Source organism: Ursus americanus, chromosome 22, assembly GCF_024610735.1.
Source record: "Ursus americanus isolate L20-20 chromosome 22, mUrsAme1.1.p, whole genome shotgun sequence".
In the NCBI taxonomy this organism is placed as follows: Eukaryota; Metazoa; Chordata; class Mammalia; order Carnivora; family Ursidae; genus Ursus; species Ursus americanus.
This window is the reverse complement of record NC_142148.1, coordinates 12,555,265-12,699,443: the sequence shown is the minus strand read 5'-3', so window position 1 is coordinate 12,699,443 and position 144,179 is coordinate 12,555,265.

Sequence of the window (144,179 nt, the reverse complement as noted above, 5' to 3'; positions counted from 1 at the left end):
ATTGGCAAGCAGAAGTTGTTTGACCTGGGCCTTTTCTATTTCTCCCTCTTGTGAGGACAGAACTTGTATCGCTCTTGGGAAAAACACCCTTTTGTCTCTCTCAGCCCAGGGGTGTCCTGGCTGGCTCCAGGGGTGAGCAGGTGACCCATGCCAATCAGAGCAGCCACTAGCCACTTGCATTTGCCCCAAGCTGGTCCACTCATATGCAGTCCTTGCACTGCGACTGACATCGTTAAATAGAGAGGCATTCTTTTAATGCTGAATTTCATGTTGTAATAGTAGAGGCTGAGAAATTCTGGGAGATACCCTATGGAGAAAATTTGCCTTCCCCGAAGCCACGTGATAGAAGCAAAAACGAAAGATAAAAAGTCAAAGAGGCCAAGTCCCAATAAAATAATTTAAGCCACTGGCTCTGTCCCGAAGTCTGTCCGCTCCCCTCTGGTCATGGCAACCACACATCCAGAAGATTTATTTTTTCATTTTCTTTAAAGTCCAGGGATTCTACTTGAACTTGGTGTTGGTTGTTACAGCTCGCTCTTCTCGGGATGCAGGGTGGTCTCTCAAGAAATAGTTTCAAATCCTTTTTCTTTAGCTTTAGGAAAATTATCTTGAATTATAGTTTTTCGTATTTGTTCACTTGCCACTGTTCTTCCTTCAGGGATTCCTTTTATCTGTATGTGGGTTCTTTTTTCCCCGGTGGACAAGTTTTTTTTCACTTTCTCTCCTAATGTTTGCCTCCGATCCTTCCCCCTTCCTCCCCTCCTCCTCTCTGCCTCCTAAAGCCTTTGAAGCAAATGCTTAACCAACTCTCCCTTCCTTCCCCACTATCTTCAAACGACTCTCTCAACCCTCCTGTCACGGACCAGCCTCAGCCCAAACCTGACTTTCTCTCTCAAATGGAGGCTTCTGGTTTTCGTCCCTTGTTTTCCTCACGGTTCAGTTTCCCCAGGCCAAGAGGTAGGGTCCGTACTCTCCTTGTTTCCCTGGTCCTTAAGGGGCCACTCACTTTCCTTCTTCTGACTTCAAAAGTAGGCTTTGCTTAAATCTCCTGCCTCCTGTCTACACCACCCCTCCAACATTCTTCACACCCTCTTCTGGAAACACACGCATAATCTTCTTCATTCTACAAAGACTTGAACTCTTAGCTCACCCTTTTGTTTTGTTTTTTGGGTTTTTTTTTCACTCTCACCTAGAAACTTAGCATTCCCCCACATTCAATCCTGGCTCCAGTTTCCATCGCATGCATCAGCTTGGGCTGGGGGCTTAATTTGCTTATGCCTCCGTTTCCTCATCTCCAAAACAGGATTAACGATGGTCCCATCTCATATAGTTGTTGTAATGACAATGGGAGAGAAAGCATGTAAAGTGCTAAGGACAGTGCTTGGCCCACAAGTGTTGGCTCGGACTAGAATTATTATCACTGCCGTTCTTATCTGGCTTGCTGGAGGAACATACGAGGGCTCTGAGCTGAAATGCTGGCACGTTAAAAAACAAAACAAAACAAAACAACCCAAAAAACCCCGCTGGGATTTCATTTTGATGTCCCAGAAGGTACTATCCCAAAGGCATGAGTTTACAAGCCATTCAAAAGAAAGGATGGTGACACTTACCCGCACGTAGGAGGGCATATTTATTTATTTTATAGGTAGGCTTTATCGATTCCCATCTCTGACCAAGCCAGCTCGCTATCAGCCTTTGCTAGAAAGTAATCACGCAGAACAGTAGGGGAGGGAGCAGGAGGGTTTCCCACATCAAGCTCGGGGATCACCAGGGTGCGAGATTGTTTTGTTCCCACAGATGCCCCAACGCCTCTCCAAGGGCATATTTCTAGGGCCACCAACTGCCCCCCACCTCTCCACGCCACTCTCACCCTCCACTGCCATCCCATGCCCACACGGCCTTCGAACCTTCTCTGCTCCTTCCCCTTGGCGCGTTTCACCTGTGGATTTCCCATCTGCACACAAACCATTTTCTGAAAACTCCTGGCCTCCCCTTGAGTGATTTGTCATCGGCAAATAGAGAGCTGGGAGGGGCCTCTTCATTAACCACGATGATTCATAGGGCTCCGTGCAAGAGCCCGTAAAAAGCAACCTTTATTTCCCCTAAATAACATAAAACTGTCTTTAGTCATCTCACCCAACCCCTGCCCTGAGTGACCTTCGTGCTCATTCTACCTTCTGCAAATTAATGTAAATCACTAGATTCGGGGTGCACCTTTGGGATGGAAGGTCCGAAGAGTTGCCCAGAAGTCCTCTGCCTTCCTTTCAATAAAACATCTTGCACTGTGTTTTCAACCCGTTTCTATTTCTTACTTCACATACCTGGGCAGGGGTCTTCCAAACTCAAGAGCCCATTCTTTGTGAACCAACAGAACAGAACTCTAAACAGTGTCCCTCTCCCCCTCCCTTCACCAAATCTCGTATTTACTGGCTGGGATGAATACTTAGGCCAACATATGGAGGACAGCATCCTTGTCTAGGAAAACAAGCTCCATAATGTGCTGGTCCATCAGAAAACAGACTGAAATTATATGCTGAAGCACAGTGGAAATTTTCCCCTGCATGTTTTATGTAAACAAGTTCATTTGTTCATTCAACGAATCCACAGTTCTTCAAAGGCCCTGTTTATATTAAAAGAAAGAAGCAGAAAGATTTGGGTTGGCTGGCAGCCAGCTGTACACCTACAGAGTTGTCAAGCTGTTAGAACAACATTCAGGAGCTCAGATGTTTATGTTGAGATGTGCTCTTAAGCCAAAAGTAAAATATTGTTTTTGGATGTCACAGCCAGGTGTGTGAGCAATGGAATCCCATCTTCAGAGACAAAATGACCAGTGTTCTGCAAAAGGGCAGAGCTGAGCTAGAAATGGGCCTCAGACCATGGGCAGCCCCGAGGACCCACACTTTGTATGTCTTACAGAGAAGCACACAGAAGCTTTTGCATTAGGTCATTTCAAAGGAAGAAAGATGAGGAAGTGCCCAATGTCAAGACATTAACACATGACTGTCTCTGGTCTATTTCTTTGGATTCTAGAGAAAAAAAAAATCTACCCACTAAAGACCTAAAAGTGGGTTCCTTTCCCAGTCTGATGTCTTGTATTTACTGTTTACAAAAGCATGTAGTCATCAACCGGTAGCTTCGAGAGAGGGTTTGTGAGCAAGAAAGTCTTGCACCAGTCAGGATTCTTTGGTTGCTAGTGACGGAAACTCCAACTCAGGCTGGATTCCCTACACCCAGGATTTTATTGGGTCACAAGGCTGAAGTAGGTTCCTTTTGCTTTAGGCATGGCTGGATCCAGAAACTCAAGGGATGTCACTGTGTGGCTTTCTTTCTCCATCTTTCATCCACATGGGTTCGCTGCATCCTAGGCAGACCTTGTACGCCCCGAGTAAGGTGGCCTCCATCTCCTCCAGCTCAACACTGTAACTTCTCAGCAACAGCAAGGAAAAGAGAGCACTTTTGGGGTTACTCTTGCTGATAGCCGAGAATTGGCTTTTATCAACTCTAATTGGGTCACATGACCCTATTTTAGCCAACCACCGCAGTCCCGGGACTTAGCTTTCTGAGTGGCACAGCCCTGGACTCTGCCAAACTATAGGAACAGAGGGTAGGGGAGGGGTGGCTTTGCATAGGAAATAGGATTAATTTTGAGGAGAAAGGGAAGTGGATTTGGGGGCAGGGAAAATCTGGTCCGTAAAACATGGCATAATAAAAAATTTTTAAAGGAAATGGGTGTGTCTGGTTTGAGAATGATCATAATTAAGATGAATTCTAGAATCTTAAAGTTGAAAGCACCATCCCATCTCTAGACCAAGTTTCCAACGTATTTTTTAAGGCAACAAATCTTTTTTGTCCAATAAACCCAAAGTCTATGGAAATGTCCACCATGGAAACATCAGCACTGAGCTATTTGGTTTAAGGAGGAAAGGGAAGGGAGGGGAAGAAGACTCTGGGCCCTGCCTTCTTAGTTTTCCCAATATGGGCGCTTCTCCCGGAGCTCCCCCTCGGAAATTGAGGGAAGACATCCATACCTGCTGGGAGTGGGGGGGACCCAGATGACTCCAGGGGTTATGTAGACACTGCCCTAGAGTAACATGGCCTCCACACCAAGAAGAGGCTCTTTCGGGCTCCACTCTCCTTCACGTTTGTTGATTTTGTCAAGGGGAAAGTCAAAGTTTAGTGTGAATATATTTTAATCAATTCTGTAGCTCTTGCTAATACTCATTTGAAAGATAAGAGATCAGAGCCTCGGGCTCAGAGCCCTCTGTAGGTCACAGTATTAGGCTAGAATTTAACATAAATATTTTTGTTTTAATTGCGTTGATTTTTAGTATTTTATTCTGTGTAGGAACATGATACCGGTGTTCCATTTATGACGGTGATGTGTGTACATCTCTCTTTCTTGTTTTCTCTTTCTCTTTTGAGTTAAAAATATGTTTTATTGTGGTTTAAAATATACATATGTTAAATTTGCAATTTGAATCTTTTGAAGGTATACGTGGCATTAAGTACCCTCCCATGGTTGTGTAATGATCACCACCATCCTTTTCCAAAACGTTTTTTCTCATCTTTTAGAACTGAGACTTTGGAATATGTCATGGGGACAAAGGGGAATGTAGGAGGTGGTGTTGTAATGACTCTGAGCCCTGTAGCCTTGCGGAATGTCTAGGTCGTATACCTGAAACTAATGTAATCAACTATACTTCAACCCCGAAACTTTGTACCCATGAAACAGTGATTGCCCATTCTCCTCTACCCCTAAGCCCTGACAACTCTATATTTCTTTTAAATACAAGCATATGAGGAAACTACATAAATGCATGCAAATTAAAATATTTAAGAAGTCATAGTACAGGGGCGCCTGGGTGGCACAGCGGTTAAGCGTCTGCCTTCGGCTCAGGGTGTGATCCCAGCGTTGTGGGATCGAGCCCCACATCAGGCTCCTCCGCTATGAGCCTGCTTCTTCCTCTCCCACTCCCCCTGCTTGTGTTCCCTCTCTCGCTGGCTGTCTCTATCTCTGTCGAATAAATAAATAAAATATTAAAAAAAAAAAAAGAAGTCATAGTACAGATGTACACAGGGAAAGGGATAACATTGCAAGAGATGTTTGGAAAACAGCGCAGGAGCCTCCCCTAAGATGACAAACGCTGCCTACAAGATCTGAAAACTCTGTTTTAACGTGGGGAAGGATAGAACTCCCTTCTTTGTAAGGCGGCCTGTTTCACTAAGGACGGTGTTAACTGTTAGAAAGTTCTGCCTTGCCCCGAACTTCTCATCTTGGCCTGAGGACTGGGGCCCTACAAAAGGGTGTCCTTCCACACTGTAACCCCCGAGGGATTCCAGTGTGGTTTTCAGAGCCCAGTGAATGGTCTCCCTTCTTGGCTAAGTACCCCAGCCTTTGCTCACAGATCTAAGACCCATGATGCAATAGAACATGAGAGTGAAGTGGTTTCCTGCCCAACGCCCACCTCCCCACCTCCGGGGAAAAACCCGCCTGGTTTTCTGTGGGGGACCGCCTCTCCTTCCCTGTCATTCACGCTGATTGGCGAGGATGAGGATGACTCCACCACCTGACTTGGGGGCGTGGCCCTATTGCCCAGGATTGGCCCCGCCCAGCAGCCCATGGCCTCTGTGATTGGCTCAGGAATGAGCCTGTGAGCCTGTGATCTTGCTGGGCAATAGAAGCAGGTGCCCCTCACCCAGACCCACCTCCCTCCCAGCCACAGGTGCCACCCTAGGCAGCTCAATGTCCTCCTTTAATCAGTGACTCTGGCTTTCTTTTTTCTTTTCTTTTCTTTTCTTTTCTTTTCTTTTCTTTTCTTTTCTTTTCTTTTCTTTTCTTTTTTCTTAAATAATGAAACTATGGCTGTGTCCAAACATCAGGGCTCTGCTCATGATTTTTAACAGCCATTGCCACCAGGCTTGACCCACGTGCCAGACGCTGTTCTAACTACTTGGCAATATGAACTCATTCAATCTTCAGAGCAACCCTGGCGGGCACATCCTATGACGATCTTCACTTTCGGGTGAGGAAACTGAGGCACAGAGGGCTGGAGTCATCGGAGCCCACAGAACAGGAAGGATGTGGCCTGCACTGGCTGGGGGCTTGCAAGGTCTTTCAAATCGATTGCCTTTGACCTTGAACCTGTTTGGGGAAGCGTCTGAAGGACTGAAGGCCCATCTTTCCAGCCTCTCGGTTCTCCCCACACCGGTCTCCTCATTATCTGGCCTCCGGGTCGGCTGTGCGCCTGTGCACTGGCTGTTCGCGCTCTTACATTGTTTCTCCCCAGGTCTCAGGGGAATGTAGCCTGCTGGGTGAGGCCGTCAGTGACCAGCACCAATAAAATAGCCACCCCCCCCCCCAGTTCTGTCACTGTCATAGTCTTTCTCGGCACACGCCATAATCTGGAGCCGTTCCCTAGCTTCAGGTCCCCTTTTGTCCTTTCTCCGTGGTGTCCTCCCGGGTCCAGAACACCTGTGCGTGACCGTAAGTATGTATTTATTGAGTGAATGAGTGGATGAACGAATGAACAAATGAAGTGAAGGTTCTACCTCTTTCAAGCAGCTGTGTGACTTCAAGCAAGACATTGCACCTTGCTGGGCCTCAACTTCCCCGTCTGCAAAGTGGTGCTAATTCTATGACGCTTTCTCCACAGGAGAGCTTAGATCATTCGTTGAAGCTTGAATCCAGGGACGCTCTTGCAAAACCATGCATTGTCACACAGAGGGGATTTAAGCCAGTTAAATGAGACTTTCACACCAGTAGTGCCAGGAAGCTCCCCAGTGTGTGCTCGCACATGAGCAAGTGGTGTCTTGCCCGAGGTCCCACAGCACAGCCTCTGCAGGGCCGGCTCCTGGGCTCGGCTGGTGTCGCATGGGAGCTGGGAGGCCATTCCCTCAGAGGAGCTGATGGAGTACTTGTGATGTGCCGGCCACCTGCAGAGACACAGAGGGGACGGTCTTGGACAAGCCAGACCTCCTGCTGACCATGGGGAGCGGGGCTGGTAGAAAACCAGGTTCCGGACAAGTGAGATGGATGTTTCCTGAGGAAACACTCGTGAGCCGTGGCCAGGTTGGCCAGGCAGGGGGTTTCTGCATGACCTCCATGAGGAGGTGACAATTGACTGAGTCCTGAAGAGTGGGCAGGACTTAGCCGGGGACAGAGGAAGGGAAGGCTCATTAGACATGGAACAGCATAAGCTAAGTCCTAGAATCACAGGGACAGAAGGGTCAGGGTGAAGAAATGAGAGATGGAGAGGGTTTAAACAGGGGAGAGACAAGATCACATTTCTGACACCAAAACCCCACTCTGTTCGCTAGGGAGGGCATGGATTGAAGAGGGCAGAGTGGCAGCAGAGAGGACCTGAGAAGGTCCCTGGGATGGTCTGGGTGCAAAATGGTGGTGTGTGGACTGCATGTTAGTAGAAAAAATTTTTTTAAATAACAGCTTTATTGAGGTATAACTTGCATACTGCCACGCTCACCCTTTTAAGGTAGACGATTGAGGTGTTCCTCCTCGCTCACGGAGCTGGGTGACTATCCCCACGATCTATTTCAGAACATCTTCATCACCCCAGAAGAAACCCCATACCCCTTAGCAGTCACTCCCTGCCCCCACCTTGGGGAACCACTAGTCTACTTTCTGTCTGCACGGACTGGCCTCTTCTGAGCACGGCACACAAATGGAATCATACCATATTGCGGTCTTTCGCGTCTGGCTTCATTCACTTAGCATCCTGTTTGCAAGGTGCCTCCGTGCTCTAGTGCGTCAGCCCTCTATTCCTTTTCATTGCTAAATAGTATTCCATTGCCTGTAGAGACCACATTTCATTGCTGATCCATCCATCAGCTGGTGGGCTTTCGGGCTGCTTCCACTCCGGGCTGCCGCGAACAACGCTGCTGTGAGCATCTGTGTGCACCTAGGCTCCCAGGTCCCTTGGGGAGGCACCCACACGTGGGATTGCTGGATCAGGTAACGCTGTGTTGAACTTTTTGAGGAACCGCAAGACTGCTTCCCCAAGTGGCCGCGACGCTTTGCATTTCCACTAGGGATGTCTGAGGATTCCAGTTTCTCCACCTCCTCACCAACACTTGCTGTTGTCTGTCTTTTTGAAGACAGCCATCCTCCTGGGTGTGAAGTAATAGCTCCCCATGCCTTGGATTTCCATTTCCCCAGCAACGGATGATGGTGGACATCTTTTCATGCGCTTATGGGCCCCTCAGACGGCTTCTTGGGAGAGATGTCTATTCTGGTCTCCCTTCCATGGCTGCTCGGCTGCTGATTTTCATGACTGCTGCGGCTGTGAGGCTGTCGGTTTTCAAGACTCCCGCAGAGCTGGGGAGAGGGGAGACGAGGTTCGGCCAAGGTAAGAGTGCACACAACTTGCTATTCTTCTGGAGAGTCAGCCATTTTTCTTGAATAAACACTCCCATCGTTGTCAGCATTCAGTTACTCTCCAGAGTTCTAGATAGCTTGGTTTTGACAGTTTGTCAGTGTTCTCACTGCTTTTATGGAGGAGTGAATTTTTGGAGGCACTCACTGCCATTCTAGAATGGCTTCTAATTGAAGTATCAATAGGATCTTAAGGGTTCACAAGGTGTCAGGCACTTACTTAGTATGGCATCTAGGTAATGCCCCCATAACCCAAGGAAGGAGGGATTATTACCTCCGTTTTAGAGATGGGGAAACCAAAGCGTCGGGTTATAAAGGGTTATGTGACTTCTTAAATCTCACGCAGCTGGTAGGCAGGCAGGAATGGGGGCAGGAGGGGACGCTTGCCTCTGGGTGCCTCCTGAATCAGGAGGGGCCCAGGCACCAAGGCCAGCTCTTTGCCAGGGAGATATGTGCAGCTGGGAAGGATGGAGCAGGACACTCCCCTGGGAGGATCCCTCACTCTGCGGGCCGCAGGCTCCTTTCCCACCCCTCTCCCACCCCCTCAGTCAGCTGCCTGCAAACCGGCCACTCCTGCCTCTGCCGCAGCCCCGCAGCCCCGTGAGAGCCCAGGGCTGGGTCTGTCTAGATGCTGGGAGAGTCTTGGTCTGAGCCAGAACGCGTGAAGCTTTAGAGTCTCATCAATCTTTAATTTTTATTTTATTTTTATTTTTATTTTTTTAAATATTTTATTTATTTATTCGACAGAGATAGAGACAGCCAGCGAGAGAGGGAACACAAGCAGGGGGAGTGGGAGAGGAAGAAGCAGGCTCATAGCGGAGGAGCCTGATGTGGGGCTCGATCCCATAACGCTGGGATCACGCCCTGAGCCGAAGGCAGACGCTTAACCACTGTGCCACCCAGGCGCCCCAATCTTTAATTTTTAAAGAGACTTTTCTGGGGCCATTGATCTACTGGTGGGCACCTCTCCAATTTCACCTCTCGCCCTGTCTCACTGGCTCACACTGGCCGCCTTGCTGTTTGCAGACTACTCCAAGCACTGGACAGGTGGATGGAAGGTTGGATAGACAGATAGACAGAGGACATATGTATGGCTGTGTGGATTTCTGGATAGATGGACTGACGGATGGATGGATGGATGGATGGTCCCACAGTATGCTATCACTGGTCGTGTGGATGAGTTTGTCAGACCCTTCCCTCAGAGCTGGCTTTGTGAGTAGAGCAGGGAGGCACTGCGTGGAGCTTTAACAAATCCAAGCCAGGAAGGACATCCGGTGACCACAGCACTGTCACCAGCTGGGATACCGTCAGGAGCAGAGGCTGGTGAGCCCAGGGAAAATCCTGCCCCAGAAACACGTACCTTGGAGTGGCTTTAGGAAAAGTGGCATGGATGCCCCAAGATTCCCACAGAAAGAAAAAACCCAGGGATTGTTCACTGTGCAGTATCCAGCAAGCTGCTGACTTTTGGGGGCCTCTGTTTCTCCAAATAGGGTTCATAACCATTGCCGGTCCCACACCTAGACTAGGGGTACAGCTGTGTGTGAGGGTGGGTGGTGTGGTCTCTGCGGCCAGGCTTCTGCAGTTGCTGGCTCTGCCCACCGACTTCAGAGCCTGGGGCAGGTCCTTCACCGATTGGCCCCTCAGAGAGCACAGTCCTTACTGCGCCGGGCTCTGGGGAGGATTTCAGGGGTGAATGATGGAAAACTCAGCCCAGGTCTTCTGCCGCATGTGGTCAGCTCCCAGCAAACATCCACTCTTATTCTTAGTGCTTGGAGCAGAGACTGGCATGCAGTAAGCACCCAGTAAGTGTTTCGAGAACGAATTCGTCGAATGGAGGCTCACAAATTTAGTATTATCATTATTTCCATTTTCCAAATGGGAAACTCGGGGCCCCGGGGAAAGCAAGGAGCTTATCTTTCCAGTGGGAAACAGGGGTCCTGCTCCCTCACAGTGACAATCTCACGCTCTACATCCAATTCAAACTGGGCCAGAAACCAGGATTTCCAATTTCAGGGCCTGGGGACATCACACATCAGCTTCTTTTAAATTCCTCTAAAAATACCCTTCCTTTTGGGAACCCCCGAGGCCTCTCTGGAGGTGGAAGACAGACTTTATGCAGATGGCTCCAGGCTGGAAGGATTCTCAGAATAGCTGCCTGCCCTGCCTCCCCCCCCCCCCCCCAGCCCTCCAGCTCCTCACCATCTGGTCCCAACCAGGAACCAGCACCGTCCGCAGCTGCGCCTTCCCTCTGGCCTGGAGAGATTTATGGCTCCCAGGCCTCCACTGTCTGGCCTCACAATGTGGTTTTGCTGTACCCCCTGGGCCCCATCCCTCCCTCCTCCTGCCTCGAGGCTCCCAGAAAACCACTTAACCAGTGTCCATATTAATGGCTTCTCCACTTCAATGGCCAATTTTCTGATTTCCCGTAAAACTGCCTAGAATTCAGCCGCAACAACAGTGCTGGGGAAGGGGTGCAGGTCATGGGAAAATACTTGGGAGCCAGAACCCACATCAGCTGCCCCACCTCCCGGGCCCTGGGCTCGCAGCCACCCTCCAGCTACCCCCGCTCCCACCTGCTGCAGGAGCCTCTGACCAACACAGGTGTCACGATCTAGCTCGCTCCCACCTCAGGGCCTTTGCCCCTGCTGCTTTCTCTGCTCTTCAGGGCTCAGCTCAAATGCCACCTGTCTCAGTCCATCTGGGCTGCCAGTACAAACTAGCTTGGACTGAGTGGCTTATCAATAGCAGAAATTTATTTCTCATAGTTCTGTAGGCTAGGAAGTCCAAGATCAAGGCTTCGGCCGACTTTCTGGTTCTTGGGCCTTCTTTACCTTGTGTCCTCACCTGCGGGAGGGGGTGAAGGACCTCTCTGGGGTCTCTGTATCAGGGCACTCATTGCATTCATGAGGGCCCCACCCTCATGACCTAAGCATCTATCTCCCAAAGGCCCCGCCTCCTAACACCGTCGCGTTGGGGGAAGAGGTTTCAACAGATGAATTTGGGAAAGACAAATATTCAGTTCACAGCACCACCCCACTGGGAGCCCTTCCTCAAGCACCCTCCAGAGCATACCCTCCGCGTGGCCGCATCATAGCACCCCATCATCTTAGAGCACTTCTCGCTGCTTGGCTGGCTGGGTCTGAATGTCGGGAGGGCACGTCTGGTCTGTGCAGCTCACTATTGGATCCGCTGCACCTCTAACCTCCTGTGCGACCCACAGCCTGTCCTCGGTGACCATCTGAAGGGTGAGAGAACTGATCCATTACTTAGAATGTGTTTGTTAAGAATAGGCTCACCCAAGACAATAATATTTTAACAAGGGAATAATAATAATAATAATAATAATAATAATAATAATTACAACCAATGCCCACAGAATGGTTACAGAGCACCAGATTTTGCATATGTCATTCATTTAAGCCTCCAATGGTGTGATACTCTGACATATTACGATGTCCATTTCACACCCGACTCCTGCCTTTGTGCTCTGACTTCCTGTAGAAGGAGCCAGGTGGTGCTTTCATATTTGGCCTGAGAGCACCCCATAAGTCTGCTCCCCTAAGCCCTGCTTGCAGCGTGAGATGCCACGGAGAAGGTTTCTCCTGCAGGGGCCCAGAACCAGCTCCCAGTGTGCCTTCCCGCTTGCATGAGGACTGAGACCCGCTCTGGGGAGGCTTCTGCTTCCTACGACTAAGCATTCTTTAAAGCACATGACACTTATTACGGGCTGGCCCTGCGCTAAGTGCTTTAGATGTTTTAACTCCTTCCTCCACAAAAACCCTACAGAGTAGGTCCTATTATCCCTGTTTCTTTAGACGCGGAAGCGGAGGCACAGGGCAGAGGAATATCTTGTCCAAGGTGACATAGCCAGACAGTCTGGCTTCCTGGTCTGTGCTCTGAACCAGCGCTCCAGCTATCCCTTCCGAGAGGCCGATGCTCGCAGGAAACGGGAGGCAGAGAATGCGACAGGGCTGGACAGAGTGACAGGCTACAGTGTGTCCACGAAGCCATCCCCAGCTGACTGCAGTTAAACAGAAATGCCAGCAGTTGTCTTCCTCCAGCTGAATCTAGAACCCCAAACCATGGTATTAGGACTGGGGCTCTTTCATCGTCCAGTTCTAACTCCCTTTGGGTCGGCTGCCGTCTCAGCCTGCACGCGGTGGCAAGTTCCTCACCCGTTGTCAGTTCCACCTTGAAACCCAGCAGGAAGGAGAGAGCCTTGTTTCGAATGCCTCCAGTGAAAAGATTGGAACTGCCTCTCTTTGACTGTGATTGGGTGGCCCTGACTCACGTGCCCACGTGGGAACCAATCAGGATGGCTAAGGAAATGATGCAAATACCCTGACTGGCTAGTCACAGGTATTCTGTCAACACCCGGGGGCAGCTCCATCTGAGGCAGATAGAGGAGCTGGTCTCTGTGCCGACTCTCATGTCTTGGTCCTGGTCCTGGTCCGGGGTGGGGGGGGATGGGGCCACGGGGGGGCGGGCATCAGGTCTTCACTGCAGGGCCATGGCCAATACCATATTCACTAATGGAACAGGAATGTCCTCTCTGCTGTGTGTGCAGGCATGGCAAATGCTGTATTGTTTGAACTGTAGAGAGTTATGGTGACATTGACTTTTATTTTTCTCTATTCTCCATAGCTGTCTCTCGAGTGAATTCCCAAACAGGGCATTCGTGGTCCTCCTGGTGGATGTGTGACTAATGGGGATTTCAGGAGCGAGGTGGAGAAATTCTACAGGAATGCTGAGGTTACAATTCTGTGACTCTATTGGACCAGGGAAGAGGGGGATCTGGGTCCCTGTAGAAAGAAGAATAATAGTAGCTGACACTGGTCGAGGCTTCACCTGTGCCAGGCCCTGCTCTAAGCTCTCTACCTGCATCCTCTCATTCGATGTTCCAACAGCTCTCCGCGGCATTAGCCCCCTTTTAGGAACAGTCAAACCCACGCATGAGCAACGTGTGCACATGCCATCTCAAGCTGGGGGGGGCGATGCTTATCGCCACTATAGTCACGCCCCCACAGCCCCGCCTCCTGCCGAACAGCACTCCAGTTTCCCCCCATATTCCTGAGGCCACCCCAGGGGTGAATAATGAGGGTTCTAGGCCAACCATGGGATCCCTTCCCTTTGCTTGTGGTTTGTGGTCATTGACCCACTTCTGACCACAGAGGTGCAAGGGCTCTGCTCTGCTGCATTCTGGGAAAATCTTTTCTCCTTGAAAAGACATAGCTCACGAGGAATGTTTCCTCTCTTCTCGTGCCCCTTCCTTCCTGCTTTGGGTGTCGGACACTTGGCTACTTCTCTCCACGTTTACTGCTGCCACCCTGATCCAAACCATCAACTTTTGCCTAGAATATTCTGATGCTCTCCTCACTGGTTTCCCCGCTCCCACTCTCCTCCCCTGCAAACAGCGGTGGGTTCTTCTGCCTTTCTGCCTAGAACTTCTGGGAGATTCAGCAGAGAGGCCCAGTCCCCCAGGTCAGCCCCATCCTGGGCAGGTCTTAGCCAGCCTCTGCCCAGCAGGCTAGGAGGGCACAGCTATGTCCTCCTGCTGTCCTCCCTGCTGTTTCCCTTTCAGCACTTTCCATGCCCATGTTCCCAGTGCAGGGCTGTCCCAGCATCCCCACCATGCAGTCCATCCCTGCTGCCTTGGGTTCAGTTTCCAGATCTTTCCAGATCCTTCCTGTCCATTCACCCTCTCTCCAATCAAAGCCTACCCACTGTCTGTCCCCCTTCATCTGGTCCTGCTCCCTGCTGAGGGACACATGCCTCACAGTGCCACAGAGCCAATGGGTAACAGGGAGACATCCTCTAGTTCCCTAGTTCCCTATTTGTGCTTCCCCGGAGCCCTCCTAGAGCTGTGGAGGTGACAAATGGGGGCTTTTCCGACATCACGATAGGGCCAGGATAAGCTGTTCCAGGGCCAGGAACACTGCCGGCCAAAAGGCTGGAGGAGGGCAGCCCTGCGGAGGCCACACAAACTTGCCACTCTTTTTTCTGGCTTTTGGTTCAAACAGCTCTTTGGAAAAGAACACGGAATGGCCCTGGCAGGTGGGACTTGTTTCCATGGTGTGTGGCCAACATTCAAGGACAATGGAGCTACAGGCCGCTGGGGAACAGCCCATCAGAGACCAGGGAGGCTGGGGTGAGGGTGGCAGGGCTGCCCCTCCATCCATCACACCACCTGCTGCCAGGGAGCCAGGAGGGGGGCCTGGGCAATGGTGCCTTGTGTGTGGGGGGTGCAGCCAGGGAGGGGCTGCCCTGTCTGTGTCCTAGCAGGACCAAGCCAGTCTTGGATCCTGTTTGCAGAGACTCAGCTATAGAACGGGGACCAGAAACACTCTGTCACCCTTACCCCCAACCCCTCTTCTGTTTCACCTGGTCCGACTTGATGGTGGCAGCTCAGAATGTCTGACCCTGCCTGACCCTGCCTGACGGGCATGAAAGGAAATCTAGCCTCCCTCCTCCAAACTGACCGATGGCAGGGATCCCAGCGCCCATCTGGGACTAAGAGTCAGTATGATGTGTGGTGTTCACTGAACACCTACTATGGGCCAGGCCCAGTGTTCACATGAACACGTCACTTCATGGATTCCTACAACAGCCCTACGAGGGCACCGTATTCACCCCCACCCATTGTAGAGAGGAAGGGGGCAAAGAGGTGAAGGGGCTCACCCAGGGTCACGTGGTTGAGGGGTGTCCGAGCCGGGATTTGAGAACATGATGCCCGTTCCCAGTTCTCACTCCCAGCCCTCAGGCCCGCCAGCTGCTTGAGGAAGGGGAGATGCCTCCGGTGAGGACGGGGTCGGTCGGAGAGGGGAGCCCAGGACGCTTCCTCCCCGGGGGCTCCCGGCGGACCCAAACACGGAGCCGTGCCGGAATCGGGTAATGAAGCCGGCGGGCTGCTGAAATGTCGAGGTGGACTAACGCTTCATCGTGGTGCTGCGCAGAAAACAGGAACTGTGCTGATTTAAAAGAAAGATGCCAATTTCAGGTGCTGTCAGGCACGAGGACCGGGATGCGGGGACGGGTGGAGACACAGGATGGGGCCTCGTGATCAAGTGATGAGCTTTGTGGCCGGACTTCCTGGGTTCAAGCTGATTTTCCCGTGCCTCAGTTTCCCCGTCTGTAGCAGGGGCTCCCAGCAGCGTGCTCCTCCCAGGGCTGGAGTGGGGCTGGCTGGGGGAGCGCAGGTGCAGCCTCTGCTGGGCTCGGGGTCCGGGGCGCGCTCAGGAGGCTGCGGAGGCGGACGGGGCGCACAGACCAGGGTTTCTCTCCGTCTCCAGGCGCCTCATTCAGAGAAAGCTCCAGAAGTCTAGGAGTCAGGCCTTTTGTGAAAGTGAGGCCCAGGGCCTGTGATAGCCCGGGCCCTGGGGACGCATAGCATCCATTTATTTTACAAAGCGGTGTGTTTATCTGCATTTTCCACCTGAATGCTCCAGGGAAACGTTCATTTGTGAGGAGCTGCTCCCAGAATAACCGGTGATTTCATGTGAGGAGCTAATTAGGCAGGATCAATGGGGTTTACTCTAAGGAGGGTCCGTTTCCGCCAGAGAGGCGTGGAGATGAAGGCATGAGCATCGCTGGGCTGAATGCGAACCGGTGAATGGTCTCTGGGACTACCCAGAACCGCCCCTGGGGAACGTCACCCGGGCCACCGGGAGCCGCAGGATCAGAGCCTGGGCCCCCTGCATGACACCCCCAGGGCGGAGGTGGCCCCTGCGCCCCACGTCCTGCCCCAGCCCTCAGGGTCACCACCAATGCTCCAGGGAGACTTCAGTGTGAACCCCAAATCAGGAGTCGGATGGGCCTTGGTTCAAACGCCAGCTCTGCCATTGACTGGCTGTGCGGGTGAGGTTCGCGCATGACCACGCTGAGCCTCAGTGTCCTCATCTGTCAAATGGGAATAAATAACAACACTTCCTTCCAGGAGAATTGTGAGGCTCCGAAAGTTGGCAAGTGCTTGGCAGGTGCCCAGCGCGCTTGAAGTGCGGAGGGAGGCTAGCGGTGATCATTCCTTGCTCCTTCCTCAAATGCAGAATAATCTTGGCGTGCGCACATCCGTCACAGAGGTTATGGTCCTTACCTGGGGCAGGTGTGGGGCCTCGGTGAACCGAGCTGTTCTTCTCGGGGGCGCATGAGGCTGGACACCCCAATGCACACACTCGGGATAGGCCGGTGGCGCTGAACGGCAAACAGCCCCCCAAGAAGAGGCCCTGCCCCGGAAGGCGATTTGTTGCTGGAAGTGCAGGTGCACAGAGGGGAGGCTGGGAGCTGGGCTCAGGGGCTTCTCGGGCTCCAGGGGTCTTCTCAGAGGCCCAAATTCTTGGGGGGGGGTGTCTGTGCCCTTAGCTGGGTCTCCGCTCCTCCCCCTGAAGGTCTCCCTGACCATCCTGTCTCCTCCGAAGTCACTTCCTGTTCCAGAATGCCCGACTGTTTCCTTCGTGGGGTTTCTCAGTCCTCCGATCATCTGTCTCGTGTGATTATTGACTGTCTCCCCTCAAGGGAGCCAGGTCCGTGAGCACAGGAGCTGTGGCGAGCCCAGGGCCGTGGCCCCAGGAACCCGCACTGCATGGGGCACGTGGGTGTACTTTGCCAGGGCTCTATGGAGCTTAGTGTCCCCCCCATAAAGCTCAGAACTTCCGGTGTGTGCCCCGCAGGCTCCCAGCTCACTGTGCCTGAGGACATCGCCCAGAACCCTGGAAGGCTACTCTGAGCTTCTGGGAGGCTGGAAATGCCTGAGACTTGCTAGCCAGCGGGAGCAGCTCTCAACCAGGGACTCTCGGCAGCCGGTGCAAGGATGTTCCCGGCCCCTCCCGCTTTAGGGGATAACTCAGAGGTGTGTGCTGTCCGTGTGTGTTTGTGTGTGTGTATGTGTGTCCCAGAGATCCCTGCAGGACGGAGCGCCAGGTGCCTACGTGTTTGCCTTCTTGATAACGCCCTGTGTTGGTTGCCTCCCTTCTCTTTGTCACTTCCCACCCCCTTACCTGGTTTGCCTGCATCACCAGCCAAGTAAGCCGCTTGCCCTTGAAGCCTCGCCTAAGGTCCTCTGGGGAGCCCACACTCAGATGATCCTGCCTTTTCGCCAGCCCTCTCTGTCACATATCCTGCTATTATGACCTTGTAGGTAACCCATCTTGAATCATCTTCTTTCTATGATTGCTGTCTTCTGTCTGCTCACCAGCTCCACGAGGCCAGGGACCATGGCTGGTCTTCTGTTGTGCGGGGGGGTCAGCACACAGTGCCCCGCGTGTGGGACACACAAGAAATGGTTGTTGGATGACTGAGTAAATGAATGAACAGATGATTGAATGGAAAGGTAATCTGACACCATGATTAGATTTTGCCGATAACCGACCTGTCCCAGGTCTTCCCAATCCTGCCTCTGAGACCTCATCTGAAGGACTCCTTGGCATGGATGGATGTGTGCTGCTTCTCTATAGTTGACATAGGCTAATATCAACAAGGAATGGAGATAGAGTTCTTTAATCCTGGAAGTCACCCCAATAATGAGAGTGTAGAATGATAGTGATGAGGGGGTGTGGCTATTTAGGGCACAGAGGACTGGAAGGAGCCATGGACCCCAGCCCTGAGCAGGCCTCCTGGATGTGGCATGGGAGGGCAGGGGGAGCTCTGCACTGGGAGTCAGCCCAGGACCAGGGTCTAGTCCCAGCTCTGCTACGCTCTGTGCGTCTGACACGGGGTGAGCCACTCCCCCTCCTCCTTGGCCTCTGGGTCCCTATCTGTAAATGGGGATCCTAACCCACCCCTCAGATACACAAAAAGGTTCAGAGACACAAAATTCCGGTACTTTAAATTACAGTCTTTGCTCACCAAACGGGAGGAGCTGTGGATAAAGGGCAAAGTGGCAGGTGAAGTGCTTTGGGCTGTAGGTAATAGAAAGATAGAATGAGAAGTGGGTCGTATGATGAAGACAATGCACCACTGCCCTTCTCATTGTCTGAGCTCCTTCAGGCCAGGAGTTTGCTCCCTAGTCTGTTCTTTCTGAGTTTCTGAGGGCAGGGGACTCGCCTACCTTTTTTCTCCACTGTCTCGAGAGCATAGGCCAGGACCCCGTGCAGAGAAGGCACCCGGTCATGATTCCATCCAGGACCCCATCTCGTCCTTATAACCACATGGTCTATTTAAGTTGTGATCTTCCCAATGCCAGGTGAAGAAACTAAAGCTCAGAGAAGGTAAGTTACCTGCTCAAAGTCACACAGCCATCCTGCAACCTGGCAGGGCCTTCCCTAGGCTGATTTGCTCCCAGTTCAGGGAGTACGGGGATGGGCCAGAGAGCAGAGAGGTCTGCAAAGACAGAAGTCCAACATCCTCCTCATCTTGATAATTGCACTGAGGACATAAATTCAGCAACATGGGCTTGGTCAGCTGCCCTGTTTCCTCCTAAGTAGCAAATTTATGGGGCACACATGCACATGGGTGATTATTTCCTGATAGTTTATAGTATCAAGGCTCCTTTATTTCCCTCCAATAAATCTAATTTATGCGGATCGGCAGATCAAACAGTGCATTCCCTGGCACGGGAGGTTGTGAATCATTCACAGTGATTTAGGAAACTGGAGGAGATTAAGGATTTGCATAATGCAAATCGTGATGGAAACGTATTTGGTTGGACTTGCTGTGGATGCAATTAGAGCAATGAACACCAGGAGAAATTTGTTTTCCCGGGACAGGGAAAGGTCTGCTTGGTATGCAAAAGAGTGGAGTTATTTGCAACACAGGAGCCCGGAACGTGGTTAGCAAAGCATCCAGTGCTGTTTGATTTGCAGCTTTAAAGAATTCAAGGATGAATAAAACATTGAATTAATTGCCAAAGAACTGTCTCCGGCCGGCATGTGATCTAAGCAGCTTAGAAAGCACAAAATACCCCAAGTCTGGGCCTGTGGTCTCCCTGTCTCTGGCCCCAGCAACTGCCGTTTGGCTTGTAGGACTTGATTCCACCTGGAAGTTTCTCCCTTCAAGACTCTCCCTCTCTTAGTTCAACTGGCCTCCCCTCAGGTGCCTCCTCCAAAAAGCCCTCCCTGCTTACCCCGCTCTGCAGTGGGTGCTCTCTTGTCTGACCTCCTATTACAATTGTCCCATTTGTTGAGGGACTATTTCCTGAGCACCTGCTATGTGCCAGGCATGCTCTGTTCTAGGTGCTGGGGAAACAGGAGTGAATGGAGAGCGATCCCTGCCTGTGCGGAGTGAAGGACAACAGCAAAAGAGAGAAATTGGTGCATGGGAAATGACAAGTGCTGTGGAGAGCAGAAAGCAGTAAGGTGGGAGGGAGGGTAGGAGATGCCAGGACTGTGGATGAGGTGCAGATCTAGCGAGGGGAGGCAGGGAGGCCTGAGACGGTGACACCCGAAGGCGGAGAGGGCGGGAGCCGTGAGAAATATCTAGGGGAGGCATGTGCCAGCCAGAGGGAAGAGCATGAGCAAAGGCCCCGAGGCAGGAAAATTCCCCGGTGTCTGAGACACAACAACCGCAGGTGTGGCTAGAATGACTCAGAAGGAAAGTGCTGGGCAGTGAGTCCAGACAGGGAGCAGGGCCAAGGTCATAGAAGGCCCATTCCTTCCATCTCCCAATTCACTTGACAAATATTTTTTGAAGCCCTACGATGTGCCTGGCACTTGCTCTTCTAGACCCTGGGAATGCAACCCTGGACATGACAAGCAAGTTCTGGGCTCTCGTGGGGCTCACATCCTGGTAGAAAATAGAGAATAGATAAATGAGTGAATAAAGAATGGTAATTTCAGAGAGGGATCGGGAGGCGTAGGAGAGTAAGGTGGTGGAGAAAATGGGCCGGGCAGAGATAAGGACACACCACAGTGGGGGGAAGTAGACAGACTCATGTTGGGGGTGGTAGGGAGGGACTTTCCTAAGGTGGGCAGGGAAGCCCTGTCCCCACTGGCGTCCAGTTCAGGCCCACGAGCCCAGCAGAAATGCCTCAATGTTCTTGAGTGATTCTTGTCTTCTCCTTAAGCCCATTTAGCAGATGGGAAAAGTAAGTCTCCTTCAGGGCTGGGAACCTGACTGCCACCTTTTGACCTCTCCCCACAGAGTCTGGCAGTTGATGGTGGAGAGAATGCGGTAGATCGTCCTCCTGGAGCTGGCGTGAGGGAGGCTTTTAAACAATGGGTGCCTTCTTAGACAAGCGGCCGCCTGCGGCATCCGCTCCCCGGGACGGCTGTGAGCAGACTCCCGCTCTGTGCTGGCTGCCCAGGGGAGCTGCTGGATTCTGGGAGCAGGAGAATGCATAGTCAGGAAGGAGGAGCCCCCTCCCCTACATCACAGGCACTTGGGGGGCAAGGGGCTCAGGGGATCTCTGGGAGCACGAGGGCAGGCCCCTCTCCCGCCTCCCATGGGCAGGTTCAGGGCAGCGGGCAGGGGCCTGGCTGTGGAGGGAGGGCAGAGCAGGCTGTCGGGCTCGGCCGCCCTGGCTTGCACGTAGGCCAACAGGAGGGTCTCTGGGCAGCTCCTATCCCCTCTGTGGGAATCTCCTTCTTGCCCCCGCCTCCACCCACCCTCCACCCTCCATGCAGCCGTGGAGATCCCCACTCAGAATGTCCACGATTCCCACGGGACCCAGGGTGAGAGGACACCCTAGCGACTTCACCCTCTGAGCCAGGCCAGGCCGTCCCAGCACCTTCGAATTAGTCCTCCAACTGCATGGAGTGAGGACTGCTGTCATCCCCACCTGCTGAGTGGGAGCCCCCCCCCCAGCAGTTGTTGAATGAACAAGTGATGGGGGGGGTGACTCCCTCTTCTCTGCTGCCCCGGGCTCTTGGGAGGGCACAGAGGAGGCCTGTGCCATGTGTGGGGAGGGGGGGTCCTCCCTCAGGGGCCATTTCTTCTTGGTCCAGAGGTAACACCCCACTCTGTTCCTCACCACAGGGGTGGGGAGCTGGGTGTCACTTTAAAACAGAAGGCCCTGCTCCCACTCACCAGACACTGGTCCAGCCGGCTCGGTGTTCCCATCCCTGTGGCCTCAGAAGGCCTGGGGAGGGAGGAAACAGATGTGATTGTGACAGGCAGGGGACGGGCAGGGCTCGGAGGGACCGAGGCACAGGGACAGGTGCCAACCCGAGGCTGTTCGTCCAGAGGCTGTTCCAGGCACCCAGGTGGACGTGGCCTTGAGTCCACTGCCCGGACAGGCCATCTTGGGGGACATCTGTCTGGCTGTCTGCCCCCATTTTCATGTGAAAGGCAGGCGGGACATGACATGGGGGATGGGGGGGGGGTTTGCCATCTGCTCCTGGAAAAGCTGTGTTGAGAGCCATGTGTCCCATGACAAGGGTGGAGAGGCTGGCTGGGGCAGAGGGTCAAGGAGAAGGAAACTAGCAGAAGGTGCTTTCAGGACGGCTCACGTGGAGGGGGGCTCTGAAGGGCAGGGCTGTTCTGGGCTGTGACGCCATCTGTGCCCATTTCCCTCTGGGGCGGTTCGGGGCTCAGTCCAGCTCAGAGGCGTCCCTCCCTGCCCGGGAGGGGCTGTCCCGATGCCGCTGGTGTGCAGCCCTGCTCAGCGGCCAGCTGCGGAGCCAGCATCTGACCCAGCTCGGTCTGGCTCCAAGGTGTGTCCGGCAGGCCATCCCGCCTCAATCGCTTGGAGGCCAGAACGTTGGGGATGGTCCCCAGGCCACACCTGCTCAGCGGCCAGGAGGTGGCCCCCGGGGAGGCTCCCTCCAGCTCTGACCCTCCTGGTCTGGACCCCTGGACCCCCCACCAGAGATGAGCCAGGATGAGTGCAAGCAGCAAGCAGGTGGGGAAGGGGGAACCCCCCCATCCTCTGGCAGTGCTGCTGTACACTTGAATTTCCAGAAGGAAGAGGCTGTGGTCTTCTCTCTCCGCAGGGACTCTGCGCAGTGGGGCAGTCCCCTGAGTCAGGACAGCCCGCTGTCCCGCCGCAAGGACCTCGCTGCGGCCCAATCCCAGTGCTGACCTCAAAGTGATTCCTTTCCTTGTTTGAGTGGACACGTGGTGCGCCCCCTTTTGGAGCAGTTTTAGGGCCTGGGGAACAAATACGTGTCTGAACAGCAGCCCAGGTGGCGCAGAACCCGCAGGAGCAGCTGCAAGGGTTTGACTGGTGACCGGCAGGAGGGTCCCCAGACACAGAAGGGAGAAAGGAGAGAGTGCTCTCGCTGGCCGCAGCCAGGCAGCCCGGATCGTGATCGGAAGGGACATGCCAGGCCTGGCTATTCCTGCCGAGCTGTCTTCACTTCTCCCCCCTGCACACCCGGCCGTGCTCACGCCGAGGGAAGCACAGATATTCTGTTTGTAATTAAAAAGTAATTTAATTATCCACTGAAGACGAGGTTCCAGCATTAATATTGCGATGAAATCTAGCCGCGCCATACAACATCCTCTCTCCTGCTTGATAGAAAATCAGGAGGTTGGAGGGCGAGAAGGCCCAAGAGGAAGTGTGAGGTTCCTTCCTCAGCAGACCCCCAGCTCAGTGTCAGGGGCCCTTCCCAGGCGCCATGGGAATGCAGCCGTGGGGGCCAGACAAGCCTGAAAATCCTGTCCTCTTGGAGTGTATATTTCAGGGGCAGGAGACAGACAGTAAACCAGTAAATGGTTAAATACACAACGTAGTGTTAGGTTGGGGTAAATCTTAGGGAGAGTAAATCTGTCAGAGGAAGGGGATGGAGAGCAATGGTGGGCTATGTCAGCAAGGCAGGTGGAGGGGATCTGTGGGGAAGGTGGCCTGTGAGCCCAGGCCTGGGGTGTTGGGAGGAGTCATCAGGTATGGGGGCGGGTCGGGGGGTCCTGGCAGGGGACAGAGCCAGGGCAAAGGTCCTGTGGGCACCGCCTGGAGAGTAGGGGGGTTCCAGAGGCAGGGGGCAGAGAGGAGTTTGGGGGGGCGAGGTCGTTCCTGTGGCGCCCTCAGACTGGGGTGAGGGCCAGGGTGAGGGCTTCTGCCTCGAGCGACATGGGAACCGGGATGTCCCAGCACAGGAGCGACCTGAGTGGGTATTGAAGTCTCCCTTGGGCCACATGCGGAGCCCCTGCAGGGGAAAGGGAAGGAAGGGCCAGGAAGGAGGCGGGGGAAGTGGCGCACGGGCAGGATGACAGTGTGTAAATGAGCAACGGAGAGAGAGGTTAGAGAGGAGAGTAAGTGTGTGCGCGGGGTCTTGTTTTATATCACATGTTCCCTTGTCCTCCTTAAAGCCTCATCCCATCAGGGACACAAAGCGGGGGTGGGGGGGGTGGGGGAGGCCCGGGACACGCCCCTCACACCCATTGGTCAGGTGTGGTCACTGCCCACCAATCGCAGACAAGGGGTGGATCCTGTCACTGGCTCAGCCTCTTGTGGTCCCCTGGGCTGGGCACATGGCTCCAGGCAGAAGTGGGGTGTCAGCGGGGCCGCGCGAGGGACCCGCGGGCAGAGGCAGGTGACCCTGCGGGGAGCCGCAGCCTCAGCAGCATGAGATCCGGGACAGGGAGTAACTGCCCGGACCTCTAGCATTTGTGAACCACAGAGAGCCAACTGCGCCCCAGTAACTACTTACAGTAACGACTGAAAAGCAGGAATGCCAACTTTTGAGACCAAGACGGTGGCAGAGCGGGATCCAGGGTCTTGACTCCGCCAGGGCCCACCCGCCTCCCACGGAAGCTTCCGGGATGCTCTGCCGGGCCTTGGGAGGATAGGGTCATCGAGCTGAGGTTGCTGAGGTCTTGCAGGAAGTCCGGGCCATTCAAGACCCCATAGACCAACAGGCCGATCAATACGCTGTCAGCGGAAGCTTCCGGGCAGGGGGCCGATTCCCAGAACTGGGCTCTCAAGACGGGCCTGTGACTGGCAGGGACACGGGGGACCCGGCTTCCTGGACGTCCTGGCTGGTGGGTGGACGCCGGGCTCCAGCGGTGGCTCTGACACAGGCCTCCGCAGTCCCAGCGGGAGGAGCGCGGGATCTGTCGGCGAACGAGGGCCGGACCACGGGCGCGGGCCAGAGCAGGTGCTGGCGCCGAGGGCCCTCCCGGGGCCGGGCCGCTTCCTCCAGAGTGCTGTCGGTCCTGCTATGCCCGAGGTCGGGAGTGCCGACACCCTCCGCCGTCCTCACGCGCCTGTGGGCTGCGCATGACGCTGGGAGGCCAGCCGTGACCCTGGCCGTGGGCACTTGGTCCACATCGTTGAGTCTGTGGTAGACGCTGAGCCTGGTGACGCCTGTCACGGCGCATCAGGGACCCTACCAGCTGCTGAAGGATGGCCTTGTCTAGGGTCTCTGAGTATGTTCCGTTTGCTTGTCCTCTCTTTCTCACGCTGCCCCTCCCCTCCCTCCGTCTAGGATCAGGGACAAGTGACCCTTGAGCCCCCAAAAGGTCAGGCGATAGTGGGATCCGGACAGACACATGGCTGAGGCCGAGAAATTGCCAGCAGCTGTCCCTCCCCAGGCCGTGGGGGGCGGCTCCAGTTCCTGCCTCGGGGGAGGGCACGTGCCACAAGGAGGCCGCGCATGTTCACCCTAAGCTGGGGCTGTGCTGGGGGCTGGGGACACAGGGAGGAAACAGACCCGTCCCCACCCTCGGGTATGCCCTGTCCGGCAAGGGCGAGCCTGAGTCAGGCTGTGGGCTGAACCCTCGTGCGCATGATCTGGTGAGCAGGAAATCCATCCTGCCCTTGCCCCAACTTCAGCCCATGTGGGGGCTCGGGCTAAGGGTAGTGTAGTGCATCGCTGGGATCTGTCACATGACAAAATGTAAAGTGGGCAGGTGCTTTTCTGGCTTCTACCAGTTGGTCCTTGGTTCTTGCAACTCATTAGTGACTTTCTCTTTCTCAGGGATTCCAAATTACAGCCCCGAGTAAAGCATGCCAGCCCAGCTTCTGCCTATATCCAGAATCCATTCACTCCTCGCCTGCTTCACGGCACATCCAAGCCACTTTCTGTCACTCCTGACTACTGCTGTGGACCCCTCCCTGGTCTGAAACCCCCCTCACCCCACCCCCTATAGTTCCTTCTCCACATTCAGCTAGAGGGGCCCTTCTCTGCACCACAGCCTCCCCCGCCCCCCCCCTCCCCAAGCCAGCATCCTTGCATCTGACCATGATCGTTCCCATTTATATCTCACCCACCCTTGTTACAATGCAAAGCAGATTGATTTGCATATACAACAGTGGGATTAGGAGATGAGCTAAAAAGGAAAGCAGTCTTCTGTCGGAGAAGATCAAGACTCTGAAGCAGCTGACTTCAGGACCCGGTGCAGGGGAAGACATACCTCCCACTCTCCTCACTCACTCCCCTGAGGCACACTGGCCTGTGTGCTGGGCCTCACACACACAAGCACAAGAGCCGTCATTGAGCCTCAGGGCCTTTGCACTCGTTCTCTCCATCCAGAATGTCCTTTCCCAGATAGCCAGCCTGCATGGCTTTCTTCCTCAGCTAACCCAGTCTTTTCTCAAATGTCATCTGATCGCTGAGGCCTTCCTTGGTCACCCACTTTAGAATTGTGCATGCCTGCACGCGTACACGCAGACGCGCCCACACACACACGCACACACACACACTCCCTCTCCTCTTGACCTGCATTATTTTTCTCCTTCATGATTATCACCATTCTCCGTGGTATTTCCTGCCCTTAGTTACTTCGCTTACGGTCTGGCCCCTGCTAGACGTCAGCTCCAGAAGGGCAGGGACATGTGTTTATTTAAGCTCTGGCCATAGCTCCTGGTGTTCATTTTCTTTGGATTGGATGATGGATGGATGATGGATGGATGGATGGATGATGGATGGATGGATGGATGGATGATGGATGGGTGGATGGATGGATGGATGATGGATGGATGGATGGATGGATGGGTGGATGGATGATGTATGGATGGATGATGGATGGATGGATGGATGGGTGGGTGGATGGATGATGGATGGATGGATGGATGATGGATGGATGGATGATGGATGGATGGATGGATGGATGGATGATGGATGATGGATGGATGGATGGATGATGGATGAATGGATGGATGGATGATGGATGGATGGATGGATGGATGGATGATGGATGGATGGATGGATGGGTGGATGGATGATGTATGGATGGATGATGGATGGATGGATGGGTGGGTGGATGGATGATGGATGGATGGATGGATGGATGGATGATGGATGGATGGATGATGGATGGATGGATGATGGATGGATGATGGATGGATGATGGATGGATGATGATGGATGGGTGGATGGATGATGGATGGATGGATGGATGGATGGATGATGGATGATGGATGATGGATGGATGGATGGATGATGGATGGGTGGATGGATGGATGGATGGATGGGTGGATGGATGATGGATGGATGGATGATGGATGGATGATGGATGGATGGATGGATGATGGATGGATGGATGGATGGATGGATGGATGGATGGATGATGGATGGATGATGGATGGATGGATGGATGATGGATGGGTGGATGGATGATGGATGGATGGATGGATGGCTTTATGTTGTCCCTTCAAGCTGATCTGGAGGCTTGTGCTTTTTCTGGGTCCAAATGGGACTCATAAACCTTAAGGAATCCCCCCTGCTTAATGCCACAGGGAGGTGGCCAGAGTCCCCAAAAGATGTGTGGACTTCGAGCAAAGCCAGGGCCTGGGCCACTGGCCGGGGCAGAGCCCAGGGAGGCAGCAAGGCCCAAACACAGAACAGCTGCTTCCGAGTGTAGGATTAGCTCAGGCGCAAAGACATTTTATGCTTAATCTACTTGGTGCTTCTTAAAGTGCCATTTTGCCAATACTTAAAAATCAGGAGATTTCACACAAAAGCCCTGGCTTCTTTCAAAAGCAAAGAATTAAGCTGCATGGGGCTTTCCTTCCCTCACATAATGATCGGCCAGAACCCCCCTTACAGAACTCCCTCCGGCTCACCACAGCCCCACCCCCACTCCCTCCCATTCACCCCTTAGGTCACCTGTCCACCCCTGCAGGTGGCTGGGTGGGTCACCCTTTCCCTGGGGAGCTGGGTCTTTGAGGATGGCAGAGAGTGCTTGTCCTGTAGCCTAGGAGTTGGGGGGTGACTTCCATGCACCCCAAGTGGCAATGAGGTAGCAGAGAGAAGAGCCCGCAGGGAGGGCTATGGGACAGGCGGAGGGGCAGCTCCACGGTAATCACTTGAGCCAAACCCCAGGACCCGGCCTGAAGGGTGGATGGCTCAGAGAGTACAGGCTCTGCGAGACGGTGCCTGAGGACTCTGCTGGTCCTACCATCACCTGCCACTAGGTAAATCTTCAGAAAAGGAAAAGGGTCAGCACCAAATTGTCTGAGTTCAAGTTTCTACCTTCTGGAAGAAAAGGGAGTCAAATAGAACTAAAGATAGCTAATACGGCAGGCACTGTTCTAAGTGCTTGTACTGGAAAATGTTTTTTATTTTCTCAGTACCCTAAGTAAAAATTCTGTTATTGCCCCATCTCATAGATGATGAAACTAAGTCGCAGAATACTCAGGTAAAGGTGGCCAAGAAAGAGGGCTCCTGAGCCCAGCTGCCCAGGGTCAAATCCCTGCTTCACCATTTTATAGCTGTATGACCTTGAGTGAATTGCCAACATCTCTGGTACTCAGCTCATCAGTAAACTGCACCATAATGATCACGGTGAGTCTCCGGGGCTGTGCTAAGAGCTGCTGTGCCCCGAGCCCCTGGTACTGAGCTGGCCACAGTGAACACATCACTGAACAACAGATGCCTGGATCTTATCTCCATCACTCCTCAGACCTCTCATCTAAACCAGTCCCCCTGGGACTTTAATGTGACTTCAGTTCTGCCTCTTCCAGGAAGCCCTCCTTGACCACCACAGGTTCTTGGACTCCCTTACAGAACATGCTTCTGCTCAGTGCCCCAGACCTCCCCGGCTCAGCTTGTCAGTCATGTGTCTCTGCAACTGATGATGATGATGATGATGATGATGGTGACAGTGATGATGGTGATGATGATGATGGTGGTGATGATGGTGATGGTGATGATGGTGATGGTGATGATGATGATGATGATGGTGATGATGATGATGATGGTGGTGATGATGGTGATGATGCTGATGGTGGTGATGATGGTGATGGTGATGATGGTGATGATGATGGTGACAGTAATGATGGTGATGATGATGATGATGGTGGTGATGATGGTGATGATGATGATGGTGGTGATGATGGTGATGGTGATGATGGTGATGACGGTGATGATGGTGATGATGGTGATGATGGTGATGGTGATGATGGTGATGATGGTGGTGATGGTGATGATGGTGATGGTGATGATGGTGATGATGGTGATGGTGGTGATGGTGATGGTGATGGTGGTGATGGTGATGATGATGATGATGGTAGTGATGATGGTGATGGTGATGATGGTGATGATGATGGTGATGATGGTGGTGATGATGGTGATGGTGGTGATGGTGGTGATGATGGTGGTGATGGTGATGATGGTGGTGATGGTGATGATGGTGATGATGGTGGTGATGGTGATGATGGTGATGATGGTGATGATGGTGGTGATGATGGTGATGGTGATGGTGATGATGATGATGATGGTGATGATGGTGATGATGGTGATGATGGTGGTGATGATGGTGATGGTGATGATGGTGATGATGGTGATGGGTGATGATGGTGATGGTGATGATGACAATAATGAACTACTGCTGAGCCCTAATTCGGACCAGGAGGTACATTTCATGCTCTTGTATCACCTCGTTAAACTGACCAAAGGCAGACATAGACTCTGCTGCCATTCCTGCAGCCACCAGACCTCCCCGCAGGAGGAAAACGCCAGGACACACAGCTGTTTCTAAGCCTCTGTCATGTGCTAAGCTTTTTATACACTTCGACTCCCTTAACTGCAGGATCGATGTGTCCATCATCGCCATTTCATAGATTGGCACACTGAGGCTTGAGGAGGGTGAGGTGTCCTGCCTCACACAGGTGGGTAGGTGGGTCACACAGCCAGTGAGTGGCAGAGGGTGGTCCTACACTCAGGTGTGTTTGGTGCTAAAACCCAGATCTGCCCATATCTCCCCCTGGCCTTTCCTCCAGACATGAGTTCCAGAACGCCAAGCTTGCCCTCAGGTGGGCTGTTGGCTCAGAGAAGGTTGTGGTGAGACTGCGAGGTGGCATTTTGGGGTCCCCTCCCTGTAAGCTCCACTGGGCTCACTCCACATAAGGAGACTGGGCCCCCTGCAGAGGACACGGCTCACCTTTACACATTGACAGGTTGGCTTCAGGTATGGCTACATCCAGGGGCTCCTGCAGTATCAGTAAGACACTTCTTCTCCACCTCCCAGCCCTGCTCTCCCTCTGTGTCGGTGGCATTCTCAGACAGGCTCTTCCAGGTGGGGGCAAACTGGTCACCCGCAGCTCCAGGCTTCCATCCACCAACTTAGTAGCCTCAGCAGAAACCAGACACCTCCTTCCAGGAGATGTTCCTCGGCCAGACCTAGGTCCCATGAGGAGGGGATGAGGCCACGTGGACTGGGAGTGGGCAGGAGTTTCCACTGCTGAGCCCAGGGCTGGGTGTCAGGGTGCAAGCTGGGGCATCTGTCCCCCGGGCAGCAGCACTGGGTCCCAGGGAGCCGTCCTGCCAGGGACGTCGGACTTGGTTGCCACCTGTGGAGCCTCCAAACCTGCCTCTCTGGTCCTCTCGGAGGTTCTAGAGCCTGATTACTGTGTGATCCATTTCTTTCCCTGCTCAGACCAGCTGTAGCCGTCTCTGGTTTGCACGAGGAGCTCGGACACTCTGACGATACAGCCTCATTTTACAGATGGGGAGACTGAGTCCCAGAGAGGGGAGGTGAGTCCCCTGGGGCACACAGCTGGCAAGTGTGGAGCTGGGGTTTGAACCCAGATTCGGGTAGAGGGGGACCTGCTGCCATCCCCGTGCAGCGGGTGTCCTTCCTGCAGGGTGAGGCCAGGCCTGGGGCCAGGCTGCTGGCCGGGGGACTGAGCCTGTGCCCTGCGGTGCTGGCCCTGCAGGCAGGAGCTGGGCCTGCAGTAACCCCCTCCCCATCCCCCCCCCCCCCACCGTGGCTTGAGTCTCTCTCTGTCGTGGCCAGTGTTAATGGATGCTCGAGGCAGGGGTGGGACACAAAGGTGAGCTCTGATGGGACATGGATTTTCCAGCAGGAGGCCGGCTCTGGCCCCAGCGCATTTCCTCCTAATGGATGGGAAAGGCCTGGGGCCATCCTGGGCGCCAGCGTCCCTCCTGCTGTCGGCTCTCCTGAGGCCAGAGACGGCCTTTTCCAGGGGTGACCAGGGCAGGAAGCTCTGTGACCCGTCCCAGCTCTGACCCCCGTGATCTCTCAGTGCCCGAAATCTCCATTCGCCCAGGTGTTCAGGCCGTGTCTATACACGGGCAGTGCTGCCCCTGGGTTCTGAAGCCACACCGGAGAGCCACCCCTGGTCCCTATGTCACCTGGAACTCCCCAGCATGGCTTTTCTACTTTGACTCCGCTCACCTCCCCTGTCCCCACCTAGCTGGAGCCGAGTCACCTCTCCCTGGGGCACTGCCGATGCCGCCCCCCTGACCTCCTGCCACCACCATGAGGCCCCCACTGTCCACTGTCCCCGTAGCAGTGACATGACACGTTAAACGTGTAAATCGGTTCTTGATATCTCTCGGCTCATTGTCCCCATGTTCCCCTCCTGACTCAGCACCAATGCTATAGCCTCGGCCTTGGCTGTGGGCCTGTGCCACCTGTTTTCCCTTTGTCCTCCATGTCCACTCTCCTCATCCCCCTACACATCCCTCCTGTGCAGGGGCGAATACCGCTGTTCCCCATCAATCTTTAAAATATTGCCTGGTTATTTTCCCTCATTACCCTTGTGTCATCATAAAATTAACTTTATTGGTTATTAGTGGACCATACTTAGTTTTGTCTGTCTCTTGTTGGCCATTTAAACCACTGAACCTTAAAGATATAACACGATTCCAGGTACACAGCAGGTATTCGGTAAATATTCCCTGAATGAGTAAATGAATGAGTGAATATAGAGTGTGCACAGACAGGCACATCTGCACACACACACACACACACACAGATGCGCACACACACACACACACACATGTCTGCTCTCCCCTGCAGACAATGGGAACCTTTTCCCCAGTGACATGACACGGTCCCTGTGAGCTTTAAATGGAGCCCCCTGTGGAGCCAGGGTCCACCCTCCATCCCCTGCCGACACCTGCTGAGTTAGAACAAGATATTTATTTAGACTCTCCCTCCTCTGGGCAGAGGCTCCTCAAACCTCTGTGGATTTATGCCCTGTCCTTCTCATTTCTCCACGAGGGTCTGGGGAAGATTCATGGGAGAAATAATAGAATGAAACCCGACTTTCCAGGAGCCTGGGGATGCCAACCGCAGCATCTTTGCAGGGACGGAAGCTTTTCCGCGATGGCAGCTGTCATGTGGATAGCATCATGTGGTTCCCCAGCACCCCCGTCTCCTGAGGCCCCACCTGCCAGTCTGGGCTCCTCCCCGCAGTCTCGTCTGTGGCTTCTGGTTTGTGGGACATGTCTTCTCTGAGCCCCGAGCCCTGCAGGCTGTCCGCCCCCTGGGGGTCTGTTTCCATTTACTGTCCTGCCTCCTCCCACCCGCTCAGAATGCTGCTTGCCACCCCCCGAGGCCCGCAGTTCTCCTTGGGGTCGTTCCTCACCAAGGGCTCCGCTTACCAAGTCACAGATAGGACCGCGTTATGTCACAATACATCATCAGAGCCCAGCTACAACTTTGAACCTCTGTAAATATTGAAAAGTAATGAAACTATACTCTAAGTCTTATAAAACATTCATTGCATCATGGGCCCCTGGCATAATAAAAATATACACATATACATTAAAAGGTAACTCTCCAGAACCATAAATATGACACGAAATTGACATATGGGCTGGAACGGACATTAAATCTTTTATTCACATGAATAAATATACTTGTCTTTCTAGGGTTTCAGAGGCTGTTTTGGAAAAATTTATCTGGCCCAAGTTTGTGACAAAAGCGGATTCAAAGCCTGGGCTTTGGAGGAAGTCAGGGGGGACCTGGGGTCAAGTCCGGGTTTGATCTTCAGGGCTGTGTCACCTTTGGAAGAACACCAGGCCCTCTGCTCTTCAAGTTCCTCGTCTGTGAAACGGTAATAGCAACAGGACCATTCCTTACCGGGCTGTCGCGAGGACGTCATGGAGCCCCACCCAAGCCCAGCTGCCATGGGACCTGCCGATCGCTCATTAAGCTGGAAGCCTTTGTTAACTTGGCCACTCGGGGACCCTCCAGGGAGCACCCCCAATATACCAGGTGCTGCTGGACTCCCAGAGAGAGATGCCTTGGTAGATCTTCACAAATAGATAAAACAATAAAAATATGCTCCTAGACACACACACGCACACACACACACACACATATATATATATATAGAAAGAGGATAGTGATTACACAGTGGGCCCTAATGTAATAAAAATTACATAGACCAGATTAGAAATACAACTCTCTCTGGCCCATAAATTTGACCTACAACTTGCACATGAGCTAAGGAAGACATTAAACATTTCATTAATGTTCATTTGTTGGGCGTCTAAGAATTTAGAGCAAGGTCCCCATAGATGCGTCTGCTTTTCTGGAATTTGGAATTCACCCCGAGCCCCTGAGGAGGCACTTCCCATCTGCTCAGGACTCAAGGGAATTCATTCATCAAACGGATACTTGTGGAAGGTTCTAGGCACTGGGAATGAAACCCTGAATGACAACAACCCCCCAGGAAAACAGATAAAAATCACTGCTCTCTTGGACCCTCTCATCTAATGAAGTGAAATCAAGACAAAAGGAAGGGAAAGCGGATGGACATTTCAGAGGGAGGGAGAGAGGAAGGAAAACGGACACCAGCGTCCGGAAGGTTTGCTCCGTGCTGGGCTCTGACGTGCTGTCTCACAGGAAGTTCACTGCGACCCATTAGGTGCCAGGTGTGTGAGGTTCCCCATTTTACAGAAGTGGAAACTGAGACCCAGACAGGCTAAAGGCACCCAGAGGCAAGTGGTAAAGCATGAACTGAACCAGATGCACCTGGATTCAAAGTCTCTCAGAGGTTTGGAATGAATGAATGGTTTCCAGAATGAATGAATGACTGGATATATGAGCACATACATATCACTCAAAGGGCCCTTCGAGGAGGGATCCCAGGAGGGCTGTGCAAAACCCAGGGAGGGTCTAGGCCTTTCTTTATGTCCTCTTACCTACTTTCTAACCCCCAATTGTTCAGGATCCAGATGCGACACCTCACGTGCACCTCCTCACCTGTTTCCAGAAGCATCGTGCTTGCGCTAGTAACACCCTGACTGTTCCTCCCGCTTCTGCCCTCACCCCCTACAGTCCGTTCTCCACTCCAGCCAGGGGAATCCCGTGAAAGCCCAAGTCAGGCCATGCCTGCCCTGCACAGAGCCTTCCATGACTCCCACCTCTTTCAGAAGACAAGCCGCAGTCCGCACAAGGGACGCGGGCCTCGTGTCCTGCCTCATCTCTCTGCCTCCCTGTGCCTTGCTCTCCCCTCGCTCTCTCTGCTCCAGCCACGCCTCCTCCAACACACCAGACACACTCCCTTTCTCACTTGGCTGATGGATCCAGTCGTTGTTTCTCTTTACTTCGTCTAACTTTCTGCAAGCAATGTTTCTCTGCATGACTCACTCATACCTAATTCTGTAAGAACCTTTTTGGGTAAACTGAGTCCCCAGTTAGAAACCGAAAGTTTCTTAAGACAAAAGATCTCTTCTCCGACTTGTCTGGTCCCTAAAGTGCCAAGAGCAGTGCAAGGGAGGCAGAGAGTTTTTGTCTGTCTTGCTTCCTTCTGTATTCTCAGCACACAGAGCAGTGGCTGGTATACAGTGGATGCCCCCTAAATGTTTGAGTTTGCATAGATGAGAAAGGGATCAACAGCAGCTGAGGAGAGTGACTTCAGTCTGAGTGTGGGGAGTCACATTTGAGCTCAGATATGAAGGATGAGAAAGAGCCACCAGGAACAGATGTGGAGGAATAGCATGTGCAAAGGGCCTGGGGCAAGAACAAGCTTGGTGTGTTGGAGGAACAGTAAGGAGCTCAGTGCAGCTTGCTGGAGGGAGCTGGAGGAGAGTAAAGAGAGATGAGTCTCAGAGGTCAGCAGGGACCAGACCATGGAAGGTGTCGAAGGCCATGACGGGGAGTTTGGATTTTATTCTAAGTGCAATAGGGAGGCACTGAAGGTTTCAGAGTAGAATAGTGACATGACTGATTTATTTTTTCTTTCAAGATTTTATTTTTAAGTAATCTCTGCACTCAACAGAGGGGCTCAAACTCACAACCCCAAGATCAAGAGTTGCACACCGCACTGACTGAGCCAGCCTGGTGCCCCTGATTTATATTTTCAAAAGCTCGTTCTGCCTGCAGAGTGTGGCATGGATTGAGAAAGCCAGAGAGCACACCAGAGACCAAGAAGGAGCCAACTGCAATGATCCAGTAGCGCCATGGTGAATGATGGGGCTCGGGCTAGGGGGGTATGGGGGGGTTCAGATGCTCTTTGGAGATAGACTCATGATTCCAGCTTGGCTGTGTGGGGTCCACATGAAGGTTTAGGGAACAAAGCCCCAGCTTACAGTGAGATGCAGCTGTGTCTGGAAATTCTCTTGTTCCCTGGACATGTTCGCATGGAGACATCATGGGAAGGAGAGGTGGCTGGACCAGCGGCCTGTCAAAAATACCATCACAACACAATCCTAATGGCCCCTGAAGCCACACACTCCCAGTGGGGCCCTCATCCTTGGGCTTCCCCACTAGGCTTCCCTTCCTGGAGGACAGCCCCGCTGGAGTCTGCATACAGCCATAAGCTCATGTTAGTTTTGCTAATTGATATAAATGGTTTGCCTTTCACAGCGGAGCACCGGCGCAGAGCACGTCCACATTAATTGGGTTGGAGGAGGAAAATTAAGTTCTTCAATTTGCCATTTTTCAAGATGAAAAATGGGAAAGGAGAAAATCATTTGGCTTAAAGAGAGGAGCTGTGAGTAGCTGACACCCCCTTTAGGGAGGGGGCAGAGGCTGCCCTGGGGAGGGGTCTGGACTCCTATGGGGCGGCATCCCAGGGGAGAGGAAGAGTGGCAATGAGGTCACACCCACTAGCACCTTCATATGCATAAAGGATTTTAAAATGGCCAAATGCTTTTCAAACGCAGGACTCATCCAGTGTTCATGGCTGCCCTGTGGGGTATGACTACCCTGCCCCCGGGTCAGATGGGAGCCTAAATTTGCAAGGACAGGAAATCTAACTCCAAGAGATGTAAGCAAAAAGAGCATGTATGGATGGGCTCATAGAAAAGTAAAGTCCCAAGAGTGGAGTGGGCCTCAGGTAGGGCTGGATCCAGGGACTCGAGTCATTTTCTTCCAGCTTGCGGCATTTCTCTGTTCTCCCTTTGCTGCGGGGAGATGCCATCTACCTGTCCAGCCACCCTGGAGGGAAGACTTTTCTTCCTGTTAGCACCGGTGCATTTCTCAGGATTCACCTGCCTGGACCAACCTGGTCACCTGCCCCTCTCTGACCCAACACTGGGGTCAGAGTGCGGGATATTCTCATGGCCAAGCTGCCCTTCTAGTGCCTTTTTTCCAGTTAGAAAAGGTGCCCCTTCCTCTTGGGAGAAGCAGCCCTATGCCAGGCCACAGGCTCGGTGGGCAAAATTTCAGCCCCCTGGATCAGGTACAACCAGCCTGGTGTACCCAGTGGTCCTGGATGGGTCGATTACAGGCCTGGATGGTGTGCCTGGCATGGAGTTGGGTGTGGGGTCCACCCCACCCAAAAACCGTGAACTGAGACTGGAGGATGGAGGTTTCCCAGAGGGCAAATTCATTCATTCACTCAACATATTCTTATAAAGTGCCCACTATGTGCCAGGCCTATGCTAGGTATTAAAGACACAGCAGTGAAGAAAGAGGGCAACGTTCTTCCGGAAGCTTGCATCCCAGAGAGAGGGAGACAGGCATCAAATGAATTAATGATTAATTATATAGTAATCATGACAATGGTGCTATGGTAACAATACAGCGGGACTGGAAGACAGGTGTGCCATGTCAGACGGGGCGTCGGGGAGGGCCTCACTGACAAGGTGATGTCTGAGTGAATAGTAAAAGAGGGAGTCACATGACTGTCTCAGAGAATTCCCAGAAAATAAAGAAAGAAAGAAAAAAAAAAAACGTGACAAGGCCCTGGGGCCGAGGACAAACTGGCCTGAGCCCAATGCAGCTGGGCAGACCCTGCAGGGCCTTGTGGGCCCTTGTAAGAAATGTGGTTGTCACTCGGTGTGAGATGAAAAGCCACTAGAGAGTTCTGAACGGACGAGGGACATGGTCTGACCTGGGTTCTAACAGGATCGCCCAGTTTGCTGTGCAGAGAAGAGTCCGTCATGGGAGAGGATGGAAGCGGGAAACCAGGAGAAGGAGGGTGGTGCCTTGGATTCAGGTGGTGGCAAAGGTGGTGATGAGAAGTGGTTGGATCCTGAGTATAATCTAGAAGCAGGGTGGCAAGGGTATGCATCCTGAGTAAGCGAGATAGTAAATGCCCCCTATAGGTGGTGAGCTAACTGGACAGTAAATCAGACGGAGGCAATCTATTTGTTTAAATGTGCTGTGGACCCTGCCTACCTGCCTCCTCCTTCCTGCCCCTCAGATCTCACCCTATTCTGGAGAGTGCCGCTGGCTGTCCCTGTCTAGAGCCAACGGACTGGGCAGGACCCGTGTGATCCATGGAAAGAGGGACTGTGAGCTGGGTCCTGAGGCTCCAGTGGTCCCCTGAGCCGGGCCTGTCCTGGGAGTGTCCAAGGGGACACCGCACAGTCCTGCCCCAGCTGGAGGAGCCCCTCTGCATGCCTGGTCCCCAGATTCGGAGGACACAGCCTTCCTGAAGCAGCCCCCCTTCCACGGTCTGCCTGGTCTCACCACTTATGGGTCCCGAAGGCAAACCATAGGCTCCATTAATTGGGATTCTTCCGGTTGCCAGTGACAGAAACTCAATTCAAACAGACTTAAGTGAGAAAGAAAATTTATTAGCTCACGTAATTAAAAGTTAGGTGTACTAGGCTGCTGACCCAGCTGGATCCACGGACTCCAACAATTTAGCCATGATTCAGTCCTTCTCCCTCTCTGGGCTCTGCTTTCCTCTGGGTTGGCTTCACTCTCAAGCAGTGACCAAGGTGCCTGCCAGCAGCTGCCGGCTTCCCTCCCACCCGCCAGCACCGCTGGGCACAGAGTCACTCCCCACCAGATCCTGCAGAAGTCCCCGGGCAGCATCTCATTGGCCCGTAGCCAATCAGAGCATCCAAGAGGATGGACCGCCTGCTTGTCCACACCTGGTCGCAAGTCTACCCTTGGTGTTGGGGGATGGGGTCGGCCCGGCTCGGTCCCCACGACGGCTCAGTGTGAGGGAGGCTGTGCCCCGTGGGAGGTCAAAGGTGGACGGGGTGGACGCACAGAGACAGAAATCATGGTTGCTCACAGGGTTCCTTGTCCCAGAGCAGGAGAGTGAGTCTGAGACGTGCCCCGGCCAAAGCCACGGAGCTCGACGTGGCCAGAGAACGGCTCTGGCCATTCAGAATGGGGTCTCCAGTGTTTTCCATGTAGAACCCCGTCAAGTGTGCAGCAGGCACAGGCTCACGGGCGGGGGCCTTCCTCCAGAACGGCAGCCTCGTCTCCATACGGCAAGCCTCCTTTGGGCACCCCGAAAAGCAACCTGCGCGGTATGCGCAACCCCGGGAAGCCCTTCTGTGCATCCCCGCATTGTCCCCGGGGCCGCTGACGCCCCACAGCGCGGAACACGCAAATGAGCAGCATCTAATGCAGACTCGTCCATCAGGCTGCTTTCCTCCTCCCCGACTGAGAGCACCTGCAGCGACACAGCAGGGGGAGGAAAGCCCTGGGGTCGGAGGGGTGTGGGGAGGAGGGTGGAGTGTGGGAGGAAGGGGGGGGAGGCTGCCAGGAGGACATCTGCTTCCCTTAGAGCTGTTTGGGGGCCCTGCAGTCCCCCTCCGTCCTGTCTGGGTGCAGATCCACACCTCGTCCCCAGGCGCGTGTGCTTGTCTGCATGTGCAGGTAGGTACACATGTGTGAGCAGTTATGTGTGCAAAACCTATCTACAGCACGCACGTGCTGCCGACACACACCCCCTCCAAAATGCACACACCACCCCCCACCACACAACACTTTCCCACCATCTCACACACACGTGCATGCACTTCCGGAAACAGTCGTGTGCACAATGCCCCGTGTGTACATGCAACCTCGCATAAAGGGGGTTGAATCGCCGCTCTTGAGGCCAGACTGCCTGGCTCCCAATCCCAGAGTCCGGGGACAGTCCCGGGGGCGGGGACCCTCCAGCGGAGTATGTGTGCACGGGCTGTGCAGATGTGCGCACTAGCAGGGTGTCTGTGGCTGGTGCAGGCCTGGGCTGCGAGTGCCGTTCGGGGCTGCGGGGGGCGGGGGAGCATGGATCTTTGCATGATCGCAGCCTGGGCACAGGGATTATAGGAGGCGCCCCGTGTTGAGAGGCTTTATCACCTCCCTGCACACCGTTCCCTGAGACATTCACTTTCCCAGACGCGCACGGTCTCCAAGGCTGGTAAAACGCCAGCAGCTAGAAGCTGCCAAGGCCTGCCTGGCCCGGCCTCCTGGGGAGAGACGCCAGACTCTCCTCCACTGTTCGCCGGCTGCGTCCAGCCGAGCAAGGCCTGGAGCCCCCCCATACTTCCTCCCTGCCTCCATCGCCCACCTCCTCAACACAAGACGGACACCCTTGAGGGATGAAACCCAAGGCAACCCCAAGGCAGAAGGACTGGAGTCCTCCCGTCTCTCATTAATTTCAATAATAATGATAATTATCAAAGAGCTACCATTTATGGAACGATAACCTCACACTGGCCACTACGGCCACTCCTTAATGCCCAGGATCTCACTCAACCCACCCCTCCCCCCCGCAAAGCCCAAGTCAGTAGTCATCCTCACTACTGATAGATAAGGAAACTGAGGCACAGGGTGGTCAGTGAGTGACCCAGGCTGTGAGTGGTTTAGAAGCAGGACTTGACTCCGGCTGACCAACGCCAGGTTAAATTGTCTTCAAGTTCACGTGCAAGATGACGGGCTCAAGCAGAGGTCTCCTTAGGTGAGCTCTTGCTGACATCTGCTCTTCCCTCTACTGCTTCAGCCACACCGTGGATCCCTCCCTTATCCCGCCTCTTCTCGCCGAAGCTTCACCGAAGTTTCCATACTGTTCTACATGCTGTTCCATCTAACTGGGAGTCTTTTCCTCCCCCTGCTCTGCCTGGGAGACTTTGGGTTATCTCTCTGGCTTTAGCTCCGAGGTCATCACCGTCTCTTTGCCATCTTCTCTGATCCCAGAGTGGGGTTGGCTGTTCAGTACTTCGCGTGCCCATCACACTGTGCTCAAAGCCACGTCAGAGAATTCAATTAGTATACTGAAAGAAAGAAAAACTGGTGAGAAACTCTCAACATTGGAAGACGACAATACAACAAGTGGGAAGGACAGATCAAGAAGCTTAGTGTAACCCAGTAGAGATGAGCGATGAAGAACCAGGACAAAACAGTTAGGTGTAATAGGGGTGTCTTTCCAGAGAGAGGCCAGTAGCTTATCAGATTCTTAAAAGGGTCTGAGAAACAAAGTGTTTAGAAAAATATACGCAAAGTGAGAAGGCGTTAACAGAAAACGTTCTAAAAGTGAGATACTCCGTGTATTTCTGTTGTCTTATTATTCAATTATGTTTATGTTATTGACTCATTCAATGTATCAACAAAGAACAGAAAGAGTATTTTTAGCTTCAGGAGGAATAATAGATTGACCTAATGAGTTCTGGTGTCAAGTCAGACAAAGCCATATAAACGACTCCAAATCCAACAGCGTATAACTTAACGATCTTTACCTAAGATAGGGTGTAAGTGCTGTATGGTCCTAGGAATACGGAAGGTTACGAGGGTTCTAAAATGTATAAAGTTGTATTTCCTCAGATCCCATCAAATTCAACGATTTTGACATAGAAGGGGAAGACGTGTACACACCGTAAATTTATCAGCTTAGCGGGAGCCATGGGCCTTACCTGGTGGAGAGAAAAATTAGGTGAAGTGTGTAACTTGCATACAAAGAAGTGGGCTAAGTGATCCTTCCTTCAAACATCGAAGAATCACTGACTTTACAACATCAATAAACTTAGCACATACCTGCAACATCACAAACAAGAATCCAGACGCCCCCTGGCCTAAGTCTCTGCTAACCATTATATAAATTACAACAAACAGGCCTCTGGGGCCCGAGGTCCTTCCACTTGTCCCCGTGTGCTCTGCACGTGCAAGGACAGTAGGGTTCAACTCCAGGTGGAGTCAGTTGTCTTGCGGATGGGGCCAGTTCTTCGAGTAGCTTCAACAGCCATCCTTCACCTGGCAGGACCCACGGGCCGTAAGTAATTCATGGGGTTAGAGTCCTATCCTTTCCTAAGGGGTTAGAGACCAGCCTTTCCTAAGAGCCTGTCACCCGTGCAAAGTCTGTCCCTCAGGAAGATGAACTGGACGACAGGACTGTGAGGGAGCAGCTCTGTGTCCCCCACTGGCCACCAGTTCTGCTCCTTGAGGTCAGCTCGGGCCACCTCCCGGACCTTCCTGGTGAGAACACTGCCTGGTTCCGGCCCCCACTGCGTCCTGCTGTCAGACCTTGAGCCCGGGCTCTAGCCTCCCAGCCACGTTCTGGGGTCCCTGGGTCCCCGCTGTGACAGGGGGTTCGTTCGTTGGTTGGTGGTCATGCTTGTACTGGAGAAGTGGGTACTAGATACACAAGCACGAAGAGCGAGAATAAATGCACGTGCATCAAAATACCCAGAATGGACAATTACGACCGCTTGATCCTGCTTGTGTCTTTAGTTCTTTTTCTAATAAAGGCAATGAAAATTAAAGAGAAAATTACAGTCTCTTTTACCTCCTGTAGTGTCCCATTCCCTCACCTTCGAGATGAAAACTGCGAATTTTAGAAACTCCATGTTTCAGAGTAGGGTTGGCTTCACAGCGAAATTGAGTGGAAGGCACAGAAAGTTCCATTAAACCCCTTGCACCGCGTATGCCCAGCCTCCCCCACCATCGGCGTCCCCGCCAGAGCGGCACACCAGTTACCATTCACGAGCCCGCGTGGACACATCGCAATCACCCGGAGACCGGAATTTACCTGGGGGGCTCACTCCTGGCGGTGATGTCTCTTCTATGGGTTTGGACAGATGCGTAATGACATGTACCCATCATTATAGTGTCACACAGAGTAGTTCCACTGCCCTAAAAATCCTCCATGCTCTGCCCATTCCCCCCTCCCTCCCCGTTAGGTGGGTGGTTTCAGCTAAATACTGTCGATAACGTGTTCCTCTGGGCACCGTCTCAGCTCTCGGCTTGTCCTTCACATCGTGCCTGAGGCCCTTCTCGGCCATCATCTGGGGCACTTGCCATCAGCTGTGACGGGGACCCCGCAAGAGAAGCAGGTTCCAGGTAGGGAATATTGTAGCTCAGGTGGGGACGTGTTATGTCTGAGGTGCCCATGGACTTCCCAGTGGGCTTGTCTGGTAGCACCTGGACACTCGCATTTGGACATTCCGAGAGAGAACACGCAGCCCATGGGGGATGGGAACCAACACCTCCTCTGTAAGGCCCTGTGTCGCAGGCACTCACACCGTGGGAAGGGCAGAGGCCTGTTATTGTTTACTCCTTGCTCTTTCCAGAAGCTTCCCCGGAGCCGGGCTGGAGTGCTCCCCTTCCCACCCCTCCCACGCTCACTGCTGGTATTTACTCTCCCACTGTCTGGCGTGCTAAGTGCGCTGCTTGTTTGTGAGATATGCTAATAAAGCTGCCAGGTCATCACATTAGCAGTTCCCCGCGGAGACCTCCCTTCTTCTGGGGGCGGCAGGCACCCAAACACAGCCGCCATAATCAGGCTAGCACAGCTAATGACATTCTTCCAACAGGGAGAAGAGAGACTTCCTGAGGCTTCCACAGACTTGAAATTGCTGACACAGACTCAGAAGGGTAGAACCCGCCAGGCTGGTCTGGACGCCTGGAGACTTTCTGGACCAGCCAGGTTCCCCGTCCCCCCATGCGACAGGAGGGGCGACTGAGGTCCAGAGAGGGGCTGAGGTCTCCCATTCTGCAGTTGAGAAAAGATGACGCATCCATGAAGTCAGGTCTGGGGACCAGGGACCAGGCCTCCCGTCTCCACCAGACAGCTTCTTTCAGGCCCATCTCACCTCTTCCCTGCCAGGTAGAATGACCTTTCTCCCCAATATGGAGGGTCATACGGGAACCAGACTCTGTGTGTGACTGCTGGTGCTTAGAGAAGGAGGGACGTGGCTCTTGCCTCTGTCCGCTGAATCTTGCTCACCCACCCACCCACCCTCCGAGGCCCTCCTTTGGGAGAGTCACCTGCTGCCAGCCCTCGCCCAGGATGCCCATGGTCGGTACCTCTCAGACTAACTCGCGTTTTCCCACTGCCCTGTTTCCTTGACCAGCACTCTCTCCGTGCAATCCAGCACACACACTCTTGGTGCCTGGGGTTGACAGGTCTCCAGCCTGTCCACCCTGCGTGCTCCACCTCCAGCCGCAGTGACAGGTCGGACACTGGCATGCGCTTAAGTTGGCCCAATGGAAACATACGGGGGATGTCAGCAGGAAGGAGAGGGGAAGAGCGGCTCTCCTTCCTCTGGAGTTCCATGAGAGTGATGTCAAGTCCGGAGCTTCGAATGGGAAGCCAGCCCAGATAAAAGTACTACCGGCTAAGATGTGTGGAGTTAAAAGTGACAGAAAAATCCACTCAAACTGGCATAACAAAAAAAGAGAATCTATATTAGCTTAATAGAGCTCAGCTCAATCCTGGTACTCTGAGAATTTTCTCAGAATTCTTTCCCCGACTCCCGGCTCGCCTTGCCTCTGTGTCAGTTTCACTATCAGCCTGACACTTTAGTGTCAGGGATGGATTCCCATCTCGGCCCCTCCAGCCAAGGAGGCCACCTCTCCCAATGCGGATGCCAAAGTTCTGGGACTGACCTCATCTGGACCAACCTGGGTCGCGTGTGCAACTCTGAGCCAATCACTGTAGTTGGGGGAAGGGGATGCTCTGATTGGTCGGATCTTGATCATGTGATAACTGGGGCCGCCTGTTACTTTGCCCGCCTTCTGCCCCTATGACCCATTGAACAAGTGGGTTGCTTAGCAACCACGTCCTGCCTCTTTTCCTGCACCCAGGACTGGGAAAGCCACGCCAGGGTCCTGAATGTTGAATTATAGGGATCCTCAGTACTTGGATTTCAGCTGGCTGTGGCTCCTTGGAGGAGAGGACAGCAAGATGACCTTGGTTTAAATCCTCACAGGGACACTTGCTCACCAAGAGACCTTAGGTAAATTACTCCATGTCTGTCCCCTCTTGTATAAAATGGAAATAATAATAGTACCTGTCTCAGAGGGTTATTTGAGGATCAAATAAGGTGATTTGTTATGGGGACTTAGAAGAATGCCTCCCCATAGTTGGGGCTCAGTAAAGAGAGCTATTGAGTGGTATTAGGAAGAAGTACACCTTACTATGTCAGGACTGCCTCCCCACTTTCCCCTGTGACCCCCCCATCCCCCTCCCTCTACCCTGTGGACCCCTTCCACCCCTCTACCTCCCCTGGGACCCCCCCCTTCATTCTCCTCCCCCTCCTCCCTCCCTTGTGACCCCCTCCACCTCCCCTCTGATCCCTTCCTCCATCCCTTTCCCCTATGACCCCCTCCACCCCTCCACTCGCCCCTCCCCTGTGACCCCCTTTACCTCCCTCCATCTGTCCTGCCCTGTCACCCTCTCCACTCCCTCCATCTCCCTCCATCTCCCTTCTCCCCTGTCACCCCTTTGATCCATTCACCTCCCCCACCCCCTGTCATCCCTTCCATCTTCCAGGTACAAGAGGGAGCAGATTTCTAATGTGGACATCAGCCCGTGTCACCTACTCATTAAAAGCTCCTTAATACCTCCCTCATGGCGTTGAGTCAGGATCAGGCCCCCGCACTGGTCTACAAGTTCCTGCAGAATCCAGCCCCGGCCACTTCATTTGGGCCACGTGGGGCCTTTTTCATTTCCAAACACACCAAGCTCATCGAGCCTCAGGGCCCTTACTCCTTGCTGCTCCCTCTGCCTGAAGGATCTCCCTCAGATATCACTATAAGGGACTCCCTAAGTTCATAGAGGTCCCTTCCCAAAGTCGCCTCCTTGGAAAAGCCTTCTCTGAGCCTCTGATCTAAAGTGAACCACCTCCCCATTCCCTTTCTGTCCCCAGCAGCCTGTTACTCTGTTCTCCGTGTCTCCTCTCGTTATCAGAAATGGTCTTGGTCTCGTGTTTGTGTTTTTATTGTCCGTAAGGGCATTTGGGGCTTGGAGGGCGAAGTCCAGACAACATAAGTCAGGAAGGATAGAAGACAAGCCTTAGAGCCTCAATCAGGTCCCTCGTATTGGATGATCAGAGGCTGCTTTTGGAGGGAGAGCTTTGCAGGGCCCCGATGGGCCAGCGGATGGGGTTCTCAGATACCAGGAGCAATCACTGCTTGCTAGCAGCTTCGCTGGGTCATCATGGAGGCTGGATCTGCTCTCCTGCACCTTAGTGGTAAAAAGGACAAAAGCTGGCCTCCCACCCGGCCTGTCAGACCCTTCTGGAAAGCAGGAGGCCTCTACCTGGTGAATAATTCACCTGCTGTCAGCAGCCCCGAACGCTGTGTTGGCAAAAAGCAAACAGCCTGCGGCACCGTTTCTTATTTTTAATCTACTCAAAACCAGGGTCTTCAAGCGCCTACTTTTCCATCCTACTAATTCGGGAGGCAGTTAGCGGTTGGGTGTCCTTGCCCGCCAGCTCCCGCTCTGTGTGGCTGCTTGCTCGGTGCGCGCATTCCTGCACAAATAGGCCAGCTGTGAAGAGCTCTGCTAATCTGCCCCTGAACTACAGAGTCTTCACCAGACTCTGAAATGATAGAGGCATTTGTGCATAAATAGCACATGGTAAGCCTCCCCTTGGGACACTAACCCGATTTATTAAAAATGCTGTAACTACCAAGCTTTGTATATCAACATCATTAACACAAAAATAGATGATTGAATCTCCTCCCGCAGCCCAGCCCTGATGCAGACAGACAGCTCGGGTGAGCGGTAAGAACCTGAAAGACGTGCCATGAAGGGCAAAAGAAGCCAGTGTTAAATATTTGAAGTGAAGCCAGGCCAGCCAACTAAAATTTGTTTTCTCCAGTGTTAGCCTAGGAACACGTGGAGAAAAACAGACCCGATTTCTTTCCATGACCAAACGTTCCCACCGTGCCGGGCTGGGGCTGAGGTCATCCTGACACCTTTCCCTGTCACTCTGATGGGCTGGGGAGGGTCCCGTCCCACCACCGTGATGGGACTTAGACTTCGGCACCCAAACCGCCCCCACCTGCCAGACACTCAGCGTGTCCCAAGCGGCGCCCAATCACACAGTCCCTCATGAGTGTTGCTCGGGCCACCACCGTGCACCCCCTGGCTACCATTTAATGGAGTCTAAATGGACTCACTCTTCCAACTTTTAGCCTCAAGCCAAGCAATATTGTCTATGAAATCATAGATTTAATATGCCAGTTATAAATGCTCTTTAAAACTTAAAAAAAAAAACAAATAATAAATAATGCTTGCCAGCATGGGGGCGGCCTGGGTGGCTCAGTCAGCTGAGCCTCTGATCCTGATTTCGGCTCAGGTCGTGGTCACGACATGGATCAGCCCCGCGCTGGTTTCCGTGCTCAGCGGGGAGTCTGCTTGGGATTCTCCCTCCCTCTTTCCCTGCCCCTGCTCCCCTAGCCCCGCTTGCACACATGTCTGCACTCTCTCTCTCACAGAAATAAATCTTAAAAAAAAAAATAATGCTGGCCCACATACCATGCTCTCCCGGTGTGATGGGCCGTGCACCTGGCGTACGCTCAGTTGACTCCATATACCCAGGCTCAGAGCAGACAGTGTGGACTGGGACCTACATGGTGTCTGGTACTTTAAAGATTCAAAGATGAAGGCTCAGTTTTCCAGCGCACAGGCTTGGGTCCCGGAGACACACACAGCAGCTGGGAGCGGATGACACACAGCGCCCCTCTCAGGCCACATTCCCGCAGCGCCTCCCCTCGGAGGAGGCCCAGGGGCCATTCCTCGGGTGGATAACTAAGGAGGTGGTGTTTTGATGTGTTCGCTTTGTGTTGTTTCTAATGATGGTTTATCATCTCTGCGTCTAGGTATCTTCATCAGAGAGCGGGAGAGAAACATGCTTAGACCAAACCACCAGGCCCACCCTCGGCTTTGGACTGCTCTGCCACCAGGCAATTTTCGGTCTTCAGTAAATCCCTTACTTTTCCTCATCTACAGACACATATGGCATGTCTTTGTAGTTACAGGATTTCTTTGAACTGTAAAATTCTAGGATAATTCCAGAACATTCTAAGTCCCCAAACTCAGGATGGTGAGGAGGTCGGAGCACGGGCTCTCAAGGTAGAAGTTCTGGCCCTGGGTCCTGACCTTGCTACTCTCTATGTGACCTTGGGCAAAGGATCCAGCGCCTCAGTTTCTCCATCTGCAATATGGGAAGAATCACACGATCACCGCTTTGGAGGTTGCTCTCTTGATTCAGAGAAAATACAGGTAAAGCCTCTATGTCCATGCCAGGCATACAGTAAGCACTTAATCCATGGTCTCGTTTTAGCGTCTTTAATGTTGCGGCTCATAAGAGCATAATCCAGCAGTCACAGGGGAAACGTTTTCTGCAAGCCAGTTTGTTTTGGGTCCTTCCCCCAAGGTACTGAGCTACACACACCCCCCAGTAAATTCGCTATTAACTTTTTTTTAGTTGAAGAATTTTGCATCAGAGCAAACTTCTGGCTGTGCTCAAAATCTTGGGAAGACCTGTCTCTTCTGTCCCCATTTCTGCATGGGGACATTTAGGGGCGCTGCCCTAGATGGGGCACACCCTCAGTAGTCCCCCCTCCCCCAGGCCCCACTCTGCTCAGGTCTCTAATTCACTTGACCCCAGCCCATCCCTAAAGACCCTAAGTTCACAACTCCAGCCCCAGTTTAAGACCCTGTGAATATGGCACTCTCGTGTGGCCCAGGGAATGTTCCAAATGAGACCCATGGGTGTTTGTGGGGGGAAGAGAAGCTGTAGGTCTGGGACTGGGATGGGGCAGTTTCAGAATGGGGGCAGGGTCCACAGGCAGGGGGGAAGGCCAGCAGCTCGGGCCACAGGTGGGAAAACACCCGGATCCTCCAAACACTGGTGTGGGCCCACCAGGCTGGAATTCCCGTGGTAACCCGTGTCTGGCCTTCATTGGGTCCTGGATTGTCCCTGGAGTGTCCACAATGTCACCGGATCAGCTTGTGAGCCTCCTGCCCCCGGCAGACTATTTAACAGCCACGGGAGGCTGGGCCCCATCCGTCCGTCCGATGGCCCGAAATAGCTCTGTGCTTAGCAGTAAGAGGAAGGCCTGGGGATGAGCAGCAGAAATGGAGACCACATCTGGGCAGAGGGACTCCATTGTTTCTAGAACAATGACATTTGATTCCCCTCCTTGTGCCAGAATGGGCTCACTGCTGTCAGCTGGCAATGAGCACCGTGCGTCTAACTTGACCCGGAAAAATTACACTGGATGCCGGGGACCCGCTGCTCAGCCCGCTTCGCCTCATGATGGGGCAGAGGGGGAGCCGCTCCTGACTATGTGATTTTACAAAATAAAATCAATTGCCGTTGCTGGTTTTAGCTCCAAGAAGCCAAGACTCGAAATGGGTTCCTAAACCCGGTATCAATGAAGCAGATGTGGAAGAGGCCGTGCTGGAATTCCATGAATGAACCTTGGATGGAAAAATCAGAAAAATTATGCAGTAATGTGTTCCCTCTGCTTTCTGCTGGTTCTGGTGGCAGAAGCTTCTGGGAGAAAATTGGGATGGGATCATTCTGAATGGAGGGGAGGTGGCAGAGGGCCTGGGAGAGGGCAGGTGGTGGGCTCAGGATGCACTCGGCAGCCATTGGTCATTTCTGCTTTCTTGCTGGGAAGCTCCGCCCACAAGTTGTCCTTTCCTGACTGTTTCACTTGTGACTTAACGAGGCTCTGTCCTCAGCAGCAGGATTTTATTTAATGAGGTGTAGCCTATAAGGCGTGTTTCCAAGTTTGGGGTGTCAGCCACAGAAGAGCCAGTGGACCAGAAACCGCTGGTGGAATATGTCTGCAGAACAGCTTAAGGTCCACCCTCCCTCCCACCCCCCCCATCTGTTTCTCCTCCCCCGGTGTCCCCATCTCTAACCACACCGCCATCTGCCTGACTGCTCAGCCAAAAGCTAGGCTTCTCCCCCACTCCCCTGCCACCACTCATAATCCATCAACAAGCCCTGCGGACCCTCGACCAGACCTGACCTGTCTCCACCCCTGATCTCCACGGCACCCCTGTCCTGCCCTCGCCACCATCTTCTTCCGCGTGGACCATGGCTCTCCCTCATTCTGATCTGGTCCCCAGGTCCCTTTACAGCGCAGCCAGAGTGAGCCTTCAAAAACACAAAGCAGATGTTACTCATCTTGGAATGCGTTAGCGGCTTTCTGGCCTTAGAATCAAATCCAAACGCCTTTTCGTGGCCTCTGGGTCCTGCATGACCTGCCTCCGTGGCCAGTCCACCCTGGTGTCTCACCTGTCCTCCCTTGCCCCTTGGGCGCAAATGAGAGAGCAACGATTGGCCAGGCCTGGGTCCCCAAGTTAGTACGTGGCCCTTCAGTGTGACGACATTTAAGAAAATCCTCAAAGGCAAACAATTTTTTTTTTTTTTGCCTTTAAGTTAGTTTGGGGGCACCCTTGAAATCAGCATCTCTGAAAGACACCTAATGTCTACCTGGAGTGGACACTCAGGAAAGTAAGTCACGGAGAAGCAATGCCCGACATTCTAGGGTTTGGGGTCTGTCTACTTAGCCCCAGGCAAGAAAGCCACTGCTTTGTGGACCCATGGACACATGGCCCCAACATTAGAAGCCCATGACTCACCCTGGAGAAGTGTTTTCCCTTTCCCAGTCTCCATCCTGCTGAGCCGGTCAAGCAGAAAATCTGGGAGAGGCGCGACTTTATCTTAAACACCTCTCTCCTTCTCACTCCCATTGAATTAAGACTCACCGGCCGACCCGGGAGGCAGCAACTTGCTGAAGATTAATGTTTTCACTGTGCTTGGTTTTACAACCACCTCTACTTATGTCTGTGAATATTGCTGTCCTGCTCACAGGACATAAATTTTATCTTAAAACAAAATTAAGCATAAAAATAAAAAGTCCAATTCAGACAAGTCTTAATGGTAGAGATGACAGTGGGGGTTATTGTAGAAATCAGCACGGTTGTATGCGCCGGGCTGTTCGCGGGGAACTCGGAGCTTCATGGAGGGCTCTGCAAGGCAAGGGCCGTGAATTCTCATTGGAGTGTCCCCGGGCCTGGCCAAGCGCTGGCCCCTAAAGACACTTACCAAAGATTTGTCTGGATTGAACGAAGCCAGTACCACCTGTCCACAAGTGTCCCTAGAAAAGCCCACTCTTGCCACAGCCTCCCTTCCAAAGCACACAATGCAAACACGGTCTGGACCTCCCTGTGCTGCTGTCTCTGCGGAGAAAGGAAGAGTCCGCCTCTCCAGGGCACCACGTCCACCCCTCCCTCAAGGTCAGGAGACAGGATGAGCCCCTTTTCCTGCTGTGTCCCATGGCAGCCATCCCAACCAGCCCCGAGTAAAGGGGCACAGCTGTTCACCCACCCTGGGACTGGAAGGAAGCCTGGGATGATCTCAGTCAAGAAGCCTCTGGCCCAGAGACCCATCGGAGCTGCCACACAGCTGAGCAGCAGACAGCAGATGGCACATTTGTCCCCGACCCCCACCTCTGCAGGCTGGCTGTACCTGGCTGTGAGAAAATGCGTCGAACTTTTTGGGGAAGCACATCATTGACTTGGGTCTGTTGCCAGGCTCCAAGGTCCCCTCCTCTTTCCCATTCCCCATGTCGCAGAAGGAACTTGGCCACCTCCAAAGCCCGGTTCAGCTGCTGGAGAAGAAGTCTTGGCCCTTTGTCACAGGAAAGGCTTTCAGGCACTGATCTAAGAGGGTGGGCTGTAGGGCGGGGGCTGACAGATGCCACAGATGGGAGGGGCTTTCAGACACCACCTCTCCCCGAATTCATCTTCAGAAACCCTTGGGGTGCGAAGAGCTGTGTGCACAGACGTTGCCAGCAACCCTATTTATAACAGTGAAAAATAACCTTTCAAATTGGAACAATTCAGTATCCTCTACCAGACTCGTTGAATAGCACAGTGGTGAAGACATGTGTTCAAATCTTGGCTCTGCCACTTCTAATATATCCATAAAATACACACATATAAATTAATAGGCATATGTACCTGCCGTGTATAAATACACACACACACACACAGATACCTTTTCAATCTTCCGTGATTTTCCTTGCTCTGTTCTTCTCCGTGTCCCCATCACAGCCGCTGCTCCCTTTCTTATACTGGCACATTCTGCTGGTTTCCGTCGAGTCACTGATGTTACATCACAATCCAAGCCTGATATTTAGCTTCTTTCAAACACAGATCATACAACCAACATTTATTGATCCCAAGAGAAAAGTTCTGGTGTTCGGTCACCAACCTACCTGGTTCAAGTAAATATTCTAAGGGTTGTCCCCGCTCCTTCTCTGGACCCCAGTCTCCCAAACCCACGCTGGGTCCGGCACCTTCTCGCCGTAGCCCGGGCTCTGGCCAGCCCCCATCACCTCTCACCTGACTACTACACTGGCTTCCTCCACCATCTTTCCGCTTCCACCCTCACCCTCGTCCGTTCTTTCTTCACATGAGCACAGAGGGATCTCGCTGGGATCTGAGATGGACTGTGTCCCTCTTCTGTTTAAAACCCCCTAACCCATGTCTCTCTCTCGGAATAAAGCCCAGAACCTCAGCACAGCCCATGGGCCCCCACATCATGGCCTTGCCACCCTCTCTAAGCTCAAGTCCGTGGTGCAAAGTTCTGCCTGGACACAAAACTCCTACCATGGTATCCATGGTCTGGAAGGAACCCCCCCACTGTGGCTCCATGTGACCCCTTCTAAACAGGACCGTGTTACTATGTGTCAAATTGTCAACATAAGCCCGGGGTCTGACTGCTTCCTGACTGCAAATTCTTTTTGAAAACTACCTGAAAAGTATCTATATGCGTGATCATTAATACATATTGCCACATGAGTACCTTGGTTTCACACTATTCATCTATTCTTGGCAGCTAAAAGACTGATTCATGTTTATAATAATGAATTCAAAAAGGCTACAGATTTGTTGTTGTGTCATCACCACAATTTTAGAGTTGATTGCAAAATCTTACCTAAAAGAACTTAAAATTTTCTGCTAGCAACAATATTCCGAACTCTGCTGTCCTTGACAGTGGACAGAGTCTAAAGGCCAAACCCTTAGCTCATCGATGGCCAGCACTTCTTGCCATGCTCAGAGAGCCTCCAGGATCTGGCTCCTGCCCTTCCCTCCAGTCTCATGCTCTACCTCCCTTCCCCAGCCTCACTGAGCTCCAGCCACACCTCCGCTCCTCTTTCTGCCTCAGGACCTTTGCACAGGCAAAGAGTCTCTCTGAAACCTGCCTTTCAGGTGGTGATGTGACAGAAACACAGAACTTCTTTTCCATGCCCAGCATGGAGCCCAACATGAGCCTCGAATTCACGATCCTGAGATCAAGACCTGAGCTGAGATCAAAAGTCGGCTGTTTAACCAAGTGAGCCGCCCTTCAGCAGAGACAAAGCAGTCCTGGACAGCAGGCAGAGCAGGAGCTGGAGGGGTGATCTCTTCTTTCAGGTTGCAGGAGTAGCATTTTGTTGTGTTATTTCTTTTTCTCCTTGCCTTTATAGTCACGGGTCTAAAGGAAAAGAATCATGTGGATATTTACACAAAGGCAGGCCTGACGCCAGCACTCAGATAACGATTTGTATAATATCGTCTGGCATGAATAATGAGAGTTTCTTTGAACAGTTGAAGCTCTAGCAGGAGCCAAAACGTAACTTTGTCGAAGTCAAAAGAAAAATATTTGCAATTTGCTCGGGCGATAGACTGGCAGAAAAGCCTTTTGAGACCACTTCTGCAGACAGAATTTCTCCCCTGGGCCCAGAACGATGTGCTGGTGGCAGCCTAAGACCCAAGTCAGATAACCAGCCTGTCTCTGAGCCATCCAACCAATTCAACAGACAAATTGGCCCCAGAGAAAGAGAAGGAAGAGGCCCAACCTGGGGGAGCAGACATCTCTGCTGCTCCCTTCTCTGCTGCGCTTTCTCCGTGTGCTCTGGGCTTTAGGAGAGCCCCACCTCTCTCGTCAGGTCAATCTGGGCTTCCCTGCCCTGTGGCTTCCTGGCTGTATTTAGCGCGTTGGACGAGGCGGAGCAGATTAGACAGGAGGAGAGAGGGGTCAGCAGACTCCCCTCCTTTGCTGGGTCATGATTCGACAGTCGGCATGATCCTCTTCCTGTGGCCTCAGCTCCTCACGGGCAGCCCTGTCCTACAGTTACAGCTCTCCCTGGGGTCCGCTCCAGGCCGGGGGCTGGTAAGGGCCCCTCTCGGTTTCTAGTCCCTATGTGACTAGTCCTGTGATTCTCCCCACCACGCCTCATGACCCTGATCTATACATTGGGCACAATAATGGCACCTTCCTTAATGGGTTATTTTAATGATGAAACGAGTGAATACTTAGGAAGTGCCTAGAACAGTGTCTGGTGTATAATAAGCACTCAATAAGGGTGGGCTACCGCTATTCTTTTATTACTGCCATTCCTGTGATAAGCACTCTACTTCGTATCTTATGGGATCCTATGAAGTAACTCTTCACTCGAACTGGTAAAGCGATGACACCCATAGATCGCGGTAAATTACGTGTATACCGAAAACAACCACTAAAAAATCTATACAAGGAGATACACTTAAAAACACCAGAGATAAACCGAATTTTAAAAATTGTTCGAATAACTTACAGAAAGCCCAAACAAAACAACACCCCAGAAAGAACAAACAAAAATAAAATGATAGACAGACTTAAACCCTAACATATCATTAATCACATTAAATGCAGATGGTGTAAATACACAGTGGAAACACAAAAATTGGCAGACTGAATTTAAGAACATGTCCAATTACACGCTGTCTACAAGAAACTCAACTTCAAATATAACTACACAGGCAGAAAGAAACCGGTATCAGAACTCTTGGAACTTGAGAAAGGAAAAAAGAATAGTGGAACGGGCAACATCAGGTGTGCGTATCATAGACTGTTCTTCACTTCCTGAGCTTTTAAAACTGCATGTGATGGCCAAAGCAAACAAAATCACGTCCTGTGATATGGGGCTCGGGGTGTGAAAGGAAGCACTTCAGACAATCGCACTTTTTTAAAAGATTCATTTATTTTAGAGAGAGAGAAAGAGAGAAAGAGAGTGGGGGTGGGCAGAGAGAGAGAATCTCCAGCAGACTCCCCACCGGGTGCAGAGCCTGACCTGGGGCTCCATCTCATGACCTTGAGATCATGAACTCAGCCGAAATCCAGAGTCACTCACTTAACTAACTGAGCCACCCAGGCGCCCCTGGACAATTGCATTTTAAAAGTGGGAAGGGTAGGGACGCCTGGGTGGCTCAGTCGGTTGGGCATGTGCCTTTGGCTCGGGTCATGATCCCAGGGTCCTGGGATCGAGTCTGGCCTTGGGCTCCTTGCTCAGCGAGGAGCCTGCTTCTCTCTGTGCCTGCCGCTCCCTCTGCTTGTGCTCTGTCTCTCTCTCTCTCAAATAAATAAATAAATCTTTTAAAAAAAAATCAAAGTGGGGGGGCGCCTGGGTGGCGCAGTCGTTAAGCGTCTGCATTTGGCTCAGGGCGTGATCCCAGCGTTCTGGGATCGAGCCCCACATCAGGCTCCTCCGCTGGGAGCCTGCTTCTTCCTCTCCCACTCCCCCTGCTTGTGTTCCCTCTCTCCCTGGCTGTTTAAAAAAAAAAAAATCAAAGTGGGAAGGGTAAAGGACCTTAAATAATCAGGAGGGTTTTAATACGTCCCTCTAAGTGTTAAAGCATTGGTAGCAGCTCCTGGTGACCAGTTACGTATAAGCATATACGGAATAAGTTGTCACTGAGAAAAAAGACGTAAAACAATGTACTCTAAAACATTATAAACAGATCACAATGGAATTACAAAAAGGGCTCAGAAACTACAGGAAGGCAAGAGAAACAGAGGGAGTAAACTGAGGATAATAATAAAATAGCAGTCTCTGGCCCTAACTGATCAATAATTATTTTAAAATGCCAATGGTGTAAACAGACTAATTTAAAGAGAGAAGCTGGCAGACTGGATTGAAAATTATATGTTGTCTGCAAGAAACTTACTTCAAACATAATGACGTCAGTGGGCTGCAGGTAAAAGAGTGGATAAAATTGTGTCATGCAAACTTGAATTTAATAAAAGCAGAAGGGGTTGTATTCATATTAGTAAGAAGACTTTACAGCAAAGAAAATTACTGGAGACAACGAGAGACATTATGTAACCGTAAAAGGACCACTCCAGCAAGAAGATATAATGATCCTAAACACATGTGCGCCAAACAACGGAGCCTCAAATCACACGAGGCTGAAACTGATAGAGCTGGAAGGAGAAGCAGAAAAATCCATAATTATAGGCAGAGACTTCAGCACGTAACTTATCAGGACTTGACACCCTCTATCAGTAATTGACATACCTAGAAGCCCAATCTCGCAGCCAGGAATCAGTAAGGATAGAGTTAAACCAAACAGCACCATAATCAACTGGATTGAACTGACATTTACAGACTACTTCCTCATCAACAACAGAACACACATCCTTCCCTGGCTCATAATGGAACATTCGCCAAGAGAGACCATATCCTGGTTCATAAAGCAAACCTAACAAGTGGAAAAGAATTCAGATCATGAAGAGTATGTTCTTTCACCGTAATGAAATCAAACCAAAAATCAGTAACAGAAAGACAGCAGGAAACCCTTCAAACAGACAAATGTCACACAGCACACTTCTATGGAACCCATGAGTCAAAGAGGAAGTCTCAGAGGACATTTTTAAAATACATTGAATGGAATGAAAATGAGAATGACACATACCCACATGTGTGAGATGCAGCCCAAGTCACGCTGGAGAGGAATTTAAATACGAACACGCTTGTGCGGGGAAAAGGGTAAGATCTCAATCGGTAATCTCAGTTCCTACCTATGAAACTAGATAAGGAAGAGCAGAGTGAATCCAAAGTGAGCAGAAGGAAGGACCAAATGAAGATAAGAGCAGGACTCCGTGAAATTGAAAACAGAAAGAATCGAGAAAATCAATGAAACAACAGTTTCTATGAAAAGATCAATAAAATTGACAAGATTCTAGCAAGACTGACAAAAAGAGAGAAAAAACCCCAAATCACCAATACCCAGAATATAACACTACAGATCCCATGGCCATGAAAGGCATAATAAAGGAGTGCTCTGACTTTATACTCATGGATTCCATACTTTAGAAGAAACCGACCAATTCTTCAAAACCCAAAAGCTACCAAACTCGATCAAGATGAAATAGGCAACAGTCCTGCACTATGTAAGAAATTGCATTTGTCATTTGAAAGCTCCTGAAGAAGTCGCCAGGCCCAGATGGTTTCACTGGAGAATTTTAACCAACATTTAAAGAAAAAAATTAACACCGGCTTTACCCAATCCCATCCACAAAACAGATAAAGGAACACAGCCCAGCAGAGGCTTTGTTCTTTGCTTCTTGTGTTTTTCAGTTTCCTATTATGCACATGTTAACTTTTAAAAAATAAATGTTAAATTTAGGGGCGCCTGGGTAGCACAGTCGTTAAAGCGTCTGCCTTCGGCTCAGGGCGTGATCCCGGCGTACCGGGATCGAGTCCCACATCGGGCTCCTCTGCTATGAGCCTGCTTCTTCCTCTCCCACTCCCCCTGCTTGTGTTCCCTCTCTCGCTGGCTGTCTCTCTGTCACATAAATAAATAAAACCTTAAAAAAAAATAATAATAAAAAAATAAAAAATAAATGTTAAATTTAAAAACCGAAAACAAAAAACGCTGGCCTCATGAAATGATACTGGTACCAAAGCCAGACAACAATGGTACGAACATAGAAAACTGCAGACCTCTTTGGTGAATTCAGCACACGATTTTTTCCAATTGGTCAGCAAATCGAATCCAATAATGTATGAGAGAATTACATAACGTGACCCAGTGGGATTTACTCAGGTATGCGAGACTAGTTCAGTATTAAAAAATCCATCAGTATAATCCACGATATCAACAGGCTAAAAAAGAAAAAAAATTCCTTTTAAAGGAAACAGAAAAAGTCTCTGTTCATGAAAAAATTTTGCTCAGCAAACTAGGAACAGAGGGTAACTTTCTCAATCTCACAGAAAGCATCTACAAAAAAGCTACAGTCACAACAGACTTAATGGTGAAAGACTGACTATTTTGTCTCTAAGACCAGGAAGAAGGCAAGAATGTCCATTTTCACCACTTTTATGCACCTTTATAATGGAAGTTCTAGAGAGTACAATAAGAAAAAAAGAAAAGGAAGGAAGGAAGGAAGGAAGGAAGGAAGGAAGGAAGGAAGGAAGGAAGGAAAAGAAAAAGAAAGAAAGGAAAGAAAGAAAGAAAGAAAGAAAGAAAGAAAGAAAGAAAAGAAAGAAAGGAAGGAAGGAAGGAAGAAAGAAAGAAAAAGAAAAAAGGCATACAAACGGAAGAAGTGGAAATGTCTGTATTGGAAGAGGACATGATTTCTTCCAGAGAAAATCCCAAAGAAGCCACCCAAAAAGCTCCTAGAACTAGTGAGTTCAATAAGGTCGCCAGATGCGAGATCGATACACAAAAGTCAATCCATCGCATATCCATATACCTAAAATGAACAATGGGAACTGAAATTTAAATGCAATACCACTTATAATTGCTCCAAATTACATGAAGTACTTAGATGCAAAATTAACAAGACATGTATATGCTGAAAACGACAAAATGCTAATGAAAGAAATTTGAGCGCTGAATAGTCAGAAAGACCTTGCTGATGGGTTGGAAAACTCTACAGAGTAAAATGTCAGTTCTCTCCTAATTGAGCTGTATGTTAAAAGCATCTTCTATTAAAATCCCAAGGTTTTTGTAGGCATAGACAAGCCACTGGCATTCCATTCTATTTCTGTGGATGCCGCCAGGGGAGGGAGGCTCCCCTCTGGCTTCCTCCTGGTGGATGGAGGAACAGGAGCTGTGGGGTCCGAGCGGCTCTCTGCCACGGGTGAAGGGTTGGAAGACCGTGGGCCTCGTTCGCCTTGTATTGCTGGAGGGAGGATACTGGAGGCATACCGGGTCGAAGTTACCCTCTGTTTTTGGGTGGAGGGTCATGAGATGTCAGGTTTGCTGGGACTCCCAGGGTGGGCAGAAGGTGTGGGAGAGGTCAACCCCCACGAGTTCTGCTGGGGTGCTGCCGCTGACAGATTTAACGCGCCCCCACCACTGGGTACCGTCTCCACCCGGCCTTCCTTTTCCCATTCTTGGGTTGGTTGGTTGGTCTTGTTTCTGTCTATGCCTTTTGGTAGCTTCGGGCTGCAGCCCTCTGCAGAGCCCCGTGCAGGACACATGGGAGGTAAAGGGAAAACCCTGGGACTCACATGGGATGGTGTTATTCGAGTCCCAAGGTTTCTAGCCGGTTCATCTTCCTCCCACCTTTCTGAGTCCTTCGAGATTGCCCAATGATTTCCAGGGTATTCAGCTGGATTTAGAGGGAGAGACCACGGAAAAAGGACTCTACACCATCTTGTCCCATAACCACAGGGCAGAATGGACTTACCGCAGACCCAGCAACGGCACCCTTGGGCATTTATCCAGATAAATGAAGACTTGTGGTCACACGAACATTTGTACATGGAGATTTCCCAGCAACTTTATTTATAACCACCCCAGACTCAAACCACGCAAATGTCCTTCAGTGGGGTGAATGGTTTAGACTGTAGGACGTCCTCGCCACAGAATATGACGACAATAGGAAGGAGGAGCTATGGACACACATTCTCGAAATGTTGCAGGTTGTATGATTCCATTTACACAGCACTGTTGAAATGAAAGAATTCTAGAGATGGCAATCGGTTAGGGGTTTGCCAGGGGCTAGGGGTGGGCGGGTGTAGCTATAAGGGGATAGCACACGGGGTCCTTCTGACAATGGAACACGTCCATACCTTGAGTGTGGTCGTGGGTGCACAGAGCCACACATGTGATGAAATTGCATGGAAATACACACACACACACGCACACACACGAGTGCGTATCTAACCGGTGAAGTCTGAATAAACCCTCTGGATTGTAGCAATATCGATTTCCTGATCCAAGATGTTACCCTCAGGGGAGGCCGCATGACGAGTGCACAGAACCCCCGTAAACAACTCTCCGCCACTGCTGTGACTCTAAATTATTTCAAAATAAAAAGTTGTTTTTAAAAACCCACAATACTACTAATTTCCACCTTGATAATACTTCCTTGAAACTCCTCTCTCTCTCTTCAAGTCACTGTGAAGACCCATTAGCACCAACCTGAAACTGTGCGAGGTTTTAGAAGAGCTGGCAGAGTGTGGAAAACATAACTTCTCAGCAGCCTGGCTCAGCGGTATTTAATGGGGTCCCTCAACCATCCTAAATAATGGGGAGGACCCCCAGTGGCTTTATCAGTATCCCTGCCCCACCCTTCGGGAATCATTCTGGGATGCCTGGCACTTAAAACAGGTACAAAGGAATGACCCAAAAGTGGTTGTTCCTGACGCCTTCAAACATAAGCCATCGGAGGATGAAATGCTACCGAGAGAATTTGCAGAACTGCTCTACAAATGGCACTCGAGCCAGCAGGCGGCGTCCTCGGCGGTGGCTTCACAGCCCCACGTGATCCAGATCTTTGGGGAAGGAGGGTTGCACGTGCCTTGCATCCTGGGCAGACAGATGCACGGACACACACATACACGGGCACACACAGGACACACGCACAGACGCTGTCCTCCTGCAGACTACGCGTCAGCTCGTGGATCTGCTGTTATGTTTCAGGGAAAGTCCTACCTTCAAGCAAAGCACATCCGTGTGTGTATGTATATACACACGCTTGTGGGTGTATACGTACACCCTTACCACTCACCCCTCAGCCGACGCAGTTATGCCAACAGTGTGCACGTCTGCACGTGAGCTCGGCTGAAGAAGGCAGATCTTTCATGTGCAAATGACCAACAAGCCTGGTACCAGCCAAGCCTGCCACGGTTGCCCTTCGAGCTGCTTATTGGAACACGAAATCACACCCCCGGACGGGTTGTTTTGATGAGCATTCTCCCCTCCATGATGTAGGACAAGCAAAGCTGGAGAGCCTGTCTTACAAGGTGAGTGGTCTCCAGTCTGTCCTCCCCACCCCCTTTACATAGGTAATGAATGGCTTTAATTTAATGAAAACCCTCCAGGGGTGCTGTGATGGGTTTCAGAGCTGCAGTAGAAATCCCCTTCACGATTCACTACAAGATGAGAGTGACTTTTGCTGCTCGAGGGGGAGACATCCTACCCACTTCTCTGTCCCCAGAGAACCCGCTCGAGACCAGCCTCCCCTTCTCTGCCCTGAAGGAAGGGAGGGTGGCGCTGTGGGATGGAGGCAGGGGCAGATGGAGGGGGCCGGGGTGGGCATCCCGGCAGGCACGGACGTGCAGATACCCAGATTCAAACGTAAGCTGAATGTAATTACGTGGTTAATGAAATATTGACTTTTAACTCAAAAAGTGCTTAAAACAAGCAGCAGAGAAGACCGTCCAGAGCACGGAGGGGGCAGGGAAGGAAGCAGAACTTGCAGGAAGGGAAAGAGGTGGAAGAGGATTGTCCACGGGAAAGTCTGTGCTTGTCCTACTGTGCACAGGTGCCTACTGTGTGTGGGGGGGGTCTTCAGTCTCCAGGCAGGTGGGGAATCTCGGACAGAGGTCACTGTGCAAAACTAGGGTATTTGGGTGTCTCCTCACATTCTTCCACCCTGACACCCCATTGCTAGTCCCAGCGGTCCTCCAAGTGGACCAAGAGTTTCCGGTGTACAGGAACCGGACACTGTTCATCTGAGTTTTCCTGAAACGTAATGCAAAGCCCGGCAAGGGGAGGAGCTCGACAAGTGCTCACGGAGCGAACGCATGTGCTCTTGTACAAGCAGTGACTGTGTGTGCACCGGGTGTGTGCCTGTGTGCACATGTGCATGTGTGTGTATCTGTATGCATGGACACATGCCTGTGTGTGTGTTTGTGTGTGTGCACGTGCGTGTGCAAGCACACGTGTGTGCTCACTGTAGGTAGGGGCTGTGGATCGGGTTTCAGGTGAGGACTTCACTCACCAGCCCAGAGGCTCGCAGAGTCCAGGGGGCTGCAAAGTGCCTCTGGCCACATCTTATTATCATAATTCACAGCCAACTCCCTGGTCCTCTGAGGCCTCAAGCTGACTTTTCCAGCTTCCTTCCAGGCAGGAGGGGACTCCTGGCCCCATTCAGGAGCTCAGTGTCTGCCTGGGAGACTTGAACGATGTCCCCCGGCCTGGGGAGTGGCTCAGCCACAGAGCGGGGGGCCTGGGTGGGGCCCCAATGTGATTCTCGGGAACCCTGGGTCTCCTGACACTCCAGCCCCTGCCTGTCTCCAACCCTACCGCCTGGGATGGCCTTTCTCCTCTCCTGTCCCTCGTCACCCTGGTGGCACCTCTGTGAGCGTCCTGGCTGATAATCGGGCTTTCCAGGCTCCTCATGCCGGTCCTGACTCCCCACCCCCTTGCTGGTTTAACCTCGAGGGGACCTTTCTGTTGACACCCACACGCCTCATTTCATCCTTCTGTGAGTTCCTTGGCGGGCTGCTTCTATCCCCCTCGCGAAGCCAGAATGCTGTTTTCTTTCCGGAACTCCTATACAACAATTAGAGAAAAAATCACTCCTGCTGTGTGTTTACCTCCATCACGGGCTGAAATACAACCTGAACCATTTTTGGCTGAGCCCTTTCGGCCGAGTTGGGCCTGGAGCTGAGGGGATTTACGAGGTTGTAAAAGTCACGCTTCCAGCAAGTCAAACAAATCAGTGTTCGAAGGAGAAGCCATTAGAAGTGGGGAAGGTGGCTGCGGCGTGGCCTGTGCTCGGAAGATGCTGGAAAGAAGGCACAGAGCAGGAGCACAGAGGCTTTAAGAGTCGCAACCTTGGGTCCAAACTCGCTTTTCAAGAGCAAAAGACAGCAGAGTCACCCCCAGGGGTGAGGGGCCACGCTCCTCAGCTCTCGAGCGAAAGAGCGATACGCGTGTTTCCAATAGAAATTCCAGCATCATCTGTAACATTGTACTCTCACGGTTAATTCCGTCTGAATTTTCTCTTAGACATAAGCCGTTGTGTATGTGGAATTGTAATTGCATTAGAAAAAAAGAGTTTGTATGTCTTGAGAGATTATGATAATGAAAAATAGCACCATAAACCCCCATGAAGTCGGAAGAGAGATCATGGGGTTTCCTGCCGCCTCCCTGGCTGGCTCGCTGGCACAGAGATGGATTCACTCCGGCTAGACGGGGCTCATCGGTGTGGCGCGGTACCCATTTCTCCTCTTAATTACACGTAACTGTGCGGTCTAACTTATACGAACACCCAGCGCCGATCAGCACATCTTCAGGAAGGGAGGGTGAGGTTGAGAAGTGGGAGAATTATTATTATTTTTTTGAGATTTTATTTATTTATTTGACAGAGAGAGACAGCCAGGGAGAGAGGGAACACAGGCAGGGGGAGTGGGAGAGGAAGAAGCAGGCTTCCAGCGGAGGAGCCTGATGTGGGACTCGATCCCAGGACTCTGGGATCATGCCCTAAGCCGAAGGCAGACGCTTAACGACTGCGCCACCCAGGCGCCCTGAGAAGTGGGAGAATTATAAACCGTGAGCTGTTTGATGTGTGACCCCGGACAGAGGCGGTGGTTACTCTAAATTCTCACTCTTAGAAGCTAGCAGGGCTGTGACCAGTAAGGACACCGCTCTGAGAACACAGATAAATGTGGCGGTTTGTCTGTGTGCTTTACTGTCCGTCAGTAATTCTCTCTGGGTGAGCAGACAAGGACGATTAAACGCACGGGTCTTGCTGTGGGACGGAACAGGCCCCCCAAGCAGCATTTGTGGGCGCGTGCTCGTGTCCCACCGCCTGCGGCCCTGGGCAGCCCAGCTGCAAGTCTCTGTGTGCCACACACAGCTTGTGGGGCTTCGATGGGTAACAGTTCTAAAGGTTCGAGAAGCCAGTCCACTTGACAATAAGTGCGATTCAGTGTCGGTGTCTCTGTGACGGGAGATCTTGTTTTAGGGTCCCCTTTCAGAAAATGCACTTGTGAGCTGACTCATGCGCTGCTGATCTGATGCAAGAAGGGAGCAGTGCACAGGCTGGGGCTCTCACCGACCCGGCTCTGGCTCCCTGGCCGGCAGCTCATTTGCTGACCTCCCTGGGCCTCTGTGTCCTCATCTGCAGAACGGGCATAATATCAACGTGGCAGGGCTGTCACGTGGACTAAGTGAAGTTGGCGTGAGTACAGATATACAGCAGAGGCTGGTTCCCACCCCTGATGTCACCGCAGAGCAGAAGGACAGACCTCCCCCTTGGGGACACGTCGAGAGGGAGGCCGCGCATCCGATCTTTCGGAGGATGCTTTGATCTGGGTTCTCAGAGCAGCCTTGGATAGCGCTGACGGAATTCCTGCTCAGGTAGTCATGCATTTGCCCGATATTATTAAATGAGGCACCAGGATAGAAACAAATACCGGGGTTATAAATTATTTTTTTAAGATTTTATCTTGATTTGGCAGAGAGAGCAAGCGAGCACAAGCAGGGGGAGCGGCAGAGGGAGAGGAGAAGTAGACTCCCCACTGAGCAGGGAGCCCAACGGGGGGCTCGATCCCAGGCTCTGGGACCATGACTCGAGCCAAAGGCAGGTGCTTAACCGACTGAGCCCCCCAGGCATCCCCAAATACGGGCGTTATAAACAGGATATGACCTCTGCCTCGAGTCTAGCGGGTGAAGCAGATATAACAAGCGAGTACGGCTGAGTTTGTGCCAGACTGCTGGTTGCTTTCCTCTTCTTTGCTGACAGGAATTGGATCTGTTTGGGAAGCAAAACGTCCAACCCAAGGGGACAGATCAACTCTGCCCATCATGACAATCCCACGAGTGGACATTTAACCACCTCTGGCCCATGAGCTGTGAAGCCCCATTGGCCAGGGGCTTCTGGGAAATGTTTTTCTCCCAGAAAACTGGAGGGTCCCCTTCCAGTTTCCATTCAGAGTCACAGCTGGAAAGACCACAGCCCCGAACCTTGCAAGGGACAGAAACCAGATGAGCAGCAAGTGCGTGACTTTTCTAGATCCCAACAGGGCAATCAGCAGTCAAAACCTAAGGAGGAAAAAAGGCACCTGTAGGGAGAGACGTGACTGTCTTACCTGGGCCCGATGTAGCCAGAACCAGCTGGAAGAGTTCAGCTGGGGCAGTGGTTCTCAACCGGGCGGGGGTGGGGGTGATTTTGTCCCCCAGAGGCATTTGATAATGTCTGAGGACATGACTGTCACAACTGGGCTGGAAGAGCTGCTGTCATCTAGGGGGTGGAGGCCAGGAGGCTGCTAACCTCCCACGCCACACTAGACAGCCCCCGCGAGAGACAGCGAGCCAACCTGAATTGCCACTCGTGTCAAGGTGGAGAAAACGCGAGATGAACCACCATGCTGTCTCGGCCGGATAACAGTAATAGGGTCCTAACTGGTCCCCCGGGGTTCTGCCCTTACTTCCTACATCCCATTCTTCATACAGCAGCCAGAAGTGGATGATAACCAGGTCATGCCCTTCCTCTACTTGAAACCCTCCAATGGTCCTCATCTCCAGGTTTCATGTGTCTACGCAAACCGGAGTCTGCTCCCCCTCCCACACCAGTCCAGAGTAATTGGTCTCACTGCAAGAACATACCCACCTCAGGGCCTTTGCACTTGCTTCCTCTGCCCAGGATGCTCTTCTCCACCCCCCCCAAGACTTATCACCACATTTCATCCCCTTCTCTGTTCAAGTGTCTCATCTTCAGAGAAGAGAAACAAAATCCCCAAATCCCAACCTCAGCGCCAGTAGAACTCACTGAATGTTTTAATGTTTTTTAAAATGTCTAACTATGGGTTTTTAAAAAGATGGCTGGCCTCTGTAGGGCAAAAAAGCAAGAGTGGCATCAGGGAGACCAGTTAGGAGGCTGGGAACACAGGCAGTGGCTGGAACTAAGACGGCAGGACTGGAGGTCATGGGCAGCAGTTGAAATCTGGACATCTTTAAACGATTTTTTAAAAAAATAGATAAAATTTTCTGATGAAGTCAAAGATTTTCTCAATTCTCCTCCAGCAAATAATAGAAGAGGTGGCTTTGGAGGACTTTCATCCGTGCTCCCAGACTCCCCATACCCTCCGAATAAACCACCCAGAATGCAAATAAAAGCTAAGCAAAATCCATGAGCCGGAGCGGCCTCACCTTCCCGACCAGTCCCCTCAACTCACCACACTGAGACACAGACGCACACATTGATGGATAAAAACTCAATTTACCCACAATCAAAAGATAAGGGAAAAATAAGGACACTTAGAACCACGTAGCTGGGATTTGAAATAATAATAACACGGAGAGGCTGCCTTCTGAGTGGGAAGTGTGAAAATGCTCAGAAGCCGGAGATGGGAGGGGTTGGGGGGCAAAGTCACTTCGCTGGCATCCTGGGCTGTGCACACGGACCTTAAGCAGTTCACGGGCAAGCCTCTCCATCCTCCTTCCACTCATCCAGAGAGCAAACCGGGCAGCCTTTGGCTCTGGCTCTGATTAGTTACATGTAGCTCGGCTGGCTGGGGCTCACGCAATAGAGACGAATGGAAAATGAGGTTTATAATTATTTTCCAAAGACACACAGCCTGGCTTTGCCCCAGGATGAGTTTTGGCCCCTGGAAACCACACTGGCTACACGTACAGCACGGGCAGTGTCACAGGACCTGCCTCTAGGAGGGCTCCCACTTGATTCAATGCTCTGCTGTCTTGCAATTCTTAATAATTTTTAAACAAGAGGCCCCACGTTTTCATTTTGTGCTGGGAAACGGTCTTCTTCATTTCCATTCCAGTTGTTGAAACCCTTCTCTCAAACCTTTCGGAGGGAAGGACGACCTGGGGTGGGGGGCATTCCTGGGACTGTGATGGGGAAGGGGTATGGGTTCTCACAACACCTCCCGGGTGGTCGAGGATGGGGACTTGGGGACAGGAGAGGGGGCTTCAGCTGAGGGAGCCTGCAGGACAAGCCAACCAAGGGAGGGGGCATGGTTCTCCCCAAGTGTAGACTATCCAGGGCACAGAGCACCAACTGCCCCAGCCCCAAACTTATCAACAGAGCAGCCGGAGCTCGGCTACCCTGAGGCAGGGCGGGCAGGGCCAAGAAATGAGAAAGGAAGAAACGACGCTGGGCCTCCGGGCCACACTCTAGTGACGTCCCATCACTGGCCAGGCTCAGATATGAAACTCATGACTTGGCTCTCAGGGTATGAGCTGTGCATGGTAAGACCTGTGTCGTTGAGCCAACTCTGGGGCATTTATGAATCTCAATGGGCACAATCTTTTCTGAGAGGGACCTCTGAGGACACACTCATTGATCAGACACTTGGGATTTCTCTTGGGAAGGGAGTGGCCTTTAATCTGGAACCTGAGCTTCTCAATGCCTGAGAAGGGGCAAACAGGAGGTCGGTCCAAATACATAACGCTTGGGGCCCAGTGCAAAATAGTGTCCAAAAATTCTTGAGAAATTCAAGTCCGCTGGGGCTCCTGGGTGGCTCAGTCAGTTGAGCGTCTGACTCTTGGTTTTGGCTCAGTTCATGATCTCAGGGTTGTGAGATCGAGCCCTGCATTGGGCTCCATGCTGAGCACAGAATCTGCTTGTCCTGCTCCCTCTGCTCCATCCCCCACTCCTCTCTCAAATAAATAAATAAAATCTTTAAAAAAGAAAAAAAAATTTCAAGTCTGCGACGGCAGAGCATTAAACCAGGTATGGGGCCTTCGGAGCCCGGGGCTCTGTCCAGCTGTGCAGGTCACATGCCCACCACGCTGGCCCTGGGAAGGGAGGTTGGCGTTTAGAAATGTCTGGAGGTGATGCGGGTTCAAAGTTGACGGGAAGGAAATGTGCTGCCACCCCGAGTACCGTTGGGGGGCCAGGCGAGGTGCGACCAAAGGGACAGATCTCCCTGCGGTTCCCACCCCAGCTCGGAGCATCCCGGAGGAGGCCACGACCGCCTCGACAATGATTCCATTGTTGGAATAAGTATGATTCCTCCTAGAGACCACTCTGTGGGGACCGAGATTCATCGGATGCATAATATATTCTGGTCCATTTGTTTAAAAACTCATCTTTACGGTCGCAGCTCCCTGGGGTCTGGTAGAACATAAGGGACCATCACCGAGGCCTGGGGGAAAGACCCAGGAAGCCGGGAATGGTGGGAAATCTGCTCCTGAGAAGTTTGTGATGAAATTTGGGCAGCGTGCCTCAGTTTCCCCACCTGTGAAATGCACGTGATAATAGTATCTACTTCCGGTACAGCTGTGAGGTGTTATGAGCTGGCAAACGAACCAGAAAGCCTGGTGGTTTACAAGGCAAACGGATGTCAGTGTCGGCTGCCCCGACCCACTCTTCTCCGGATGGAGAGAGCACCAAAGCTGTTCGATAAACGATCAAAGAGCCTAGTGAGCTTAGGTGTGTATCTTCGCATGCAGGTGACTCCCATCACCGTGTCCTTCGAGGCTCTGAATTTCTGACAGCGCTTTGCCTAGGCTAGTCCTTGGGGGAAAATATCTGGATTCTGTGAAGTCAGTGTTGAAATACCTTCTAGGTCACCCAGTCCAGAGCCCTAGATCACAAACGAGGCTCAGAAGGTGAAAACATCCTGGCCAATGTCATCCAGCCAAGTTGCGGAGGGAGCTAGGACTTGAACCTGGCCTTGGAACTCCAAGGCCTCTGCCCGCTCACCGTCCTCACTGGCCACTCAGATCCCATCAGAGCGGCATGAGGTGGGCAGTGGGCCAGAGGCGTCGTCACTCTTCCCAGGACAGAGACCGGGGCTGGGGCTTCCGCGCTGGGGGCCGCCTGTGGCCTCAGCACAGAGGAGTGGGAGCAGGCAGGATGACACCGACGTGTCCTGGCGACAGCCCAGCCAGGGGCCCTGGTCCTGCTATCCACATCACACCCATCCTCGTGGAGCCCCACCGGTGGCCCCGTCCAGGCCCGGCGAGTGGGTCCAGCGTATTAGTACTAAGCTGTCCTTCCCCAACCAGCCTGTCACGCACGTGCTCACAGCGCTCAGAGGACACCTGGGTTGTTTGTTTGTTTGTTTATTCCTTCAACAAAAACTGGATTCTAGACCAAGATATTAAGTCCTGGGGGTGTGACAAGATACAGGACAAACAGCCTCGGCCCTGCAAAATTTTCTGGCCTCGTGTGGCATTCTGGGCATGGGGAGTGAGGAAGAGCTGCTGCCCTGGTGGGGAGGAGCGTTTTATCACTAAATGTGAGTCTGATTTATTATTGATCTGAAACTTTCTCTAGATAATGAACCCCCTTCCTGCCTATACCTGGGGCAGACTGCTCCCGCCACTCCTCGATGACTGTCCCCTTGAATGGGGAACTCCAGGCAGTACAGACGCAGTTACCTGCAATCTCGCCAGTATGTGAGACATCGTCCTGCCCCAGGGCCTTTGCCCTTGCTGTGTCCTCTGCCTAGAGCTCTCTCTCCTCATTTAGAAGCTTGGTTCATGTCTTCACTTCCTTCAGGTCCATGCTCGGCTGTCACTTTCCTGACTACCTTATAAAAAAGGACACGACTCCCAAGGATACCCTTTATTCTGTTTTACTTTTCCCCACAGCCACGATCACTGCTGGCAGACTGTGTGTTGTTCCTTGTCTGTCTTCCTCAACCAAGTCCACTAGGATAGGACTTTGCTGGTTGTGTTCCTTGTTCTTTCTCCATTAACTGTCCCCTAAATGAAGCTCAACAAGTATCGAATGAATGCATGGATAAGAGGGTCCTTGTGTGCAAATCCTGCTCTTGCCCTATGCCAGCTGTGTGACCTTGGGTGAGTTACTGCCCCTCTCTGAGCCTCCATTTCATTTTCTGAAAACAGAAACAAGGCCAACCACAAAGTGGCTGAACCAATTTACCCAGGTCAGAGATGAGAACACCTGCTCCCCTTGGGGAAGATCATAAGCATCACCTCCCTCCAACCCCTCTCCTCCACAGCCTCTGACGTAACACAGGGGAAGGAGGCGGGGGATCCTCTGAGCCTGTCCAGGCAGGGGCAGGATTCCTCTCCACTCACCCCACCCCAGCCTGGCCTCGGAGAATGTCAGGCCGCCGAGCAGAGCAGGAGAAATGGGCCGGGAAGCAGGCTGGATTTATGCTCTGCCTTCCCAGCAAAGTGTTCTAAGAATGTGCACATCTGTAACTCCATTTCCCTCGTGAAGACCCAGTGACAACCCTGATGGACAAAGATATGTGAGCCTCTCCCCTTGTGTGAAAAGGCAGGCAGAAGCGCTTCCATCAGAGTGACCCCGAAGGAAAAGCCCCACTGGCAGCTAATGCAAACGCAACCCCAGCCACTGCCTGGAGCCTCCAGTCCCAGTGGGGATGCCGACACCTCGAAAATCGAAAATCGGGCAGCTGACCGTGGGGTTTCCAGGGGGATTCAGGGATGGGAAGCCAGAGATCACCACCCCATCCCCCTGGCCGGCTGCAGCACACTACCTGCCCCCAGCCCTCTGCTAGCACACATTTAACCTCCAATTCCAACTTAAACGGCAGCTGCCGTCCTGGCCTGGGGACCCCTATCTCTTTACATGTTATTGTAGATTGGTTGCCACCACTGCAATAAAGAACTCTCGATGGGTTGTCTAGAATTTCTAAATCAGCACTGCAGACAGCCTGGCAGATAAAGAAACAAGACAGGCTGCCCTACACGAGTGATGAGTGCTCAGCTCAAGCAGGTGACCCCGGGGGCCTGGCCTTCGGAGGTCAGTCCCTCCCAAACAGCAGCTCAAGGAGGGACTTCGCTTCCCTGCTATGAGGGCAATGGTGGGGGGGATGGAGGGGGGGCAGGGGAGGGGCACGCATCCTGGCTACCTGAGGTCTCTCTGCATCCTTTAGGCGGGATGCTAAAAACCTCACCAGCTCTCTTAATGACATTCTGGTTCCCAGTACTGCTCCTGCAATTATGGGGCAGAGAGAGAGAGAGAGAGAGAAGGGCAGATGGTCAGGTATTAGATCAGCGATTGTCAAATTGAAGTGCTTAGACCCCTAGGGGGATGTGGTGACTTTCTAAAGGCTCACGGGCGCAGACGGCTTTAAGAGAATCAATTTCTAGATCCCTGACTGACATGCGCGCCCCGTGGGTTCTTCTTTCCCACATCCTCTTTTACAAATGCCCTTCTCCCAGCTGATAAAAGCAAGATTGATCAGTCAGAATTCCAACAGGGAACAGATGGCACACTCCTGTCGGCTAACTTGGGGAGCGTTTCACAAAGGTACTATTGCAAACGTGCAGGCGGAGGACGAAGGGAAATTACAAAGGATCGGGCAGGGCCCTGGCTAGGTCCAGGGGGCAGGAGGTTTCTGGAAGCCAGAGACAGAGGGATTGCACACAGTGACCCTGAGACAGGAGGTGACCTGGAGGGGACGGGCAGCCGGAGTTACCCCAGGGTGGGAGCCAGTGCAATGAGGACCCGCCTCTCTATCTCCCACCGCCTCTCCTCACCCAGTGGCCAATGCAATCAGGAGCCAGAAAGCAAGGCATCCCGTGTTGGAGGAAGGTCATTCAAAGGGCTGAGTGAAATCTGACAGCAACTCTTCAATTGTCATCGGCTTATTTATGTGAACAAGGTTCACCAAGCTTACATCAGCCCAACCCAAACGAAAAAAAATGAGTGGTTGCATTGATGCTGTGACTTCCTATTATAACAGTAAGCCATATTCATGAATACATGAATTAATTGAAAAACAGTCCCACAACAGTTATGTGGCTCTGATCAATTGCGCACTATTCACACTTCTGATAACTAAATTCAGCGTCGTGGGTTTAACATTTAAAATGTTCTGGCCACAGACATTTGTAAATTTTCAATGATAATTTATACATGTTTTTAGTGGAATATACATGTTATGTTGTTTTCGTTGGAATAAAGGACTCTCCAGAGTAAAAATATGATACATTTGCATCAGATCTTGCCAGGGGAGTAGCTCCGGGAGACAAAGAAATAATGCAAAATTTCCAACAATCAGAGAAGAGCTTCTCATCTGTTTTTTAAAACCAATGATGGTAGATATCAAATGACTGTGGTATTGAGTTTCCACTTGAACGCTGAGTTTTAAAAAGTGATAGAACGGTTTTCTTTTCTAATATAAATATTAAATATTTTAGCCGCAAAGATTTGAATTTATGATTAAAATTTAGGTATTAACGATGTGAGAAGGAGTACATGGATTTTTACCTGAGGGAGGAAATAGAAGGGATGAGTCTGGAGAATTAAGAATTCAGGGCTCTGGGATTTGGCCCCTCATGTAGCCGAGAAATCAGGGGAGGGAGTAAGAGAAGAATCTACAAGACGTCTAGGATGGCCTTCTTCGGGTGCCCGATGACAGGGCAGTAATGCGATGTCAGGGGGAGAAAATGTTGCAAATTTCCTAGAGAGGAACAGAGACTTACCGGTGGCAGGAAGGAAGGGTGAGATACAAATTCATGGGGAGGAAGCTGCCAGGACATCTTAGGAAGGAAATTGGCTTAAAGACCCTGAGATCCTCTTGTTCACAACCATTAACAACAATGATGTTACAATTCTGCATTTATTGAACACTGATGTTTTCCAGGCACTGAGCTAAGCAAAGCACATCTATTTCTATGCCTGTATGTATATACCCAACTCCACGTAATCCCTAAAAGGAGAGCCTTTACAGCAGCAGCACCAACTTCTCCAGGAGGGAGCTGGCTAAGTACCTTGCCCACCTCACTCAGCAACAGCTAAATGGTAAAGCTAGAATTTAAACCTCTAAGCCCCAGTCCTCAGATTCTCGCGCTCATCCTTTGTTGGCCTCCCTGTGGTCTGGTTGGTTGATTACTCATATCATCATTCAATCCTTGCCTATGACAAGAAATTACTGAGCACTGGCTGTGTGCTGGGCACTATGCAGATTCAATACATTTATCAGTACATGTCAGTTGCTGGTGAGTCTTCATTGACGCGATTTCCTGCAGAAATCCCCTCTGGTGTGGATTAATTCTCCCCTTCTGCCCTGGCAAGGAGGGACAACTGCCCTCCTGGGCCTCGGAAGGTAAGCCCTGCTCTCTGCTCTCCTGTCTGTCATTCCCTAGTCTCAGCCCAGCTCCCATGCTGGAGCACGGTCGGCCCTGGCCAGTCCCTGAGTCGGGGCTCCATGCAGCCCGATCCCCCAGCCCTGGAGTGTGTCTCTATAATGAGACTTTTTACTAAAACTGCATATCAACCTTTTCTTCAGTGCCTCCTTCCTCTGCTCTAAGTTTCTAGCTCGGTGCTGAGCAAAACGGTCTGTATGTTGGGTGAGACTATAGTCTGCTGTGAGGTTCCGAACACCAAAGTGGCAGAACCTTAAACAAGATTTAAAAAAAAAAATGTATTTCTGTCTCATCTACGTATGGACGGTCCAGGCCTAGCACAGGGCTAGGACGGCCCCGGGCCCCCTCTGCCCTGCTGCCTTGCCATGTTCAGCCTAAGGCTTCTCACTCACGAATCCAGGTCCTGCTCTGATGGGACACCCAGGCCAGCAGGGAGCTGGGCAGAGAGATGGAGGGAGGGCATGCTCTCTCTCCTCACGACACCTCTCAGAATTGGAACAGCACTGAGGCTTTCTATCTCACTAACTAGAACTTATGAGCTGGCCACGAGTATCTTTAAGGGTAGTAAAAATGTCTTCTGAGTGGTCAAAGATCTGGGATTCTATGACTATGGAAGAAAGAGGTCACGGACACGGAGGGGCAACCGGTAGGGTCTGCCACAGCAGCCTATAGTCTTTCAACTTGGCCTTGACTTTTCTCCTCCTCCTAGCCCGCAACCCCCTGTCCCACCTCTCATGGAGTTCAGGGACCAGAGAGCCCATAGTCTCCCTATCTGTGACCAGCCCTCCTCCCCAACCCTCCTCCCAACCCAAGAAAATCCTACCTTAGTCGTTACTAATATCAACGCTGAGTCATCTCCAGGGACGTGGTGTCCTCCAGCTTGTAACATTTAGAATTTGTGAGAACATGTTCACAGATGGGCTCGCCATTGATTTACGATCCAATTTTCATATTTTGAAGCAAAAATGAATGTTTTCAGCTCTGTTAGTCTGTCAGCTACTGCAGGGAGGTGACAAGGAGAGGCTCGTCCACATCAGACACTTGGGGTGGCCATGCAGGGCCACCAACGGTTCCGACGTGGAGAGGACAAGCACATAAAGTGGGAGGTTTGAGCTGCGTGGCCATCAGGGTGCTTGGTTGCTAATGTCCACTCCAGCTGTTGGAGCAGGAAAGGGATTTAGTAAACGGGACTGGGGAGCCCCCAGACTCTGGGAAAGACAGCAAATCAGGCTTCTCAGTGTCTGCGCAGTGGGGAATAATGTCTGAATTACACTGTGGAACTCTCCAGAGGGGACCAGGGGCACTGGGGTCTAGCCCTGCAGTCACGGCCGCCTCTGGAACAAGACATAATTTCCCTGTCACCAGTACCCTGTTCCTTTACATCCCAAGCCCCTTGGCGGGAGTCCCCACGGGGGTGCCCACTGGTGGAGTCCAGGTCACATGACTGTGCTCTGCCTGCGAGGGAAGTGGAGGAAGTAAGTCTCCGACGTCCGTGGTGAAGATGGGGAAATTCCCCCAAACACAAGACGTGTGTTTAGATACGCAGGGCGGTCAACACCAAGCTAAGCGTCTCCTACAAACAGGAAGGGCTTTACCCTTCTCTCGCCAGTGTTCTGATCTCAATTTTGTTTCCAGTTCTTCTGAGGACAGTCTTATAAGAGAGAATTCTTTATGATTTCTCAAACACTCTCTATTACTGTGTCTTTTGGGCTCTTTGGTTATAAACAGGAGAAGCTGGCTCTAGTTAACTTTAGCCAAAAAATGAGCTTATTCGGAAAGGTATGAAGAAGGCCATTAAGTGAAGCAAGTCTTGTGAGTAGCGTTTCAAGAATGAGGAGAGCCATGGACCAAGGGATGTTCCCTCCCCATCACGGTGCGGCATGACGTTCAGACCTATAGGCTTCATGGCACTTGTCATCACCTGAAAGGATCTTGTTTACGTGTTTGCTGGTCCTTTTCCCCCATTTTCTGTCTCCTCAAATCAACGGGACAGAGACCACAGCTCTCTGCTCACCATCTCTGCTCTGTGCCCAGGGCCAGGGTCAAGGCCAGGCGCAGGGGAAGCACTCAGGAAATGTGTGATGAAAATGTACACAAATGATGGAATGAATAATGACTTGATTTCCAGAATTTCTCATTCTCTTCAAACTCTAGAATTCTATGACTTCTAAGACCAATATGTGGAGACCCAAAGGGGAAGCAAGTGGGAAAGATTTGGAAGCTGGCAAAATCACCAACCCTCTGACTTCCTCTGTGTTCAGACTCAGTCCACCATCCGTTCTCCAGAAGGCGTTCATAGCTTTTCTCGAAGACGTGTGCCTCCTGCTTGCCATCAGATATTTTCAAAGTGCCAGCAGGAGATTAGTCGATGGGAAGTCTCAGATCTTCGAGGGTATTGGGCTACGTCCTTCACTCCACAGGGAATTGTCATTTGTCTTCAGTACAGAGGGGCTCTGACCTGGAGCAGAAAACCCTGAGAAACTGTGAATTTAAAACACATACAGGGAGCTTAGGTGGAGGCATCTGAATTAGATCAAACTTTGCCCCTGGAGTCCAATTTGAAAGCATGGGTAAGCAGCCCTGTGTTTTAATGATCTCAAATATTTGGTTAAAGAAATGGTGTAAATACCTGCGTTAAATCCAACCACTGCCACTATTAAAAATGCCATAAGGTTGTTTATTCCCATGGCTCGCTCAGAAAGCACCTGTACTTGACAAGCCCGGGCGAGCTATTTGTTAGAAGGTGCACAGAAACGAACAATATTAAATTAGGTGCCCGTTTATACCTCCAAGCTACCCACATTCCCGGCTTTACACGAAATTCTTTCCCCATGTTTATCCATATTGTTTCATTCCAAGTAAAATTTATTACACAGATTCCTCAGGGTATTTTTTTCCTTTTTCTTTTCTTGACTCCAGTTAAATAAACTATTGATTTTTTTTTCAAGGTAATTTAAGGGGGGGGTAATACAGTTCTGATTTGATAAGTACCACATTAATGCATTCAGAGTAAACACATTTTAGGGGTTCAATTAGGGCTTCTAATTTGTTTTAAGAAATCAAGTCAACCAAACCATGACTGACCGCCATGGGGATTTCTGCATGGGCTGGGTAGGCACAGAGCTGCGTATGACATTAATAATGCAGAGAGAAATTTTCAAAAGGAAAATTGATATTAGTGGCTGGGGAGCCTCTTCCAAAGACATGTGCTCTTCAAGGATGAATTAACACTGGGTTTCTCAGAGCCAACTGAAGCAAAATGGAATTTTTGAGGCACCAACATAACTTATTCTAGTGGGCCAAGAAATCCCACGGGGTGTCACTGCCAAGTGGGCAGTCCGCTTGTCCACTCTGAGACAATGACCATGAGTCATCAAGGAGGCAACTTTTATCTATCAGCAGACACTTGGTTGTAAGTGACAGAAAACCAGGGTCCAACCAGTTTAAGGTTAGAGCAGAGTTTATTGGCTCACGCCAAGGAAAGGTCAGGGATAGAGCTGGCTTCGGCACGTACAATTCTAGAGGCTTAAACTTCACCAGGGTCTGACTCCCTTTCTGTCTGCTTGGTCTGACATCACACCGAGGCCCACTGTCCCCACGGGGACCTTGGCCATCAGTTTTACCTCCTAGCATCTCAGGACCCTCGGCATTGGCACCTCTCACCTGTTGTTCCAGGGAAGGCCCAGGGCGAGCTCTGATTGGCTGTGACTGCAGTCACGTGCTATCCCTGAGCCAGTCGCTGTGGGGAGAAGTCCGGTTGGCCCAGCTTGGGTCCCATGCCCACCCCCTGGAGATGGCCCAACACTGGCAGAGCCTCGGTCCCCAGAGCGAGCTCAGGCACGGAGATAACTGCCGGCCTCACGTCCATCCAGGCAGGTTGTCCTCCAGAGTCAGCCCAGAGCCCTTGTGCTCCTTGGCCCCTCTTGGCCATTGGTCCCTGGGCCTCATTTCCCAGCACCCCTGCCCCCCACCACCACGATGGCCACCTGCCTCCTCCCTGAGCCTCTGCTTCCAGAACAGGGCTTCCGCCCAGATGCCTCCCTTTCTCCGCACTTCCTCAGCTCCCGCTCCCCGGGACTGTCCCTTGAGCCCTCTTTCTACCCCAACTCACCCTTCCTTTGTCAGTCCCCTGCCTCTGGGTCCCCAGCGTGTCACCATCGAGAATCCGAGCTCCTCGTGGATGTGTCCTCCCTGACGTCAGATCGCCAAGGGCCAGTGGGCGCCTGGGCCAGAGCGGCCGGTGGGGAACAGCCCTTGTCTCTTGCTGGGGGAGGAAATGCCAAGCAGGCACCCACTCCCTAAATACTGCTGTGGCCTCAGGCCAAAAGCAGTAAAGCCCTGACACAAACTTTTCACACAAACAGAAGGAAACAGGTGGTTTGCATGTGTATTTTATCATATTGTATTTATTATATTGCATTGCATGATACATATATGCACACACGCTAAAATTATGGAATATGATAAAGATTATTCTTTCTACTAGTGCTGGAAATTCAGCCACGTGTAAATTACGGAACATGATGATTTCACTCTGAAGCACACACGGTATTTTATTTATATGCAGAAATCTTTGTCACCTCCAACAGCGGCGGCAGCAACATCGCTCGCTCTACTGAGCACAATTCTCAGCACTTTACATGAATGATCTCGTTTACTTCTCTTATCAAGGCTCTGAGATAAGCACTGTACTCGTGTTCTCATTTCCCAGGTGAGGAAATTGAGGCACAGAGAGGTGAAGCAGCTCTCCCGCGGTCAGTGGTGGAGGCCGGTACCTGCTGGGATTGACCTTCCTGGTGCTGTGACCTCGGATTTGTACAGCTCATAAACCTAACTGAGATTGGGGCTTTTGCTTTTTATGTTACGGAGAATAACATCGGAGATCAAAGGGAACTGTAGCCTCCTCCAAATGTTTTCATATTTTTCATAAATGGAATGTATTCCCAGATCACTGGTGTCATTAAAACTGCACTTCGTAAAAAGAGACCTAAGGTGCTTTAAAGGCAGTAGGAGTAACCCTTACCCTGTAACCCTTACAAATTAAGGCATTCTAGATAACTCTGTGTCCTCAATGGCTAATGATTAATAATTTAAACTTTATTTTTTATTGAAAGAATTCAGTCATACTGGTGTTCATTATACTTTTAACTCTTGTATATTTTAAAGTGAGATATTCAGCTACGTGTTTTTGAAATACAACTTAGCTTCTTGCTTGTGTCAAAGAAAATAAATTAGCAAAAGCTTCTATAGCAACGCTTCCGTGCCAGGTGTGTTGTAAATGCTTTGCAAATATTAGCTCATTTAAACTTGAGAATAGGGGCGCCTGGGTGGCACAGCGGTTAAGCGTCTGCCTTCGGCTCAGGGCGTGATCCTGGCGTTCTGGGATCGAGCCCCACGTCAGGCTCCTCCGCTATGAGCCTGCTTCTTCCTCTCCCACTCCCCCTGCTTGTGTTCTCTCTCTCTCGCTGGCTGTCTCTATCTCTGTCGAATAAATAAATAAAATCTTTAAAAACAAACAAACAAACAAAACGTGAGAATAGCCCTTTGAGTCAGGTATTATTATTAACAAAATACCCCGTGGATAATTGGTCATGTGGAAGCCAGGATTTGGTGCGAGGCAGTGTGGTCCAGGGGCTTCACTTTCAATGACTATATTACCCCACATGTCCACACGCAAGGACCTGGAACAGTGCTTGCTCTGTAAGAGTCCATCAGTCATTCTTTGTTGAGTGAAGGTGTGAATGAGCGAATGAACGAATGGTGCTTCGCAAAGTTCTTTCACTGACACTATTTCATTTGCATGTCACGGTAATCCGTCGACCAACTGAGGCGTGTGTGATCATTCTCCCCAGCTTACAAATGAAGAAACTGAGTCACGGCAGAGTGAAAGGCGGTTATCCTGCTAGGAGGTGACAGAGCTGGGCCTCGTCCGCTGTTCTTTCCACTTCCACCGAGTTCAGGAAGCTGATGGTCCCAGACTCAATCCAAACCACAAGCTACTTAAATTATTTTTAATTAGCTGGGAGACTCCAGATTTCTAAGTTGTCTTTAAAGAAAGGAGGAGCAGGAGATTTGGTTGCATGGGGCCTCATTATGTCGGCAGCTGTCTGTCCCCCGCAGCTGCCCCTCCGCCACCCCTACCCTGTCCCCTGAGGCTGCACATTCCCACTGACCCTCTCAGGGAGGAGAGAATTAGCAGTCTGTCTTTACTGATGAGGAAACCGAGGCTGGGGGAGGCCCATGGTCATGGGCTGGAGGCGGTGGTGTCACTCTGGTGGGTGTGGCTCTGGGGCCACTCCTACAATGGCACCTGTGCTGAGGTTGACCCTGCCTGGGGCCTGGAGTGTGGACGGAGAAGGTGTGAAACGGGCCTCAGAGTGAGGAATGTTTCCTTTCGACTGAGATCCCTGAGATCCTCTCTGACAGGATATCCCCACCCTCCCCGATTCCTCAGCCACAGCAGGGAGAGAGCAAGGTGCTGTTCCCCATCTCGAAACAAAGAAAACAGAGAAAAGACTCCTTTTCTCTCCTTCCAAGGGACAGGTGACCCCGCCTCCTTCAGCGACGGTGGCATGAACTTGGAGCTCTGGATTTCGAGCGTGCGTGCCCCTCTCTCCTGTTGTTGAGGAATGTTCCGTGCTCTCTCTGCCACGTGATCGATCACAGGGAGGCCTTGAGCTGCCCCTTCCAGGGACCTGCCTGCTTCAGAAACCCAACGTTCCTTCCAGAACAGCATCCTTGTCTTAGTCTGCTCAGAGTACCCCGGACTGGGGAGCTTGAACAAGAGATCATTACTTCCTCTCAGTTCTGGAGGCTGAAGTCCAAGATCAGGGTGTCAGCAGGGTCGGTTTCTTGTGAGACCTCCCTTCCTGGCTTGTAGAGGGACACCGTCCCCCTTTGTCCTCACATGGCCTCTCCTCTGTGTGCACACACTCCTGATGTCTCCTCCTCTCCTTAGAAGGACATCAGTCCTACTGGATTAGGGCCCCACCCTTAGGACCTCACTGAAGCACCCCATCTCCAAATACAGTCACACTGTGGTTAGGGCTTCCCTCTTTCCCTTTCTTCCACCCTTCCTCCCTCCCTCCTTCCCTCTCTTCCTTTCTCCCTCCCTCCCTTCCTTCTTTCCCTCTGTCTCCACCCTTCCTCTGTCCACCACAGACACTCACCGAGTCACTACTATGAGCCAGACACAGGGATAAGGCAGAATGTAGATAGAACATGCCCAGCCCTCATTCATGGAGCTCAGACTCCATGGGGGAGACAACACAAACAAGAAAAAACACAGCATACTGTCAGCTTGTATTAAATATTTTGAAAGAAAAATAGTAACAGCAATGGTGGTAGGAGTAAGGTGAGTTATTTCAGAAGGGCATTGGGAAAAGATTCTCTGAGCAGCCCCCTCAACACACACACAAACACAAAGACGATGAGAAAGGGACAGCCAGGCTGAGACCTAGGGGAAAAGCATTCCAGGCAAGCAGAACTCCTGTGCAAAGGCCCTGAGGTAGGAGTAACTGCGCATGTGCGGTCATTGGCAAGGAGACACAGGGCCTGTGCAGAGCGGGGAAGGGGGACCAAAGCAGGAGGGGGTGGGGCAGCATCTTGCTGTGGGCGTCGTTGCCCTGTGGGCTTAGCCTGCTTGGGAGGCTCCTCCTTTGCCTTTCCTCTTTTCCTTTTCTCCCTCGTTTAGGGTTTTCTTTGTGCCCTCCCATCTCTGTGGTCTCCCCATTTCTTGCTGCGTCTATGACTCTCTTCCTGGGTCTCCATCTGTCCGCCTCCCTCTGGCCCTCTCAGCTGTGCTCATGAACACACAGGGGCTTTGGAGTGAGGTGGCCTCTGTCCAAAAGAGGACCCAAAAGCCTCACTGGTGAGTTTGCCTGTCTGTGCCTCCGCGTTCTCTGCATCACCTGGAGAATGGGCTAGAACACGCTCTGTGTACCCACCTGCTGGAGTTGCCAGGGAAGCGATGTAAGTTAGGCCACGTTCTGCTCAGAACAGTTCTTGGCACATAATAAGTGCTCATGAATATTTGTCACACGAGAGCACAAATGGATGACTTCGAAGTCCCCTTCCTGGTCCTTACTGCAGGTCAGAGCAGAGCAGGACAAGATTGCTTCTTTCCTCCTCAACAACCTCCCCACGGAGATCGTGTCCCCGATCTACCCTAGCCCTCTAATTCTGGACACGCCGCCATGGCGGGAAGCAAGCTTCCTTTAGCCAAAGGCAACGGTGTGCAGGGTTGAGCGTGTGGCGTCTGGGCGGGCTCCGCCGGCCACTAACGGTGTCACCTTGGGAAACATACCCGTTTTCCTGCCTCATTTGTCAAGTGGGACTCGTCTTGGTGCAAGGACTGAAGTAGACATCCGGAAGGTGTTGAGGACTCACAGAGTGTGTTAGGGTGTGGTGGGCAGAACCACAGCACCCCCCAAAGATGTCGTGTTCTATCCCCAGAACCTGCGAGGGGAGAATTCAGGTCACCAGTACCTGGTCTTGGGAATGGGGAGATCGTCCTGGATTTTCCAAGGGGATCCACAGAATCACAGAGTCCTTGAAGTGCAAGAGAGAAGCAGGACAGTGAGCTCCAGAGGGAAGCAACCTGGGAGGGACACAGACTGGGGACTCACCCTGCCTCTGCGGACTTCAAAGTTGGAGGGACCCTGAGCCCAGAAATGCAGGCAGCCTCCAGGAGCCGGAAAAGGCAGCAAACAGATTCTCCCCAGGCCCTCTGCAGAGAACACAGCCCCACTGACACCCTGATTTTTAGCACCGTAAGACTCATTTTGGGCTTCTGACCCCGAGAACTGTAAGAGATGGACAGGAGATGTTTAGCCACTGAGTTTGTGTTCTTTTGTTACAGCGGGAATAGGGAATGAATACAACCAACTGTAACACCCCCTCCATTAGGACAGGGATTTCTGTCTGTCAGTTTTCACCCTGTTGATGCCTAGAGCACGGCCCAGAGCTTAGTGCCTGCTTGGTACCTATTTGTTCAATGAACGGATAGGTGACGTACCTCTATGAATAGACGCTTTTCATCCCAGGCCATAGTGCCTGGTTTGGAGCGAGCATGTGATCTGCTCCTGCCCTTGGATGAGGCTATTCAGACATTATTGTTGGTGGGAATGTTGGCAAAGGACCTCTCCCGCTGGGTGGTGCACCCCATGGCTCTGGGGGCTGGCACGACTGTAGCCACCGGTGCTACCATGATGGGGACCAGTGCCCCGCGGCATACAGGTGGTGGGTGTGGGGTGTGAGGTGCTGGGCCGAGCAGAGAGAAGAACAGACAAGAGCGGAAGCATCCCCAGGGTTTGAAACCCAGTAAAGAATGGAACTCTTTGCTTATGAATTAGAAAGGAGGATGGCCTGGGTTCAGCACTGAATGCAATGTGGGCCCTGAAAGCAGCAGCGTGTGAAAAATCTGAGTTTCCCAGGCACGAACGTGGACCATCAGAGACCAGAGACATGAGCTGGTCTCCAGTCCCGGCCATGCACAAGCTCTCATGCCCAGAGTAAGTGCGATACCAACCTACCCCTGCATGGGACTTTACAGCTTGCAGAGCATTTCAAAATGTTTTGAAAATTCATTCTCAGCGCAGCTCTTTTTAACGGCACATACACTGGGCAGGTGGGGAAACTGAGGCTCGGGGAATTCACTCATTAGCAGATGTTTCTGAAGCCCCCGATTTGGTCTAGGGCACAGCAGGGAAGAGAGCAGATGAAGACCAGCCCTGGCGGGAGAGCCAGAGAATCGCTGAGGCGAATGGAACGCGTGGCTGCCTGCATCTCTCTGCGGGGAGCACTCCCGCTCGGGCTCCCAGGGCAGCCGGTTCAGCTGCACCAGCTGGTGGCAGGGGTGCTGTGCGGCAGCCTCCTCCGGGGCACCGCAGCCCTGCCTCTGGGGTCACAGACTGACCCAAGGCTTCATTCTCCTGGCAGCACCCTGCTTCGGAGACGAAAGAAGAAACCAAACGATTCTTGATTTCTTTTGAAAAGAGAAGTGTGGGCTCTCTATTAGCGGCTCTAGAATTTTTACACAGCAGAAGGCAATGTGGTTGGAAGAGAGTCTGAGAGAAGCTTTTACTGCTCATGAGCATTCTGCCCCCTTTCCAAAACCAGAGGCATGACACTTCCCATCCCCCTGAAGCTAAGTGGGACACACTCTAGACAGTGGGCATCACGTCACTCACGCGCTCAATGGCACGTGCACGAGCCCCGGGGCTCTGTGTCCCGCACGGGGATGGTGGCAGCTGGGGCTTCGAGGTCCACCCCGCAGGCTGGAATCCCCCTGGATGGCTGAGTCCACATGGGAATACCGCCCTCGAGGGTCATCTGGACTTTCAGTGGACCTCACACGAGAAAAAAAAACGCACACACATAAATAAGCACATAAGTTCATACGCAAACAAATTCCTGATGTGATTACTACTGAAATTGGGAGGTGACTGTTAGAGCATAGCCCAGCCCTCGGTGTTCAACAAGAGGCCGTGATGAGGGGCGCAGGGCCCCTGTCTCGACACTGGCTAGGCAGAGCATTCCGTTTCTATGGGGGGTGTCTCAGACAAATCATATAAAAACTAAACAGTTTTAAGATTATTTTTTTCTTACTTTACATACGTAAGTTCTTGGTGGGCACTAATGGAGATGGTAGGGTGGTGGCTAACTTGCTCTTTCCAATCCCTTCTTGGTACTACCACTAGTAAGGAATATCAAGCCAAGAACTCAGGCATTGGGGGATTTCTCAAGGGCCAACTCTTATTGCGACTTAATTAAGAAGCACGGCAGAGAAGCACCGGGCTATTTCACGGAGGTTGACGGAGCCCGGGTGACTCGAGCTGCACAGAGACGCGGCCCGTATTAGTCTTCCTCGCTTCTCTGAAAGCAAAGTAGGTTTGCGTTCCACTTGGGGACGAATCCATTAGTCACTGCGAAATCTCTGAGGACGGGCAGGTCCATTTCAAACCTAATTTGCAGTTGGCTTTTCATTTTAGTGGTTTTGGAATGGAATTCATCTGCCTAAACCCTAGAGTGTTTGGTTACCTCATGCAAATATTTAATACCCACAGCGAAATTTCAATATAACACTAACAATTTGTTTTCCCTGAGATCAGCCTCATTTGTCAAAGCTATTGACCCAGGCCCATAAAGAAATGTCATTCTCGTCCCCTTTGTAATGGTTTTATGCAAATAGCTTTGAAGACGTAATTCCCTGGAAATGTTTAGGGAGAAAGAAGATAGGAAGTGAAGACAGATCAAGGATGAAGATGAACAGAAAAGTGGGGGAAGGAAGAGGAAGTGGAGGAGAGGTGGGGTCACAGAGAGAAGGGAGACAGGAAAGGAGGAACCAGGCAGTGTCTGGAGCCTATGAAACACCTTTGTCGCCGGACCTGGGCCAAGTGGCAATCAGTTCCTGTCCCATGCCCCTCACAGCCCTGCCATGGGCACACAGGTAACACGATGCTTTTAACAGGGTCACATGCAGCTCACACAATTTTGACTCCTACTGCGTGAGCAGAAAGAGAGAAGTCAGAACGATAATTCTGTGAGTGGAGCCAAGATCACCTGACAGAGGAGGGCACACCTGGGGGCCTGCCATGCTTCCCAAGGGGTGTAAGGGCACGGACAGCTCGAAGCTTCCAAGTGTTCTTGTCGCCTAAACAGATCGGCACGAGAACACTCTTGCTGTGTGCTTAACATGTCTGTTCTCTTCGCTCACCTTCCTTGCGCAATTCTCCTCCCGTTTCACAAAGGAAAGGTGTGGGTTCCAGGCACCCCAAACCTTCCCACGGTGGCCTCGAAGTGCACACACCTGTTGGGCATCAAAGGGCCGATTTGGCACATTGGCATCTGGACTAGGGCCTCTCTCATCAAGTCTATGTGATGCTCTCTATTTTTCTTTGGAGGAAATGCATTCCCGATATAAATATTCTTCTAATGTTTAAAAACATCACATTTTGCCTTTATATTGTTTTCATCAGTTGAGCACTACTAATCATTCCTTTTTTATGTTCATTTGAGAGAGAGAGAGAGCAAGTGAGAGCATGAACAAGGCGGGAGGGGAAGAGGGAGAGGGAGGAGCAGACGCCCTGTTGAGCCGGGAGCCTGATCCGAGGACCTCAGGATCACGACCTAAGCCAAGGCAGACACTTAACCGACTTAGCCACGCAGGCGCCCCACTACTAATCGTTCTAATGACAACTCAACCAAAATACATTTTTAAACCCTTAGAGACTTAGGTGCACAGTAAATTTTAAAATTATATGCATAATTACATATAATATAGCTTGTATATAAATTATATATAATAAACGATATATAATACATTATAATATGTATTAGCATATAATATGTATTATATATACAACTTATTATATATAATATATAATAATACACACACACATATATTTGAAGACCACAGGAGCAGAGCACCCACCACTGTGTTTCCCTTTAGCCGCCCCAAAGCACCCCGGCCACCTGATTGCACAGACACCTCTTTCAATAGGCAGGTGGCTCCTGGGTTCCAGGAGCCCCTGGGAGCTCCCTCGTTAGCAGGGCATGCTGTGGCCCAGACTAGGGACCCATACAGCCCAGCTGCCTCACAGGCTGCCTGCCCAATGAAACCGCTTCACGAACTGTTTTTCAAGTTTCCATTCAGCACATAATGCGATCTCATCCTCCTCATTAATCTTGGTTGCATTTCACTGTTTCATTTTTTCCAAAAGAGCCATTTCCTGGCTGAGACCATTAATCTTTGAGACTTCTCCACTTCTAGGACTGTGTTGAGAGTTTTGCCAAACTTCTCCATGATGCTGAGAATCCCCAGGAGGACTGTGCTATCATATGCAAATTTCACAGAGGCCCCGCCCAGCCCTCATGTATCTGGGGTTCTTGACGTCAAATAGAATCCAACTATTCTCCTGAGACCTACTCACTATATATATATATATAGAGAGAGAGAGAGAGAGAGTGTGTATAGTGTATTAGTATAGTGTATATACATATATAAGCATAAAACATACATATATTTAGTATAATATACATACTATATAGTATTTCAGTATAGTATATATATCATATTATAGTATATAATATAGTCTCTATATAGTATATATAGTGTTTTGCATGCGCCCCAGCCCCTCTGTAAAATAGTTCATCCTTCAAACGATATCCAGGATCCAGGTTTCATTATAGAAAAATAAAAATAAAAAAGAATCCTGATAAAATTAATCTGTGGGAAACTATCTGATGAACACAGCTATAGACTGTGAGGTGAAAAAATAAATAAACAATAAACTACTCCCTAATACTGCCGCCTGGGCATCTGTTTTGTGGGGCCAAGTAGCCTGCAGGGGGTTTGAAGTGACAACAGCCCTCAGAGTCACAAGCCAATGTAAGCTCTTGATAGGACTGCCTTAACCAGTCTGTGAGAAGCACTCTCTCCTGCAGCCCAGAGCCTTCCTCTTGTGTACCCCTTAAATCATACCCCCCCTCAGCATGAAGCTTTCTAACACCCCTGCTCTTTTTGGTTTGAATTGACCAATCCAGCTTTAGTCCAGAAACCCCAAAGCACTCCACCAACCGACCCTGATAAAGGCATGTGCTCCCACTCCTGCTTTGCTCTCTCCACCTGCACCCTGCCTAACCTCCCCCTGTGAGTAACGAACTTCTCACTTTCACTTTCCTTTGCAAAATTTTGTTGAGCAACACTACTTAACAAATGTTAGTTTAACAAAGTCACAACAGACTGGAAGTTGGATTTCTGTTCGGAGATCATTGTTCACCGAGAATCTGAATTTTAATTAACTATTATTAATTTGAGCACACATGGATGGGAGACAGGTGCAGCCCTTTCTGGGTTCCAAATGCTGACTGGTAGGCCAGCCTCACTCACCAGCTAACATGTCTTGTCTCACCCACCAGCTCTGCTGGAGGGGAGTCAAAGTCATGTCCCAGCAAAGCTACATAGAGCTGCATGTGATGGGGTGTGGTAGCCCTCAGTGCTATTTGCTAAGTACATAAGGACTTCCTTCCTTCTGGATAGCATGGTACTTCCCTGCTATATTTGAAGTTTGGTGAAACCACGTGACAAGCTTTGCCTGTGACGTGTGAGTAGAAGTGGTGTGTGTCTTTTCTGAGCCAGTGTCCATTAAGCTACATTATCATCTGCCTGCCATGGTGGTTTTCTAGAAACATGTGTCATGATCGGGCCTGGGTCCCCGGATGAATACAATGGGCAGAGATCCCTGGTGTAACAGAGATGGAAATGCTGTGTTTATGAGAATTAACTATTTCTTATTCTAAACCACGGAGATTTGGGGATCTTTTGTGACTGCAGCATAAGCTAGGCAATCCTAACTAATACACAGTCATTTATAACTGCTTAAAGCTTCATTTACAACTTGTTAAATCTGTGAATCGAGAAATGCATCTCACTTTGGTACCCATATTTTTTTACCTACAGAAACTCAATCCTTTACCGGGTCTAAATTTTACAATTGCTTTCTGGAGCAAATGTTGTGAACCGCCAAGCTTATATTCTCTGTTTGACATATGACTTCAGAAAGGACCTGGGAGTTTACCACCATGATGGGTTCTGTCCACCGAAGACTTGAGCATTGGGTCTGTGCTCACAGTACCAATCCTGGTGGCCATAACCTCCGTAACATTTCTTCTAATTCCATTTTCTGCTTTAACACTGGCTAATAAGCAAGCCTAGAGTCTTTCAAAAATTGATTTAAATAAGAATGTAAACAGGAAGGTCTTTACAAGAGAAATGCCATGTGCAGCTAACAGAGACCAGAGAAAGAGACTCATTAGCCCTGGAAACTCAGGAAATCGGATGAGTGATGCCAGAGGGCATGACCTGTAATCGCACTAAGCAGTGACAGACTCAGACGCCATCCTGCATGTATCCCTTCCCTTGGTGAGCAGTGAGCCCTGATGGCTAGCCAGAACCTTCACATCTTTAGTCAACAACAACAAAAAGACCAAAAACCCAATTTAGAAAATCATCAGTTACAGAACAATTATAAAATTGTATGTGACCAAAAATATACTTTGATCTCCATGCGTGTAATTGTCACCCCATTTGTCTGAGGCCTTGGCAGAGCAGGGACCCCGCATTCTCACACTCTTGAGTGCTACCAGAGCACCCAACCCAGCATCAAAGTTCTACATGAGGTCAGCTTCTCCAGGAAAATTCTTAAGAGTCTGCATCATCACATTCCGGTGACTCTGGCTTTAATTTCTCCTCTCAACTTAACTGTAGGCTTAACTGAAACCACACAAAGCTGCTTGGGTGCTCTGTCTTAAAGGGACAGAAGGACACCTTCTGGAGGAATGAAGGGAGACCATTGATAACTTGATGTCTCTTTTCCCAAAACCAGCTGAGTCTAGAGACTGACAGTAACCAGCTAACCTGCATAACATCTCAGACCCTCCACAAACCATCGCCTTCCTCCCCAGCCTGCCGTGTATCTGCAATCCTATCTGATGGCTCCTTCCAGGCAGAGACACTAAATACTCCTTTTTAAAGCAAACATCATATAACTCAACGATTTTATCAGTCGGGACTCTTGGTTGCATACGACAAAAAAACCCTGAATTAAATAGCTTTGAATTAAAGGAATTTATAGCATCAGGTAACTATGAAATGCAAGTTCTTCGTCTCAGGTACAACTGGAGCTAGAGGTTCAGACGATGTCACCGGGTCCTGACGAGTGTCCCCGGGTCTCTGGGCTCCTCCTCTCCCTCTCAGGTTCATTCCTCGAATCTCCTGTTCTTGGCTACAGGACAGAGAAGAGACCACCTCACTCCCAGAAGCCACTGCAACAGTCTCGTTGCATCTCATTGGTCCCAAGTGTGTCACGTGCTCGTCCCTGGACCAATCACAGCTGCCGGGAAAGGAAAGCCCAGATGATCTTACTCCACGTGACACCGAGGGCTGGTCAAACCACTTTGGTGAGAGTGGGGGACGATTTCCCAAGAAAACTGGGGTTTGGTTAGTAAAAGGCGGTGCAATGGATTCTGGGTAGCCAAAATTGATGTGCATTATAAAAATCATATTCATTAAAGAGATTTATAAACTGAAATAGGATTGCAGAAATAGAGTTTCACTGTCTTTCTGTCTGTAAGTGAACACCATGAACCTATTTGTCAGTATTAACTTCTCAGATTAGTACTCGTGACCTTGAAATGAGATATCCCTTGGTGTTGGGACACAGGGCAGGAAGTTTAGGCTGTGGAAAGGAATAAAAAGGTTTTAAGGTAGCGTACTGACCAAGATTGAAAATGGGAGCATGGGTTTCCAAACAATAAAGTAGAGGGATGATGTTTCCAAAATGAGGGGAAAACAATGTGGGAGGCAGAGAAGCAACCTCTACAATACCCAGCTTCCGTGGGAGGGAATTTCTTCTTTTCTCCACCTGCCCCTCAGTACACCCTCCACAAATGACTGTATAGCTGGGGATCTTTGGTTACAAGCAACAGAAGCCAGCTCTGGCCAAACTAAACAGTTATGGAAAGTTCACACACTGGAAGGAAAATCTAAAGCAACATTTTTGAGAAGGATAAAAACCAAGTCCAGCTCTGGGGTTCTACGAAGAAGAAACCAATGGGCCATTTTTTCAGGGCACTCCAGTGGGTTCCAGCTCCTACCAGAATATATGTCTCTCCTCCACAGATCCAAATTCACGTGTGGGGGTGCTTGATTTTTCTTCGCTAAGATGGAATGCTGGCCCCTGTGGCCAGGGTGGCAGAGGGAAAGGCCATCTTGTTCCACAGAGCCACCAAGGTGGCTCCCAATTGGTGCAGAAAGTAATTCCCCAAAACAAATATGAAAGTGCTGTTATCAAAAACTGGTGAGGGAGTCAGGACATAGATTCTGGCCTGCCAAAAAAAAAGGAGACGTAAACCACAATTGACTGTTGACCACTTTTACTTCAGATCCCCAAATCTATTTGCCAACTCTTTTGGTTTGCACAGGCAGAGCCTGAAAAAACGAACCCCTTCCTCTCATCTGTGTATACCTTAGAGCCTGTCTTGGGCACATGCACAAGAACCCAGTCTCCCGAACATTCCCTGAAGCTTTGTCTGTGATAGTGAGAGCCTGGGAGCCAACCTGGGTGAGCATCTGCTGGAGATGAAGGCATGGCGCACACACAGAGGTTAAAGTACACCGGAAACACGGGGGTGGGTGCAAGTACAAGAAAAGTGGAGAAGTAAGCATTAGCATCGTAGAGACCAAATTCAGAGACAGAGAGAGGGAGGGAAGGGGAGGGAGGGAGGGAGGGAGGGAGGAAGGGAGGGAGGGAGGGAGGGAGGGAGGGAGGAAGCCACAGGTGCCCAGCCCCTGGCCAGGGCATTGTCTGCTTTGCCTCGAAATGATTTGTCCCCTGAGTCTCCGTGTCTTCCTTAGAGATCTCAGACTCTAAGTGGCCTCGCTCATTCCACCTAGGAGCCGTCTCACCCCTGCTCCACCTCTCAGGATCCCTGTGGGTATTTTTGCTGTGCTGTTGGGGAGTGAAGACGCCCTCCTCCCCTCAGTGCTGGGCTGCATTGTAATTTGTCTATTGATCATCAGTCAGGATTCAGAAAGGAGCTGCAGGCGTGGCTGTCTCCCCACAGGGACCTGGACATCATCCAGCTACACAGAACCAGAGATCAATGGTCAGGTCCCATCCATGCTGGAATCTGCGAGGGGCCCCCAGGTGTGCACAGGAAGACACAGGGGCTGTGATGCTCACAGAGAGAAGTGCAGCTGGGACCCAGTGTCCCTGCCATGGCTCCATCTCCAGGCCCGGGGTGGCAGAACCCTGAATCCTCCTCACCTCCCGCAGGCTGAGTCTCTATCATCAGAGATTCCTTCCTCTTGGGCTTTCTCCCAGGTGGGATGCCTGAGCCATATCTGTGTACCCTGTAGCAGGGGCTTCTGGACATCGATGTGAGTCTATCTCTGGGGGTGAAACAGCAGGCAGAGTCAGGGAGCTATACATTCAAGATACTGCATGAGCTTTCCATCCCCCCTGCTTTTCCTGGGGGCTTACATAAGTCTATGCTGGGCAGGGAGGGGTGCAGGGGCAGAATTGCTCTGAGTCAATAGTTAATGTTCCCTCCCATCATTGAGTATTCTGGGGGAGGGGCTTTCAACCAGCCAACCCATGGTTCTTATGAAGGCTTTAAAGTTGACAAGAAGGTCCTCAGAGGGCATAAGCTGGGGCAGGGATTGTCAAAAGGAGCCCTATCCCCAGGTCAACCAGAGCAGCTCTCTTTTTGGTCTGATGAACAAACCAAATGTTTCTAGAAGACTTCATTTGAAGAAAGTCTTCACATCTAACAATTTTGAGAATGGCTGCTTCAGTCTGACCTGGAATTACTAAATTTCAAAACTGTCATATTCAGCAGGAATTATTGTTCTAGTCAGGGTCACATGCCCACTCGATTTAACCCTGTGTGTTAGTTGTCTATTGTTATATAACAAGTTACCCCAAATCTTAGCCTTTTAAAGTACCACACATCTATTCTCCACAGTTCTGAGGGTCGGGAATCTGGGTCCTCTGATTCTGGGCTTCTTTTGTGCTGCAGTCAGCATGGCAGCTGGGGCTACAGTGTCATCTGAAGGCTCACCTGGGGCTGGACAGTCTGCTTCCAAGCTGACTCAAGTGGTTGTTGGCAAGATTTCTTTCCTCACAGGCTGTTAATCATCTGAGCACCTTGGTTCCACTCTGGCTGTTATTTGGAGCTCTCCTGTGGTTCCTTAGCCCCATGGATCTCCCCAAAGGGAGCTCACAACTTGGCGGTTGGCTTCCTCAGAGCAAGCAAGTGACAGGGAAAAAAGATGAGTGAGACAGAAGTCACAGTCTTTTGTTCTACCCCAGTTTCAGAAGTGACATCCATCACTTTTGCTGTATTCTACTTGTTGGAAGCAAGCAGTTAGGTCCAGCCCATGCTCGAGGAGGAAATTACACAAGGACACAACACCAGGAGGTGGGGATCATCGGGAGCCAATACTAGAAGCTGCCCACTACACCAATGTATGACTAAATTTGGGATAGTTAGATTAAATTGTGGATAATTGAAAGACCGCATTTTTGTGTATTTCCCAATTTTAGGAAGCATCTCTCTCCTGGAAATAGTCCTTGTTCACACCATGGTTGTGAACAGAAATTCTTGTGCCTTGTTGGCCTCAAATTCATTTTTTTAAATGTGACATTTCAGGCAAAGTGTTTCTCACTTGTTAGCTGAACCGTGTCTTTTTCCCCCCAACTCATGTTTTTATGGAATGTTGAAGATGGTGGGACTTTGGATTGGATTTTCTTTTTCTTTTTTTTTTTTTTCCTTTCTTTAAGGAGAAAATACTTGGCTAGAGTTGAGTGCCTCCTACTCCCCATTAGAAATCTGACATTTTCATTTTGCTTTTTCAGACTCTCTAATCTTCTCATAGCCTGAGGCGGGGGTGGGGTCCTCCCAGCAGAGTGTTAACAATAATCCCACCCAGTAATAACCAAGGCCTGCCTGAGGGTTTCGGTGGAGACTGAAAGGTCCCAAGCCCATCCCTTTTCCAAGGTGATGAAAAGTTCGTCTGGGCAGGGCACCAAGTGTCACTTATCGGATTCCAAGCAGCATTGTCCCTGGCGCCTGGCCCTGCCAGTGGCATTAGTGGAGGTGGGCTCCATCTTGCAAGCAGGAGGGGTGACCGGTGACCAGGCTTGTGGGGGTTCAGGATCCCTGGCACAGTTCCTGACTGGGATGGCTGTTTGGTTCTGGCAGAGACCGGGGCACCATGGAGACGAGGAAACAAGACAAATGACTCATCTTGGCTCCGAGCCCAGAATATGTATGCTAATGCCTTCATGCAGACAAAAATAAGATTATAAGAGATCGAGTGCAAAAAAAAAAACCAACCTCAAATGATACTTGCCTTTAATCCTTCCACTCAGAAACCCAATAATTTGCTGAGATGCAAAGTGTCAAAGAGAAAAACCATCACATTAGTGAAGTTGTTTTTAAGTTGATCCTTTCCTTTCTGCAGCTAATACCACACTAGGGGTAGACATCACCAACACCCAGCAATGTTCAAGGTTCCTCTCCTCTCCCAGTCCCACAGGAGGGTCACACTCTCCAGCCCTTAAAGTTATGTGCAGACATATGATCTTGTGGTCAATGAAATCTGAGAGGAAGTGACACATGTTTTCAGGTAGAATCATGAGAGCTGGTATACGATTCCCTATGGTCTCTTACTATGCCTTGGTGATCGTGGGAGCATATATTTATATGATGGCATCCTCAAATGGTGGAGCCTCTGTCAGCCCAGATCCCTGAGAGATGATGATGAACACAGTCCTCTAATGCTGTTAGATGCGGACAATGAGTTTTGTTGTGTTAAGCCAGGGAGACTTTGGTGTTATTTGTTACTGCCATATAACCTTGCCTGTCCTGACTAGTAAATCCACCATCTTGAGCCCCAGTATACTGTTCACAGGTACATGAAAAGCTTACAAGCTTCCTCTAAACTTCCCCTCAAATTAAGACTGGTTCTCAAGTTCATCCAGACAAAAACACAGACTTGTTACAGACAAGATGGCAGCTGACTTCAGCGAACAGAAATTGCTGCCCCAGAACTCGCACATAATGGAAAGGAAAGGAGCATTTAAAAGCTCTGTCGTTGTGAACAGACACTTTAATGGCTCTGTCAATGGAAACCTACAGTTGAAAATAGCCAAGTGCTCGCCTTTCAAGAGCTATATTTCAAATGAAATGACATAAGGAATAAACCTGTAGGACTTAGGTGCGTGGTGCTATTTGGGAATTATTTGAGCTAAATAATTGCTGTCATATGCATTGTGATGTATATTTTTTATTTTGATCTTTTAAAAAGTTCAAAGGAGAAGGTAAGAGAAAAAAGTCCCACACAAGAGGCTGGACAATTGCTCATTAACCACAACTTTAAAAATCAAAGGAGCATAGATTGCTTTTGTTTCCATAGTAATAAGTGCTGTGAAAAGATGTGAGAAGGTTATACAATTGCAAGTATAAAGCATTAAAATTATGAGCATAAGCTGGGTGGGGTGGGCACGTGTTGCTTTTGCTCACCAGCATTCATTCTCATGACTTTTAATAAGACAGGACCTTCTTTCTTTTATTTTCCTGGGGATTAATTCCCAGCCACCGCTAGAAAGCATGGCTTCTCCCCTCAGCTCCAGGAATGCGTTGTTATGGGCTTAGTCCAGAAACCTGTTTCATTCTGTCCAGTCTTGGACAGAGGGTTCAGAGAAGGACATATAACCCAACAGAGCCTCATAACAAACAGTCTTGGAATCCTAGTGGGTTATAAAAAGCTAATCTGTGTTTTCCTCACTTGTGGGTTTGCAGGTGAAGTGGCACATCTTTGCATCAGATTTCAGGTCAGGTTCAGGTCCACATGTCTCCATCCCAGACTCCTAAGATGCTTGGAGCTGGCCCTTCTCATGCCCCTACCAAAAGGGCAACTGCCTACGCATCCCATAGGAGCACATTTAAAGGCTCTTCTCATGTCACGTGCACTCATATCCCATCGGGCAAGCAAATCACATGGCCAAGAACAAAGTCTGTGGGATAAGGATATTGCTCTGTTCCTTCTCCAGGGAAGCATCCAGAGACCTCACGACAGAGGGAAGGGCTTGGGATAAATAATCCAATCTGTTGCACTCACATGGCTCCGAACCATTCAGTGACAAGAGCAGTAAGTCTCCTTTATTGAGTTGAGTTGTCATGCTACTTGCAACACAGAGGGCACTGATGGAGACTCTGGGTAGGCCACATAGCTCCTGGGCACACTCACACACTTGTTAATTTCTCCTTCAGAAGAACCTCAGAGACTGTCTAAGTGGAGCAGAAAGTTGGTGAAAGATCAATGACAGATGACAATAAAGGTAAGGATGAAATTTTAGGATGTAACCCCTTTTCGTTCTCGAAGTGGTCTTTGGGCACTGGCTTCCAGCTATGAGCATGAACATCAGAAAATTCAGCCTTGGGCTGAGGCCACCCTGAATTGAGGGAGTGACTGAATCCAAGACTTACAAAATGAAAGGAGCTTCTCTTCCTTCCAGACACCCATGGTCACTGAGACATCGTCCTCTCATCCTCTTGTTGATGCAGTTGTTCACTGCATGGATGCAAATCTGTCAGCCGAGCTATGCCCACAAAGGGGAAGGACTTGTCCACTGTTATGGAACCAGAGTTTGGGGATTGGAATGGAAGCTCCTCTACTTCCCAGCCACAGGACCTGAGCAAGTGACTTCTTTCTATTCCTCAGTATCCTCATTTGTAAAATGGAGATGATAACAGCACTTATGGTGTTATCATGAGGATTAATTTATTTAATAAGTAGAGTGCCTAGAAGAGTTTCTATCACCTCTTGGTCACTCAGTAGGTGCTCTTACTATTAAAATCAGTAGTAGCAGCATGATGGTGGTGATAGGAGTATTTTCCTTCCTCTTAAGGAAGCTTAGAAATAATCGTGATATCATAAATATAATGGCAATTTCATATGGTTCAAATTAATAGTAACCCTTATTGAATGACTTGTGTGTGCCTGGCACTCTGCTCAGCAACTTACGTGCACTGCTTTATTCATTCTCACACCTTGATGATGATGATGATGATGATGGTGATGATGATAATGGCGATGCATTTTCCTTTACACAGATAAGAATGATGAGGCTCAGAGATATCCAGCGACCTAAATAATTATGGCCACATAGCAGTTCATGACAAATCCAGGATTTAAGCACAAGCCATCTGATTCCAGAGCCTGAGTCTCCTTCCTCTCACTATTCTGCTTATATAGGATAGGAAAGACAAGAAACATTCTCCTTCATCCATGTGTTTGTTCGTTCAATAGTGGTTACTGAGTCACTGCCCCAACACCATGTGTCAAACATTGAACAAGACGAAGAAGGTGCATGCACCTGTCTCTCTGTCCATCCCTCCCTCCATCCATGCCTCCCTCCATACATTCGTCTATCTATTCTTCATCTGTCATTCCATCATCTATCCATCTCTACACACCACCTAATAGTTCTAGGACGTAACGCCTCTATGACTAGCAGAGTCTCCACCATTCATGGGATAAACCATGGGTCTTCATAAAAGGCTTTATCATATTTTTCCCACTGGAAACTACTGTATCCAGACTCTATTCCTTAATTCATTATGCTAATCCCTTTTACCCCAGATCCTAAGATTCATGCTCCACTCTCTAAAATGCAAATGCTTCCTCTAGATTCCCAACTGGCCACCGGCTGAGAGTTTTGACACATCCTGTTGCTGCCCAGAGACTGATGGTGGCACAGCTGGTCCATTATCAGGTTTACCTGGCTCGGGTCTCCAAACTGAGACATCACAAGATGTGGCAAGTGCAGGCTGGATGGCTGGAGGTCATGACACTTACATCTCAGCCTCGGGCATGTCAGCAGGTGTGTCTCTATTTTTTGAAACATCATGAATTAATAGTGGCTTAAATTTTAAGATTTATTTGTTTTAAATTGGGCTATTGGACTCAGAAATATATACTGGGACCAAAAGTTCTTTGAAGAATATTTGAATGATCTTGTTTTGTTAGAGTTGACTCTTTAAAGAAAACATATATATATATATATATATATATATATATTCTGTGTATATATGTGTGTGTGTATATATATATATATATATACACACTTCTTTCATAAGCTGGATGCTGAGTGTTTTTTAAGGAAATAAAGTTTAATGTCAGTTTTGATTCTGTGATTGGCCTTCCAGTCAACTAACACAGTTCATTTGGGTGTTTGGTTCAATTCAGGTGACTAAAAATACTTATTTTTATAGTTAAATACATATGTAAAGTAGTCACATTTCAAAAACTGCACAGAGGGGGGAAGAAGGTATTTGATGTATAACACAGAGTTTTCCATCCCAGAGCTCTGATGCTTTAAGTTCTTCTGTGATATTTATGATTGCTTCACTATGTCTCTTGACGACGAGATCATGGGTCTCTGTAATCCAGATCTCATTTTACACATTCAAGGAAGGGAAGGAAGTGTTAGAGAAGCAAGACATGGGCTAATTCTGCTGCTTGTTGTTTTTTTTTTTTTTAATGGAAGATGGAAGTTTTCAAAAGACAAAGGAAAGAGGAAGAGAGAGAGGAAGAAATCAAAAGCACTGTCCAATCTCAGAGAAAACTGCAAAGAGACATAATTGGTTAGGTTTGTGTCAGAGACTCTGGGTCTATGCAATGCTCCTTCTTTCCTTCTTCCTTTATCTGAACCCTTATTTTTATTTCAAGAAGTTGCATTCCCAGCTAAAAACATTGACCAGTCTCCCTTTCATCCTGGGATGATACATAGATCGAGCCGATGGTTACTAAATCTAAGCTACTGGGTTGTACTTTCAGGAGAAGTCTTTAAAAGGAGCTGGCTCAGCAGACGAGTGCTCTTTGCTATTGCCTGTCTTCTGAAATTTGGTCTTTTGGGCTGGAGCTCTGGCAGCCCTCTTGAGACCATAAGGACAGTGCTCATAATAAAGATAGAAGAGTAGAAAGCCAGAAAGACCCTGGGTTTCTGATGTTATCATGAAGCCGTGGTACCATCTATGGACTGCATACCTCTAGACTTATTCAGCACGAGGAAAAATACACCACCAAGTTGTGCTTGGTGGGGAAGGTGGGGGAGGTCTCTGTAACTTGTATCCAGAGTGAGCCTCAAGAAACTTTCTCCCTAGTTTTCAACCACCCATAACAAACTGCCTCCCACTGTGACAGTGTGTCTAGTTCTCCTCTTTCCAGGTGGGCTCTTTTTTGAACTGAAATGACAGATATGGCTGCTACTTTTCCATTTGCATGGAAAATGTCAAATTATAATGTATCATTTTCACTTCACCGTGCTAACAAACCCTCTCCTGAAGTCAGTAACTGGAGAGCTCATTTAAGAAGTAACTTCCTTATCATCATACGTTTGAATAGATACATATTTTAATTTGCTACCCCTGCTGAGATGCCTCTTGGCATCTGTGCTAAGCCCTGGAGATTTCACTGTTATTTTTCTAAAACTGATCCAAGTCAGCCCTCAGATAACCTTCAACTCTTGCCTTTGTTAAGGGGCATCACAGAATCATGAATTCAAGATCAGGAAGGAACTTTAAGAACAATTAGATAGTTAATAGCTGAGATTTGCTTATGTAATAGGGCAAAACTTTATAGAAGTTGCCAAGTGTCAAGGCACACCAGAGCCTTGTTCGGTCTCAGAAAAATCTATAGACATGTCAGGATATATACTCTGGGAAGTGAGCTTCCTGCCCCCTCTACCTGAATCTTTCTGATTCAAGCATCTCTGAGATTGCATTTCTCCCAATTAATCGGATGGGATCCTCCAGGAGTATAACCGAAGATGATCCAATCAGAATTAACCCCAGATCTTTTTGTGGAAGCTACTGGATAACAGCCCCCGATCCCTTCACTTGACAATCTCGAAGGATGAAAGGATGCAGGTACTGAGGCCGTCTTGCCCCCAACCGGTCGCTGGGGGTGAACCAGCACTAATATACCCTGAAGACTTGACTTGAACGCTGGATCTAGCTGTACGGACACCTACGTAAGATGACGTATAACTTACTGTCCAACCCAAGACACTTGCTGAACTAAATGGGAGCACTATTACTGTTACAATTGCTAATTAGCAGGCATAAATCAGGGCTGTCCTGGGCCAACTCCTGACTGACTTCCTATTTGCATGAGACGAGAAAACCCCTTCTTGATAAAGCCACTCCATACCCTCGCAATAATTTCTTCTGCTTGGGTTATCCAGGGGGCCATTCGGTGATTTATTGATAGGTTGGCAAAATAAGTTGTTGCTTAAACTGTGTCACTTTGGAGAGTGAAAGAGGCTGTTGTTAATGATGGAGGCAAGCGGCGGCACGCTGGGACCTCCCCGTTCAGACCAGGACACCTGCTCGTCCCAGGTGCTGAGTGTCCGAGGTGCCCAGCACCGCGCTGGACATGGAGAACTCCTGGATGAATGAGGCACTAGGACACGAGTCTCTTCCTCCAGGCGCTGTCTCACTAAGAGACATAAAGACCGAAAACCACTATTGCAGCGCAAGACACTGAAGCCCCCCCCCCCCCCCGGCTCAGCAGCCCCTTTGAATTCTGCTCACATTCGGGGTTTGCCTCTGTTCAGTTAACACTTAGGGATGATGGTTTGCTGAGCCAGCGGACTTGACCTCCTCCCTTCCTCCGGAACTGACTGAGAAATTCCAGCACTTAAGTAAACATGACAGGCCATCCGTGGTTTAATATTTGAGCTACTTTCTGTCCTTCTATTAGAATTTCAGCCCAGGAGCCTTCAAGTCGGAAACCCCTCATCTTCGGGTCAAGGAGACACTGGGGATGGAACAAAGAGCAGCTCAGCCTCCCCCTCCCCCGCCCAGCACCCCTACCCTAGATCAGATCCGAATCTGCTCTGATGTGGGTCTCAGGGTGGGTCACCCTGCCCGGGCTCAGCAACTTCCCCCCTGAAATGGAAACAGCGCCGTGACTCACCTTCTCAGAGCCTTCGGTGAAGTGTGATGGGAATTCTGACCCGCAGGGACTCAAACCAGGCGCCTCCCGCAAGGCACTCCCACCTGCCCCCCCGGGCTGTGGGGACCGGGCTGCAGGGCTGTGGGTCTGCAGCAGGCCCCACAGGGTAGTCAGGTCGTCCTCAGCTTCCTGATTTCCAGACACGCAAGGGCTCACCCTGTCCTGCCCTCTACTGACCCCCGCTATGTTACTGGGGTCCTAACACTACCATTGACTGCACAACAGAAAGGGCCCACTTATAAACCATTTTCCTAAGTTGTCTTTAGGTCATGCATGCCCGTGACTTAGACCTCAAAATAACATGAAAGGATATGCATTTAACGGGTTCACTTCCATGCCAAGAACGCCACTCCCCCCCCCACAGGTCCCCAAATTCTTCACTTTCTATGTCTTCCAGAGCTTCTTCATGGAAACACAGAAAGGTAAACGTACATTGCCTTGCATTGGCTCCTCTCCTACACAAACGTGTCATTCTGTCCATACTGCCATCATCTTGCCTTTCACCGCTTACAAGATCTCGCGTGCATTCCGCAATCGTAATGCCGTAATCCATATCTTTAGGTTAACCGTGCCCTTATGTTTCGGTCCATGGAGATTTCATAGGCTTTGTTTGCTCGTGTCTAACCAGTATCCTGTAAAGACACGGTGGAGTCATTGCATATTTTCCGTTGTCACAAACAACACTGTGACGTGTAGCGTGACCTTGTGCGTAAGTATTTGTACACGAATTCCTGCAACAGAGATTCCCCAGAGTGGAATTTGCTGGCTCAGAATGTAAGTGCCTGTCTCAATGTTTTAGGTATTGCCAACACGTCCCCCAAAGGGGGAGCGCGATGTCACCCCCACTCACCATGTGTGGGGACACCTGCTTCCCCACTGTCTTATCCACACAGAATATTGTCAACCTTTCGAATTTTTGCCCGTCTGGTCCGTGAGAAATGGTACATCCATCTAATTCGTTATGATCAAAACCATCTATATTACATAGACACCTAGGAGGTAACACCCCAAGTCGTCCCCCTTGGTGTCGTCGCTCGTCGCCCTTGAGGAGGGACGGGATGGTGCTGGTCCTGCCGGGTGTGCCTCACAACACTCCTGGGGCAGCAAGGACCGAGGGCCGCACGTGTGACCCAATCCCGCATGTCTTCCTGGTTTTGTTAGCTGTGGCCGTGTTGTTTCTGGGTCTGTTTTTATTTTTGTTTGTGTTTGGGGGGAAGATGCCAAACATCGTACGGAGGAGCGGGCCTGCAGTGAACGCCCCCTGTGGTGGCCAGCACCCCAACACTGGCACCGCTTCCCAGAGCCGCCGTGTGGGGGGAAACGGAGGTACGATTTCTCCCGCCTTCCTGAGCGGTACAAGCTGTGTGTCAGGTTACCGAGGGGACTTGATGAAGTGTCATATGCCTCCCCGTTCGACAGCTAGTGGCCTTGTTGCCTTTCCCTGGGATAATATCGGATTTCATACCGAGACATCAACAAGAGAAAGTGCATACCTAACAGCTCATATCTGCAGTACATGTGTTTCTGCTCAATTTCTGCACCTTTATTTCTCCATCTGACACCACAAATCTTTCCGCTGGGTAACAGCCGGATTCCACTCATCTGTCTCACATCGAATTCAAGTCGAAGTCTATTAGGAAAGCCAATTCCTGGCCTATCTGTGTCCTTTTTCACAAATTATTGTTGCTGATTCTCTTGCGTTACAGGTTTTTTTCAAGCTCCAACAGCTGAAAACATTGAGATGATGTTAACGGACATCTCATCGTCCTCTCCCGTGTCGTTTTACATGAAAGATGACAATCTGGAATCCCCTGGAGACAAGTGTCCATCTGTCGTAAGTCATGTCCTGCAGTTCGGTTTTTGTTGTTGTTGCTAAAGATTTACTTATTTATTCGAGAGAGAAAGAGAGAGTGTGCAGAGGGAGAGGGAGAAGCGGACTTCCCGCTGAGCAAGGAGCCCGACGCGGGACTTGATCCTAGGACCCTGGGATCATGACCTGAGCCAAAGGCAGATGCTTCACCGACTGAGCCCCCCAGGCGCCCCTGTAATGCAGTTTTTTTAAAAAAAGAAAACCCAAAGCAGGAGAAGGAGCTGATCTTTACTTCCTCGAACACAAAACCGATTCTTTGGAAATCTGTGTTTCTGCATAAACTCATACCAGGTTCTCACAGCTCAAAAGGCAAGTTGCTCAGACCAACAACTTTGGTGCCATCCTGAGACTTATGTTTTGTTTTTTGCACATAGCACATCCAGTCCATTTTGCAGAAACTATTGATGCTACCTTAAAAATATATTCAGCTTAAAGGGCGCCTGGGTGGCTCAGTCGGTGAAGTGCCTGCCTTCGGCTCAGGTCATGATCGCAGGGTCCTGGGATCGAGTCCTGCATCGGGCTCCATGCTCGGCAAAGAGCCTGCTTCTCTCTCTTCCTGCCACTACCCCTGCTTGTATGCGTGTGCTCTCTCTCTCTGGCAAATAAATAAATAAAATCTTTTTCAAAACATTTAAAAATATATATATTCAGTTTCAACCACTTCTCCCACCTCCACTGCTACCACCTCGGTTCAAGCTGCTATAAAGACCTTCTCTGCACTGGTCTCCTGGGGTCTGCGCGTGTCCCTTCCTCCAGTCTGTTCGTAACAAAATGGTCAGAGTGGTCCTTTTAAGTACATGTCAGATCACGTCACTCCTCTACTCAAATCCTCAACTCCCCCCTCTTCACTCAGATAAAATCCAAATCCTCACCATGGCCTACAAGGCCCAGTGTGGTCTAATTCCTTCATCCCTCTGGCTTTTTCTGTACACCCATCTCCTTCCTTCACTCTGCTTGGCCACACTAGTCACTCTCTGCTGCTCGGACATGCCAGAAATGCTCCTGCCACAGGGCCTTTGCACTTGCTATTCCCACTGTCTGGAATACACTCTCTCCCCAGACATTAGCCTTTCTCTCTCTCCCTCTTGGCTTCAGGTCTCTGTTCCATGTCAACTTCCTCTGAGGAGCCCCCTTTGCACCCCAACCCCACCATTCCCTGCCACACTTTCCTTCTTAGCACCAGCCTCCTGCTGATTCATTCTAGGTACATATCATCTTTTTATTGATTGTCCTTGACCAGAAGGTGAGCTCCAGAGTGTCAAGACTTTCATCAATCTTCTGCTTTATACATCGAGCCTAGAACAGTGCCTGAAACATGATAGTCATAACTAGATCTTGAATGAATGAATGAATGATTCAGGGTTTAATCGGGAAACCGGGCATAACAGAACCATCGCAGGAGCCTCAGATGCCAAATGAAATGGACCACATGAACTTTAATCTGTCTATAGAAAGAAAAAGCCAAACCACAGAGTTCCAACATTTTTTTTTAGTACCTCCCAATCTTCATGTTCTTTGAAGAAACCAAATAAACACGGTTTCATCAGCCTTGACATTTTTTTAAAAATAATGTTTCTTTGCTGGCTCCACAGCCTCTGACGCTCCTGGGCCCCCCAGACACCCATCTGGTCATGGAGTCATTTGCACTTTGAAGAAAATGAGGCCGACGTGAGAAGTCACTGCCTTTGTCAGTCAAGGCCAAGATACACAGCAGCAAATGTCAGCCAAAGACGGGGCCCCGGGAATAAGGGGCTGCTGTGCCTGAACGTTTTGCATAATTGGAAGGCGAGGTTAACAGCAATAAGGAAAATGAACATGGACGTCCAACGGTTTATGAAGCAGATGCTGGCAAACAGAGCGGAGGGCGTCCGGCGAGCTCTGCCTGGCTCTGTTATTTATTTTCTTAGACTGACGGCATAACACAGGGGTGGGGGAGCGGGAGGGATGCATGTTTGGGGAAAGTCGCGGCTGTGGAGTCGGGTCCAGGACTCGGGCTGGAGTCCAGCTGCCTACACCCCAGCTGTGTGGCTCTTGGCAGGGGCCCCATCTGCCCTCTCCCCGGGTCGGAGAAGTGGAACAACACTGAGGAGAAGCCTTTCTGCCTATTTAAGCCCCGGGGCTTGGGTGCTGTGTGTTCCTGGGGTGGCATCTTGTCTATCCTGACGGATGCAGATTCTTCTGTGGTCAGCCGAGTAACAGCCCCTAAAAGCTGTCCACACCCTCACCCCCAGGACCTGTGAATACACTACCTTCCATAGCAAGAGGGACTTGGTACGTGTGATTAACATTAAAGCCTTGAGCTTGGAGGAGTAACCTGGAAGATCCAGGTGGGCCCAGTGTAATCTCAAGGGTCCTCATAAGAGGGCAGGGGAGTCAGAGTCAGGAAAAGGGGATGTGACCTCAGAAGTGGAGAGAGATGGGAAGAGGCTGCTCTGCTGGGCATGAACGTGGGGGCTGGACCACGAGCCAAGGAGCACAGGTGGCTTCTGGAAGCCGGAAAGGGGAGGGGAATGGATTCTCCCCTAGAGCAGCCCTGCCCACCCATTCTGGACTTCCGACCTCCACAACTGTGGGAGAATAAATTCGTGTTTGAGACACCAAGTTCATGGTAATCTGTTACACATACAGTAGTGAGAAACTGGTATGTGTCCTGATGTTTTTTGTAAAACAAGCAGCGGTTCAATGAACATCTTCACACCTCTTTCATATATGGGGGTGTTTCTCAAATTTAGAGTTTTAAATAAAAGATGTATTTCACAAAATTGTGCTTTTATTTTTAAGAGTAAAAAATGAACTTTCTGCTAAATAAAATTTCATCTAAAACACCTGAAATGCCTGAGATCCAATACACAATACCACTTATTAAGCCATCACTCCTGGTTTAATGTAAAGCTCCAGTAATTGCCGTCCACTCTCCCCGTGACATTGCTGTTGAATTACGCAGTCACAGTTAGTGGCTGGCCTGGGGACACGGACTCCTCAGACCTGGCCTGAAGGAAGTCACAGACATGGGACCTCAGATGAACTGAGAGGGTCCTTCCTCCGTATCTGCCCGACCACACGCGTGTGCCTCCGTTGCGTTGAGATCCACAGCGGCGGGAGATGGTGGGACAGGCACCTTGCACGGTGTCTCCTGGTCTCCAAGCCCCGATGTCCCTTTGCAGTTTGCTCCCCTGTATTTAACCCAGGAGGGGGTTAGGGAAAGTCACAGATCACCAGTGCAATGAACAGTCCTGAACCTCGCCAACCTTTGTCCAGCCTGATTGCACGTCCCCTGCATTTACGGCTAAACTGCCTTCCCTAGGAATCCCGACGTACAGCAAGCCTGGGAACTAGGCAAGCTTCTTAATGGCTGGTTTGATTGCACGGGTCTGAGCCCTTCTCTCCATTTGGTCACGAAGCTTACCTAGCTCCATCAGCAAATCAATTAATCACCACTAATGCATGCGGACATAGCTTCACCCCCTTTCAGGACGGGTTGTAGACAGATTGTCAAGTCATTTTAAAGCCATGAACATTCAAATTGTTTCTGGGCCGAGTCTATCCTAGAACACAGCAATTCTGAGCCTTTGTGCAGCTGAGACTCTGCATGAGCTGGTAATGGTGACCTGGGGCGAGTCAAGGAGAGCTTGGATGGCTTTCATTCAGGATGGCAGAAACGGAAATTTGAACCGAAGCTTAATAAATCATCACTAACTTTCAAAATGACACACGTACCTCCCAAAGCTAGGAAGCAAGCTCTTTAAAGATACTTGTGCTGGGGGCGCCGGGGCGGCTCAGCCGGTTAAGCATCTGCCTTCCGCTCAGGTCATGATCCCAGGGTTCTGGGATCGAGTCCCGCATCAGGCTCCCTGCTCAGCTGGGAGTCTGCTTCTCCCTCTTCCTCTCCTCCTGCTTGTACTCTCTCTCTCTCTCTCTCTCTCGCTCACTCTGTCTCTTAAATAAATAAATAAATAAATAAATAAATAAATAAATAAATAAATAAAACTTTTTAAAAAATGATACCTGTGGTATTTACTGAGCACTCAGCTTAGCAAATACCACACTGGTCAAGGCAAGGACTCCCGGAATTCCTACTTAAAGATAATCATTTCCAAATCAGGGAAGGGGTGGGGATTACAGGCACGGCTGGGGGATGGGGAGGCCTGGACCATCCAGGGAAAGAGAGAAATGGCCCTGTAACAAGTCTCACCATTCGCAGCTCAGAGGGATGAGAGGATGGCAAGAAAGCTCGCATTTGTTCAACCGGAAATTTCACTCACAGAAATAGACATTACCACCAATAGTCGTTATTACACGTTCACGCAGCTTCTCTCGTATAAACCTCTAGTTTTGAGTGTCCAGCACAAGATCCCCCTCATCTTCTGGTAACCAAGGCCCGATAAATAGTCACCCTCCCACTGTCTATTCATGGGGTTCAGGAAGAGCTCCGCGTCTGGGTTTAATGGTGGTCATGTGACCTGGCCTGCCCAATCATTTGGCAAATACCCCAGACCCGGAAGTTGTCCCGGATGCGCACGTAACAAAAGTCAGTCAAGCAGAGTGAATCCCATCTCTGGAGCAGGAGTGACTGTGAGAGATGCTTCGCGGCGGCAGATGCTGCTGGTGGGCGACCCAACAGTTCTCCCACCCTTTATTCCTGCCAGCACAGCCCCCAATCTAGAGGGGGCCAGTTGCTTGCTTTCCAATCCTACTTTGCAATGAGCCATGGGCACGTGACCAGCTGTAGCCAATGGAATCTGAGGGAGCACCTGTTGGGGGGCATGGGTGAGGAGGGGGCGGTCCTGGGAAAGATTTGCCAGATCTGGTAAAGGAGAGATATGGTGGACGAGAGGTTTCCTTGCCTGCTTCACTGGGGCTGTGTATTTCCATACAAAGTGCTTGAAAATACGGCAGCCATTTTTTCACAGTAAGGAAAAAATATTACTCAGAGCCCTTACATTTTACTGAACATAATTCAGTTAGCTGAATCCCTCTGAGCTAACTACATTCAGAAAAGAAAAAGAAAAGAAAGAAAAAAGAACCTTATATTTAAGTCACATTTGGACAAGACTCTGTTATTTACATTTGTTCTTATAAATAAAGCTACTGAGAGCCATGTTGCTACCCTATTGAGGCCAGGAATGACACTATCATGAAGAAGGGCAAGGCTGGAACAGTTCTTCATGACATTGTTTGAGTCCCTGGATCCACCTGCACCTGAAGCCTTCTCTCTGAGTTGTTCAGTTAACATGAGCCAATACAATTTCTTTTTATTACTTTTGTTAGGGTTAGGTTTCTCTCACAATCGAATACATCAAAATTTATAACTTCTGCATAACAAAGGAGCGTATAAACAAAGACAAGGAGGAGATAACAGGCTTATACATAACAAAGGATTAATTTAATATGCTCCTATAAAGCAATAAGAAAAATATAAATAATTCGATGAGAAAATTGATAAAAGATATGAATGGATGGTTTAGAAGGGAAATGCAAATAGCCAATAAACATGAAAAGATGAGAATTCGACCTTTAATTAAGAAAATGAAAATGACAATTAAATATCCTTTTTCTCACTTATCAGATTGGCAAGGCAAAGTTTGCGGGGCTGTGGATAAGCAGATACTCCTATTGGTCTAATTAAATAGGAACAGACATTTTGCCGGAACACTTGGCAATCACTAGCAAATTAAAATAAGAATGCTCCTACCTTTGTGTAAATCCGGGTCTGGGCAGGAAAATGAAACCATTCTAATCTGAAAAACAAATAACAAGAATCAGTTACACAGGAGATGGAAGAAATGTACGTGGTGACCCAAACCAGAGTAGAAGGAAGCCACTAGCAGCTCCAAGGATAATGAGAAAATGAGGAGGTGTATTCCTGGAACCCAGGATTGGGGTCACTGGGAAGAAGACAATACCACACACTTATTCTTCTTTAAAAGCAGAAGCCGTGAAAGACACACAATTACTACCAGGGGCAAAGTGCAAGAAGGAAAAAAGCCAGTGTGCAGACTTGCACTTCCAGAAAGATGGGGCAGGTGCACTTTTCCCTGTTGGTCCCTCTAAGTGCCGCTAATACCCCTGGAAATTATACATAAAACAGAGAGAAGACTCTGAGCAGTGGAGAGAAGAAGACAGACTGGCTAGGCTATGAGGAATGACATGGTGGTGAGCTCCCTTGTGTTTTCTGGGTAGGGTGCCGGAGAAGCTGGGAACCCAGAAACGGCAACAGGTACAGACAAAAAGAAAATCTCGAGAACCAGACATTGGGCAGCTGAGCAAAACAGAAAACTTCCAGACAAACCACCACCACCCAGGCCAACAGATGGAGAAACCTCAGCCCCACTCCTACCCATGCCACCAAAGACCAAGCAAGGAACCTGAACTTCTACCTACATGCTGTGGTAGCAAGATTCTCCCAACCCCTCACTGGCGTGCTGTCAGAGAAGGCAGAGTAGGGAGCCTAGACTTCCATGCTTGCCTGGTTAACAAGCCCCCCAACCCCATATAATATCAGCAGAGGCCAGGAGAGGAGTCCTAATGATATATCCCTGAACCTCCAATCCAGAGTGCTATCAGCAGGAAACTTGGGGAGGAGCCGAAGCCTGTTCCCACCCAGCGGTAACGAGGTACCCCCCCACCCCAGGGTGTCAACACAGGCCAAGAAGGGAAACAGTGCTTCCACCCCAACCTGGCAATACCCCGGCACTGTGACCGCTTCCCCCACCGATGTGACATGGGAAGACGTGCTAACAATGAAGATTTAAACAAGATACAGGGTCTTCCAGCCTAACACCCAACACATCAAGGATTCCCCCCAAAAACCACTCCTCTTGCCAAGAATCGGGAACATCTTAACTCGAATGGGGAAAGACAACAGATGCTAACATCAAGACAACACAGATGTCAGAATTATCTCACTATTATTTTAAAGCAGCTGTTATAAGAATGCTCCAGTGAGCAATTACAAACACACCAGAAACAAATGAAAATAAAGTCTCAGCGAAGACACAGAAAGCGTCTGCAACAAAATAGAGAACATAGAGAGGAACAAAGCGGAAATTTTAGAACTGAAAAAAATGCGATAACCCAAATTGTGAAATACTGAGTAGTTGGGTTCAATAGCAGAATGGAGGGGACAGAGGAACAAATTCATGAAACAGAAGACAAGACAATAGAAATGACTTATTCTGAGCAATGGAGAGAAAACAGACTGGAAAAAAAAATAGAAGAACACATTTCCAAGACTCATAAGGAAAACCTACAGACTCCCCCCATCCCCCCCACTGATCTCTGCTTTCCAGAAACCGCCATGTGTAGCTCTTTTAGCTGTTTGTCTTCCTGCATGCCTCTAAATGGTATGTTTATGTTGCCACTTGTTTCTCTATTTTAAACATTGCCTGTTGCTCGCCTGCTATAAAATGATGAGGATTTAGTTCTCTGAGCAGCCCTGCTCACACCTTCGCCCTCCCCCATCATCCTGGCAGGGTCAAATCAAGACTTCATGCTGCCTAAGGAAAGTGCAGGGTTCATGCTGCTGTCATCACTTAAAAAGCATCCATGGTGGAGCCACGTGGCGTGTACCTTGATGACCTTGCTTGTATAGCTTTTTTGTTTTCCCTAGAAACAACTGATCTTCTGTCACTTCTTATGTTTTCTACATCGCTGTCCCTAATCTAGCCTTACGTTCTCTGCCCTGCCTATAACCCACCCCTCAGCCTGTTCACACCGTCAGGTAAGGAGACCGGGTGATTGTTTTCTTGGCATCTCCCTCCGGGGAAGGGCTGCTCTCAGGATCCGCTTCAGAGCAGTGATCCCCATGTTGCTGGTGCTCTGATTCGTCCTGGAGACCCCGCCCCTCTACCCCAGGAAGGATCTCCTGCGTCCTTGTCTGGGACCCACAGAGGCGACCTTCTTGACCCACCCGTTGCTGGCTCCGCACATCCTCCTCCCATAGCTTCCTGAGAAAGGGCACAGAGGAGCTGATTCTCTGTGAGCTTGCGGGTCAATGTCTTTATTCTGACCTTGCCCTTGATCTATACTGTGGCCACGAATCACAATCCACGCTGGGAGTGAATTTCCCAAGAAACTTGGAGGAACTACTCTTCCAGCCCCAGGGTAGCATCCTGAGTCCTGGTCCTGCATTTGAGAGCAACTCCTCTCTAGAGGCTTCTAGGATTTTCTCTTCTTCCCAGATTTTTGTGAATTCATGATGATGTCCCCAGTGCTGGGTCTTTTAAAATTAATTGCTCTGAGCACTATGTGGGCCTAGAAAGTACATCTATCTGTTAGTTGTATAATTAAAAATTAATTGTAGAATTCCAAAAATGACAAAAGGGTAAAGTCACCTATTCCCACTCTTCTCTTTTCTCCCCTGGTAGAGTGAGGTAAATTAGCATGGCCAGATTCACCGCCACCGATACCTCCCTGGTCAGACCTAGGACATGGGGCCATGGTGCCTAGAGCTCTGAGCTGCCCCTCCAACCCCGACAGACTCGCCAGGAGAAACTCACAGCCCTGCACGTGTGCCCTGGGCAGCCTAAGGCAGGACAGGCTTACGCACCACCCCCACCCCATGTGGCCTCTGCCTCAAGGGACCCCTTTCAGGTCCACCTTTGTGGATCCAGAAGCACGGCCAGCACATTAGGGGCAGTCACAGAAAGAGCTTCCCAACACATCAGGGCTGGTGTGAGCCCTCCTGCCCTGGGATGAAATCCCTATTTCACCTTGCCAAGGACTGAGACCCTTGGGGAAACCAGGAGCCAGTGGCCAGGCCAGCTGCCATTGGCCTTGAAAGTCTCCATCTGAATTCTGTCCCCAGCAGGGCTTTGGCTGGGTGCACAGACCGACCCGGGGGAGCTGGCATCCCGAAACGAGATGGAGACATGTGTCCCCACACAGTGTCAGTTTCCTACTCCAGCCCCGGGTTCTTTCTGGGCTTGAGCTCCAGCAATCACTAAATAGATGAGTACGGGGATGGATCACTGTCCACTTTGGACCCTCCTCACAGCTGGTCTGTGCCGAGCGGTCAGGCCCTGACTAGGTGAGATGGTGGAAGATCTCTGATCCTGGGTCATTTGCATGAGGTTCCTTGCTGAAGACAAGTCTTTTACAATTGCCTGCGTTTATTTGTGTGCTTGTATTTCCCCCTTGCTCAGCTCTCAGCTCCACAAGAACGAACTACATGCTTTCAATTTATCCTTGTTCCTGTCCCTTCTCATTCCCTCAAAGACAGGTCTGTGCTTATCATAAATGCAGCTTCTCAAATCCCACCCCTAAATATTGAACTTGGCCCTAGGGAGTCCCACATTTCCCTAAGCTCCTCAAGTGACTGACTCACAAGCACACCTACATTTAAAACATTTGCAGTAGGGGAGAAACAGATCTGTGTTTCTCTGCGGATGAAAAATTAGACTGGTCCTTCTCTTGAAATTTAATTTGTTTACATTTAATGTAATTATTCCTAGGATTTCACCTTATCTTCTTACTATTGGTTTTCCCTTTAGTTCACTTTTTTTCTCCTTTCCTGCCTTATTTTGTATTAATCAAGTAGGGCTTTTTATTATTCTATTTTATAAGCTTACATTAGGTTGTCAGTTTTATTTATTCTCTTATGAATGTAGCAGACATAGTAGATAACCTGCACATGACAACATCTATCTTCAACTTACTAGACTCTACCTTGCATTACAACTTCACCAGTTGGACAATGGAAGAGCTTTAGAATTCCTTAAAAGCATTTAACCTCCTTCTGCTATTGTGACACCCTTGATAAGTAATTTAATTCTACATATACTGTGAACCTCCACACTTCCTTATTATTGCTATTTTGTGCACTGATGGTTAATTTGAATGTCCCAATATCTTTACACTTTCTATTGCTTCTCATTTTTTCCTGCATTTTTCATTTAGAATCATTTTTTCTTCTGCTTAAAAAACTCCATTTGGTATTTATGTTAATGCAGATACACTGGCAATGAATTGACTGCTTTTGCCTATGTGAAAAGGTTTATTTAGTGTCTACCTTCAAAGGATACTTGTAATGGAATAAAGTTCTAGATTGACAGTTGTTTTCTTTCAGGGGTGTATCTCTTTGTGTTTAGTGTGCTAGGGGTTCTTGGATCTGTGACGTACTGTGTCTTATCAACTGTGGGGAATCCTCAGTTACATATTTTCACAGAGCACTTCTGATCTCTTTCCTCCCTTTAGGGTTTAAATTATATGTATGTTAGACCTCTTTATCATGCTCCAAATGGTTTAATCTTCTTCTGTATAATTGTAATCCTTTTTTGGTGTCCATGCTTCAATACAGATATTTTCAACAAACCCTATCTTCTGCTTTGTCCAATATACTCTCATATCAATCCATTATATTTTTCATTTTAGTTACGGTATCTTCCGGTTAGCAACTATTTATGTGATTTTTTTAAGATATTCCATTTCTTTACTAAAATGCTCCGTCTGTTCATCATTAAAAAAAATATGTTAATAGATATTTTAGTTTATCCCTGATAGCCTCATTAGCCCATCATCTATGAGGACTTTTTCTTTTCTTTTCTTTTCTTTTCTTTTCTTTTCTTTTCTTTTCTTTTCTTTTCTTTTTTTTCCCCCTGGTTTTGGTTATTTGGTCCTCTTTCTGATGTATCTACTAATATTTTTATGAATACTGGCTAGGCGTTTTGTGTGAGATGATGTAGTATTTACAGATAATGTTATATTTTCCCCAGAGAATTCTGATTTCCTTTTTTGTGTCTGACAACCACTCTTGTAAGGACAGATTACCAAGATTGTAATGATTCGAGACTGATTTTCCATTTTTATGAGATCTGGCTTATTTTGGTTTGTTCTTCCTTCCTAGAATAAGTCCTTTGAGGGGCTCAGTAGAAACCATAGCTTCTTTTGGTGATCACTGAACTCCAGGTCTGTGGTTATAGCATCGTGATACTGGTGAAAATTTTGTTCAGATTCTTAGACTCTCAGCTGCTCACTTTCTGCTTGTCTTCTGCATCTTTTATTGAGCCTGCTGTGGAATCAGCAAATGCTCCAGGAGGGAAAATTCTGCAGAAAATCAGACCCACTTCCATTTTCTTTGAGATCTGGGCCCTAAAACCCTGGCTTCCTTTGTAGCCCCCAATTTCTAGTTTTATGCTTTCGAATCAATGAGCTTGATGAACAACTCTGAGTTTTGGTGACTCTCGGCCCCTCTCCACGTTCATATTGACAGATTCCTCAAGGAGAAGACAGGTGGAGAATGTGGGACATACCTCACTGCATTTCCCTTCTGCCCAGGCTATTGGTCCCACAAGTCCTGGCAGCCTGAGGTGCTCTCTGAGTGTTCACATAGGTCGCCAGCCCACACAGCATATTGTTAGTTTTTTCCTTGGGCTTCTTGAAAGATGGCGCTCTCTTTTTGAAAGTTGCCCTCTTTTGTTAGTAAGAGTGCCCTGTGGAAGCACAAAAGAGTGATATTCCAGAGAGGGACACCCTTAGAGAACTCCTAGCCACAGCTTCCAAGTTTTTAATGTGTAAGTTCTGTTTTTGCAGAAAATTACAAATGTTTTAAATTTGGAAACTAATTAATATGAAACACTGTGGAATTGTAGCATGGATGGAAAACCATGGCTCCCAAAGTCAGACCACCTGGTTCGAATCCTGCCTTTCCTCCTGCCAAGCAGGTGACCCAGGGAAAGTCATTTAAGCCACATTGGCCAGCGTTTCCCCATCAGTAAAGTGGGAATGAGTGTATCTATCTCATGAGTAGGAGAATTAGATAAGGTAATATCCCTGAAACACATAGAACCCGCAATCGCAGGTCTGGGAAAGTGCTCATCAAACAATCAAAACAGCGGGCAGGACACATTCCCTCCTCGAGCCGATTTCGGCCCACAGACCACCCCTTTTAAGCATCTGCCCTGGTCCAGCCTCCTTACTCTGCAGACGGGACACGTGTGAGTCACAGGAAAGGGAAGGGAATTGCTCAGGCAAACATACAGCTCGTTAGCCCTAAAACTGGGTCTAGGACTGGAATTTCCTTTTGATGCATTTTGTCAATTAAATCCGTGTGCCCTGGAAGCCAAGCTGCTCATTTCTGTGGAAGGCAGAGGGGTCGAAACTCCCTCAAACTATAGATAATTCTGTAATCGCCACGGCTGCCCCGAATTCATTGCAATCCTTAGCAGAGCCCCTTGTGCTCCGGCTGTGAGAGGAGAGGGAGGTCCGGACGTATCATTGCTCATCTAAATTTTTAATAATGCTCCAATCTTCAGATCATCGGGGTAATCAAACGCAAATTAGCCGGATACTCAAAGCCACAGAATAACAAGGAGAGTGAAACGGATAATGTTTCTTTAATGAAAATTTCATCAATGCAGATTTCTCATTGAATATTAAGGGTCTTGGCCTGAAGCCAGCATCAGAGCCGACTGCTGTGACACTGACCTTTGTCCCTCAGAGGGAGACACAAGCGCAGAGTCTGGCTGGCTTCTCGGGCTCCGTGAGGACAGAGGTGGCCGTCCTCGCAGCATGAAGGAAGGACGCTATAGAGCCTGGGGCAAGTGGGCCCAGGCCCCATCCTCTCCAGAAGGTGTCTCTGCACAGCTCAGCACCAGCCTCCCTTCCCTGTACCTCGGCCCCTCCCTGCCCCGCCTGCCCCTCCCGAGACCCCACCCCTGACTCACTAGGGCCTCGGTCCTCCAGCGGCTCAGGCCAAGTCCTTGGGTCATCCTTGGCTTGCATCTTCGCTCTTACTGCCTCTGTCCCTTGGGCAGCAGATGCCCCCAGCCCAACCTTCCCATGTGGGGCCCGAGCTGGGCCCTGGGGTCCCCACACCGGACCTGCCTGACCTGCCCCCCCCCACCCGTGCTCCTCAGGGGCCCCGCACACTGTCCCCTCCCAGGTCCCACGGTCCTCGTGACATACACTCATCGGCTCAGACCTGCCTGGTGGCTCCCATCAGGCTCAGGGAAAGCCGGCGTCCTCGCAGTGGCCAGCAGGGTCATCTGAGGCACTGGTCCAAGCACCTCTCCAACTTCAATCCCCATCCCTCTTCCCATGTCCCTGCAGCCACTCTGGCCCTCGCTGCCCCTCACACACACCCAGGCCTGGCACCACGGTGCCCTCCGCCCCAGCCAGCCCCCAGCACCCACCCGCCCCCAGCTCCTGCCTTCCGGGCCCGGACTCCCCATCCCCATGGCCACCAGTCCCTGCCCAAACGGCCTGTTGGGCCTGCACGGCGGCTTTCACACCCTCGCCGTCCTGCTGCACCTGCCTCTGGGCCACCGTCCCCACCTGGTGTTAATCCCTGCTTGTTCTCCTGCTCTTTGTCTCCCAGCCAGGGAGAGACAGCTCGGGACAGGGACCCGTTTGCTTGTCCCCTCCCCGCCTGCAAGGCCGCTGCGTGCAAGACAGGTGTCCGGCTGGGGTGTCTGCACGGAGCTCACCTGAGGAGCGACGCCTGGCAGGCTCCCCATGGTAAGTTCACCGGTGTCCTCGAGCCCCTGCGATGGGTCAGTCTAGCTCTAGGCCCGAAACTCACCAGAGAACAAACGAGAAAGAGTCCTTGTCCTCCTGGCCGGCCTGGGAAGTGAGGGGCAGACCCCCCTCAGAGCCGCCAGAGGAACCCGCCCCGCCGACTCCGTCGTTCCAGACTTCCAGCCTCCCCAACTCTGAGAAGACACGTTTCCATGATTTCGAGCACGCAGCCTGCGGGGATTTGGGAAGGCAGCCCAGGAAGCTGACGGAAAAGCCGGCAGAAGCTGATTGACCTTCCGAAAGACCTTCTGGCCAGGACGGGCGGTCAGCAGGGTTTCAGTCCGGGAGGTAAATTCTCGAGGGACGGGCCTCACCCCGTTCTTGCCCAAGGCCCTCGCACGGGTGACCAGCAGATTTGGGGTTCACCTGCTCTCCAAGCCACCCAACCTCCTCACGCTCGGGGGACCCTTCCCCTGCCACCCCCCCCAGCTCCATCTCCTCTGAACCCCTTGCTTTCAGTCACTTAGCCTTCGGTGTGCCTGTGCCTTCTGTCCCTGCTTCCCTCGGCCTCGTGTCAAGGGGAGAAGAAGCCCTGACAGCCGCTCATCACCGACACGCGGCAGTTCCCTCTCCTGACCGAGCGGCAGCGCCAGGGCCTCAGATGGGCAGCAAATCACTTGTCCTCCTGAGACTCAGTTTACCCAATGGCAACATGAATGGGTGTGACTAAATGACTTCCAAGGGCTCCCTCTGACTCAAATAGTCTATGATTTAGGTATTTTAGAATTCCTAAGATGCCATTCTATTATTATTCTCACTCCTGTGGTTCCTCAGCAAATGCAGGTCAAGAACCGACTTGGCCTTGGCCCCGTTCTCAGAGCGGGAATCCAACGGCAGACAGAGTTCCCGCTCCCATGTGGTCGCCATTCCTGTGGGTGCAAAAGACAATAGAAGGCCATCAAATGAGTCAATCACTTTCTGATGGTGACAAAATCTGTGCAGGAACTGGGGACGTGACATAAGGTACAGGCCGTCAGGGCCGCTATCTGAGGAGGTGACATCTGAGCAGAGACTGGGAGGGCTTGAGACAGCAGGTCTTGGGGAAGAGGAGGCAGCACATGCAAAGGCCCTGAGGCAGGAAGACTTGGGGTCTGCAGGGGGAGCCAGGAGGCCGGTTGGCTGTGATGGAGGGAGTGAGGGGGAGGTGGTAGCAGGTGATTTGGGGGAACCTGTGGGAATGGTGCTGGGCCTTGTGGGAGCGATGAGGAGGCGGCCCACTTTCTCCACCGACACACTGACTCAGGGTGACAGGTCTCATGTGTCTCTAACGGAGCTCGCTCTCACTCTGGGTGTGTGTGGAGCATAGGTCTGCGCGTGGGGCGAGGAGGGCAGCAGGAGCACCTGTCAGGGGCCGTGGTAGTGACCCAGGTGAGGACGTGGGTGACAGCAGGGGGATGGAAGGGTGGACAGATGGGGGCTAGTTCGAGTTCTGTGGACTGGACATGCGCTGGCAGAAGAGGGAGGCCCTTACGATGACACAGGCACAGGTCACCGGCCTGAGTGACAGGCATTTGGTCGCACACGGGGTCTTCTGCCCCTCTGTTGAAAACTCGCCAGATCTGGAAGCAGGAGCGTCTCTGCCTACAGAGCAGCAGGGACGCCTCCCTCGGGGCGCAGGGCACCAGGAGGCTGTGCGTGTCAGGGACCCATGTGCGGTCACCACACACCAGGCCTCGGCCTGAGGACTGAGCCCAATCTGGACGTTGGTGCTGCACAAAGCCCAGTGTCGGGTGGCTGCCTGGGCAGAGCCAGGACCCAGATTCATGGAGGAAACTGAGGGGTGAGCAACCCTTCCAGGAGCCCTCCCCTGTCACGATCCTCCCTGACCCCGAACCACAGGCGGAGGGGTCGTTAGACGGTGGGTTTGCACAGAACACCTCACCCCGTCGTGTGGATGCACCAGGCTGCTCTCTCGCCCCACCCCTGGAAACGGGGGGAAATTTCCTGCAGAAAAATGTCAAGATCTCAGCGACTCGTCTTCATCAAGGACACATTCTCCCTTAGACGGTCTCTTCTACTTGTTGGAGAGCTCGGGCCTGTATTAGCCACTGAGGCATTTTTAGGTGCAATGTGAACAAAAAGCAGAAAGAGAAAGAAAGAAAGAGAGGGAGGCGGGGAGAGGGGACAAAGGAAGGGAAGACTCTCAGCGTCCACATGAGAAACGAGAGTGTCAGGTCTGTTCCGATGGGCTGTGAACAGGCCACCAGCCAGCTTTGCTTGCGACGTTAGTGCTGCTTGGTGCTGGGTGTGGGGCCAACGTCCTCCTGAGAGCCGGGCCCTTGCCTGCATTTCGTCTTTGGGGACGTGGGTAACTTTCTCAAATCTGCACCGCTCCGGCTATAGGGATTACCTACATAGGAACAGCCCAGACCCAGGAGCCCCGCTGTGCGCCCAATGGAAATGCTCTGCGCATGTCAGCCACGGGACCCCCCAGGAGCTCGGAGAAGGAGGAGCTGCTCGAAGCCCCTCTCCCAGCTGGAAGGGAACATACAGGGACAGGGACAACTTCCCTGGGGACAGTGGCCTGGGGAGAGGGATGGGAGCCCAGCACCTCCCCGTCCACCGGGACTTCCGACAGCATCTGGGAGCAAAAGGCGGCCTGTGTGGGAGAAGCTTGGGGCTCCTGGCTGTGGGGTAATCATACATTCTCCCCGAGGCAGAATGTAATGAAAACCGAGCAGGTGCACACGGACCCACGTGGGCCTGCCCCTTTCTATCACACACCGTCAGTTACACAAAGGGGGAGTCATCATGATTCCCATTAAGCAAAGTTCCAGGTTCAATGGAGAGATCATCTTCCACCACTTTCTAAGGCCTGGGCTTATGATACTTTCTCTCCTGGGAAGATTACCATCCTGCCTCCCACGACTGTGCCTCCTGACCACGTGGATGGAATGATATGAATGTCTGAAGGCCTTTCCCCTTCTCATGTGCACATAACAACAGGCATTGTCAAGGCCCATTGTACTCCTTTGAGAAAAAAAAAAAGAGTTCGTAATAGCAGATTCTCTAGGGGTCGTTGAGGAAGGAGATAGGAACGATATAGTTTCATGGCAGCAAGCTATGAGGCAAATGAGAAAGGGCATGAACATAAGGCTAAAACAGAAGGGAAATCGCTGCTGTTGTTGTTTTTAAGGAAATATATAAACAGTAAGAGAACGCACAATAGAACGTGTTTATGGATTCCACACCTCGCCAAAATGAAAATCATTTTTTTTTATTTTATTTTTTAAGATTTTATTTATTTATTTGACAGAGAGAGAGACAGCCAGAGAGAGAGGGAACACAAGCAGGGGGAGTGGGAGAGGAAGAAGCAGGCTCATAGCGGAAGAGCCTGATGTGGGGCTCGATCCCATAACGCCGGGATCACGCCCTGAGCCCAAGGCAGACGCTTAACCGCTGTGCCACCCAGGCGCCCCTGAAAATTGTTTTTAAAAAAATATTTGATATATCATTGTAAACCCTGAGTGTGTCGCATCCAAATATCGTTAGTAGACCTGCAACCATCAGGAAATTAAAGGCAATATTGAGGAAGGAATAAAAGCTAAATTTTTGGTTCCATAATGGATGAGAAGAAAACCGTCAGACCATAAAAAGCAAGTCCAAATAAAATAGTACTCCTTTTGAAGTTTAAAAAAAAAATAAAAATAATTTTTATTTTAGTTTAATGTTTCTTTTTCTGTCAAACGTTAATAATTACGCATATTGTATTTATTTTTCTTTGTCTCATAGGAAAAGATAAATGATAAAGAGGCAATACATTTCAGGCTTGTTTCAGCCTATGAAATCCCCATCTTTACTGTATTTACACAAGAGATCATCGAACGTACCATGGCCCAAACCAAGTCCTGCTGAAATGAGAACAACATTAAGATAAGAACCTGTAACAGCCCACTTAAACATTTTTTTTTAAGATTTTATTTATTTATTTGACAGAGATAGAGACAGCCAGAAAGAGAGGGAACACAAGCAGGGGGAGTGGGAGAGGAAGAAGCAGGCTCCCAGTGGAGGAGCCTGATGTGGGGCTCGATCCCATAACGCGGGGATCACGCCCTGAGCCAAAGGCAGACGTTTAACTGCTGTGCCACCCAGGCGCCCCCCAGCCCACTTAAACATTTTTTTCTGACCAAAGAGGATGTTCTCCGTGGGGTCTTACAGTTGAAGTCACCAACCAGTAAGTTAGCATCTAACAGCATGTCTCAGATCTTTGCTAAGTTGGTCTTTGTATTGGTTCAGACTATCCTGACTGCAACAGACAGAATCCAAATCCAGAATCCAAACAGAAGAAAGAGGCAGGGAAGAGGGGTTATTAGTGCATGTCATTAAAAAGTCCAGGGGGAATGGCTTCAGGCATAGCTAGATCCAGGTGCGTGAGTGATAGTATCAGGAAGTGATCTCCTTCTACCTCTTGGCTCTGCATTGTGCTCTGTGGGCCCCATTACTCAGGCAGGCTCTTCTGTCCTGGCACCCATTCGCACCCTTAGCAGCCCTGGGAGAAAATGACTTTTCTGTTTCAACAGAAGTCCTGGAATTGAGTCATTGAATCCCATGTTTATCTTTTATCCAGTCTCTGCGGCCAAGGGCAAGGAATACTCCGATGACTGTTGCAGAAAAAAAGAGTCCAGACTCAAACTTTTCGCAGCGAAGCTTTTGTGTTAAGAAGAGCTGTGCAGAAGCAGGAAGAGGCAGAGAGAACTCACTAGTCCTTGTGTGGCCTTTTGTGGCCTGATCTTGAAGGTAACACAGCAGAACAAGACCGCTCAGACTCAAAGAGAGGGGACACAGACCCACCTCTCGCAAGAGGAGTGTCCAAAACCGTGCAGCCATACCACGCACAGTATCAGCTTTGCACCCGGAGATTGGCTTTTTCTTTTTTCCCCATTTCGCTCCTTCTAGTCCCTGGACCACCTCCCTAAATCACGCACCTGCCTACAAGTCCTGGCCTCCAGCGCCGCTTATGGGGGAACCCCAGCGATGACGCTGTCCGTAGCTTCAACCCCAAACAACTTGGGACCTCAGGCTTATCAGATGAGGTTGAGTTTAGATAGAAACTAGTTCTACATTGAACCTACTTTCGTTAGAATGTATGAATGTCTTTGGGAAAAAAGCAAATTCCCCCAGAACCAAATTTCCACATAAACACATACTCCACTGTTTCACCAGACGGCTTTACCTTTCACTTTTTAACCCTCTGCCGTTCGTGGCTGCCTGCGTGCCCTGAACCTTGCGATATTCGGAAGAGCTTTTTAATTATCCTGTGATTCTTTCTCAATTTTCTGATGCATCAGCATGAATAACAGGGAGGGGAGACATGGCTCTCTCTTATTTATTTGGCTTCACAAGCCCTTCGTCACGACGTGACAGGGTCTGGTCTGGCTCTTGCAGCACCGTATCTGAGTGGCCCCATTAGAAACAAAACCCCTGGGAGTTCACACTGGCTCTCTCTGCCGTTGCTCCCTTTGCCCCTGCAACCTTGAACGTGTGAAGTTCAGAACGGGAGGTCAAACACAGAGCTGGTTTATTTCAGAGTATTGGCCGTTTGCTCAGGGCTACTCTCAGGCTCTGATTCTTCCCCCTTTAGGCTGATTTACTTTCTCTTACTTCGGGGAAGTGATTTTAAAAATTGGTCTGTCATCAGTTCATGATGGTGCTAGAGTCCCCCAGGACACAAAGACCCCCAGTGCTCGCCAGGTGGACAGGAGAGGCACAAGATAGAGGGTCCGCATGCTGGTTGGCTTCTCATACACCAAGGGCGCTGTGGGTGGGGAGGATACTACATGGTCTGCATATCAGGAAAGCCGAGGCTTATGAACAACATCATGGTGAGTGTTTTCTGTGTCCAGAAACCCTTCCAGGTATGTATCAGCTATTAACCCGTTTGATCCTTTCAACACTCTCTGAGAAAGACACCATTACCTTCTACTTCAAGCACAAATGGGAGAAAACCGAGACCCAGAGTGCCCATGTAACTAGCTGGTGCATGGTAGCATCTCACCTTGAGCCCAGAACACCAACTCCAGGGCACAGACCAATCACGATCCATTGCCTCTGTGGGCGCATCGAAAGGTGCTGGGTCACGGTGGCCAGATCTAGCACATAAAAGTACAGGAGCCCACCCAGCTAAGCTATGCATAGTGTTCATATAAGTATGTCCAGATACTGCATGACCCAGAGTTTAATCTGGCAACTTAATACTCTGTTACGAAGAAGGAACGGGTGGTGTCTGTTGGAGATGGACATGCGACGATCTCCAGGGCTGAGAAGGTAGCCCAGCACATAGCCATCGAGGGAGGACCTAGGACAGAGCGGTAAGCATGACCTACAGGACATGTACGGTCACCGTGGGGACCTGTAAAGAGGATGATGGAACAAGACCAAAAGGACAGAAGGAACTGCTTGAATTGCATGGCTACTTCTGGAAAGAAAACAACAGCCAGTATCCTGGAGAGAGGACACTGGTCATCTAAATCCATGTTGCCTGTGTATAGTTAAGAAGTTGTCTCAAGGGGCGCCTGGGTGGCACAGCGGTTAAGCGTCTGCCTTGGGCTCAGGGCGTGATCCCGGCGTTATGGGATTGAGCCCCACATCAGGCTCCTCCGCTATGAGCCTGCTTCTTCCTCTCCCACTCCCCCTGCTTGTGTTCCCTCTCTTACTGGCTGTCTCTATCCTGTTGAATGAATAAATAAAATCTTAAAAAAAAAAAAATTACCCAGAGCCTTTCAGTGGCCCTGGGAATAAATTAAAAAAAAAAAAAAAAGAAGTTGTCTCAAAACCTGCCTCAAAAGTGTTGCCTTACCTGTATCACACTTATACTGTGATCTGCTTAATTTTTTCTTTAGTTTGACTCACTCATTTACACAAATAATTGCATCTAAACGGAAAACTTGATATCACGACTCCAAAAGTAAAACCACAATCCCTTGCATAAACTGCAGGTAACTATAAGGCGAATACATAACTTTAAAAAAAAAAAACTATCCAAATAATACCCAAAGTTATCGCTCATGTCACAGTGGATGCAAAACACCCTTTTGGAAACATTGTTTGAAACAAAGGATATTAGGCATATAAATTTTTACTGTAGGATACAAAATATTCATTTCCTATTTTAATTAGACTCCTTAGGAAATCCGATTATAATTTTAACTTTGTTGAGTTATTCTCGAGTGATCACTTAAAATCTTAATTTAAGAGACCTAACCAGCCAAGAAGGCCAGAAACCCAGCTGAGCCCTAAAAAACAAACATGGCGGTCGCTTCCCAGGTTGGGTTCTTCTTAACAAGTGTCTCCAGAGTTGTTTTCCTGGAGGTCTCTGGGAGAACCTATTGCCCCAGTCCAAAGAGAATCGTCTGGAATGTCAGCACTGAAGTGGGTCAATTATAAAGGAATTTGGGGAAAGGAGTCTGTATCTCAAGACCTACTGGGGATGGGTCCCAATCTTGTATGCCTCTGACAGGTTAATGCACTGATACTTTTTGCCCCGTCTCTCCGCAGTACCTTCTCTTGTAGGTAGAGTAGACATCTCGGCCCTATTCACTTTGAGTCTGGCCATGCCACTTGCTTTGGCCCACGTGAGCAGACTTCGTGTAGACCACAGCTGAGCAGCTCTCCTACACATGCCTGACTCGCGATGGCCTCTTACGCCCTGGCCTTCCGCGAACGAGCACGTCTGGGTAAGTGCTCCTCTTCCAGTCGGAATCCCAGAACAACAGACGCACGAAGCTGAGCTGAAACCATCCCACTCTCTGTGCCCACTCCAGCTGGTCTGCAGCCTGAGCCACAGATGACCCAACGAGGCCAGCCGAGATCAGCCAAGCCACAGTCAACATCACGGACGCTTGAGTGTGAAAATAAGCATTGTTGTTGTACATCCCCGAATTTTGAGTGAGTACACATCACTGTTGTGGTGAACACTGACTAATACCTTCCTACTTAGAAAATGGGCCTTTCCTTGTCTGCCCTTACTGGAGACGGGCTCCAGAGAAGTCCTTCACACCATGGATGGACAGACGAAGTGCTGTGGCACGTGACGAAGAGGGTTTGCTCTCGCCACCAATGGGAGGAACCTCGGGTCTTCTCAGTTTTCTCATTCCTTATACCTTAAAGCATGTCAGCCAAGTTCACAAAACCATTGCCCTTGAGCCACACCGGGTCCAGTGACCTGCCCCTACAGTGGGTGACTGAAGAAGAAACAGACGAAGAAGAAAGAGAATGTTCTCTGGCTCATTCCATCCCCATCTTCCTGCTCTTTGCTCCTAAAATAAATAACTCACGAACATGCTCCCCCAGATCATCTGAGACAAGACAGAAATGGGTACAGAAATGAATGTATCAATTAGGTGCCTCTCACAGACCTGCTTCCTTTTTTGCTAGAGACTGTAATTAGAGCTCCGTGGTTTTCAAGTCAGTGAAATGCTAAGTGGAAGCGTGTCAGCTGGTTTTAAAGAGATACCCAAAATAACATCATAGGGAATGGATCTTTTGATAAAATATTCCTAAAGGGTTTTAAGCTACATAACATTTCCTACCCCCAAACTGGCAGCGTTAGCCTCCAGTTTCCAGATTTCCAGATTTCCATGCCAGGATGTTTTTTCGATGTTGCAAAGTGTGCTCACTGCTTACCTTCCCCCTCCGCTGAATTGTCTCTTTTGCATTTTGCAGTTCATTTTGAACCTGAGACGGAAAACTTTTTTAGTGCTGAGTCACTGATATAGGAATGGCCCCATTTCCAGCTCTCTGGAGGCAAAGATCTGGGGCCTGGAATCGGCAAAAAAGCAACAGTCAGCATATCCATCACGAGACCAAAACCAACAAAGCCCACTAGCCAAGAGACTCTCCAGTGTCTCTGAGAATGATTTCTCTCTCAGAGCTTATTCCTGGGAACAGAGAAAGGGAGTCTGTCTTCCTGGCCACCTGTCAGAATCTTGACAAGTCAAGAAATATTTAGCAAGTGTCCTGGGAACGTTTTAGGAGATATGAAAGAAACACAAGGAGAAATCTCTCTCTCTGGGGAACCTGCAAGAGTTAGACAAAGACAAGACTTTAAAACATACAAGAAGGCTGTGTGTGTTGTTCCCGTGTCAGAGGAACATCTTAAAAATTCGGATTCCCTGAGGTCCCACTCCAGAGAAGTGTTTCCATTATACATTGTGTGTTTTAATCAAGTATTCTTGCTTCCCCAGCTAGACCACAGAGGCTGTGAAGTCAGAGTCTAATTTTTAGCAGGCCTCATAGCATCTACTGTCTCTTGAACCTGAGATTAAGAAGTCCTCAGCCAGGGGCCCCTGGGTGGCTCCGTTGGTTGAGCGTCTGAGCCTTGATTTCGGCTCAGGTCGTGATCTCAGGGTCATGATCTCAGGGTCCCGGGAGCTCGTGTCGGGCTCTGTGCTCAGCAGGGAGTCTGCTTGGGATCCTCTCTGTGTCTCCCTCTGCTCCTCCTCCCCTCTTTAAAATAAGTAAATAAATCTTTATAAAAGAAGAATAAGAAGGAGGAGGAGGAGAAGTCCTGAGCCAGTTCTGGCCCACAACTTAATGGATGATTCTAGAAAGCCCATCAAGAGAGATCTCCATGTGGGCTGGGAGAGTTTAAAAGAAGGAAAAGTCTTTATTTCTTGAGGAATCGTAATGTTCCCTTGCACCGGGGTTATATTTTCTCAGAGGCTGACATTACTTTCAGGCAGGAGGCCCATGAGTGAAATATGTTGTACGGTTCATGTCAAGGCCAAGAGTGACCTGAATGCAAACCTGGGCTCAGCTTGTGGTTTGTGCCGGGCCAGACGCAGCTGCTGGAACAGGCCCTGTCCCTTGGAATGATTTATAATCTCGAATAGAGGAAAAAGGAGAGAAATCTTTCCATATTAATACCTGGAGGCCCTACACACACACACACACACACACACACACACACACACACACACACACACAGGCTCTTAGACACATCTCCACCCTGATTGCACTGAGCAGAAATCCCAGGGCCGCAGACTCTGAGGCTGCAGCAGCCCCCGGGCAGTGGGCACCGATCTGCCAGACAGCTGCCCGCGTCTTCATTGACTTCGTACACACCTGCGACACGAGGCTGGAAGCGGACCACAAGCCGAATGCACGAGAAGCAGGCTAGCGGGACCGCCCGCGGAGCCTGGCTCTACCTCGACACCCCTGCCCCACGGCTTTCCTCTCCCCACCTCTGTCCACCAACTCTCAGATCTCCTCCAGTCTCCCTCTCGGATCCCTGCCCACCTACCCAGCTCCCCACAGTGGGCTGCAGAGCAGGGGTGAGGGCTGCGGGCTCCGGCTTCCACTCATGACCCTGGGGCCGCCTCCGCCCTCCGGGGTCTCAGTCTCCTTCTCTGTCAAATGGGTGTCATGCTGGGCCCTGTGGGGCAGAGGGGGCTTCCCTGGGTGCTCCAGGCCCAGTGCTCAGTTCTGGGCCTGCATCAGAATCAGCTCGGTCAACCCGAGCTCTGGTCACTTCTTCCAGGCCACGGCTCCCCTGCCCGGCTCTCCTCCCGCAGCTCAGGCCTCCTTCTTTCCTGCCTCCACTGCACACGGGCTCCAGGCTCCTTTTCGTCAGTGCACACACACACACACACACCCCTAGACGTAAGGACCTAGACACACGGACCTAGACACACACACATACACACACACACCTAGACACACAAACGTCCATGGGGACCACTAGCCTCCATGACAGTGCAGGCCCAGCTACCTCCCTGGCTCACTCTGCTCACCCCCTGGGGGTCTCAGCCTCCCCATGACTTCAGGGGCCGTATACACGCGGGCGACCCTTCCACTGCCCCCGGTGGCCCCCTCACTGTCCCCAGTGACTCCCTCACCGCCCCCAGTGACCCCCTCACCACCCCCAGTGACTCCCTCACCGCCCCCAGGGACCCCCTCACTGCCCCCAGTGACCCCCTCACCGCCCCCAGTGACTCCCTCACCGCCCCCAGGGACCCCCTCACTGCCCCCAGCCCAGACGGTTCTCCTGAGCTCCAGACCTGCATTGTCCATGTGAATGTCTCACAGCACCTCCAACCCAACTCAGGGAGACCACCTGGCTGTGGCCTCTCTGGATGTCCCCATCTCAGTGGCTGGTGACACCATGCCCTGAGTCCTTGCAGGGCCCTGGGCCTCTCTTCTGTCCCCTCCTCTCCCTCGCATCTCCGACCTCATTCCCAGTGCGCGGGCTCCTGGGTATCTCCAGACTCTGCCCCCCTCCTGCATCGCTGCCGTCATGCTCCTAGCTCAGGTGACCACCTCTCCCACCAAGTGACCCCCTCGTCCCTCTCATGGGACGCCCTGGCCCTGGGCACACGCTCCCACTGGCCCCATACTGTGGACACGGCAACCACATTGTGTCCCTGCTAAAGCCTGACCAGGCCTTCCTATTGCTCTGAAGGACCCTCGGCACTCCCATCGTGGCCCCCCAAGCCCTGTATTCTCTGCCCCCTACACTGCGCCCCTCGGGCCCTTCGCCTGCCTTTGGCCCTCAGATCCCCATGCGTCGCTGCGGCCACGACGCGCTGCTTTCTGTCCCGAACCTGCTGCGTCCCCATGGCCTGCAGTCTTCCTCACGCTGCACCCCTGCTCCGGCGGCTTCCCCTGCTCTTTCCAGCAGGCGGGATCCTCGCTGTCCCCCGAAGCCCCGGCCAGCTGCCCCTCTCCCCGGAAGCCTTTCCTGGGTGACGCTCTCCTCCCTCCTGCCCCCAGACACACCGACCACCCCCGAGGTGGCACTGCCGGCCACTCCCTTTGTTCCCACAAACAAAGGACAGTGACCGCTGGGCCTGCTGCCGAGGGCGGCTCCTGGCACGTGCTGGGGGGGTGGGGGAGTGGGGGCTCAGCAAGCGTCTGTTAAATGAACTAAGGCCTTATTTCGCACATCTTCGCTCCCCAGCTGGATCGTGGGCTTCCGGGAAGAGAGCTGGGACTCCCACTCTCTGGGTCCCCCACGTCCCCCTGCCCGTGGGTCACACACATCTGACAGGGCATTGGTCAGCTCAGCCTGCAGTGTCCGTGGTGAATGTCTCCTGCTAGTTGTGCGGCCGGTAAACCCCTGGGACAGCATCAGGAACAGGACGGGAGAGAAATGCATGAGCAGCGCTGGCGGCGGACAGCTGAGCGGACGTGAGCCCAGCCCGATGTCTCTGCGACTCCTGTCCAAGTTAGAAGTGATTTAACAGGTTGGGGGCATCTGGACACAACCTGTGGCTGTCTCTCTCAGGCCAACGCTCCAGAAAGGGGGGGAGGCTGTCCTTCTGAAGTGGGGCCCGCCGGGAAGCCGGGTCAGAGAGACACACCCTCGGGGCTTCTCTCCACCTTCGCGGGTCTCCACCGGGTCATTGAGAGACGCTCATGCGGTGAGAGGCGCGGGAGAGGCCCAGACGTCAGCCGAGCCCTGGGCTGCTCAAAAATACTAGGCTCTTCAGTCCTGGAGGCAACGGGTATGGATTTCTTCTCTGGCTGATGGGCCGGGAGCCCAAACTCTCACTCCCTGGGGATGAACCCGAGTGGCCCTTAGTGGCGGGCGTGGCTCTGACCGCTCCATCCACCTGCTGACTCTGGGCCGGGGTCTCCCTCAGCCTCTCGGGGGTCCTCCCCACAGATGGGGCAAGGATTAGCCCAATGGCCAAGCAGCCACGGAGACGGTGGATGACTGCAGATGGCCCGGCAGTCACTACGTCCCCGTGGCTCACAGTCTGCCCGGCCTGGAGGAAAGGGCTCCTGGGTCGGCACCTGCGGCTCGGTCCCCACTCCTCCCTCCTGCTCCGCTTGGGGTCGGCTCAAGCCTTCTCCTTTGTAGCTCAGTCTTCCCATCAGCCAAATGGGTAGATTAACTTCCACCCCCCGCATCACGTCAGAGGGGATGGACACGTGAGATCCCAGTGGTGGGGTCCACGGTGGAGAGTCGTGGGGAAGAAGCAAAGTGCCCAGCCCCCGGGGCTCCAACCACATCCTGGATTCAGAGCCACGTGGTGAGGTTAGTTTTATTCTTGAAAAACAGGCAGCCCCTAAGTAGAGAAACTGAGACCCCTAGTCCATCTTCAGAAACTCAGTTCAGTGCTGTTTCCAAGAAGCCAGGGCTGCGCATCAAACTCGGGGCTAGAACCCTTTGGATCATCCCAGTGCGATATGCATGGAGCGTGCTGATGAGTAACCATGGTAGTGGCAATAAACATCTTAGCTGGAGTTCTTCAGAGAACGGAGGCGAGGACAACGTTTGTGTGCTCAGCCGTGGGGGAGCTCAACCCCAGGATACAGGAAGGAGGGGAAGGGAGAATGAGCCAGGGGAGGAAGGAAAGCAGGTGTGACCCAGTCCCACCCAGCCGGACACGGATGCAGGCTGGCCTCCTTGCGGCTCTTCCTGGCGTCCATCCCAGGAGATCCTGCCTGAACTACAGTAAGAGATTCTGGGGGAGGGACAGGTCGGGGTAACTTAGCAGGGCCACCTCTCTGGACAGCTCCGTGGGGCATGGAACACAGAGTCAGTGGTGTCCCACACCATGACCCTGGGACACGCAACACCCTCAGGGGCCAGGTGGTAACATAAAGGAATGAGTCCCGAGAGGGGTGGGCACAGAGGCAAACTGGGGAGCCCGGGCCCCCTCTGACGGAGCACCTGCCAGTCTGCTTCGACCGAGTCATCAGGAGGAGCGTGGGCCCGCGTTCCAAGAGTCATCATTTCTCCGTGAGCGCCTGAAATTGGGACTCTTTTCCCCTCTGTGCTAATTCAAGTTATTTAATGTATCTGCCTTGACCGTACACCATTCAATGTTTCTTTTCAAGTCTTTTTTTATAGAGATAGAATTCATACGCCATAAAATTTATCATTTTAAAGCGTGCCGTTCGATGGTTTTTAGTATATTCACAAATTCGTACAACTTTAACGCTACTTAATCCCAGAATATTTGAATCGCCCAAAAAAGAACCCCCACGCCGGTTAGCTGTCATTTCCATCCTTCTCTGTCCCCCTGGCCCCTGGCCACCTCTACTAGGCTGTCTGTCCATGAATATGCCTACTCCTGATACATCACATGAGTGAAATCTTCCTACGTGCAGCCTTTGGAATGGGCTTCTTTTTCATGTTTTCAAGGTTAATCTGGGTGGTGGTACTTCATTCCTTTTCAAGGCTGCATGTTCCATTGGATGGATATACCACATTTGCTTATCTATTCATCAACGCATGGATAGTACGAAGCCCCTTATTCGAGTTTTTGAAACTTATGCTCAACTGACCCCTTCACATGAACGCGAGGGTGTTTTTGGAGAGCAGCTGGCACCTGGTGCCGCAGGAGACAGTGGCAAGCGTCCGTCAGCACTGGCCTAGTCTCCCCGGGGCAGAGGTGAGACTGCTGAAGGTATTTCTCGGTGGTACCTGGGGGGACGCTGGTCCTACGCCAAAGACCTTGTCCTTGTCATTGCATTTGCAGACTGATTTGCAGGAGTGGCTCTGTCAGTCCTTGTAAACCCCTGGCCAGAGGTGACATGGAGAGTCACACAACCCACAGGAGAGGGGGCATGGATGGGCAGGGAAGCCCCTCCAGAGAGGAAGGAATGGAGTCCCGGGCTTGGGCTTTGAAGTCACCTGGTGTTACGCACACCCATCCCGAAGACAAGGGAGGAGGGGCCTGCAGCTCTCGACCCCCAACACTTTCTCCTCTAGAAAAGGACAATTAATGCTTCCAGGTTCAGAGGCCCAGGCCGGTTCTACCCTGGGCAGAGGGGGCTGAGCCAGGACGGGCTAGAGCTGCCTGTGGGGAGGGTGGCGAGTGAGCGCACGGGGAAGCCCCCCCCCAAGTCCTTCACATGGGGACCCAGGTGCTTACACCGTGTTCCTCTCTGATGCCCTATACTCCCGGCCTGACTCTGCCCCTGTCAGCACACGACCCTCAGGAGGTCAGTACAAAGGCAACACTTTTGGAGACTGTGCTGGGCGGGGGGGGGGGGGGGGATGATCCCCCATCTTCTCGCACTTCCCGGTGACACGTTCCATAGACTCCCCGGTTCAGCTCCCACAAGCGTGGGATTCGACAGCTAAAGATCTCACCACAGATACACCGTGGGAGGGTCCTTTAGAAGCAGGAGGGTGTGGAAGTCAAGAGGACAATTGTCTCATTCTCTGAGGGCTGAAGACGATTTTCCTCCTTGTCCCACAACACATTCGTAGCTAACAGATAGAGTTGCCCAATGTCAGAAAATAAGCAGCCCCCTTGGGACGGGCGCTCAGCACTTGCCGAGCTCGGCTCCATTCCCCACAGCGCGTTTGGTCTCTCAAGGATGTCTCGTCCAAGTGGGCTTCTCGGTTTGCTGCTCTTCGGTTCTCTCCCGGAAACAAATTCCCTAACAATGCCTCCGTTGGGTTCCCTTCCAGAACTTGCCGTCATGGCAAAAACATGCAAATGGACTCACAGCATTGGCCGCCAGCATGACGGACTCACAGCGGTCCACAGTACAAATTTCCAAACCTGTATTTATGAAAACTGAAAAGATTTGAGCCTCCTATCAAAAGAACCCAATCATCACGCTCTCTCAAGCTGAGAAAAGCATTTAATTCGGGTAACGGATGGACAGAAATAAAGGCATTTTGCGGTCATTTTATTTTATTCATTTGTAAAAACAAATGTAACCAATCAATTGAGAAGGAACTAATTGATCAGTCATCGAGTCATTCACAAGTATTTTTTGAACTGGTCTGTGCAGAACACCGTTAGGTGTGACGAAGTGGACAAAGCAACGTCGTACGATCCCATCGAATGAGACGAACGGTGATGAGTTCCGGACACGCACCGAGGACCCTGCTAGACGCTGAGACATAGCAGCGAACAGCACGCAGATGTGCTCCCGGCAGGGAGGGTGGAGACACGGGCGTCCATCGGGCAACGCTGATGTCGTAGAGGCTTCGTGCTAATGGGCCCCGTGCTAGCGTCGGATACGGGCAGAGGTGGGCAATGCCTCCACTTCCCCCAAGTGACACGCTGCAGGGAGCCCCGGCCCCTGGATTCTGGCCCCTCGGGACAAAGCGGGCTCTGCCCGACTCCCTCGGAATGTGTGCAGGACATTGAAACGCCCTGTGCCTCAGGTGCCCGATCTCGGATAACGGGGCCCTCGTACCCATCCATTGTCAATGAGCCAGTACATGGACAAGGCTGCCGATAGCTGTGCCTGGAGCACGGGGAGGGGGGGACGGGGGTGGCTGTCACTGCTGCAAGAGGACAGGAGGTTCGGGTTTCCACTGGCCCCGCTGATAACTCTGTCATACACCCCAGCCAGCAAGGGTGTCCAGAGTAGGTAAGACCCGTCCTGGGTCAGCGCCCCGCAGGCCGGGTACCAAGCTGTGAGCCTCCCGGTCGAGCAGCGGCTTCAAAGCCACCAAGTGAAAACGAGTGGCTGCCATGTCCTCTCTTCCCTGAGCCGTCGCCACATGGGGTGGGGGTGGCTCTAAATGCAGAGTTGGGGTCCAGGTGGGGGCCCCCCGGCTGGTCACGGTCTGTTTGCAAAGGCAGTAAGCAGAAATGCAGAGTTAAATAAATGTGAAAATGGAACTAAATGTCACAGCTGGAAATCTGAGTGACTCAGGCTCAGACAAGGCAGAGGCTCTCAGCCAGGGACGGTCTCGCACACACACCCCCAAACAGGGGCCGCTGGGCAATGTCTGGAGACACCTGGGTTGTCACGGGCGGGCAGGGTGCTGCCAGTATCTGCTGGGTACAGACCAGGAATGCGGCTGAGCACCACCCAGCACCTGGGTCTCCCTCCACGGGTTCTGATTGAGTGCGTCTGCCGTCCACTTTGCGTGTCCTGAATGTATAAAGCCTCCCAGGAACTACAAACTTGCAGCCCATGTCCAGAGCCCCGGCCAGACCCAATTCTCGTCATCGTTGGCGAGTCAGCCATCTGCGGGGTCTGAGGGCTCTCCGTGCGGACGTGGGGACCTCGCAGCCACACTCTGCCTTCTGGCACCTCCCCTGGGCATCCGTGAACATGATCTCTTTCTGTTCTTCGAGAATCTTCTCCCACCTTTGCTCTCTCTCTGCCCTGCTCCCACCCCCTCTACACTCTCCAGTGAGCTGAGTCCTTCCCAGACAGGAAGGGCTGGTGCTCCCAAGTGCCTCCCACCTCAGCCCTGGGAAAGGACCTGCGACAAGGTAGCCACACCTGGTTCACTCCTGGGGACAGGCGGAACAGGGGGGACCATGGGCAGAGAGACACATGCACCCGAGGTCCCCCAGGTGACCCTCCCTCCAGGAAGCACCTGACACCGGGCCAGCACAGGGCAGCTGGGAGCCATGGTGACGAGTCTGGGGATGCTGAGAAAGTCTGAGAAGAAAAAGAAAGGAGGAAAAATGCCTCTTTAATTACACATTATCCCTGGATTTTTCTGGACCCGTTTGGAGACACGTGTCACAACCCAGAATCGGGTTTTTCTCCTCGGGGCCCTGGTGTGTTCACTGCAGAGAAGACAAAGGAGACTTACGCACAGCTTCTCCTGAAAGCCGTAGTGATGGTGGTGTTTCCTGTGCCACAACCCGGGGGAACGGCCGCTGTGCAGACGCCCAGATGCTTCCGCTGGGCCCGCTGCTGAGTTTCACTCTTCGTGCTCCTGACCCTGATGCGAGAGAAGAGAAGATGCTGCTCCGTCCCGGCAGGAGTTTCCGTCTCCAAGACTCTGAGCAAAGAACGCTGAGTAAGGCACTTCCTACCACGCTTCACTGGAGACCTATCTGTAGGTCGACTTCCCCAGGGAGATGTCCCTTCCCATGGTCATTGCTCTCTCCCTCCCTGTGGTCCTTCTCCCTTCCCCAGACACCCACCAGGCCAGTGGAATTATATAACAAGCCTCCTCTTACCTCCGGTCACACCGGTCACTTTTCTGGACCCCCACCTCACTTACTCTGGGGCCCCTAGAGTCTAAGCCGAAGACACACCTCGAGTCCCCACACCTTTCAGTCGCTGGCTGCTGGGGTCTCCAGGACGGCAGCCTCCCCCCTCCCCACCGGCATGGCAGACTGGGCCCCAGTGGCCAGACATGGCTCTTGGTGGGGACAGGTGGGGGTGGCCGCTGGAGATGGGGGAGCTGGCCCCAGAACGGGGGTTGGGGGGATACCCAGCGGGACCTGACAGTCTGATCAGGGTGCGGATGAGACCCGAGGGACTCAGGGGCTGCCGGGAAGCTTCTCAGGGTGAGCGCGGCACTTCATGCAGCACCCCTTCCTGGACGTAGCTTCCCATGTGAGTCCCCAGGCTGAGGTCCAGGCTCCTCTGTGACCACGAGGAGAACACCCAGGGCGAGGCTGGGAAGCTGGTCTGGGCCCTGAGGGGCTGAGTGGCTGGGAAACCTGAGCTGGCCCCTCCTCCTTCTGACAGGGGACAGCGAGCCTCTTGTCAACGATGTTCCTTTGACCAAGACTTTATCCCCCGCAGCCGAGCACCTGATGTCCCTGACTTCCTTTCACACGCCGCCTCCTCACAGAACCCTTCCGGCCTCTTCAGGGTTGGGACACCGTCCTAGGGGCTCCCAACACGATTGGGACACGGCTGTTCACACCTGCGTCACGCGCCCTGGAGGACAAGCCCGGGAGATGGGGTTGGGGGCCGTCCCCACTGCCTGCCCCACGCCCGGTACTCGGTAGCGCTTGGGAGCCTGAGCCGAGGGACTGAGGATGGAGGGGGAACGTGCCGCGGAGCAGAGGCAGGGCTGACGTGGGGCCTGTGCAGGACAAACGGCCCGTCTCCACTGGCCTGCCCCTCGGCCCTGAGGACAGTGCTCCCTCTTTGCTGATTTTCCCAGTCTCTGTCACCAAGAAGGTCTAATCAGGCCATGTCTATCCTCCTCCTTCTGTCCATGTTCCTGCCTCCCAGAGCACAGGGCCACCCAGCCCAGAGAATTGCTTCCCACCAGGGAAACCCCCAAAGGAGATTTGCAGGACATGCATGTGCCCAGGCTGTTCCCCCCCCCCCCGCCCCCCGCCCTCGCCATGACTGTTTTCCTGGGAAGATCCTTCTGACGGTGACCCTCGTCCCTCCGGCATTTCCACCCTAATTTCTCTGGTTTCCCAGGTGAAGAGCAGAGCCAGGGGTCCAGCCCGCCTCGCTCTTCTCAAACCCCAGCGAACATCAAGACCCACTCGAGGGCTCCCAATAACGCTGATGGCCGGGCCCACGCCAGAGGTTCCCAGTCAGGGGGGCTGACCTGGCGTGCAATCTGACATTTCTAACAAGGCTCCAGGGGACACTGCTGCTGCTGACCTTGGAATGACACCCCAAGAGCCACTCCACTAACACCTGTCTACCCAAAGACTGTGACCATCAGGTCATGGGCCTCCTTTGTTCTGCTTCGCTCAGTGCCCTCCCCTGGCCTGTGGGGCCCTGTGCTGTGGCAGACAGGATGCCTCGTCCCCGCCAGCATCATCTCCTGTCCTTCACACGGCTCCAGCTGCCCTGGCCTCCTGGCCGCTCCTGCCCAAGGATCTCCAAGGACGCTCGTGCCTCAGGGCCTTTGCACCTGCTCTTCCCTCTGCTTGCTGTGCTCTTCCCAGGACTGGCTCACTTCTGCGCACATAGGACCTACCCTGCCCATGTATGGGACTTCCACTAGCAGCTCTGTTGTCCCTCCTCATGATTATCACCTTCCTACAAGTCACAAAATGGTTGAATCAATGACTATTTCTTGTCCCCGTAGGGTCTGTGAGAATGGGGACTTTGTTTTGTTTCCTGCCGGGTCCCGACACTCAGAGCAGTGTCCACAGGGCAGGGCCCAGTAAACACCTGTTAGTGAATGACTCAGAGGCAGGGCCTTGTCCTTCTGATCTCATGGGTCCGTCTTTCTTATGCTGCTTTCGAAAGGCTTTCAGACATCATGTCCTCTCTTTATTGATTCTTAGATCACAGAGCCTCCCAGCACCCTTGGGACAGTGCCTGTTTTCAAACAGGAAACTGGAAGGTGGCTTCATCGTGTGTTGGGTCGGGAAGGAAAGGCCCCCCCGCCCCCTGAGACAGACCCTCGGGCCTGCAGGTGCGTGGGGTCGGACTCCACGCCGGGGCCCTGCGTGCGGCTGTCGTTCACGGAGTCTTCTCTCGGCCGGCACTCAGCAAGCCAGCAGCTCTCCCCTGGCTTCTGCGTCCATCCCTCGAAGCAGCAAAAAAATTAAAAACAAACGAAATGCACTTACGAGCATGTCTTCAGAGTTAGTGGGCCGCCCCGGTGAAGTGAATGGGCTCCTTTTGGGGTCTTGTGACCATCAATTATTTATGGAGCCCTAATTATGTGCCTGGCGCCACCAAGACAGAAAGGAGACAGGGTCCCTGCCCTGCAGGGCTTCCCAGGGGAGAAGGGAGAGTTTGTGAAGCTAAAAAAATGTTCCAGCTGTAAAGACAGTGACGCGTCATGGCTGGAGGCCGCTCTGTGCCTTTATTATAGCTTTGCTTTTAATGACGTTCATTTATTTTTCTGACCGGAAACGTAGTGCGCAGTTTATAAAATATTCCTACAAAAGACAGAAAAATACAGTCCAACTCCAGGATCTTACTGCACATATAAAAGGTCTCCTTAGTTTATAAAATAAGGGTTTCGTCTTTATGAGGTGAGCGGGAAGCGTGCGGGGAGCCGGAGAAGCCACACAGGGGCCACACGTGTGCACCACAAGCCCTCGCCTGCAGAGCCCGCTCCCCCAGGACCTGCCGCTCCGGGGCAAACCCAGGGCAGACCTTTCAGCCTGAGGCACCCCTGCACCCTGGGAAATGTAAACAATCCTGTGCAAATTGGTTTTTTAAACGGAGCATCTCTGTATATTCTTATTTTTTACGTCAGTGTAACGAAGGGTCTGTTCTGGCGCAGGTGCGCGAGGCTCTGAGCGCCGTCCTGGTTGTTGGATCTCTGCCGTGAGCGGAGGGGGGATCCGCGGGGTGTCCTTGGAGTTGTCGGTGGGGAGCCGCCACACCCAGGACATGTCTCTCTCGTGCTTTCCGGGAGCAGACGGAAGAATGGTGGGAAATTGGACACCTCCAGTTTAAAACTGCCATGTCACCCAGGCGCTCTCTGCTAAGAAACCAGCTCACATATTCCTAAGCTCATTTGACTTCATAGAAAAGCTCAAAATATCAGCATTAATTTTAGAATTACCCTTGAATGATTGTCCAAGGATGTCTTTTCCTATCACAATGAGCTGCTCTGGCCCTGGGTCTGCATCTAAGGGGACAAATGCATTATCACTGCCACGTCTTCTTCCAGAAGAAAAGGCTCCATGTGGCTTCACAGTCTTTACACTCCTTGTCATGGATCCTGAGGGGATGAGCCATTCTAATTGGACATGACACCCTTTTCATGAATCCATGGCTCCTGACAGTTCAGGCGCGTATAGGTCAAGATCGTTGATTGCATGTACTAAAAAGACAACTCAACCTAGATTTAAGAAAAAAAAAATTTTAAAGCAATGCATCAGTTTCATGAGCAGAGAACACCAGGGGTAGTGTGGGTTGCAGGCACGGGTGGATCCAGGACCCACACTCTCTCCATCATTGGCTCTGACTTCATGGCTTTGGGCTCCTTTCTTGGATGCTCTCACGCTGTGGCAGAATGGCTGCTGGCAGCTCTAGGGTCTCACCTTCACAGCTCCGAATCCACAACAAAGAGCATTTCATCCCTGCCGCGGATCTATAGACCTGCTCCTACCTTTCCTGAACCTGAGGCTGCTCTTTATGCCTCCCGAAGGCCTGTATTTCTACTTAAAATGAAACAACACTAAAGTGACTACATAATTGCCCAGTACTTCAGTGTGCAGACAAGTGTTTTTATACAGAGATGATTCTAGTAACACTTCAAACTATAGCTTGATTTTCCTGAGCACCCGCAGAGCTACAGAGCAGCCGGATTTTCCCAGACGTTTGTACAACAATTATCAACAACCTTACAACAACTGTCTTCAGGCTTCTCGCACGTTCATGCTCCCCTTCTCCCACTCAGGTCAGTTAGTCCTATCTCCTCTCCTTCCTGCTTATTCTAGGTTCCTCCCTGAAGAATTTCTCACTGAACAAATGTGCAGAACTGGGCACTGAGGCCTTTAGGATGCTTCCAAGATACAAGGAAAGAAATGACCACATTCTCATCTGACAGTCACCATGTTCCCGGCTGCTTCGATGGCCGTCCTCGCTCCTCAGCCACTTGCCCAGGGCCGGAAGCCAAGTGGGCGGTCCCAGGACACAAGGGCACAGTGCCTTCCCTGATTCTCTCTCTGCCAGCACCCCCCCGACGAGGTTAAGCAGAGGAGGTGCTTACGTCGAGAAAGGTCAGACTCAAACAAGGCACCGGTGAGGTCACTTGAAACGAGGAGGTTTGGAGCCCCTGTGGAATCCTGGGAGAGACGGTGAGAAAAGATGGGTTAGAGAGAGAAGAGCCAGCACGGGACTGGCCACACCCCACCCCTCCTAACCCCCCAGAGGCCGCGGGTGTGCAAGGAGCACGTGCTACGGAACCTACAGGGGCGAACCAGAGTTGCCAGGACTGGGGACACCGGACGGCTATGACACGACAGCCTCTCCCACCAGCGTCCAAGGCTCGCTCCCCTGGGCTCTGACCTGAGTGTGACTACCGTTTGTTATCAGGGTGATACCAAGGCATGTCCTGGGGAGGCGTTAGGCCCTGTCCATTCCCTCCCACTCCCCCAAATTCACCCCAAATATATAGGGAGAATGCTCTGGAAAAGAGCAACAGATAGGCCCCCTAAAGCCCCTTCTAGTCAAATTGCCCAAAGTTTCTTCCCTGTGGAAATTCTGCAGCTGTGTGCCCTCAGGCTGGCTAGAAAACCTCTCTGAGCTTCACTTCTTCCATCCAATGGAAATAACGGTAGTGACGTCCTCCAGAGCGAGCAGCCTCAGCCAGATGACACAAAAAGAACAGCCCAGCCTGGCGGCACCTCTTGGGGAAGCACGCAGTGGGGAGCAGTTCCTGACACTTCTCTCTTGACTCCTGATAGGGAAACACAGAGCTGTGCCCCGTGCATCTGCTCCCAAGCAGGAGTCATCATAATGATGCTGGTGGTTATGTAATCATAAACTCCATGGAAGGACAGTCATCGGGAGGGGACACAGGTGGATTCTCTCCAGCCAAGATGTCAGGGTGAACAAACAGGAAACAGAGTGATGTATGATTCCAAGAAGAGACAGACCACCCCTGCTGTTTTCCTGTCCCCAGGAAGAGGCCGACTCTAGGTCTGACAAACGCTTCGTGAAAACAGGTGGGAAAAGTAGAAAGCGAGCTGTCATACTGATGTCCAAGCAGTTCTCGGCATCAGTGGGGCTCGAAGAGCCCTTGAATGTCGGATTAAAGGAAAGTAAAAACACTATTAACAAGACCTGGGCACAATGGTACCACTCCACTAGACATAGACAAGACGACCCTGGCACCTGCCCCTCAGGAACATGCGTTAGACGACGAGGTGCTCAGGGACATCGTCTAACATGAAGATGCCCCAGGGGGCAGTGGGAAGTGTGGTGCACTAGGGGGGAGATGCGGAGGGCGAGGAGACCCAGATCCTGCTGAGCACTGCAGTGTGTCCCCTCACGAGCCTTGTAGCAGTCAGCGGCTAACACGATGAAGCTGTGTAACAAACTAGCCAAAACTCAGCTGTTAAACACAACGAGCAGCTATGTCTCGTTCTCTTGTCTACAGGGCTGCTGGGGTCCATCACGTCTGGGCTGGGCCTGGCTTTTCGTGGCTTCAGGCCGAGGGGTGAGTCCAGGACTGCTCCACCACATGGCCCCCAACGTCGCAGGACCAGCGATGACCAGAGCACGTTCCTATCATAACAGAAAGCAAGAGACAAGAAGTCAAGACCAGCTGTGCAAAGCGCCTTTCAACCCTCTGCCTGCACCACACCAGCCAAAGCAAATCACATAACAAACTCAGGGTCAAGGAGCCAGAGACTTCCCATCGAGAGGGACAACCCCACAGTGACGTGATAAGGGGCGTGGATCGGGGAAGAAAGAGTGGAAAACAGGGAGCGGTGAGGATCAACAATATAGCCCCCCATGGGCATCAAGCCCCATCTGGGCATATTTCCAAGGAAACACATTCCTGGACCCTGGGTTTTAGGGGAACATTTCTTTTCTCCCTCCAGAAATTTCCACCTCTGTAGCACAGGGGTAATGATGTCACATCAAATCGTATCACATACGTTTGTTTCAAGTTGAAACGAGCAAGGGCCGGAGGAGTGCTTAGAGCAGGGCCGGGCACAGTGTGGGGCAGAAGCTGGTCTTCGCTATTAGTGTCCCTGTTAATGCCCGGTTGTACCCATTCCTTCGAATGTCTCATTACAGTGTCATCCCCCCGACAATTTACACTTTCTTTTCTTTTACTGTGAGGAAAACTAATGGTCACGGGGCCGATTATCCTGTCTGAGGAGCGCAGAGCAGAGGTTAGGGTCCTGGAGTCCCAGGCCTGCTACCTAACAGCTGTGTGACCCCCAGCAAGTCACAGGCTCCCTTCCCCATCTGCAGAATGGGTAGAATGCCAGTCTCCGTCTGTGATGGTCGGGACGAAATGGGCTGACGTCTCTGAGCGCTCAGCAAGGCCAGGCCCAGGAGGGGCCGGGAGAGAGAGCACTGAGGCAGGAGTCAGGAGCGGGGACCTCAGCCTTGGCCCTGCCACCCACTACCTGGGGGTCCCGGAAGTCCCTGTGTCCCCTGAGCCTCGCCCGTCCCCAGTGCCCAGGGGGTGGCGTGTCGGCAGGCCACGGAGGTCCCTGCCGCTCTCCGGATCTGCGGTCCGCGCACACGTCCCCAGACCCTGGGCCTAGCAGCTCCCACAAAGCCCAGGGGCGCCCCGTTAGCTCGGGGCGGGGAACACATTTCTACAACAAAGACTGTGCTTCCCAGACAAGATTTCCCAGGGTTTCCTTTCTTCCTGGAGGGCTTCTCTCCCTCAGCCTGCGGGCAATTATTCACACGTGTCCTGCCTGCGGGGGGGCCTCTCAGAGAACAAACAGGGGCTCTTCTTCTGCCCGCCTGGCCCGGGGCAGACGCCCCTGCCTGACATCCCCCCACAGACCCCCCCCCCATCCTGGAGGGAGGCAGGAGCCTGCCAGGAGCTGGGCCGGCTCTCCCTGGGCCCAGGACAGGCTCCTGGCCACCCCGGTCTCTGTCCCCCCAGCAAGGACGGTTTCCAGAAAACACCCGTTCCCAGATCCCATCATCCCACGGTGGGAAAACCCCCGATGATAAGCCTCACTCCTGATCACACACAGAAGGTGCCTAGGAAGAACTTGGGGTAACCACGTGTGACTTTAAAAAGCCCGTGCTGGGATGTGCAGGCTGTCGTGACCCTCCCCGCTCCCCTGCTCCGGGCTCAGACCCCTGAGACGCAGGACTGGGGGGCGCAGGGGCGGTCCGTGCACCTCACTCTGACTCCTGCGGCTGCTGGGCAGGAAGCCCCTCGGCCTGGAGCCACGGCCCGACCTCACGCTGCGCCCTCCCGGCCCGATTCTCTCCGGGAAATCAGACAGAGAGGGACTCGAAGGCTCCCCACGGATCGGTGGGCCTGGTGGGGACTCCCATCCACTGACTGCAGAGAGGACAGCCGTGTCCCCACCTCAAACCTTGGGGCTGAGAAGGAAAGGAAGTCAGGCTTGTGGTCCCCCGGCCAGCTCGCCTGCTCACCCCCCTGCCGGCGGGTCCTGCGAATCATCTCCGCACACCACACCCTGAGCCGTCGGCGAGGACGTGCCAGCTGGAAGCAGCAGATGTCTGCGTGAGTGCGGGCCATTCCTCAGTCCTGGGGGAACATGCAGGCAGCCTTTGTCCCTAAGATGATGGGGTCCCGTTAACCACGACATGGAATGGCTCACCCCTACGCCCCATGTAGTGTCAGAACGGCCACTCTCCTAAAAGTCAAGTTTTCAAACATGCAGAATGCACACCCCCGACGGTACGGTGATGATTTGGGGGCGTCCACAGATGACGCAGAGGTTACTGGGTGTCCCTCGGTGTCTATCATCCCCTTTGTGCAATATTAGAAACCCCAGTTCTCAGCTGGGCATGTGGCGCTCTAAACCAAGCCTGAATGTCCCGCCCACCAGGTGCAGCTAGCGTGACCTTCCCAGTGTGCCCGCAAAGGGACAGGTGCACCCCTACCCCTTCCCCCTTCCCTCCTGCCTGATGCGACCTGCACCCCTTGGACCCGGTGAACAGGACATCCTAAGGTGACAGAACAGCGAGAGAAGGAGGTCAAGACGCCGCCGTGGAGCGGCACCCCCCAGCTCTGGGCCTCCCACGCGGAGGCTGCTGCTTGGAGGGGACCCCACTTCTGCCTCGTTTAAGCTGCTGCTCCCCATCTCTGCACCAGCTGGGGAGCTTACCCACACGGGTGGGAGCACATTTTTTATTTTGATAGTTACCTATTCACTTTCATGTGACTTAGGGGGAAAATTCCAGCTTGTCCTCAGTGATGCCATTGGGATGCCTGGTGCGGTTGAAACAAAAGATAACACGTGAACTTATTTAAGAAACCTGGGAGCCAGTTTGGCTTGAAGGACATTTAAATAAGATAATGGCACGGGCGTTACACGGTTGGCGATGATTCCGAAGGTGATGCTCGAGTGACCAAAGCTGGGGAAACTCTGCCTGACAAGGCCTGTCTTCCATTCCGTGGCTCCATGGACAGCCTGTCCCTGGCACCCACGTCCACTCGGGAAAGGTGATGTGAGGGATTGTGGGAGCAGCAAAGCAACCGGGGTCAGGGGTCAGAGGCACGGAGCTCCTCTCAGGGAAGTGCGAGCAAACCGAACAAGGGTACAGGAAACACGGAGCCCTGGTCACCCTCCTGCCTGCCGTGGGGGCCTCAGCACTGAGCCCCCAGGTGCCCGGCTGGCCCCCAGCTCCCTGACTGGATCTCGGATTGTTTGCCACATTATGTGGCTACGTATTCCAGCGCCCGTGCTGCTGCGCCGTGGCCTGACCTCCAAAGGTCACTTTCTGAATTTGCTCACAAGGCCTGGATTGCTGACCCTGCAGTTTAACCCCTGGTCCCCCCTCCTCTCCTCGCCCCTCCTCCAGGAGCATTCACACAAAAGGGCTCATTGTCCCATAGCCTCAGACCCAGACGTGCACTGGCCTTCCGTTTCCGCAAACGCCCACCGCCCGCCTTGGGTCAGAGGTCACCCAGCACCCACGGCATCTGCGTGGTTGGTGTGTTCCCAGCAATCCCCAGTTTCCATGTGATACCAGCTCGCCAGCAGGAAGCCCGGGCTTTGCAGAAGCAGAGAGCTCAGAGTGGACGGGATGGAACATAGCCCATGAGACAGTCACATCGACTTCCCAGGACAGTGGGGAAGATGAGACTGTCCCTTTTATTGAACAGAGCTCTCTTTCCCCCACGCTCGAGGGGACACACGTGTCTTTACTGACTGTGTCTAACACTTTCTGGGGAGCAGAGGGGATGTTCCCAAGAGGCAGCGATGTGACCTTCACTTTGGCTCGAGATTTGAAATTCCCTTAATGCTCATCCTCGAATCTGTATACGCCGAGGTGTGTTAGAGCGAGCCGTCCCCGTGAGCTCGGCAAGCTCCTTAACTCGTGTCTCTTCACCTGTAAAGAGGGGACAGTGATTGTACCGGCCTCGTGTGCTTGTCAGAACCAAAGGGGTCCGGGCACGAAAACCCATGGGCAGGAGAGGGCCGGAGCGTGAGCCGTGTGACAACTGACACAGGTACTCAGTGGGGAAAGGTGGTCGCTAGGTTCTAATCAGGGAAGGAAGCACAAGCTTGTCTGAGCTTGAAGAAGAACACAGACTGAGTCCCCGTGTCTTGCCGGAGCTCCGTGGTCTGCAGATATGGGCACGAGGGCGATTATGGAAACTCTGCGGACAATGGGCAGAGCAGGTCACTCCTGCCGCCCAGACGTGCACCTGCCTTCCCTCGGCCACCCCGCGTCATCAGCCAAAGCCAGTGTGCTGAGGGACCGAACCACCGAGGAAGCCCACCCACAGGCATCAATCTGCTGTAAGCCCATTTGCTTAAAGCATTCAGACAAATGCCTGAAGCAGGGTCTGGAAGGGTTTGGGGAATGTGACTACTGTCAGCAGGGGCCGCGGCAGGGACAGAGGCAGACACCTGCCTGAATTCAGCATTCTTAAATTAGTTTTTAGGGCATAGGCATCTTCCCCCTGTACCGCCTGTCTCTGTCCTCGGCACACTGTGAACGGTCTCCAAGGTAGTCGGCCCCTCGCCCAGCCCACGCCCAGAGCAGGACGTCAGTGAGGCCGGGAAGTCAGGAGCCCCATTGTGGCTGGGGTGCCCCCCGCCTCTGGTGTGTGCAAAATAACGCGTCTCGGCTACACTCAGTGAAGAGTAACCTCAGGCTTGTCTGTGGACAGACGTGGGTTCTATTGTCAAAGTAGCGTCCCCTCAACTCCCTTGTATTGTGCAGACGCCCAGCCCAGAGATGTTTTCAATCTCCCTCAAAGGTTCTGGGACTCAAGAGTGTCTAACAACTTATAAGACAATTTTCCCCATTTTCTGAGATTCTGTGTGTGAAGTCAGGCAGATTGCCAGCATGCTGCCGCCTAAGCTGATTCTTAAGGAAAAATCCAGGAGGTGCTTTGCTGTTCCCCTGTCCCTTTGTCACAAGAATCCTGGGACTCGGCAGGACCTGAGTGCTCCTGGAAGGGTTGGCTGGAACCTGGGAGTCCTGGGGTTTGGCAAGCAGCTTGGGGTGAGCTGGGGGAGGGAGGGAGGAAAGCAGTTCTTGGGGGGGCCTCCTGGCTCCCCAGACTCTCCCAGGGGCAGAGGCACCAGACTGCTCTGCCTTTCCCCGGGGCTGGTTCAAGGCCCTCCTTGAAGTTCCCCCACTGGGTGAGTCCAGGGAGCAGGGGCAGGCGTGGGCAGAGTTCTAGAAACCTGGCCTGGGTCCCCAGCCTAGGTCCCCATTCACCCCAACACAGAGACTGGAAGGGACGTCCCGTCGCTCTGTTCATCTTCTCTGCAGCCCTGCAAGGGGTGGTTTCCATGGTTCCCTCTCTGAGAAGAGCTCCCAGGAAACTGGCCCCAGGAGCCCCGGGGCACGGGGGGGACAGGAGCTGCCCCAGATCCCGCGTGCAAAGCACAGTGTGACAGTAATGGATGAAATTAGCAGCCTCAGCAGCGTTAACGAATTTCCTCGTGGAGACTGTGACGTTTGTTTGGCAAAAGGGATCATTAGATGTGTGCAAACATTGCACGTGCCGTGGAAGGGCCTCGGGCGCTGACAAATGATAAATGAGGAAATTAGAGGCTTCAGGAAAATGGAAATATCATCCTTTGTAAGTCTGTCCCTTGGCAAAACGTTTCCCCAAAGCTCCAAACCACTCCTCCCGTGGTTTCCCCTCGTGGAAAATGCCCGTGATCAGCGTCCACAGTGTGGCATGTCCTGAGCGCTCTCCTGCTCTCCTGCCCGCCCCGGGCCGCGTGGGGGAGGAAATGGCTGCGGTCCGGCTGCGCTTCCTCTAATTCGGTTCTCAACCTTCATTTCATTATCGTCCCCTACGGAGCCATGTTAGACATTTTTTTCTGGATTGGTCCTCGTGAAATTTTAATATCCCAGAAGTACCGCTCCGTCTTTATGTGCTGAACGTCCGTCTGTGTTCTTACAGAAGGAGAGGGAGATCTTTTCACCCCGCAGCCACCTGCCCCCCCCCCCGAGGGCAGTGTCGCCCCACAGAGAAGGCAGTTCTCACGCATGCATGTGCGCCCTCAAACATGCAGCAAGTATGCACCTGGAGCCAACTCTGGGCACTGGGGACGCGGCTGCAAGCACAGCAAGGGACCCTCATCCTCATGGGGCTGACGCTGTGCAGGGACAACAGACAGTGACAGAGTAGAGTGACCATATGCCCCACGTCCCAGGCAGACGGATGCATGCAGACCGACAAAGCAGAACCATGGGAGGCGGGGCCAGGAATGGGGTTCCAGGGAGACCAGGCGGCCAGGGAAGGCTTGGCCAATGGGGTGACGCTGGAAGGAGGGACGGGTTGGGACACAGTGTCTCAGGCAGAGGAAAGGGCAAGGGCGACGTCCTGAGAGGGGAGAGTAGCATGAGTCTGCGGAGCAGCCAGGAGGCCAGTGTGGCCGGAGCCAAGTGGGCCAAGGAGAGTGTGGGGGGACATAAGTCCAGCGAGGTGACAGCTGATGGCAGAGAGGGGGTGACAGATCCTCTCAGGCCCATGGACCCCTGTGAAAAGTTTGGCTTTTACCCGAGGGACGTGAGAACCACTGGGACAAGACCCGGTTCGCATTTGAACAGGATCTTTTGGCTG